Source organism: Thalia democratica, chromosome 6, assembly GCF_965202585.1.
Source record: "Thalia democratica chromosome 6, ktThaDemo2.hap1.1, whole genome shotgun sequence".
NCBI classification, from domain to species: Eukaryota; Metazoa; Chordata; class Thaliacea; order Salpida; family Salpidae; genus Thalia; species Thalia democratica.
In genome coordinates, this window is record NC_139170.1 from 16,864,002 (window position 1) to 17,008,180 (window position 144,179).

General features: G+C 26.0%; 8 protein-coding genes across 10 annotated transcripts in view; 6 read left to right on the top strand and 2 right to left on the bottom strand.

The window, feature by feature from the left end:
- Positions 1-3,009: 3,009 nt before the first annotated feature.
- LOC145838865 (kelch-like protein 28) lies at positions 3,010-3,513 on the top strand. Its single transcript, XM_082946485.1, has one exon. It carries the CDS (start codon positions 3,010-3,012, stop codon positions 3,511-3,513), a length of 504 nt encoding a protein of 167 aa, XP_082802611.1.
- Positions 3,514-17,033: 13,520 nt separating this feature from the next.
- On the top strand, positions 17,034-30,537 carry LOC145837934 (eukaryotic translation elongation factor 2-like). The gene is made up of 13 exons (XM_082945427.1): positions 17,034-17,215; positions 18,068-18,249; positions 18,375-18,583; positions 18,816-19,049; positions 19,386-19,499; positions 19,948-20,039; positions 20,364-20,606; positions 22,328-22,428; positions 22,616-22,881; positions 25,787-25,966; positions 26,499-26,678; positions 27,541-27,856; positions 30,344-30,537. The coding sequence occupies exons 1-13, from the start codon at positions 17,034-17,036 to the stop codon at positions 30,535-30,537; spliced, it is 2,493 nt and encodes an 830-aa protein (XP_082801553.1).
- Positions 30,538-36,048: 5,511 nt separating this feature from the next.
- LOC145838866 (angiopoietin-related protein 4-like) lies at positions 36,049-36,621 on the top strand. Its single transcript, XM_082946486.1, has one exon. The coding sequence runs from the start codon at positions 36,049-36,051 to the stop codon at positions 36,619-36,621; it is 573 nt and encodes a 190-aa protein (XP_082802612.1).
- Positions 36,622-51,169: 14,548 nt separating this feature from the next.
- LOC145837728 (uncharacterized) lies at positions 51,170-68,177 on the bottom strand. Of its 3 annotated transcripts, XM_082945156.1 has the most exons (21): positions 68,157-68,177; positions 63,633-63,714; positions 62,716-62,796; positions 62,287-62,304; positions 61,279-61,427; positions 60,645-60,750; positions 60,292-60,423; positions 59,802-59,828; positions 58,905-58,999; positions 58,623-58,691; positions 58,478-58,535; positions 58,215-58,323; positions 57,669-57,817; positions 57,270-57,404; positions 56,812-56,919; positions 56,385-56,510; positions 55,942-56,097; positions 54,052-54,156; positions 53,436-53,516; positions 53,213-53,263; positions 51,170-52,441 (listed from the first exon to the last, which is right to left on the bottom strand). In XM_082945156.1, exons 2-20 carry the CDS (start codon positions 63,673-63,675, stop codon positions 53,217-53,219), a joined length of 1,794 nt encoding a protein of 597 aa, XP_082801282.1. In that variant the 5' UTR covers positions 63,676-63,714; positions 68,157-68,177; the 3' UTR covers positions 51,170-52,441; positions 53,213-53,216. The 3 variants fall into 3 exon arrangements, with proteins under 3 accessions (XP_082801282.1, XP_082801283.1, XP_082801284.1); XM_082945157.1 differs by lacking the exon at positions 62,287-62,304; XM_082945158.1 differs by lacking the exon at positions 59,802-59,828.
- Positions 65,624-88,808, top strand: LOC145838867 (calcium-activated chloride channel regulator 1-like). Its single transcript, XM_082946488.1, has 22 exons — positions 65,624-65,639; positions 66,463-66,691; positions 82,550-82,649; positions 82,861-82,998; positions 83,155-83,305; positions 83,517-83,628; positions 83,835-84,021; positions 84,205-84,450; positions 84,637-84,882; positions 85,160-85,261; positions 85,404-85,580; positions 85,996-86,250; positions 86,466-86,627; positions 86,721-86,823; positions 86,910-86,989; positions 87,152-87,239; positions 87,301-87,418; positions 87,575-87,717; positions 87,845-88,031; positions 88,183-88,286; positions 88,521-88,612; positions 88,695-88,808. Exons 1-22 carry the CDS (start codon positions 65,624-65,626, stop codon positions 88,806-88,808), a joined length of 3,150 nt encoding a protein of 1,049 aa, XP_082802614.1.
- Positions 88,809-94,396: 5,588 nt separating this feature from the next.
- On the top strand, positions 94,397-99,870 carry LOC145838021 (uncharacterized). The gene is made up of 8 exons (XM_082945543.1): positions 94,397-94,900; positions 95,322-95,417; positions 95,532-95,633; positions 95,692-95,819; positions 95,976-96,072; positions 98,353-98,449; positions 98,510-98,574; positions 99,033-99,870. Exons 1-8 carry the CDS (start codon positions 94,486-94,488, stop codon positions 99,302-99,304), a joined length of 1,272 nt encoding a protein of 423 aa, XP_082801669.1. The 5' UTR covers positions 94,397-94,485; the 3' UTR covers positions 99,305-99,870.
- Positions 99,871-122,811: 22,941 nt separating this feature from the next.
- Positions 122,812-133,669, top strand: LOC145838593 (ER membrane protein complex subunit 10-like). Its single transcript, XM_082946211.1, has 5 exons — positions 122,812-122,906; positions 123,408-123,601; positions 130,177-130,343; positions 131,806-131,899; positions 133,224-133,669. The coding sequence occupies exons 1-5, from the start codon at positions 122,819-122,821 to the stop codon at positions 133,281-133,283; spliced, it is 603 nt and encodes a 200-aa protein (XP_082802337.1). The 5' UTR covers positions 122,812-122,818; the 3' UTR covers positions 133,284-133,669.
- Positions 133,670-139,410: 5,741 nt separating this feature from the next.
- Positions 139,411-144,179, bottom strand: part of LOC145838374 (CD81 antigen-like) — a 5,361-nt gene continuing 592 nt past the window's right edge. The window contains exons 2-8 of the mRNA XM_082945953.1: positions 144,045-144,150; positions 142,295-142,392; positions 142,119-142,193; positions 141,527-141,607; positions 141,152-141,340; positions 140,585-140,668; positions 139,411-140,331 (exon numbers count right to left, since the gene is read on the bottom strand). Coding sequence (XP_082802079.1) covers positions 140,260-140,331; positions 140,585-140,668; positions 141,152-141,340; positions 141,527-141,607; positions 142,119-142,193; positions 142,295-142,392; positions 144,045-144,150 — 705 coding nt within the window. The 3' untranslated portion in view covers positions 139,411-140,259. The remainder of the gene's footprint in view (positions 140,332-140,584; positions 140,669-141,151; positions 141,341-141,526; positions 141,608-142,118; positions 142,194-142,294; positions 142,393-144,044; positions 144,151-144,179) is intronic.

The window sequence follows — 144,179 nt, forward strand, 5'->3', positions numbered from 1 at the left end:
TTGTTTCTATATTTGACTTGATGGATGAAATGTTTGACTCTATAATAGAAAATAATTAGTAAAGTTATTACTTTCTTAACTTCTTGACAGATTTTAGTTTTTGAATTTCTATTTATTTAAGATTTTTTTTAATGGTGTGTGCTTTATAGACTAGAGTTCAGTAACCTTTTAAAAATTCAAGCAAAGTTTCCTAGAAAAATTTGCTTGCGGGCCGCACTATATGAAAGAAAGTCTTCAACTAGTTGCAGTGATTTTAACATAACTTCACTGATCATTGTGTAAATACCTTCTAAAACCAAATGTGTCATAAAGTAGGTAATAATAGAGTTCTAGTAATGATTAATTATTAAAATAAGAGCATAGTTGTATAGTTTAATTATATAAAACGTTTTTGATTGTTTTAAATAGTTTGTTTTTAGCTGATTAGTACCACAGAATTTCGCTTTGCGGGCTGCAGTTTGTCAAGCTTTGTTTAATGTTACCTTTTGTTTACTTGAATATTATTTTAACTTTTGAGGAATTAAAAAAAAATCAATTTCTCGGTTGTACATATATAAACAAAAAAAACTTTCAATTACAATCACCCTTTAAGCTAGGTTTCTACTAACAGAAACATTAAACATGATTAGAGGAACCAAAGGGTAACTCGTGTCTATTTAACATTTTTAAGACCAATTAGCTTAAGGTTTTTTAAAGGTTTTGTATAAAATTAAGGTTATTTTAAGTATTCACTTAATCTTATTCTAAGTGAATTGAATTTTGTTGTCAAATTATATACTCCTCTAAATATATAACTTTTTTCAGAATATAAACATAAATAACAAAGTTTTATTTATTTTTTGTAGAAAAAGTCTTAATAAAAAACTCAGTCTGGCTTTTTTCTTTAAAGAACGGCACCAATGATGAAGTAATATAACATTATTAGAATATTTTTGAAATTAAATTGTGTTTAAGTTGAAGGCATCTTTTGAAAATTTAGTTTGTGCTAAAATAGGTAGGAGTAGCAGCTCAAAATGCAAAACTGGTTTAGATTATGCAAAAATATCTATGAATTTAATTTAAGTATAAGATGTCTCGATAAGCTTAAGTATTATTTCTGTTTTTGTTCTTAAAATTACAATACTGACTTTGTATTCCTTTCCCTTCCCTATTTTAAAATAAAAGAAGTAAATTCAGTGCTTATTGACATCATAAATTGTACTAAGTAGTTGTTAGCTTTTTATTCTGGTAGTTTTAAATATTTAATATAATTAAGGTTTTTGCTTTTTAAAAGTGGGTTATAAATTCATTTTGCTTACTTTTAAACTAAAAGAATTTGTGAATATACTGAAACTGATTCTAGCTCAAGTTTGCTTTTTTAAAGTTTAGGTTAGTTTGGATCTCTTTTCAATCTCTGATGTTTGTTTTTCAGATTTCAGGTTTTGCCTTCAACTTTATAATTTGGCCGTAAAAAGCGATGTTGCTGCTTTTGTAGTAACCCTGGTCTAGATATTATTTAGTTTTATTACACATAACTTTTTTTTTTAAAGTTTAAACTATATCTTTTAAGTTGTAGTCAACGCCACTGAAACTGTTTTCTACTTCAATTTACAGTCTAAGATTGAACAATTTTTAAAAAGTTTTAAAAAATCATACTTCAAACGTAATATGAATAGTTGTACATTACAAAACATTATTTATTTTAGTTGCTTAATTAGTTAAAAAAGTTAATAAACTTTCAATTACGATCGGGCCATGACTACAGAAAATATAAAAGAAGAAAGGAAACAAAGAATTGATAATTGTAATAAACAATTAGTTTTGTCCAAGACTACAACAAAATTTAAAGATCATGTATTTCTAAAGGTAGCCAAAGAAAACTCAAAAAAGAAGTTTTTTGAAGAAACAGCCATAAAATGTAAAAGCTATTTTGAAAGAGTATATTTAAAATACTTTTATACTAAATGTTAGTTATTAGTTCAACTGCGTTTTTTAGTATTTATTAATAAGTTATGTAAATTTTATCTATATTATGATTGTTAAAGATTACATTTAATTTTACTAAATTAAGTAGTCTTTTTAAAATGTTGTTAACAATACCTAGTTATAAATACAAAGCATTTGTTATCATTAATGAATTTAAAACTTTTTAACTGGTTTTTTTATTTAAAGTAGTACGGTATAATAATAAATACGTTTCAAAAATTAGTTTTTTTGTAAAAAAATAGTTTATATTCGTCATTCAAATGAGTACTTACCTCTTAGGTTCGCAGTTTTTGAGACAACAATTTCTGTGCTCAACCGTTTTCTAATGTGTTGAATGCTTTTTGTGCTGAGCTCAATGTGCGTACTTTAGCTTTAGGTAATTGTACTACACATTAAGTAAAGAAACTTTTTTTTTGCATAGAAAAACTGTTTTCAAAAACACTATCAAGAACAAGTGCACACTTAGTTGCAAGTGATATTTGTTTTTGTCACAAATAATTTTTTCACTTATTTTACGATTAGTTTTAGCGAAAAAATTGTTTATTAAAATATTTGTTTATTAGAGCTAAAAATTTTGATTAAATTTACCGCTTAATTAATCACTTCAGATAATTTAAATAAGTTTAATTCAAAGCCTAAAAAAAAAATTAAAATAACTTTAACAAAATTTTCATTGATCTAATAGTTTCCTTTTGCAACATGAAAGTTTATCTAAATTTACGACGAAGTAGCTTTTAATCGAAAAAAAATTAAAGTCTTATTTTATATATTTCAGATTTTTTTCTGCAAGAAAAAAACGAGTTAGTTCATCAACTGAAAATGAACAAAGTTATTTTGAATGAAGATCTACAAATCGAAATTTCTCAACTAATTAAATATAAAAACTTCGATAACGCTGAAATAATTATTGAGTTGGCTAATATTTTTAATTTTAGAAAATGTTTTACACTTAAAAGTATTTTTTATTGTTTTAGCACAAAAAGTCTCGATGTAAAAACTTTAAAACCTTTGAAGCTCAAAAGTTTTCTATCCTTCTTAAACGAGATGCATCCGAAAGACAAAACCTTGGTTGCAAGTTTAAAAAAGGGCGGAAGTGCGTTGAACGCAGTTGTTGAGAAATCGATATGCAAAAACTTCGAAGAGGAACGCAGTGTTGAGAGCGCACTGCACTACCACAAACTCGCAGTTTACTTCAGCCTCAACAAGCTCTCCGCGTCAGCGCTGAGCTGCATCGCAAGCAAATTCGCACTCGTGATGTGGTCCTTCGACTTTTTTAAGCTTGATTTTGAAATGGTAGCCGAGATTTTTGCCAGTTCTGAACTCGATGTTTCATGGAACATACAAGTGCTTCATGTAGCTCTTTCGTGGATAGCTTACGATGCTGAAAACCGTGAGAAATTTGCATTCGATCTTTTGAGGAGAGTCAACCGTTCTTATTTGTCAGTTAGTTGTTTGTCTGGTATAAAAGGGAACACTAATTATTTCAGTGAAAGTAAGAGGTGTGTCAATTGGATGAATGAGCTTATAACTAAAAGCTTAGAAGAATAAAATAAAGGAAATACGGTTTTATGACTCGTAGTTTCAACTTATTAAGAATTTAATTTATCGACTATATTCTTTTGTTTTCTACACACATTTTTAAAATTTGATGTTCTATGTTTGACATTAAACTAGTAAACTAGATGTTTCAAATACTTCTATATTTAAGTGTTCTGTTTTTCGGTATAATAAAAAAAATTACTGTTATAGTTTTAATATGTTCGTAATAACCATAAAAAAAAAATAAAATACTTAAGCGGTTCTTTTATGTTATACTTTATAATTTCTAGTATAAAATGTTCTATAAAATTTATATCATAAGAAAAGTTTTTCAAGATAATTTTATACTTTTCTTTTGTAAAAACATAGTTATTAGGAATAAACAAATTTTTAACCCGTAGTTTTTTAATTTATTTCTGTAGTTTATGGAGTATAAAAGAATGTTTAAAAAAAAACCTTTTTTTCAAAAGAATACTTTTTTTTTAAATGAATATAAAAAGGATCCATGTTAAATCAGCAAGGAGCTGGATTTGTATCACCATATTTTTACTGAAAATATTGTGTAACATTATATATAAACGCTTTTAGCTGTCGGGTCGTTATTACTAATTATTTTAGTAAATATTTGCATTTTGGATTTAAGTTATAATTGAAAATAGATTTCTGGAAAAACACGTAGTTGTAGTACACGTTTAAGTTTAGTAATCGTTCAAAAATATTTTTATATTAGTAAAACTAATAAAAAAAAAAAATTATTTTTTTTACTTTATAAGGTCTCTTGCGTAAACTTTAAAATTCAGAAAGTATAAAGCTCAATGTAAGCTAAATGTAAACAAGGGAGTAGTAGTTTATAAACGCTAGAATAGTTGTTTTCTTGGAGCAATCTGAATTTGGTTGTTCTTTTTACTGGAAAATATTTATTTAAAAGGACAGTAAGTTACTAGGCTTCACCGTTGAATTCATTATCAAACTGCGGTTCTTATTCAAATAGAATGTTTTTGATTCTAATTATCTTTCATTGCAACCTTAGACTTCTATAAAGGCAACTGTTTAAGTATAACTGAATAAAAGTTGTTTTTATTATTTCTATTATTAGTTAACTATTATCATTAATTAACCACGTCCATTCGTTTTTTATTACGTTGATTTTTATTTTTTTTCAGGGGTCGTACTGGAAACTAGTAAAAACACGGTCTTGTAAGTATACTAGTGTAAACTGTACTATTACTTTACTTCATTTTAATAATGTAAGGAAAGAAAAAAAAATTCAAAATTTAAAGCTACGGGTCAGCGGCAGTTGTAATTTTTTAATGTCATTTGCATAAATATTGATGTGAGAATTATTTTTATCCATAACAATATGCAACTGAGGTAAATTTATAATACAGAAGAATATAAAAAAAAAAACATCTATACCATAATTTCTAACCCACCTAACCGAAATATATAAAAAAAAACAAAAAATAAAAGTGTTATTCTTTAAAATAAAAATAAGTAGTTAACAGCTAATCATAAGTAACCATAGAACTGCAGTAGACACAACAGCTACAACTGCAGTGAAAATTTTTATTGTGTACGAATTGGCTTTAATAAAACCTTGCGCTGTAAACTTACTGTAAACAAAAAAAACATAACATTAAAGACTGAACAAAATGATTAGTTTTTTATAATATATAATAAAAGAAATCTAATGAAAAAGTACATTGAAAACAGAAAACTTAAAAAGTAATTAAATGTACATTAGTAAAAAAAAATTAATGTTTAAAAATGGTACTCAACCTTATTTAAACCATTACAGGCAATATTGACCATGAAAACCACAGTCTACCATGGGCTCACACAGTCTCCTCCCCTAGATTTTGATTTCTAGATCACTTACATTCACATTTTTCTTGTTGCCCTTTCTACAAGAGCAACCACAAGTGTAACAAATATATCTCAAAACTAAATTAGAGGGAGGATTGGTAATGTCACTAATGACTGAAATACCAATATTTAGTATAAAAATATAATGTAAGAGCACCTTTTATTTTAAATATTGTCTATAAATATATATTTATATTCATAGTTAGTCTTTTTTGTTTTAAAATTTTAATTATGTTCTCACAAAATTTTCAATATATTGCTAGGAACATTTCCTAAAAGTTTGTGGTAGATATCTCAAAAAACGTAGGAGATAGATTTTTAGTGAAATGGAGTTTTTTGCTGTTTTAGTTTGTGCCTTGCATAAGGAACCTGTTGTTGCCTCCAACTTTGACCTGCTATATCTCAAAAATTATTTTGAACTTTTAAAATTTCATAAAAAATCTTGTTGCTTTGTTAAAATTCTATAAAATAAGATCAAATTTAAGTAAAAAATTGACCGAAAATCTTGCATTTTTAAAACCTAAAAATTATTTTCAAAAAAACCTTTTGCAACCTTGATACTAACATATCCAAACATCTTAGTTTCCCTTCTTAAGAAATCTAAGTAGTTAAACATATGTTGTCATAAAATACAATACCCTTACATGTAATATGAAATCTATAAATATACACATGACAGATAACGAGCGTGAACTTGGCTTGAATAGCTTTTTTTGTAATTTTTTTTAACCAAACTTTAAAACATTTTATTTTATATTTCTTTAATGCTAACTGAGAATTTTTTTCCTTTCAAAGAACGTTCTTTTGCTTTGCATTTCACAAAATTTCAATCGAATTGGGGTTTTACTTTTGTAGTGGGGCCGTTAAAAATTTATCGTTTATATTGCATTTTTTTTACTTAACACTTATTTTCTCTGAAAATAATATCTTTTTATTTAATTTTTATTTTCTATCATACTTATTTAACTGAGTTTAAAGACGTTTTTTTTTTGCATTTTTATTAATATATTGTCGCTATCAACGAAGCAACGCTTATTTTATATTTGACTTGAATAAACTAATATGAATTACTTACCATTTACTAAATGTTTAATAAATCAGTTACTTAATTTAAACTGAGTTCGAATTTGTGATCATGAATATATTTACAATGAATTTGCGAAACGAAAAGATGATAAAAAACTGCACAACATTACACTAGAATAACAGAAACTAAACACTACATGTTTAAACCAAACTCAAAAAACATTCTAAAATCGAAATCACTTCAACAAGATTGAAACCATTAAAAGTTAAGTGCAGCAAAAAGCTGCACTGAGTTCAGACCGCTCAATGAAGTAGAAACTAGAAAAACTGAACTGTCAATTACTCGAGAACGTTAAATTTATATCGCTTGAGAAAAAAGAAGAAAGTAAAAAAAGAGACAATTACCGCTCACGCGGTACATTTTCTCCTCTCACCTTCGTACTTTAAAAATTTATTCTTGGTTTTCCGAAAAAGAAACATTAATTTTTATTCATTAACCTTGTAAGAATGCTTAAAACTCCCTATATAGAAAAATGAACGAAAAAACGACCGCCGACTTTTACCTCTTTAGTTTAAAAAGTATTACTTTACTTAATTCTATAAATTCTATAAACCGGTTTAAAATACACAAAAATGATAAAAGTATGGTACAGTTTTTCAAAATAACAGAAAAATGTAGAAAGTTCAAAAAAATCTCCTCGCCGCCGGAACTCGCTCCGCCCCTGCACATCTCCACGTCGTCTGACCGGTCCACGCCGATCCGTCTCCTCGCCTCACCCAACGGTCTCTTGGCGCCACGGAATCCGTCTCCTTGCCTCACCCAGCGGTCTCTTGGCGCTACGGAACCGTCTCCTTGCCTCACCCAGCGGTCTCTTGGCGCCACGGAATCCGTCTCCTTGCCTCAACCAGCGGTCTCTTGGCACTACGGAACCGTCTCCTTGCCTCACCCAGCGGTCTCTTGGCGCTACGGAACCGTCTCCTTGCCTCACCCAGCGGTCTCTTGGCGCCACGGAATCCGTCTCCTTGCCTCAACCAGCGGTCTCTTGGCGCTACGGAACCGTCTCCTTGCCTCACCCAGCGGTCTCTTGGCGCCACGGAATTCGTCTCCTTGCCTCACCCAGCGGTCTCTTGGCGCTACGGAACCCTCTGATCCGTCTCTCCATACATCTCCTCTTTCATCTCCTCGTTCCTCACCAAGTACATAAGTCTCCTCTACCGCTCCTCGCCGATTCGTTTCTTGGGCCGTTCGTGCGAAAGTCCAAATAGAAATACGTAACACTACTTTATATCAATTTTAAAAACAAGTTAAAACATAAAAAAAGTAACAAGTTACATGCTTTTAGTTAGCAATAACATTTCATTAGTCAATTAGTCTATTTATTTTTATCTTAAAAGTCTTGTATGTTTTAAAATAATTGAAAAACATTTATGGCTCCAAATAGTACGAAGTAATTCTCTACAAGATTTAACATAAAAAATATTTCACATTTTACACGAGTTAGTCGACAAAACAAGCACTTACGTGCGTCTCAAAAGTTTAAACTTGTTTTTGTAAAAATACAAAGCCAGTAAACTTGTACTGATTTTAAAAACTTTAATATGCTAACTAATTTTAAACAAAATTGTTTTTTATTTTCAGATTTTAAATACCGGGTAAGACATTTAATAGCTCGAATGACCTCGTTAAAAATTATTTTTTGTATGTACGGTTAGATTTAAAACAACCAAAAAAACATGCCAATAAAGTTTGTTACAAGCAATTAACAAGGTCATTGTAAAAAAAACTGTAAATATTATAATTTAAAATTTGAACATAACATTGTTGCTAAATATAAAACTAAATTAAGCTTCATAAATTTAAGAAATTTCACTTTAATAACCGATTATGCACTCGAAAACAAGTTTTAATAACCTCATACAAATATTTTTACAAGGACGAACGAAAAACAACGATGTTTTTTACATGCAGTTTAAAAAGTTTATTACCCGTTATAGTTCAAATTAAACCGATTGTTTGAAAACAAAACAATTAAACTTACAGTTGCTAAATTTTATAGACGTTTAAAACTCTTTTTGTTATAAGAAAGTTTTATTATTAGAAGCCTTTAGTTTCATTTTAATTTTTAATAAAATGTTTAAAACGATTGAACGATATTTAATTAATTTGACAAAACGCGGAACAATTTGAAAACAAGACTAACTTTTGTTTAAACTTGCTCGTACAAGTTTAAAACTCATTTTGAAAAACGCTTCAACAATGAATTGCAATAATATCTACACAACAAATACATTTTAGTTCTAACACATGTCCATTAGCTTTTCCCAAACCACTTTAACATAAAATTCAATTCAATAAAGCTAATTACTTTTTGCAAAAAACAACACAAATCTCTCACAAACTCGAACTACTTAGTTGTTTTTCCAACTAGAAATTTTAAACTCATTTTTAAAACTTTACAGACCAGATGACTGGGTTAAATAAATGCCCTTAAGTTTATCGAATTTATAATATTATTAAATAAGGTTTATTTTACTCTGTTTTCAAGTCACCATCTACAACACGTATAAATTTTTAATGAAGGTATCTGTGTTCAATTCCAGCTATAACTAACTGGCCGTCCGGGTCATCATGTCGCTGTCTCTGGAGATAACGCTTAAATTATAATTGACTTAAATAAACTAATATGAATTACTTACCATTTACTAAATGTTTAATAAATCAGTTACTTAATTTAAACTGAGTTCGAATTTGTGATCATGAATATATTTACAATGAATTTGCGAAACGAAAAGATGATAAAAAACTGCACAACATTACACTAGAATAACAGAAACTAAACACTACATGTTTAAACCAAACTCAAAAAACATTCTAAAATCGAAATCACTTCAACAAGATTGAAACCATTAAAACTTAAGTGCAGCAAAAAGCTGCACTGAGTTAAGACCGCTCAATGAAGTAGAAACTAGAAAAACTGAACTGTCAATTACTCGAGAACGTTAAATTTATATCGCTTGAGAAAAAAGAAGAAAGTAAAAAAAGAGACAATTACCGCTCACGCGGTACAATATGACTAAATAAATATTTCAGAAAACCTCCAAATTTGCACGATTTTTGTTATTTAGGTGCATGGTTTTATTGCAAAAATATAATATTTCGATAATAATTCTTATTTTTAACGGACTTATATTTTTAAGTTTTATGACGTTATTATAATTTTTTTCTAAATTATTATCAATTTTTGAATATATGACCCATACAAGATTACCTAAATGCTTAGCACTTGAGCACTTTGTTTACGTAATTTAAGGGATTTCTTGCTAAATTGCTAAGGTTTTAGGTAAAACTAGTTTGAGTCATATATTCAAAAAATAATAATAAGTTAGGAAATAAGTTTATGTGTTGAGAATCTTGAATTTAAATATCAATGAAACTTCAGCCTCGTTAATATTTAAACATAAACATTAAATACTTCAATAATTTTTACAAACTTTTATTAAAAAATCCTTTAATTTTTTTCTGTTTTCTAGTGTCTTTAAACAAATTTCACATAAACCTGTAGAGATTTCTCTTCTATTGGAGTTATCAAAACCTTCCATAAGTAAGGCAGTGGATAATAAGTGATGAGTTTAAAACTGGAATGTCAGTATAGAAATACTATTAAAAAGAAAAAAAAGGTCTTTTAAAAAGATTTAAACACTGTAAAAATAACAAAGCCTTTACGATAAAAACTCATTTTTTTTAATAAAGTTTTCATAATTAGATCAGCATTAGAGTAGGCTTAAAAGTTTAAAAATAAACAATTTCAATAAAAAAATATTAGCCTAAAATTGTGTTCACAATTTAACAGTATTGGTTTTATTAATCTTTTTTAAATAGTTTGTTTATTTGTGTATGTATAAAGCTGTATAATTTAAAGTTTATTGTTTTCTAGTGGCTTAAGGGTCCTTATGATTGCTTTATAACTCTCTAAATTGAACGTTGCAAGGTCAAAATCCATGGCCAATACATAAACAAAAAAAAGTTTGTTTTTAAATTGTAGCAGAAACTTCATTAAAATCTTTTGGAATTGTAAGTATTTTATCAAGCAAAAACTAAAAGCTATTTTTTTAATGCTAAAAATTACACTTAGCTAACTTGAAATAATTATATGACGTTTAAACTGTTAAAACTTGATATGTTGTAAAAATATTGAGATTTTTATTATAAAAAATCATTGTTATAAATGCTTAAAGTAATAAATTTTCAGATAAAACTAAACTTCCTTTCAATGTAGTTGCGTGTTGGGTGAGAGTTCAGAACAGGTTTAGATTTTGGTTTATGAACTAAGTTTTAGGAGTAAAAACATAATTACATAACTGTGTATATAAACTAATACACAGTTATGTAATTGTATTTGTAAATTAGTTTGTTTTTCAACATTCAATCTATCAAAATTAGAACTATTGAGAATGTACGGTCCTGGACATGATATTAAAGTGGGCTAAAAAGAGATTAAAAAAGAGACTAGTATACTAAAAGATCAATCTGATTTGCATAATTACTGCAAATTTCAATTAAGAGAGTTTACAAAACCAACATTTAGTCAACACTTACTATATTAGGCACAACATATAATCGTCATTTTATGATTTTTTAAGATTATTACTTAAGTTATTTTTCTTTTTTATATGCGTCGACCACAAGGTTAAAATTTTAATACTTTTACTCAGAGAGTTTTAATACTATTATAGAACACATATACTATCAGATCAGGCTACTTCTTAACTTATCATTTAAATATATATCTTATTTTATTTTGTAAGTATATATAACAATAAATTTATAACATATTTTTTTTAAAGTATTAACACTTATAACTTTAATAAGTTAATAAAAAAAAAACATTAACAAAAACTATTTAAATATAAAAGAAGCTAAAACTCAAATTAAAATGAAAAAATTCTAAGGACATCGTCTAAATAAATGTATTAAAAACTTAATTATTGATAATTTTTTCTAAAAATTTATTACATTTCTCATTATTTTATAACATTATTTCCTAGTTAAAAGTCTAACTTAATAGAATTAACTGTAATATAATTTGTTCCAAATATAGATAATAAATAAGAATATAATAAATGACATACAATTTGTTACTTTTTAACTTTATTTCTTGTTCCTTTATTTTTTATTTATTTAAATATATTTCATGTGAAATTATTTTTAGACAAAATGATTTTTTTAATACTAACTTTTAACTTTGATTTTAATCTCTAAATAGATAAAAAATTTACTTCTAAACATCAAGATTCTCAGCAAAAAGTGCGTGGAGTACCTAACTAGCAGTGCTTACCTAAGTGACAGGTTACTGTAAACTATTATTCTGCAAACAACTGTACTATCCTATTACAGTCTGGAGACTCTAGACACCCTCCTGGCAACATATTTTATACATCTTTATATAATTAATAAAAATAAAAACAATTATGTTACTATGTTATGAAAAACTTTTAAAATGATCTTTAAAGTTTTTTTTGTATATAAAATTTAATACTTAAAAAAAACTTACTTGCATTATTTTCCTCCAAGATTCGTTTCTATTCCTTGTATTACTCTGTTCAGTAAAACAAGACAGTTTGTAACAAAATTTGATGAAAAAATAATCATTAAATACTAGTTAATATAAACTGATAAATTTTAAACCTAGCGGTGTTAATTTTTTTTTTAGCTTTTTATAAGTGTGCGTTAGTTTTATCAATTTAAGAAAAAAGGTATTAAAGCTTTAGAAAGGATAAAGTTGTTTTTTAAACTGCTGTAAAAGTATCAATTTTGCTTTAAAATAGCGCTTGGTAGAGGTTCGAAGAATCGAAGAAACCATTATTAAACAACAAAAAAATGCTCAAAGCATTTAGTTCTAGGACCTGGTGCACAAAAAAACCTTTCGGTTATTGGGTCTCACGCTACTTGGATACCTTTTAATGTCTTTTCCAGGACATTAATGTGACAAATTAAATAACTTAACTAATAATTCAAGTATTGATTTAGTGTAAAATAACTCTGTCGAGAAACTCGGGATAGTTGTATTGCAATATTCCAATAAGTTTTCTACTTCGAATGTGTGTAGTAGGTAGACTCTCTGATAAGAGATCAAAAGAAAACGTAGTTCTTAAAGAAGATTTATGGTTGTTTTGCATTTTATCGGAATAAATGTGTATAATAAACTAATTAATTAAGGGTACAAAAACAATATTTTTATTGTATCACAACTTGCATTGCTGTTTATAATTTTTCTACGGAATAAAAAGTCTTAACTAAAAATTACTGATTAAAATTTAGTTTTGATTTTTATAAAAACACACTTTTAGCTTTTATAGCTTATTTAACGATATTTAACAGTTTTACTTTAAACTAGTTTTGTTCATGTTTATAACTTTATTTTAAAGCCTTCAGAAGTTTTAGTAAAAAAACAAAACGTTGTTGTTTAAGCTGAATAATATATAATTACAGTCGTCAATCTCTGTATTTTTTACTACACAGCAATATTTTAAACAATAAAGGTTGTTTTTTAGGAAGATAATTATACCGTAAAATTCTTAATTTTACACATTTTTTTAAAGAGCTAGGTATGTTACCATTTGCGAACTAAAACGGTTTTAACTGACTTTTTTACAAAGACGGGTTAGATTTTGTAATAAATTATCCTTTTATTGTACAACTATTTAATTTTAACTATTATAAATTACAACTTTTAAATGTTAGACTTGGTGCATAAACGACATGCTTTTTCAACTTGAAGTTTATAAAAAACTAATTGGTAATGGTAATTCAAATTTTTGAATTCTCAATTTGAACTATCAATAACCTTTGCTCAATTATAGTTAATCTACAGTAATAAGTTAGTCAGTCTACAGTAATAACCTCAGCTCAACTGAAAAGTATTAACTCATAATGGTAAGTCAATTTGTTTTTAAAATATCTTTAGTAACATTTTAAACCAGACAAAGTTAAATCTTTTGTCGTGTATAATTTAGTTTTGCCATAATAATTTTTTTTATAAAAATCATATTTAAAGTAGCTTTACAGTATCTTTTTAATGTTTTTGTACTACTTAACACAGTTTCTTACCTTAAACTTAACTTTAAACTAAAAATAGACCCAAAAATGTGTACTTCAAAACCAGATAACTGTGAATTAACAAATAAAGGATTTTAATCACCTCTCTTAAGTTATAATAACTTTTTTTAATACTTAAAAAGATTTAATGCTTATACTAGAAGTTAATTTCAAAAATAATTTTATACATTAGTTAAAAACAACTGCAGAAATTTGCAGTATTAGGTTGAAAAAAATAAACATTAGGTTTAAAATATAAATATACGCAAGAAAAAATCACCCAATTGCCATGCCTAATTTACCCCTAGAATAATATTATTTTACATTGGCCTTTCAAAAATTTATTTGTTAGTTTCTTAATCTTAAGTTTAGTACTTTCAACATTTTTTTCAAATTGTAGACCTTCTTATATCAATTCATCTTGCTTTGGATGTAGATTTAAAATTTCGCTTTGAGGCTCTATCAGTTCTTTATTATTGTTAATAAGTTTACAACCTGTTGAACTAGCATTTAATTTGTTTGAAAATCAACCTGGCTGTTTCCATTTGGAAATTTTCTAACATTAGTTGTTTTAACCTTATGGGTTAATTGGTGGTTGTGTTTTATCTTATAATTATTTTGTTTTTCATTCTACTTTTTGTATCTTAATATGCAATAGTCATTGGCCAAATAACATGTTTGTTGAGGCTTCTGGTGCCTGTTAAACTTCTGGTTATAGCTAGGCCACCTATCTGGGACATATTTCGAATCCTGAACTGGTCTGAAGTTGGGTCCTGTTATATTTGTAGCTTGTGGCATATTTCTTTTAATTATCACTACATCAAGTTGAACAGCCTCACCTTGTGCAAGTGACTTTACATACTTTTTAGGGCTGTTTCTAGTAATGTCAGTGTGATGAACAAATACATCACTGTCTTATTCATCACGATGGATGAAACCATATCCTTTGTTTACATTAAACCATATCGGCCAGCTACTCCATGTCCTAAAATTTTTCTAGGTGCTTTAGATTAAAATTTTTGTAGTTAATTTCTTTGACCAAAAGAAGCAGGTTTTGCAATTGCAACAGAGCAGTGTTTTACTGTTCTGTTTTTATCTTCATTTGGGGAACTATTTTGGTTTTGATGTTTTATGAGATGGGCCATTGGACAAGAGTCAGGCATTCTACATTTAACTGCATTTTCCCATGGGCTAAATGCAAGTCACAAAGTTTTGCACTATGAAAATTTGCGTGCTGGTTTCGACCAGGCCTGTTATGCTGCTGATTAGGTTGATTACTACTATAATCTTTACAAAACTTGTTTTGGTTCTCATGCAAGCCTGCGTTATTTTGTCTCCTTGTTCTATTTGTTCTGAAACGTGGCTCGCGAACCCCATGGTCGATGTTTTGTGTGTTATGTAAGTGCCTCTCTTTTTGACGTACAATGTTGCTGCCATCGTAAGTTGAAATTCTTCAATATTATGTCCAAAGTTTGCCCGGACCTCACTTTTGAGATTATCTGGCGCCATGTAACAAGTAAAAAAATTGACCCTGTCATCTAAAGTTGCTTTTGCCCATTTTGTTGCTTCCATACGCAAATCTTGGTAGTTTTTGGTGCATTAAACGCTGTTTTGGACCTATGAATTTTTGTTAAAGGGCAACCTTTGTCTTGCAAAAAGCGGTCTAAATTATTGTAGTTTCTTTCCTGCCTCAGGGTTGACTCCCAGAAGTCTTTAACATCCTTTTGAGGCCACTTTTGTAATAAAGTTTCGTACTTTGTCTGTTCGTTTCTAATCTCGTACATCTCGCATTGGTGCTCAAAATACCCCAGTTCCATTTTGTAGGTTTCAGAAATTAGGTGGATATCACGGAACAGTTTTGAGAAGTCTTTCACTCTCTTAAGTCGAGCATATGTTATATTATCATAGTGTTTATTAGTTGCCATGTATGATTCATTAGGCCCTATGAAACGACTTATTGGGGTAAAACTAGCATGGGTGACTTTTTTTTGACGGTGCTGTAAATGGACCTGTTGCTTTCGTTCTCATACAAGCGCAACTGTTCAACTAGTTGCTTTTTTTTCTCTAGCCTAGTATATGCCCTAATTTTGGCTTGTGCAACTTGCTTACGGAGCTCAGCTATATCAAGGTCCTCGAAACTATCAGCTTGCTGTATCTGAATAGCATAATCATTGTGTTGTTCATTCCTCATGCCAACTTGTTAAGATCCCTCTATGTCATTTTGTTTTATTTGACCTCCTATGACATTTTTTCAATCAACTGTTTACCAAAAGATTGATAATTCTTATTTTCGAAGACGCTATTAATACCAATGGAAGTTAGTGAACCAACATCCAAAGGTTCATTTACCCTAGTACGTTTAAGCTTGGAACTTAATCTGAGTGTTACTTTACTACTGGGATTTGAAATAATTATACTGTACCCTAGACTAAGTATTACCAGATATCAATACTACTATAAATAACCAGGCACAACAATTTAATGGGTTTCTCTATTAAACGAACTTTAATGAATACAAAATCACTTGTTAAAATTACAAGAACTATTAAATATGTAAATTGTGTAAAAAAATACTGTAATTTTATGTTACCATAAAAAACTCAATAATACTTTTACGTGTTAAAAACTTCAATAACTATAAAAGTTTGTCATTTACGTGAAAAATGCTTTATATTAGAAACTGTATAAAATGCTTTAAGTAAATCAATTGTTGAAAATCAAAAGAGCTATAAAATGTAAAGTAAGAGAATAACAAAACTTTCTTCAAATAAAAAACTTTAATTCTAACAAATACATTTATAAATATATAAACTAAAACTTTATAAAACAACTCAATACCAATATTCAAGTATCTTTCCTGTAAATAGTCTCTGCAGCTCTTTGCGGTTCTGACAACCAGCTCAGTATGTCGTCTCACTTTATCAGTTTGTGACCAAAAAAGTTCAAATGAATCGTTGCATCATGCAGTTTTTATAATACAACTTAAAAGAAAAAATCGCTCTCATTCTTTTTTATTCTCTATACGACATAAAAGAAAAATGCGCTTTCATTCTCTTTATTCTCTTTCTCACTTTTTGTTACATCAGACTTGCCCGGGCATGAGTTGGAAGTTCAATAACTCTTAATTTTCTCTTAAAAACAATACGGTTTACAAGTGAAACTTCGAATATTGTTACAGCATCTTTTCGTAATCTTTTTGTTATTGATAAAACAAAGTCTTCTATGTCAAAATTCATTGGTTTGTATTTATGCATTTCTAGATTTTTGTACCATTTGATTACTTCTTGTATAGTTTTCCATTGGTCATATTAATTAGATTTTCTTATACTGTTGTTGATTATTTCTATTATAATTTATCTATTTATAATAATATAACAATAAGTTTTTTTACTGATAATTGCTGCATACTATATAAAAATGTCTAATTGATAAAACTAAGCTTTAATAACTTTAGTAATACCATTTAAATTTGTTAGTTTATTTTTCAAAAAAGTTTTATCTTTTTCAGTCAAAGTTCCAGGTAGACCAGATCCATGCGACCATGTACAAGCAGAGCAATATACGAAACGTTACTATGATGGGGAACATGCATCACGGAAAGTCAACTCTCACTGACTCACTTGTCAGCAAAGCTGGTATCATTGCTGGTGCCAAGGCTGGTGAAGCCCGTTTCACTGACACCAGAAAAGATGAACAAGAACGTGGTATTACCATCAAATCAACGTAAGTTAAAAAAATTCTGATTTGTCTTTTATTAGATAAATATAAATTCTTGTAACTTTTAAAAATTAATCAGTCTATCTCAATAGTCTGAAAATTATAAGAAATATTTTGTATGTTACAGGGTTGCCACTTTACCTGGAAACCTGGAAAAGCCTTTAAAAACCTTGAATTTGATAAGTTAGGCAAAAAAAACCTGGAATTTAAAAAATAAAAAAAAATACCTGAGATTTTAACAACTTTCACATGTTCAGTTGAAAAATTTTGATTTTACTCAAAAAATCTATCATATAAATAAAAAATTATTGTCATCATTAAACACTTATTTATTAAAAAACATATTTAAAGTTTCTTTAAAGTATCTTTTCAATGTTTTTATAGTGTTTGACATAGTTTCTTACCTTTTACTTAACTCTTAACTATTAATTGACCGAAAAGTGTGTACTTTTAAAAACCTGGAAGAAGTTTTGAAAATCTTAAAAATTTTTTGAAAAAACTAGTGGCAACCCTGAATTGTTGTAAGTTAGATAATACATCATTATAAATATGTATATGTACATATGTTATATTAACTGTATGTAAATCTTAAATTTATTAAATACTGGTTTTTTAAACTTTACTGATAAGTTTATATGTTAATATTAATAGTAGTTACATAATTAAATTTGTATGCCTGTATGTCTTATAACTTGAAATTAACAACAAGAAACTTTCAGTAAGAGAAAAACGACACTTTTAATTTGATAGTTCTGTTTTAGAATTTTTATTGCTGATAACTAACTATGTTATTTACACTCAATATTTAGATAATAATTTACAACGTGAGCTCTTTAATTTTTTTTTTAATTTCTACAGTGCCATCACCATGCACTTTCAAGTGCGAGAAGCCGACCTAGTATGGATCAAACAAGAAAAAGACGGAAATTGTTTCTTGATCAACTTGATTGACTCCCCCGGGCACGTTGATTTCTCTTTTGAGGTAACAGCTGCCCTCCGTGTCACTGATGGTGCTCTTGTCGTCGTTGATTGTGTCTCCGGTAAGTAATTAAGTTCAATATAGTTTATAATTAATATAAGTGATAACACTCATTCTGACTGTAAATTAAAAATATAACTATTTGTAAAATTTTAGAAAAGTATATTAATACTGAACTTTTTATAGGTGTCTGTGTACAAACGGAAAACTTAGTCCGTCAAGCAATCTTTGAAAGGATCAAGCCAATTGTTTTCATGAACAAAATGGACCGTGCACTTCTAGAGCTGCAACTTGATGAGGAGTCTTTGTACAAGACTTTCGAAAGGATCGTTGAAAACATCAATGTCATAATTGCCACCTACAATGATGAAGATGGCCCAATGGGTAATATACAGGTAAATAATCTTTCAAAAATCAATACAAGAATTATTAAAAAAATTATTATTACAATTGCATCTAATAACCAAAACTACTTAGTATAAATAAAAAATATAAATGATGATACTGTAAATTGACAGTTCTGTTTTAGAATATACTTTGGTGATAAAGAATTAAATGCATCCTGATTTCATAAAAAATAAAATATTTAACTTGAAAACTCTCTTTTATAAGTTTAACCTACTACAGGTCAGCCCAGAGAATGGAACAGTTGTTTTCGGATCCGGTCTTCACGGATGGGCTTTCTCTTTAAAACAGTTCGCCTCAATTTATGCAATCAAATTTGGTATTGATGTGCAGAAATTAATCAAGAAGTTTTGGAGTGACAATTGTTTCAACCCTAAGACCAACAAATGGAGCAAGTCCATGAAGGACGGCTACATCAGAGGTTTCTGTATGTTTGTCCTCACTCCAATTTACAAAGTGAGTTTATATTATCTTACAATCATAATTTTTAGTATTTTCAAAAAGAGTTAAAGTTTTTTTAATTGGTCGTAAAAAGGTTTCAAATATCGATAGAAATTATTTAAACAGTTTGTTTAAAAAAGAATATAATTTTTTTTTTCAATTCAAGATAAAATCACTTGTAATGGTTGATTTAAAAACAGGCTGAGTTATAATAATTTATTTTTTATTTATTTTTGGTGTGGGTTTAAATTACAATTTGATGTACTTTCGCTAAACTCAACCTACTGATAGGTTGTATAAGTTTGAAAAAAGTCTAATTTGTGCTTATATAAATATTAAATAAATTAATAGGCAACAAGAGCTTTCATGAAAGAAGACGATGTATTGATTAAAAACATTTTGGAAAAAACTGGAGTCACTTTGAAAAATGAAGAAAGAGCTAAGGCCGGAAAGCAACTTCTTAAGGTCAGTTATAAACTAAATTAATAATTCGTGTTCATAGAAAGTATATATATACTTGAAAAATTAAGAAAATATGTAGTAATCAAGATCGATCGTTTTTACTAAATAAAATTTTTGATAGATATCCATCTTACTGTGCATGCTCCTTAAATATTTATAAATTTTAAAAAGTACTAGTCAGGTTAAAATGTTGAATTTAATAGTTGCTAAAGTCTATATGGAACCTATTATATTTATTTTGGTCATTCAATATATAAATGAATGTTTTTAAAAAGCTGTGAATGAAAATTTAAAGCTTTGTTAAGTTGAAATAAATGTTTTTGATGGTGTAACCATTTAACGGATATGGATCTGAATCAATTTTGTAGACACCCTAAATTCTGAAAACAACAGATTATATATACCAACTATAAAGATTTACACAGCTTATTAAGAACCATTATTTTTACAGACTTTCATGAAACACTGGCTCCCAGCTGGAGACACTCTCCTTGAGATGATCACAATCCATATTCCATCACCTGTAATAGCCCAAAAATACAGGTTATAACAAGTATTAAAATTTGAGTTTTTAAAAAAAAGCTTGGTTAAATTACAATTAAACGTTTCCATAGAACACAAGTGTAAGATAACTTTACTAGGTTGAACAATTACTAACTTGAGTTGTTTGAATAATTTAATTCATTACTAACTTGGTAACAAAACATTTTGTATTAATATAGTACATATATTGACTTTATATTTTTTGATTGTAAAAACAAGTTAAATAAAAAATAATGGTACTTTAGTTTGCCAGTTCTGCTTTAGATAAAAGTGATCCTCTAATGCTTAAATACAATTATCTTTACCAATTAACTTAATTATCAGAGGAGAACTCTTGTATGAAGGACCCCAGGACGATGAAGTAACAGTTGCCATCAAGAACTGTGACTCCAACGGACCCCTATGCATGTACGTCAGCAAAATGGTACCGACCACTGACAAAGGACGTTTCTATGCCTTCGGACGTGTGTTCGCGGGTAAAGTTGCAACTGGGCTGAAAGTAAGAATCATGGGACCCAACTATGTCCCAGGAAATCAAGAAGATTTCAAAATCCAGCCTATTAAGAGGTTTGCTAACACCTAATTAATAATTTGTTACTAGTTCAACTGTCTTTTTTGAACCAATATAAGTAACTTATTAAATTAACATATTTTATGCTTAAAGACTAAGTTATGCAAGATGTTTGCATGTTAAAACAATGTATTGTTTTGACACATTAATGTATAAATGGCATTATGAGTAAACTGCAAGTAAGCAGTACAAAAAAAAAACAAAATAGAGCAAGCCAAAAACTCATCCTCTATACAGGGTTGCCACATAGTCAGGAAATCAGGAAATATTTAAAAAATGACTTTAGTCAGGAAAAAATCGGGAGTTTTGAAAAAAATTAGGAAATTTGATAAAATTAAGAAAAAGTCAGATTTTGTCAATTTAAATCTACAAAATTCCTTTCTTTCCAAACCCTTCAAATGGTAAAAACTAATTAAAAATCCTTTAAAGCCAGAAAATTTCCCAAATTTTCCTAGAAACTTACAAAATTGTTTAATTTCCAATGACTTCATCTGGTATGAATTAGTAAAATATCTTTTATAAAACTGCAAAAATTTTCTATTAACATATTGAACAAGTACCCTACTACTTGAAAAAGCAGATTTTGTAAGCTTTTTAGTACTGATGATCTGTAGCAAGGACACTTCCATAGTGAAACTGATATATACACAAAAGTTTATCTAGCATAATTTTAAAATCAAAGTGTTTTTTATTTAAGTAAATAATTGCGTTGTTTATTATTAAGCAGTTAATTTAGTATTTTGTGTAACAAACTGATGTGTATACTTTACCTCTTTATATTTCCTTCAAAGTTGTTAAAATTTATAAAATAAGTTATTAGAGAGGTATATGCCAAGATTAAGTTAACTTATTAATTGTATTTTTTGTAGAATAACTTAAGTTTTCAAAATAAATAAGAGTTTATTTATTTGTTACAAATGTTATACTAAATGATAAAAGGAAATATTTTATACAACAGATATATAGTTAACTTTTTGTGTATTTTTTTACAGTTACTTAACTATATTGTTTTTTAACTGAATTTTAGTTTTTAGGTTTTATAACAAATAGTTTGGGATGTATTTTATTAAACTAAGTGTACAGTTTATATAAGTAAAACATGTTTTAAGTAAGTGTTTTTTTTATTAGATATTTTTACCTTTTAGGTTGTTTTACAACTTTTATACTAAGTCTGACTAAAGTTTACTTTTAAAAGTTCTAAAAGATTAAGTTCTTTATTGTTTTAAGGTTTCAATTATAAAAGTTCGTTATCGTTTTTAGTTTTTAATTGTAAAAGTTCCTTATATGTCGTTTCGTTTATTTAAATACATTTATGCTAGGAAATGCTAAAATATTGTGTCTTTTTTCATACAAGCTGTGTTTACAAGGTAGTAATACAAGTATTTTGCTAATAGAGCTGTTTATTGCAAATACATCAATCATACACAGATGGTTCAATTGATGTAATTGAAGTTTGATGATTTAGTTCAGAAAAAAAAAACTGTTGAATTAACCTGTAAAAAAATTAGATTGAAATCTTTGTATAAATTCAAGTGTTAGATTATGTATTTTAGAATAAGTTTAAATTAAGAGTTTGATTTAGAAAAGTCAGGAAAATTTTTGTAAAAAGTCAGGAAACTTTTCTCAGCTTGATCTGTGGCAACCATGTTTATATGAAATCAATTATAACTTATAAACATTTAAATATACTTTACAAAATTAGAATTTTTTTTAATAGTACGGTTCTTATGATTGGACGCTATATAAAAACAATCGAAGATGTTTCTTGCGGTAACATTTGCGGACTCTTTGGTGTTGATCAGTACCTCGTAAAAACTGGTAAGTTAATGAATTTATATTACACTAGCATAAAAATAGTAAAATACTTTAATTTGCCAGTTCTTCTTCAGAATATAAATTTTTTGTGATAAACAATTAAAATCATTCTGATTTTATATAAAAAGACCAAACATATGAAAAAAAAAACATTTCCTATTAACTTACCCAATTTTATTACTATTTCCAGGTACCCTTTCAACATCTGCCACCGCCCACAACATGAAACAGATGAATTTTTCTGTCTCACCTGTTGTACGTATCGCTGTTGAAGCAAAAAAACCCTCAGACTTGCCCAAATTGGTCGAAGGGCTAAAACGTCTGTCGAAATCCGATCCTATGGTACAATGTATCATTGAAGAATCTGGTGAAAGTATCGTTGCTGGATCTGGAGAATTGCACATCAAGTATTGTTTGATGGATTTAGAAGAAGACCACGCTGGTGTCCTACTTAAGGTTTGTTGGTAAACTTAACTTTTACCAATATAAGTCAACTTATAACTTATCAAAACCTTTGAACACTAAACTGAAAAAAAAATCGGAGCACCCTAAGATCTTATTTTGATAAGTGCCGCTAGTGGTGGGACTACGATATACTTATGTTTTATGCCTAGGTAGCCATTTGAAAATCCACTATCTTTTTGCTTTAATTCTATAAGTTTTCTCTTATGAGTACATTATTACTATTCAAGTATAGTTAGTTTAGCCTGTTTTAAGCATTTAAGAGTATAAATTAAACATAATATGACTTGATCAATTACTTTTGTTTAATTTATAAAATTAATTACTATAGTTACTTTAAAATAGCTTATTGGCAATTTATATTTATTATTTATTTTATAGATTATAGCAATTTGAATTGTAACATATGTTAAATTTTAAGTCTTGCAGGTGCTATAACTTGAAATATCTTTATACTATTGTAAACATATAAGTGTCAACAATCAGTGTTGCCAAAAACCTTAAACTATGAAAAACTTTGAATTTGAAAATTTAGGCTAAAGAAATCTGAAAAGCCTGAAATTTAAGAATTTTTAAAAAAACCCAGAATTTTTAACAGTTTTTATATGTGGAATAATTAAATTTCAATTTTACACAAAAAATATATCATATAACATTTTTTTTATGTTTCAACATTTTTTATATATAATAGTATTGTGTTATCACCAGCTTAATAGTATCTTTTTATTTTTGCTATACTATTTAGACGGTTTTTTCTTGTACTTAATTCACACTAAAATTAGACCCGAAAATTTGTACTATATTGTTTCTTTATTTTCGTAATATTTTGTAAGGATTGTTTTCATTTTATTTATGTTTAGTTTTACTGTAGAGTAGATCAATTAAAACGTAAATGGACTTTTTTGATTTTAACTGTTACTAATTACTTTTGTCTTTTATTAATCTCTTGATTACTTTATGATTACTTGGTTACTATATAAGTTTGTAAAAGTTTGTAAAATCTTATTACTTGTTAGCTTTGCACTCTAATGAAGAGAGTTGCTCGAAATATATTTAGTGTTTTTGAAATAGTGTGTCTTCTGTGACTTATTGTGTATATACTTATTTCACTGCTAATACACTTTGTTTTTTAAAATTTAAAACAGGGTTTCCAAACAAACAGGCTAGTTTGAAAATTTGAAAAACTTTCACTAGGTTAAACCTGTTTTTGACATTTTTGAAAACTCAGGTGTTTGTGTGTGAAGTTTCTGTTTTAAACTACTTTGAATAAATCTTGGAATTCTGAAAACAGTTTTTGTGACTGCTGTGTAGTTTAATAATTGTTATTTTTATTAGTATTTTACATATTATGTACTTTTGTATGATGATGATATTTTTTTTTAGGTATTTAAGCTTTGTTTTTTAAAGCAAGTTTTTAGATTTTAAAACTTTTGATGAACTTAGGTTAGTTTTTGCTTTCAAAGTTGCAACTATATAAAAGACTAATTAATTAATAATTAGGAACTCTATCAAAGTATTCAAGCATTTATTTTATTAAAAAATTGGTTTTAATTTGTTTTAGAATACAAATAGTAACTAGTTTTTTTAGTTAACTAGTTACTCATTTTTAAAAGTGTGAAATATATCTAAATAGCAAAAAATATTTTTAATAGTTTATACATTTTTTGAATAAAAATAATGGTAGATAATATAAAAAATATATATAAAAGTGGTTTGTACATGTTTTTCAAGCTTGGTTTTTATAGATAGTTAGGTTGTAAGTAAAATAAAAACAATATTAACTTAAAGTAATTAACAATTAAGATAGTACAAAGTTTATTAAGACTTAAGTATATTACTCTATGTAAATTTTATTCAATTAAATATTTATAATTTAAATAAGCATTGAATGTGAAGCTAATAGTCATTTAAAATAATAAATGAAATAAAAGCTTTTATTAGTGTGACTAAAATCAAACCAATAGATTGTTTAAAGTCACTAAAACTGCGGCCCCCAAAGATTTTGAAAACTTGAAATTAAGCCTGCGGACACCATTTGCCTGCTGACCCCTGATGTAGACCAACAATTTAGTTTGAAAATTATGATTAAACTTTATGTTGATTAACCAGACTATTAAATATTAAGTTGAAGTTTAATTCACCAGTACAAGAAGAAGCATTTACTAATTTAGATGTGTTCTGGGGGTTCTTTAAATAGTTTTATTTATTCAACCCTGTACTTTTCATTTACATATATAAAGATTTATTACCAATCATACTTAGAAATGTATGTCTTTAAATATATTATTATTATTTTTAGTATGAACAATTTTTACAAACTTTGGTTGGTAGTAGAAGAAATAAACCATCTTCTCCGAACTAGTACTGACTTCAAAAATTTTAAATTGATATTACAGAGTAAGAAATATTAAAAACCTTGATAAGATCATGTTGTTTGTGAAAAGGAGAACTTATGCAAATATGATATATTTAGTTTAAGTTTTTACAATTTGGCTGTTTAACAACCTTAGTGGTTTATTATATATTTTTTTTTACTATCAGTGATTATTATGACCAGGGCTAGATTGAACTTTAATATTGAACTATGTCGCTTAAACTAAATCAATATAATAAGACTTAAATATTTTTTGTGCAATCTAAAACTTTTGTGCACCTTAAATGAGTTTCATGTTTCCTAAAAATTTCGTGCACCCAAAAAAAAATTCGTGTACACTAGTGTGTACCAGTGTACACCTTGAAGACCACTAATTTAGCAGTATGTTGTTAATGATGTTATTATTTAACGGATATGGGTCTGAAATAAAATGACGACAACCCTAAATGCTGAAAACAACATGCTTGATATACTAAAACTTAAAATTACAAATTAATCAATAATACAATTTTTATTGTTCTACAGAAATCTGATCCAGTCGTTTCATACAGAGAAACCGTCACTGAAGAATCAGACCGTATGTGTATCTCTAAATCACCCAACAAGCACAACAGATTGTTCATGAAGGCCAGACCATTACAAAAAGGTCTCCCTAAAGACATAGATGAAGACGTTCAAGAATGCAACCCAAGAACTGATCCACAGGTAAACAAAAAAGGCAGTAAAACAGTAGTTTAGGGAAGTTATAGTAAGTACTTTAGCTAACTTTAAAAAAAGTCAGTATTCAACCCAACAAATAAAGTATATCATGTCAAAATTCTCAAATTTGCTGGTAAAATCTTTTCAAATCCATAAGACTCCTATGTAGCAAACTAATTTTCTATTCAAGAGAGTAGAACAATTTTTTAAATGCTAGTTCTTACTTATTTGATTTTCTGTTCATACTCATCTTTCAAGTTATTGATTTCTCTTTCCAATAGTTTATACTTGATATTATTTTTTCTTTCAAGTTGTATCAGGCTTTCTTTTGTGGCTCTGTTGACTTTACTATTTTCAAACACACTTCTTATATCTGCTTTAGACATATATGTATAACTACATAAAACCTAAATCTTTACTATTGAATTATATTACTGTATAAAATGAGAAACCGTTATATTATCATAGGAAAAATGTAAACTAAAACTCAAAGTTATAAACTAAAAATATTAATTTATATTTTTTTTAATTATTACAGATTCATGGAAGTTTCTTGGCTAATAAATACAATTGGGACATAAACAACGCCCGTAAGGTTTGGTCTTTCGGACCAAATATCACAGGACCAAACTTGCTTGTGGATTGTACCAGGGCTGTCCAGTACTTGAATGAAATCAAGAATTCTGTCGTTACTGGCTTTCAATGGGCCTCTAAAGAGGTAAATATTTCCAAAATAAAGCTTCAGAAACTCACCTAGATATTCTTGAGTCTTAAATGGCTTAATTGGTAGTTTTAAAACTTACACTAGATATTCTTGAGTTATTGTTGAAGAGCAAAAAAAGTCTTAGGCTATTTCAATGTTATTTTTTGAGTAATCTTGTTAAAGAAAGCCATAACTTTTTTTTAATTACTTTAATGGATCCTTTTAAAAAATAGTTTTGAAAACTTTGAATTATAAGTTTTTGAACTTAAGGAATTTTGTAAATTTAACTGGCAAAATCTGTCATTTTTTATTTTGACCAAAAAAACTGACTTTTGTTTTTTTATTTTTAGAATATCTTCACTCTAAACTATTTCTTAGTCAGAGTTGTTTTATTTTTGCATCATGATTTCCTAAATAGTACATAAGTTTCATTTAATATTTAAGAAAAGTTAATAGCTTTCCGCTTGTTTATTAATTATAGTTACAATTTATTTCCATTATATTTTGCTTATTTTCGTTTGTCTTTGTAAGGCTTGTTTAAATATTTTATGCAAGATCTAGCTATTTTTTTTTACTATACATCATAGTAAAATTTTGAAAAATGTTTTGTTTATCATTTTTCATCATGTAAAACTAGTTATGATTTAGTACAAAAATTTTAATTAAAATTTTTTGCGAGTAAGTCCACATTTGTAAAACTTAGAGATTATTTGCAAAGAGTAAGTGTATTTAGCAGTAATAAAAAAAGTATACCTAGTTCAGTCCAAAAAGGTTTATAATTAAGTTTAGGATATTTATTTTTAAATTCTAATAAGAACTCATAAAACTTATCTGCCGCTAAAATTCATATTCTGACCAAAGAATTTTTTATTTTCAGGGAGTCTTGTGCGAAGAAAATATGAGAGGTTGCCGTTTTGATATTTTAGATGTGGCACTTCACGCTGATGCTATCCACAGAGGAGGCGGTCAGATAGTTCAAACTGCTCGTCGTGTCCTTTACGCTTGCCAGCTCACTGCAAAGCCAAAACTACTCGAACCTGTTTTCTTGGTCGACATTCAGTGTCCAGAAAACGCTGTTAGTGGAATCTACAGAGTTCTTCACAAAAAAAGAGGTCACGTCTTTGATGAATTCAAACAACCAGGAACTCCTCTCTTCCAAGTCAAGGCTTACTTGCCTGTCAACGAGTCTTTCGGTAGGTTTTGTATTTTGCTGAGATAAAATATAATTATAATGTTAATAAAAGATAAAATTAATTAAATATATATTGTTTGTTGAACATTAAAAAAGCGCTCAAAATGTTTGGTCTGAGGACCTGGTGTACAAAGGAATTTTTTGGCTATTTAGTTGTACACCACATACTTATAAAATATTTTACGAGCTATTAGATTTATTTTTTTATCATTTAAATATTCAAATCTTATTATTAAAACAATAAGTTAGACAAAATAAAAAAAATAAACAAAAATTAACTGAATTTTGTGTATAAATATGTACTTGAAAATTTGTATAGTATCATAAGAACTAAAAAAAAAACAACTTTAAATAAATTTATAAAATGAGACAAACAATACTAATAGCCAACAGTTTAATACTTGAATGATAGGTTACAACTCCTTTAAAGAAAGTAAAAATATGATACACTGAAAAATTTTTATGTTAAATTTTATCAGTATTTTGTGCTAACAGTGTTTTTTTAAATTTATCTAATAAATTTAATTGAACAGTAAAAATAATTTCACATTTAAATAGATAAATAAATTATTGCATAGTTTTTTAATAACTTTAAATAACTAACTGTAACTGTTTAGAAATAACTTTTTAGAAAAAATTAGTAGTAGAAGAAAAAATGTTTTTCAAATCAGAATTGTTATTAAGCTAAATGTTATTTCTTAAAAAAAAAACAATAGTTAACAGAAACAATAAAATGTCTAATCTTCATAAAAAAATTTACTTAAAATGTTATTGAATTAAAATTTTATACTTACATCGTCTTCTTTTTTTCGCACTGGATAAATGTGTGACTTTTTATTTTTTTTTAAGTGAACAATGCCATTTATTGTCACTAAAAATTTCCAGTTTTATTGTCTTTTGAACTGAAGTGCTGTGGTGAACAGTTTCCGGTTCCTGTATGTGATATTTTTGTTGTAGTATACTTTCTTTGTAGATTGAAATTTTACACTTGACATTTTTTTATTTTTAGAGTATTCATTTGTTTTTCTACAGGATACAAGTTTTACTAAAATTAGGACACTATAATTTTTCTTTCTTGTCATTTCTTTTATTTTTTAACCAATAAACAGGCAATTTTTTTTTTAATTTCCGGATCTACTTTTTTAAGTATTTCTAGAGATACTTCAGTAGTTTATCACCATCTTTCTCTCCAACCCCACTTAAAACTATACTGTTGACCTTCTGATATCTTTTATAAAATTAAGGTTTAATATATTCTCCATTGACTTCTCATTGACTTGTTTTTAAACTTTGTTTAAATCTTTGTTTTCTTTTTCCAAAAAAAAGTTTTTTGTTTCATTTCAGAACTTTCCAACATCATTTCTTTAAATTTGACTTTAAATAAATCTTTCATATAAACTCAAGTGACTTATCCACTGAGTCAATAGTCTTTTTCATGCCCTTTTTTTCTTCTATTAAGAGGGTTAACATATCTTTCATTTCCTTCATCTCATCTCTTAAATCACTTTCTTTACCTTGTTTGCCCTTGCGAGTTGCCTTTTATTTAGATTATTTTTTATTTAATAACGCCTGTCTTAACCAAATAGAATTATTAATTGTTTTCCAAATACATAGCTTGATATTTAAATCACTTAGCCCAAATATAACTTATTTTTAAGATCTTTAAATTAAGGCTTTTTATAACAATTTTATAAGGCTGTGACCTATAGATGTAGGTACCTTTAGATCATAAACTAAACTTATACTAAATGCTTATATTCGATAATACTTAGGGCTACTCTATGAAAGGCTAGGCATGACATGAGTTAAAATATTTTATATAAAGAACAATTGCAAACACTAACAAATATATAATGAACATCAAATTTAGAAAATACCTTAAATGTGGTCAAAACCTTTACACAAGATTAAATATAGCAAGAATATACTTTAAGAATGTATAAAACAAAATAAGGTTTATTTACTTAAAATGTAAATAAGAAATACTTATGAAAATAACACTAATAAAAAACACTTTATAAAACACAAGAAAACAATATAAATGTCTATTTTTCATTATCATGTTTACTGCAGCAGGCTGTGGCTAGAATCCCCCACTCTTTCTGTGGCTGATTTATGTAGTAGCGTTCTTAACTTTTTGCAACGTTACATCAGTAATTTCTGCACTTTATTTTTCCATTTTTCAACTGTATCAAACTTGCATCAGTATAAAACTTGACTTTAAGAGTTTTCTCATAACCGCTTGAATGAACTTTTAACTCAAAACTTCCAACCAAATCTAAACAGTAATCAAGTGCAACTTGATATCCTATTACAAGGCTTATAAAATAACGTATTTTTTACTGTAAGTTTAATTAAGTATGGAAAAACATTTTTAGAAAAATTCGGGTAGGATAAAATAGTCATACAAAAAATTTACTTTAAGATTGTTCAAAACAATATTCTATTTTTAAAGAACAATCTAGCTAAGCTTAATTATTTCAAACAGGATTTACTAATTCTCTACATGTACAATCTGGTGGTCAAGCCTTCCCTCAGTGCGTCTTCGATCATTGGCAGGAGCTCCCAGGAGACATGGAAGATCCCAATAGCAAGCTCATGCAGATAATATCGGAGACTAGAAAAAGGAAGGGACTTAAGCCCGATGTTCCTGCCTTGGACAAATTCTACGACAAATTGTAGAATGAATTTTCAAAACTTGTGCCATTTTAGTGGTAATTTTTTTTAGTCACACTAGAGAAAGTTTTATTTTTATTCACTCTATTATTTTATATAACTTTTATCTACACATAGAATGCCTATTTAGATTATAAATACTTGTTAGAATAAAATTTATTATAAAAATGCGCCAACCAAAACAAAGTTGAAAAGTTATCCAAAAACATGTTAAAAGTCGTGATATGTTGAATTAAAACACTATGTACAAACTGCATCATATATTTACGACTTAATTATCATTAATAAAGGGTTATAAAATTAAAAACTTGTATAGCTTTAATTTCATCGGTATTAAATCTAGTTATCTATAAAAGATTGTTGTTTATGGCGAGTTCTTTAAAAAGCAAAAACCAAAGTAAATAAATATCTATAAAATTGTAGATACATATTATACTATATATTTTGTTAAATAAACACCTAATTAAAAAAAAACATTTTCATTTACTAACAGTGTTTAAGCACTATATTAAAAATTACTGTACTATATATTAAAAAAAAGAACTCTTTTAAAAACAGAAAGACGACTAAAAAGTTTATACAAAATGATAGTTTATAAAAAATTTAGAAACACTTATGTGTTAAAAAAAATATAGTGATTTTGTGTGAAACAAAATAAAACTGTTAATACATTTTATAAAGTGTTCGATATAATTTTTTTAACAGATCTACAGACAAAGTTCATATTGCTAATTATGTAAAAAGCTAATGATTTTTCAGCTGTTTTTCTTGTGTAAAAGTGTGCACCAAAATTTTCAGAATTATAAAGTAACTACTAATTTTAAATGAACTAGCTGTTTAATGCTAAGGTAAATAGATAAAATCTTAAGTTTTCTTAAAACTTCTTTTAATTTTGACACAAAGTGTTCTTTTAATATAACTTCTTGATTCTGTTCAGAAAAAGCAGTTTTAATTTAATAAAATATAAAACTTTTTATACAAAAGGCAGTGGTTTTATTTAAATTTTTGCACCTACATTTTTAGATAAATGTAATTAGTTCTAAAAGTTTTATTTTAGTGAGTATGTTGAAGTCATGTTTTCGTATAGTTCTGGATATTATTATGCTAAAGACTACAAACAACTGTAAAGATTAGTTTGTTTCATCAGTCAGAAAGACGAAAAATAACACCTGACGAGTACAGAAAAAAGCTTTACTGAATTTTGAAATCTGACTGAGATTGTTAAACAGATGAAGTCAAATGTTGGAAAATACACAAATGAATAAGACAATTTCGATTATTTGCAAATAATAAACATCTTGTAAACAATATTATAGTCGGCGAAGGCATATCATGTCCGTGAGATGTTGATTGTGCTACCAAGGTAAAACAGGCGAAGTGCTTAGAAAAACGAACTAAATTTAGCTAGAAGCTAAAAGTGATACTAAGGAGAAAAATGTCGAGTTTAAAAAGTTGTAAGAAATGCAGAAAAATGTGAAAAATGTAAAGAAGTCTTAATTGGACAGACGATACCTTTTTTTGATCAAATCGTGATTATTCAGGTAAAAAATAAGCGTAAGGAAAACAAACGACTGAGCTTCCCTAAAACTTCATTACGCATACAAACATTTATTTTCGAAATTAAATCTTGAAATTGCGTATTCAGATATTTCTTGTAAACACGTTAATAATTTTACTTTACTGAAATTTTTAGAAAGATAAGATAAGTTTTTACATCGTAAGTTTAGTATATACTAAATAGTACCACCTTTCTACCAATAGTACTATTATAAGTTTACTCTGAATACAGCGCTTTATAATCTTAGTTATCATTTATAGAGTTTTTTACCTTTTAACTGAAAAATTTAAGCTTGCTTAATTTTATTATATATATATATGATATAAATATTTTATTATATATGTATAAATGTTTTCGACCTTTAGCTTAATTTTTATTAAATTAAATGCTTAAAGAGTAATACTAATTTAGAAAAGCTTCCTTGCTTTTAAGTATTATAAGCTTTGGATTTACTGTAAGTGTTTAATTTAAATTAATAATTTTAATTTCAAAAAATAATATGAAAAGATAAAAATCAAGAAAAGTAATAAATTGAAAGCTGAAATAAATCTAACAATAAAAACACAAAGAGATCGTTAAATTGTTTCTAAACTTTGATTATATTTTTAGTATTGAAAGTAATTTTTAGATTCAAATCGCTTTTTATTTTAGATAAAAAAATATTTCAAAAAATTTACGTTTAGCTTACAAATAATTGTTGTATCTTTAGAAGTAATGGACTTAAAATTAATAACAATTTACTTATTAAACTTTTTATATTGTGAAAACATATTTTAAGTATAAATTGTGTTTTGAAATAAGCTTTTAATATTTTGTTGACAATAAAAAAGTAATAAATATTTAACATATAAAAAGTGTTTTTGAAAAATTCTACTTTAATTATGCAGAAACGTCTTTAGTTTGTGTCCGAGTAGAACAACTAGCTTAAATAAATTTATAAAGTAAAATTTGCATATATTTGATTTGACCTTAGTTTTTATTTAAAATTTATTTTTGTTTTCAAGCAAAAAAATGATACATAGAAATTTTTTTAAACAGTTTCAAAATAACTAGTGTTTAATTAGTTTATGAAGTAATTAAAAAAGTACTTTATATAGACCCAAGCAACTTTTCTAAGTCTGTTGATGCTGACTTAAAATCAATTTTAAAACTATTTGTCTAAAATCATTAAGCTGCAATTTAAATTTCTACTCTATAATATACTTTAGGTTTCGGTGAGTAGCTAACATATATTTACTTATTACTGTGAAATTAAAATAGTTTTTGTATAATACAGGGATACTACTCTTTGAAGCAAAAAGTTTAGCTTTAATGATCAAATTCTAGTCTGACTATACCAAATAAGCCAAGTGGTCGGCAAACTGCAGCCCTCAAAAAAAAAAACATTCGGCCCGCGATATAATTTTTAGCTAAAAACTTATATTTTTAAAACAACTAAAAAAAAAATTTGTAATTGAAATTTTACAACTACTTTCTGAATTTAATAACTAGTAGTTATTAGTTCTTTATAAATTCTTACTTTATCATATTTTTAGTTTAAAGTAGTTCATACTTTTTTATTGATTACTAAAACTATATCAAATAACTAAAGCTAGCAAAATAACTTTCTATACATTGCATCCTGTTAAAAAGTTTTCTTGATACTAACAAAAGGCTGCTGAATCCTGAACTTGCCTGCATTTATTAAAAGCAAATCAAAAGTTAAAGACAAAAAGTAAAAATTTTAATGTTATTCAAGTTTGAATACTAACAAACTGACTAAATAAGGATATTAAGGTTTTAGAAACTAGCCTGAGATTCAAAAAATTCGAAAAAAGCCTGTAATTTTTCAAAATACTTAAAATAATTATGAGTCATATTTAGTTTTTTTAAAAACGTCAGAATTAACCTGACTTGGCTTAGGTTTTTAAAACCTCGAACTAGCCCAAGTGGTTTAAGTGTGTGGCAATTATGATTATGTTTACCATTTTTATTATTCTAAAAGCCACAGACAGTATTTTCGAAAATCTAGTAACAACTAACAACTTCATAAATTTTTAGATAATTTAACTTTTAAATAAACAACGCAAAAACAGTTACACCACAATTAAAACTTGGACAATTCATATTCTTATAATTCGAGTTTATAAAAAAATGTTCAAAGGGCCACATCTCAAAAGTACTATATATTAGAAAAAAGCTCTTGTAGATCTAATAAGATTATGGTAGTAAAAAATAATGAAAAAAATCATTAAAAAAACAAATTTTAAGTTTACTAAAATTTATTATACTTTAAACCTTTTTATAGCTACAACTCAAAAAAAATAATTAACTTTTGCAAAATAAATATGCGCATGTTAATCTATTTAATAAGCATATGATGGTAAAATACTTTTGGTTTTTAACATTTTTTAAAAGAGGTATGAACAATAACACAATATTATTAAAATTTGAGTTGTGGGAGTTTGAATAGTTGAGCACCCGTAAAAACATATAAAAACCGTTTAATATATTTTATTTGTACTTTCTTGTAAAACTAAACTTAGTTAGGTTTTTTATAGTTTGAGATAAGTTAAAAAGCATTCTCTAAAGTTGTAAACATTTAACTGTATAAAATTTTTATAATTTCAACTAGAGATATAAATATGTTACAAGTATTTTTAAAACTTTTATTCAAGTATTAAAATACTTTAAAACGATCAAAAGATTAATGTGGTACAATAACACAAATTATTATTACTTTTATTTAGTGAAAGAGATTAGCTCAAATTCTAATTTGTTTGACGTAACTAGATTAAACGAACAATGTACAAATTGTTTAAAATATTTTTAGAGCAATTTTAGTATAACTAACATTTGTATTATGCTCTGTAATAGTTGTTTTTATGTTTGTAGCCTAGATTAATGTAGTCGTATTGACAATTAAACACTAAACAGTTTTGAAAATTTATAATAAGATTTAAAACAATAAATTTTATAACTATTAACATAATAGTTCTGAAAACTCTAAGTGAATTTTTTAATGATTATTGTATAGTCTTATAGTAGACTGTATCAAAAGTCTCAAGCACTCGAAAAAATTGAATGCTAAATTAAAAACCTAAAAAACAGGTTTTTTTATTAAGTATAAAATGAAAACTTCAATTTTGATTATACTTGGTTTTGTTTCATACACTCTTAGCGAAAGTTGTCCGCAAAAAAACAGGAAATTTGATAAAGCAATAGATAAACTTTACTCAAAATTAATAAAAATTGTCAAACTATTAAACTCTGTAAAGGACAATGAGCAAGACCGCCCTAAAACTTGTGAAGATGTTGGTCGACAAAGAACTCTTCTTCCGCAACCGGAAGTTTATGAACTAAGTGACGAAATTGTTGGAACTTTGCCAGGAAGGTACTTGTTGTATGAAGAAGCTGGTAATGCAACTGGAAGGTTTATTTTTCAAGTTTTTAGAAGTACAATAGAGGTGGTGTGTGTTAAGAAATATGTTTGTAAAATATTTTTTATAAAAAGTTATAAATTTTAAACTAACTCAACCGTTTAGGTATTTTATGCTTATTCTTCAATTTTACTTGAATTCTTGCAGAATCGCCCATTGCTATGCGAGGAATCTTGAAAATAATCTAACACTTGCTTTAGTAGATAATGGTAATGTGACAGGCTCAAACTATTTTCCTCCACAAGTTTTTTTCGAAGCTACCAATTGCCAAAACTTAAGGAAAGCAATTCCCAACGAAGGTGGTTCGAAAGATTTGTAATATCTGTTAAAAAACTTTTATAAAATGATAGGTTGTTATTCAAAAATTAAGGGACAATCACTTTTTATTGAAAAAATGTCATTTACAAAAATTTAAAAAGTTTTCATTCTATATTGAAATTAAAAATTATGTAAACATAAACAAAAATAAAAATTAACTAAGTATTTAAATTAAAAGGTAAATATAAAAATGGAATTTTTGATCTTAAAATTGGGAACAAGATGGAGAGAGTTCGTTGCCATGGTGAAGAGATTGTCGCTTTGCAACGTGGTTTTGATCATCAAACGATTTCATTACCAAATAGGAGATTTCCCTTTAAACAGTCTTTTAAAGCTTATCAAGACGGATTTGGATCGAAAAAGGATCATTCTGACTTTTTCATGGGCCTAGAAAAGCTTCACGAACTGACATCTAAAGGTGTTTGGCAAGCAACTTTCAGTTACGAGACCCGTTACAACAAATCCTCGAATGTTTTCGGAAACTTCAAAGTTTTGGAGTATCCCACTTACAAATTTCGTTATGACTGGAAGTATTATGGGAGTTCTGGATTCAATATTACAAAATCTCCTTTTGATGGATCGTTTGACATTGAATTTCAAACTTGGGACTCCGAAACGTTCAGCACCAAGGTGAACTGTGCGAAAGAGCTTGGAGGTTCATGGTGGTATTTGGTTGGCAGAAGTTATTGTCGGACTTTCGATAATGAAAGAAACTTGAATTATGACAGCGACAATAGGTTTTACAGATTTTCTTTGAAGTTAAAAAGAGTAGATGATTTCGCTAACTCTGTTTAGTTTTTCAAAGTGCTTAAAAATAAAGTTTAAAAACATTTAAATGAGATAAGGGTTTATATACAAATTTTAGATTTTTAAAGCTTTTAAAATGTTTCATGCAGTATAAGATATTACTAAATCTATTACGTTTTTCAATTTGCGCTATATAAAAGTTTACAATATCATATGTTATATAGTTATTTGTCTTAACTAAAAAAAAGCTCAATTTACTGGAATGTAAAGAGCTTATTTAAATAGAGGTGTGCTAATTAAATATTTTATTTACGACCCGGTTTCGGTGACAGAAAAGTTGCGACCTTTTCAAGTAGAATAAAATAATAAACTGCACATAACAATGTTAATTATCTATAATGTTTTTTTAAAACTTATGCGTGGAAATCTAAACAAAAAATAAAGTGTTACACATTCGAAAATTCAAGCTTGTCAGAGTATAATTAGATAAAATTGGTGCTGTTTTTAAAACGAATTGAATTTAATTAATATTATGAGTCAAAAAAATATACCTGAATTAAGATCTTTAATAAAAAGTTATACTTTGAAGTTTGTTTGAATAGAATCAAAAATTACCTAAAATTTAGATTCTAAGCCAAGTATCAACAAAATATTAACAAAACTCAAAGTCACTGAAAATTTCAAAATCTAACTTGTATAAAGTTAATGTAACATTAAAAATTCAAACGGATTGAAGAACTATTAAAAAAAATAAATAAAAAAATTTCGAAGTTGATTTAAAAACTATCTAGAAGTTTTAATTTAAACCAAATATTTAAACTAAACATCAACAAAAATTCAATAAAACGTCCAAAAACCTATATTGTACTACTACTATATTCAGATTTAAGTTTTGTCTGTTTTCCAGTTTATTGTTAAAAATTAGTTTCTGTGTCTGCATGAGTTCACTAACTTCGTCCTTTTGTTGATGCAATTTGTACCAGATTGAAGTACTAATAGAGCTTCTTTTAAGCACAATCTGCATGTCATTGTTGCTGGTTTAGAATTTTTCCCCTTTGTATATTTTCCAACTTATTATGTCGTTCTTGCTTTCATTTTCTAATTTGTGGGTTAATTTTGAAAGTTCAGTTGCTTGTTTGTACTGGAGGTAATTTTTTTCGTTTGGTTTGCTTTTTATTGTTGAATTGTGTGTTGATTTTGTTGATATTTTGTTTAAAAAGCCATTTTTAGATAGTTTTTGATTCTATTCAAACAAACTTCAAAGTATGAATATCTTTATTAAAGCTCTTAATTCAGGTATATTTTTTTGATTCATAATATTAATTAAATTAAATTCGTTTTAAAAATAGCACCAATTTTGCCTAACCATACTCTGACAAGCTTGAATTTTCGAATGTGTAACATTTTAGTTTTTGTTCAGATTTTCACGCATAAGCTTTTTTAAAAACATTATAGATAACTAACACTTTTATGTGCAGTTTAATATTTTATTCTACTTGAAAAGGTCGCAATTTTTCTGTCACCGAAACCGGGTCGTAAATAAAATATTTAATTAGCACATCTCAATATTATACGTTATAAAACTGTTTTTCGTATTTTACATACATAGTTTTCATGAGCTTAAGTTTTTTTTAATATAAATAAAAAAAAACTTATCGAAATTTGTTTTTACGACAGGTATGCTTTCAAACAACTTAAACATATTTATTTAGTCTGTGTAAACATAAAAAACCGTAAGTTTTAGTAAATGATCAAGTTCAATTTTTCAAAAATATTTTTTTTATACTATTAGTTTTAAAGACATTTAACAAACAAGTTGAGTTTAACTAACACCTTGTTAGACCAATTTCAAAACTTTACTAGTAGTTTAATTCTTTAGAGAGAAAAAAAAGTTATGCTTAGTTTCTTTATACAAGTGTACATATATTGTAATACATTCGTTAATTATACTTTAATTTATTTTTATTCTTTAAAATTTTTAAATAGCTTCTTAAGTTTTTTTAGCTTAAACATTTAATTTTTTATAGCATCAAAATAGTTTAAAAGCACAAAGTGAGTTTTAATATTTTATACCCTTTGGTGTTGTTAATGTTTATGTTGTTTATTATTCGAAAGTTTATTATAAAACTTTTTAACATTCTTTAGACTTTATAAACCATTTAAGAATAAAACTAAATGCTAGTAATTTTATTCAGTTTTTGAAATTGGAGTGTGTTTTTAAGAAGTAGCTTTAATCTTTATAAAATCGATTTAATTTGAAAAGTGTTCAAATAAATAATGAAACTTTTCAATCTGCAAGACCGTGTTACAAAACTATTAAGTTTTAGTAATCCCAAAAAAAAAAAAATCAACTAACAAGAGACAATGGTAGTTTTTTTTATAACTATCACTTTTACTTTTTAAATTATTAATGTTAAAAAAAACATATACACATCTAAGTATAAATAGAAAATGCCAACAAAACTGTACATTGATCACAACATTAGCCTATCGACAATTTTATAAGTTTTTGATTTTCAATAAAATATTGATTTAAGTGGAAATGAATTAAAAGTTTTACTTGTTTCAAAAGTTGGATTCATAGTTTTTTAATAAAATTATTTACATCCAACAATAGTGTTTAAGCTTAATAATCTTAACTCGAACTTACATATAATTCGATTTTAATAGTTTAACTAAAATTTTGACATTGGTTGTTTGTGAAAATAAAATAAATATGAATTAAGTGTTACTAACTGTAAGAAGTTTTTACCTGACCGTTTGTTATTTGTGTTGTTCATCTTCTTTTAGGAGTAATTTAAAGTTATATATATTTTTAGTTGTTATGTTACTAAACAAGATTCATAGTACATTATTAAACACAAAATTCAGTCAATTTTCGTTTAGTTTTATTTTCTTTTATTTTTCTTTTCGTTTAACTGATTGTTTTATTACTAAAGATTTAAATATTTAAATGATAAAAAACTGTGTGTAATAGCTCGTAAGAAACTTTATAAGAATGTGGTGTACGACTAGATAACCAAAAGGTTCCTTTGTACACCAGGTTCTTAGGCCAAATTTTTTGAGCGGTTTTTTATCGTTCAATAAACAATATAAATACAAGCTGTAGAATATTTGCTCCAAAAAGTGTTGCAATGTTTTACAAAAACTTAAATAAATTTTGTTGAACAATAAGTAATAATAACTAGTTTTAATGTAATTAGAATATTTTAAACCATTAATTTTAACAGTTTTAAGTACAATTAAATAGTTTATTGAACGACAAAAAAGTGATAAAAAAGTTTGGTCCTCAGACCTGGTGCACAAAGAACCTTTTGATTATCGAGTCGCACATTACGGATACCTTTTAACGTCTTGTCCAGGACTATATAATGATAGTTTTGAATTTTTTTAAATTATATTTGAACTAAAATGTTCTTTTAGCTACAGTGAAGATTCGAAAATTTTAAACATTGTAAAATGTTTAACAGCATTTAAGATTTAAAAAATTCTATTGATAAAGCTACTATTTAAATATTTAAACAAAAAACAAAATTTACTTATGTTTATAACTTTTGTGATGAGTAGGTAAAGACATTTTGCTAAAATCATGGTGGAATTGTACATATTCAATTGTACATACAAGCTTAAAAGCTCTAATTAATTATTAAAAACCTAATATTTCTTAATACTGAATTAAAACAATGCTAACTTACTTCTTCTAGTTTTATATTTTTAGTAGTTTGATTTAATTAAAAAATATCATAAACATATAATTGTACAACAATTAGTCACACTTAATTTTGTAAGCTAGTATACACTTAAACATACGGTGAACATTTTTTAAAACCTAAAACTATTTCTTAAACAAGGAACATATTGACAAAGTCTTTTCAATCATAACCAGCTTTAATAAGGAGAGTCAAAGCTAATCTATTAAAAAAAAATTTTTTTTTGATAACCAGAAAACCATTACTTAATACAATGTAAAGCACTGAATAACAAATTGCAAATTTAAACTTTTTTAATTTAGTTTTTTTAATTTTTTGGTTACTTACTTTTACATTATTTTATAAACATGAACTAAATTATAATTAAGAATTTTTTTTTATGTTTCAGCTTTGTTTAAACTTTTATGACGAACTAATAGATTTACTAAAAAAAATTGTATATGTATATAATACCTTCGTAAACTTTATCTTTGTACTTTGTTGTTATAAATATCTTATTCTACGTTTCCTTTCTTTCACCTGAAATTAAGCAAACAAACTAAAACTAAAAACATCACTAAACACATTTTACTAAATTCTCAGTTTATTAAAGTTTACTTTTTTTTTCCTTTTTGTATCTTAATAACAATGTTTTCAACTACTTTACCAGAATTATGTTTATGAACAATTAATAATTTTGTTTACTAACTTTTTAGCTCAAAATTTTTAAGCCATTATTAAATCAGAGTATCAATTTTTTTTCAAATAGTAATTATAAATAGTAATCTGACGATCCAGATTAAAAAAAAATAGTCGGATCAGTAATATTTAAATTTTTAAAACTAATTAATGCCAAATTAAAAGAAAATGTATAAATTTAAAACTTGTTTTTTATTTCGTATCTACTTCAACTTTCAAGAATTCAGACAATTAGTTTGTGGTTTATTTTTTTTAAATCATATAACGTTGGTATAGAACAGTGGTCGCAAACTACGGTTGGCAGGCTAGACCTGGTCCCCAAAGCAGAATTATCCGGTGTACAATCTATTTTACTTTTTATTTAAAACAAATTCGGTAATAATTAAGCACTAAACTTAGTTTAAAAGTTACTTTACAGAATTTATTTACACTTAACATAAGCTCTTATTTATTATTATAATACATGTTTTTTTTTCGAATAGACTTTAATTTTTTTAAGTAATGTTTACGAAAATACTACAAATTTTTATTTTTATAAAATGTGGCTGTTTATTTATAAAAAGCTGCAGTCTACTGTTTTGTAAGATTAAATTAAGTTTACGAATGTTAAATTTTGGTAATATAGAAACCATGATACCTAGTGCTAAATTAAATTTAAATAGTTTGCATTTTATATTAGCTCAGTAATCCACTGTACTAGGCTATCATGTAAAACTTTTATTGTAAAAATTGGTGATACTTATTGTAAACAAGTGATACAGTGTAATTAAAATATAATATTTACTTAAGTATTATACGGCCTGAAACTACGGCCTGAAACTTAGGAAGTTTGAAAACATTTAAAAATTTTACCGTAACAGTTGTCCATCTAAACAAAAAAGCTTTCAAAGCTGTAAATTTTTAAAATAAAACACAGTTCTTTTTTTCATAACACTAAAGTTTTTGTTAAGTTTATTTAAACTTTATTACTTTAAGCGATATTAAAAAATAAACAACATATAAATTTTAATAACATAAGTTCACGTTTTAATAAACAGCCACTAAATATAGTGTGTACAAATACAATATTTTAAATACTTTGATGTCATTTTTTTAAAATATGAATTTATAAAAATTCCCAAAAAATATGAAAATGAACATAATTTATTCTTGATAATAGTAAAGTATAAAAAACTTAGGACAAATACTTTTTCGCTTACTTTAATTCAGAAAAGCAGTAAAAATATTACTTTTTGAGAAAGTGTTTTTTTAGTTATGGTTAATCACAACTAAATTGTTTTGTGGAGTGTTGTGTACAGCTTATTTAAGATTTATTGTAAATTTACTTTAGTAAAAGATTAAGATTTCAACTGTGTTGTTCAACATAGACAAAATAAAAAAAAATTTAAATTTAGAAAACGAGTATATATGAAGAAGACAATCAGAATTAGGTATAAACAAATTACAGTAAAGTAGATAAATAAATGAAAATGTAAACCAACATACAACAAATACAGTATTTTACATAAATGTGAGTTGTGTTCAAGTTTTTATTTACATAATTTTGGCTTTAAATTTTTAACATACAGAGACTCGATGACATTCTTATGGTATGCATTTCGTCCTGTAGTTAAAATAAAAAAGTTTTTTTCTACATGTTGTGCGCCTTGAAAATTATTAATTAGATACTCATCAATGATAGGAGGAACTTTTTCTGGTTTTTTGATTTAATTTAGCAATTAGTTTGTTAAAGAAATGATAACATGTTGGTCTCTTAGAAATTGAGTTTTCTGTAAGGTTCACCCGACATAATCATCATCACAGTTAAATTTAAAGTGATAAATTACGTTGTGTGTTCTTTTTTACGGCAGTAACGCCCTTGAAGATACCAGTCAGAGACTTTTTTTTTGGTAAGGGTGCCTTTCTTTTATTAGGTGCACCTGAAGTATTTCCCATTATGTGTTTAAATTTGTATTCAAGAAAACTAGATATTCTACCATAAATAAGGGAGGCAAAGGTATACTTGAGATTTTTTTGTTCCATATAGTTTTGATTTTTCAAGACTAGATGTGGTCTTATTTAACTTTTTTTACTATATCAAATAGATAACGTAACAATTTATCCTGTCTTTCCAACTAACTTTTATTATATTATCAGAACTACTTTTAAAGGCATTGATTACCTTTATTTAAAAAAACTATTTATATCAATAATTTTTTATCATGCAAAGTTGAGAATAAAAGTATACTTATTGACACTTAAGTCTTCAAATTTCTTTAACTACTAAACTACTTCTTTTATATTCTTGCGTCTTGTCTAATTTTAAAAATATTTTGTACGTATTTGTAATTTGTTGTCTTTACTTAATATAATACTTTTGAATAAACATCTATTTAAATAGCTAAAAAAAATCAATTTACAAAAATTCTTAATAAGCTTTTTTTTTCTATGACTTTGCTCAACTCTTAAAATAAGTAAAAAATAAGCAACCAAATAGATGTTAAAGTTTTTTTCGATGACAATTATAAAATATCAAATACTAAACTTACAAAACGTCTAATTTCAAAGACTTTATTAATTTTATCGCCAGTTTTTTTAATTACTTATACTTGGAGTTGTGAAAACCGTAAACACAATATTTTGAGGGAACTTAATAAAATATTTAGAAAAACTTTATAAAAATAAGTTTAAAAATATTTTAGGATTGCAAAAACTTATATTAGTTAATTTTTTATTTATTTTTTTTACTGTTTTTATTTTTGTTATTTTTTTTGTTTTCTTGTTTTATTTTTACTATCACTGTTACCCCTAACCCTACCCTCAGTTAGTTAATTTTTTTTTTTTTAATAATAAATTATTTTTTTACACTTTTTTATAATTTTTTTATACTCTCGTGCAAAAATGACCCTTCGTGCAAAAGTGACCCTCCGTGCAAAAGTGTCTTCGTGCAAAAGTGACCCCTGGTGCAAAAAAGTCTTCGTGCGAAAATGCAACTTCGCGCATATTTGACCCGTTCCCAAGTTATTATTTTTTAGAACTTATAAAAAAAAAATTGTACTTTTGCAAGGTACAGAGAACAGACATACTAATAATTAAATTATTAAGAGTTATACATTTTTACTTTACTATAATTTTTTTCTTGAATTATGACTTTTTGCTTAAAAAAAAATTTAATAACTATTTAAAAAGATTAATGTTGTTCGTAACAAAACTGAAATTAGTACATGTGTAAACAAAAAAACGCTAACAGTAAACTGTGTTTTGAATTTACTTTTTCTAATAAAAATAGTCTTATTTAAAAAATAAGTTTTATAAATATATTGAAAATAAACATGAGCCTCAGACTTAATTAACCTAAAGTTTTTATAGAATAAAATTGTAGAAAACCAAAGGCTAAGTACAGAAAAAAAACTCAAAATGTTTTTTGTGCAGGAATTTTTTCTAGTGATTAAATTCTTATTTATTAAAACAAAGTTATGCGTACTAAGCTTTTGTTTTCTATCGGAATTTATGTGTATAATCGTTTTGTCATATTTATTAGGAGTAAACAGGCTTATTTTTAGTAAGTTAAAAGAAAAGTGTATATTATTGATATAAAAGAAAAAAAAACATTTTATTAAAATACTGCAAACGTAAAAAAATATGTTATTTAAAAATACTATTGACTTATGGGTTGGCAGCATTTTATGAGAAACAAAACATTAAGAAATTTAAATTTGTTCCGGGCTACAATAAAAGAAAAAAAAAATCCTTTGGCTGGTCACAAAAAAAATTAAATAAATAAAAATCATATTATCAAATAGGTAATAAAAGAAATATCAATTAGGAAACAGATTACTTACAAAAAGAAAAGAGTATGATTATACACTTACTACAAAAAAAGCTTGAATTTGATTTTATTGTAGCTTTTAGCTAAAAAGCAAAAAGTTGCGAGTTAACTTTTTTTCTTGATTGGCCACTGTTTGGTCACTTCTATAACTTCATACAATAAAAGACTTAAAAAACCACTTATATTCAACTTATGAGAATTGATATGAAAGTTTGATTATCAGGTGAATAACTTTGTAAGCACACTAAAAAGTGTAAAAGAAATATATATACGAATACAAACTGTTCAACGATTGAACGAACTAAGATCGAAGTTCTTTGATTTATATAGAAAGTTAATTTCGTACCTTCAAAGAAAATTTTTTAGTGTTTTATAAAAATATGTGCACCTATAACTTGACTATGTGTGTTTATTACCTTTTTTTATATATAATGTAATGCTTGATTATCTTTTTGTTTTGATCCTATTTTTATATCTGAAATTATACAACTGAAATTGACTGTTTAAACAGCTTTATTTACGCCCGTCTTCTTTGAACAAAACATTCTTAATCGACTCTAAAGTAGCAAGAGAGTTTGTTAAAATTTAAATAAGCAAGTATTTAAACACTATAAAGTAAATATATGCTTTCGTTTAACTTAGTAGTAGTATAAAGTCTAAATTAACTAAATACCTCTAAAATTTATAGATTAGAATTCAATACAAATGTGTTAAAGTAAAGGTTATTTAAAAAGATATTTTATTTATCTATTTGAATTAAAAATAATTAGTCTTATCCCTTGTAATAATCTAATCAATGAAGTAATTTCAAAAAAATTACAAAAAATAAAATGTGTTTATCATGAGGTAAACTAAAATTAAAATCAAAAGACAAAAAAAAAAAGATTTATTTTTTAAATATTTTTAAGTAAACTAGTCTGCATAATCAATGACTCATCTTCACGCACCAACAATTTTTTGAGATAACTGGCCAATCGTGAAAAGGCGGGAAGTTTGATAACGTGAGCTCTTCTATTTATAGCCAGAGGCTTCTACTCAAAGAATTACTGTGATGTTTTGAAGTTAGAATGTAGACATTTTGATAAGTATGCGTGGTTCAGACAAAACAAAAAAAAAACTATTATTATCAAACGAATCAAATATTGCTTTAGAATAAACAACGCAACAAAAAAAAATTATATAAAAATTAAATATATTTTAATTTCTCCCTAAAGTCTGTACAGCTTGCTACAAAGTTTATTTAGGCTAATAAGATAGGTTTCTTTACTAAATAAGCTGGACAGTATTAAAAATAAAAATTTTATTGAAATTAACATTTTTTAAAACTTTGTGTAAACAAGTTTTGAAACTTTAAATGTTTTCAAAATATTCAAATGCAAAGAGTATAGTTAAGATAAAATTATTCTCACTGTTTAACATAGTCACAAGGTTTCAACAAAGGGAGTTAAGTTCATCGACTTTTAAATAACAGATGACAAATTGTTTTACATAACAATTATGCTTCAACTGCTGAATACAATGCTCAAGATACTCATTAAATTTAGTGCAAATACACCAAAAATAACATATAAAAACACTAAGTAAAACATTACAACTAAAAAATATGTATTTGTTTGTTCAAGTTATTTGCAATATTCTAGTTTTGTTTAATTGCTAGACAGCTACCTACTACAATAAAAAATAACAGTTATAATAAGTTTTTATGCTAATTCTTTTTTAATACTACTGATATAATTGTAATAACCTTAACATGTATTTAGTAATTTACTTTGCGGAAACCAATAAAAAAAGCTTCTGTTATCACAAATGTTTAAACTACAACACCGTTTTTTAATAGATACTTCAAGAATGTAGAAATAGTTTATAAACAACAATCTTAATTAAATCACCGAATGTGAAAGCATGACTTTAGTTAAACTAAAAGCAAAATTTATCCGACTAATCAAAAAATATTCTAAAGCTTTACATAAGAAGCTACTTTTACTTCTATAAAAGAAACTCTAAATCCTAAACTTATTTATACAATTAAAAATGTTAGTTCATTATAAAAAACTAGAGTTATTATTTAAATCATAAGAAAAAGTAATCAAAGACTTTAATAAAACTGAAGCATTATCTTTATAATTGAAGATCAAAAATACTTACGTGAAACCACTTACTTATAATTTTTTTAATAAGGTTTATGAAATCAAACCTAGCGTCAGGTACTTTTTTTCCGTTACATCATATGTTAAATTAATTTAATACTTTAGAGTTTAGAACACGGGCGAAAAAAAGAAGTACTGTGTAAAATATTTTATTAGTATAGATTAAATATAAAACAAAAGATGCTCTTTTTAAGGGGATAATTTAAACTTTACATTTGTGTTTTTTTACCTTCTATCGCTGCTTAAATTAATTATAAACTACTGTTAACTTAAAAAATATGAGTAAAGGAGTTGTTTATGAAGAACTTTTGGAACCCATTAAGGCTGATGGTTACTAACAAAACTAAACTAAAAAAATACTTATTTTGATGTAGTACATGTTTAAAGTGTTATCTAAAAGAATAAAAGTTTGTGAAAAAATACCTACCAGTACTAATGATTTTATTTGAGTTTTAGAAAATTCAAAATATTTTTTTTACTTTATTATTTAATTGTTCAATACTGAAAATTTAGTAAGCTTGTACTTATTGGCAGTATATTTTTTTATTGCTTTTAGTCTTTAAAATATCAATTTTTAGTTTGTTTTTAAATTTATTCTTCATGCTTGAATTATAAATATATGGATACAAAAATGTAATAAGAAGCAAACTGTTGCTTTTATAAACTTTTATTACAATTATTAGTTAATTTTGAAAGTTTTAAACATTATAGAAAATATCTGCCTCTTATTCAACCTTTGTAATGTTAAGTTAGTTACTTCAACATAAAAAATGTTACCCAGATGGATAAAACTAACTTTAAACAAATCTTTAAATTACTTTAAACTGTGCTACATTTTATTAGTTTTTGTTTATTAACTATTTATTATTGTATGACTTTTTAAAACTTGCTACTAGTAACTTAAATAAAGTTTAAATTATAATTTAAAACATGTAGTAGTTTTGTTATAGTTAATATGAAGCTTTTTTACAAAGTAGTTATAAAAAAATATTTTTCAATATCTTTTAAACTGTTTTATAGTACCTTTTAAAGTAGTTGTTTTTATAAAGTTTTAATTTTAAGTAAAACTCCGTGGTTATTTTTTTGCTTGAAAATTTACAGCTTGTACAAAAAAATACAAAAACCTTAAAGAAAATTATAACTTTAAAACCATTGTAGTAAGTATTTTGTATTAACATTTGAAAGCCTTCAAAGTCTATAATGAACCTTTAAATCAAAATAGAAGCTTAAGCTTGAAGTATTTATACTACTGTAAATTTCTAAATTAAATTTCAAAAAATATGTAAAGACTAAATAGATATTAAGAAAAAAAATAAATTGTCGTTTTTTTAACGATGGTGTAAAACAGCTTTTTTGTAGTTTTAAACTTAAAATCAAAATGTACAAGGCTATTTTAAAACCGTTGAAATAAATTAAAACAATGAAAACACAACACACTTTAGTTTTTACTAGTTTTGTAATCTGTTGGTCACCAAAGGTCAACTATTTGTTTAGAAATAATAAGTGTAAAAAAAAACAATAACACTTCAAAAATAATTCTTAAAAAAACAATTTTTTCAAACTTAGTATAAACTCAATAATTCATATTGCTGTCATTTTTTACTAGTTACAATATAGTAAAAAAAAGATACATAAACAAAGATGAAGTTTAAGAAAGCTGAAAGAAACATTTACTACTTCTAGACGTATTAATTCGCAAAGTTTTAATAGAATGTAATTTTTTGTAAATACTATTACTTTATTGAGCTTAAGTTTTTGTGAAGTTCTAGCTTTTGATAATAGAAAATTGCATTAAAAAAACGATGTATTTAGACTATAAAAATCTTCAAACACGTTTAATAACTGTTACAAGTCAAGTTAGTACAAATACCTCTGAATTTAACCAGTTCATTATTTTACATACACGAAATACCTACGGTTTTAAAAGTCTATGGGAAGGGCACTTTTCTTTAAATATGTTTCCTGGCCGCAGAAATGTTGTTCGAAAGACTATTCTTATAAGGAAGAAGCAAGGTATTTCTTTTAAAACTGCTTTCTCTATAATATATTTTACTTTTTCATTAAAAATTTCAAGCACAATGAATTTATTAAAAGAGAAAAGTCTATTAAGACTTGAAAATTTATCAAGTTAATAAAAAAACTAGTTATGAAATACTTTAAAAGTTGATTTTGACAAGGGAAGTAGTTTTAAAAAGTTATTTAAATACATTTAACAAAGTAATTCCGTAAAAGTTACTAAATTCACAACAATTTACTTTAAGCTAAAACAGTTTTTAAATTTTACAAGTACATTAAAAAATCAAAACCGATAAATAAAGTTATAGTTTATGATAAGTAAGATATCATTTCATCAGGAAAAAAACTTAATAAGCTTTGAGTTAATTTTATCAAAACAAACAGATAAGCAATCTAAAGTATTGAAATTAAAAACTAAATCTTACTGTACTATAAACCTTTTTTAAAGCTTACTTTTTTCCCTTTTTTTTTTTATAAACATTTTACTTAAAACTACTTTAGATATAACTAAGATAATTAAAATAAAACAAAGCGAAACATACTTTTTAAAGCTAAATGGTAAAAATGAAACTGTTCAAAATACTTAAAACAAAAAGTGTAAAAGTCTATAACAGCTTTTTAATTGCTTGTTTTGAAGAAAGAAATCTTACATTAAATGATCAGATAACAAATCAAAATTCAGTTTTTCTCTTGACCTTCTCTTTTCTGGTGGTCCTTTATAGTCAGTCAAATTTTTACACGGGCATCCCTAATACAAGGTACTCAAGTTTTATTTTGTTTAGAAAGCAGAAAAGACACTTATCTTGCCGAGTCCCTCAAATTTGATCAAACAAATATGTGTTTGTTTTTAAGTTTTTATGTTTGCTTTCGCGAGTATTGGATAGAACTTCAAGGGTAGTATGGTAGTTTTATCTGTGTTGCTTGATTAATGTAGTTGTCATCTTAATTTAAGTTCGTATCTTTTATGTAGATAAAATTTTAGCAACGATGTTCAACACTTGTAAAACTTACTTTTTGTTTGAGTGTTTTAAAATCGTGTGACGTAACTTAAAACAAGATTACAATACAGCATACTTACACAAGATGAATAAAATTTCTTGAATTTTTTTCACAAACTTTTTTTTGAACACGGAGAATATCGTGCAAGTAGCTCGCAAATCGTGCTCAAAATGTTGTCGATTGTTTGCCATCATCCTTCTTTTGTTGTCAACATTTCTGGCCTGCTTCGAATATTACGCGTTGTTCACTTTTGTTGTGCGAACAACGACACGCATGGTCAGCCGTGCGCTACAGACAGGTAATTTTACTGGGAGGAGCTTTTTCTTTTCTACACGGCTTTGATTTTTTTATTTTCCCGCAAAATTTAAGAATATTGATTTTTTTAGAATTTGTTTATTAAAAATAACTTAAGGCAAGTTTTGGAAATATTTAAAGTTTTATGACTTAACTAAATAAAAATTTTTTTTAAACTTATTTGTTGTATTAATACATCTTATAAACACTTTAATTGTCGAAAAAAGGTTGAAATTATGTAAATTTACACTGTGTTTTAATGTTGTAGTACTTATTAAATCAACAATTTACAAAATGATAAACAAGATTTTAACTTAGTTAACACATAAGGAGACAATTACAATCTTTTATTTAGAGTACTGTTAAATTACTACATGTACGGTAAAAAAATAAGTCAGTTAAACGTCTGAATATTGTTTAGTAACCTTATAGATTTCATTTCTTTACTAATTTTTGTTTAATTTTTTTTATGAAAACATAAAATAAAGCTTTATTTTTTTTTAGTAATTGATTCTAAAAAATTCCGTTATTGTTTATGTTTGCCTTGTAAAAACACGTAATACTTCAAGTATTTTAAATTATGTTTATTGCTTTCACAAAATTGGCACAACCACTCAACCTTTTTGTTATGAGAAATCAATAATTCATTTATGTCGAAAAACAAACCCATGTACAACTTCTATTAAAATCCCTTTAAATCATTTCAAAAAAAAAGGTTCTAGTAACATTTTTTTTTACTCTATTAATAATTAACATAACTTGAAATAGTCTTTTTTTAAGTATCAACTTAAAAATGTTATTCTTCTTTAAAAAACTTTATAATAAATTTTTATCTCAAGTAAAATTAGTTTACCGTTACTATTTAGAAATTTTAACAGATAGATAAGATAATAACTTAAAAACTAGCTTAAGTTAATTTATTTTATAAGAAAAACTTGTAAAGCTGAAGTTTGTTTAAAATTTATTTGTTTATAAACATCGCAATAAAACAAAATTCAAACCAAATGTAATTTTTTAGTAGCTCAAAAAAGAGTCATAAGTTAAACAAGTTTATCAATATCAAAATTGAAAAAATAAATTGTCATAAATACTAATAGCTTTCCACTCTGAGCTGAAAAAACAAGGCGATCAAAATCAAGTTCTTTCAATTCAACAGTTAAGCTTTATCTGTTGATTTAAAAAGAAGTTGTTCTTGATAGCCTTGCGAAAAATATGCACAAAAAGAGGTCGTTTGCATCAGAGCAGTGTAGGACTAGTTGTAATAAGGGTTGTGTTAACTGAAATAGGCCATAACAATAAAATTAAAACAAAAACGAGCATATTAAAATCTAAGTTATGACTAACTTAACAAAAAGCAACTAAACAAGCACTTCGTGTTGCTGTTTTTTATTTAAACAAAGAAAATTTTATTTGATTAAGTTTAGCTTAAAACTCCTTTAAATTAATTTATATGCAAAGCAAAGTGCAACATATTTTTAAATAATAAAATAACAGCTATTTTAACATCAAAGCAACCTTTATGACATTGTAACTGCACTGATATATCAGCACAATGATTGGTTAAAAAGTCACCATAAAACAATAAAAATAAAAAGAAAACTGTAACGTGTAGAATTATTTGCAATATCTTTTCAAATTTTTTTATAACCGTAAAATAAATAAAAAATTATATCTTTAGCGTATCAAGTTAACAATAAAAAATAGTTAACATTAAGAGCGAGCTACAGATTAAAAAACAAAGTTCAATGGTTCAAAATAACGGATTCAAAACAGAAACCTTAGGATGGAAAGAACTATTATTAACGAAAATGTTGAATTTTATTTACAAAAAGCAGTGTTGCCAGCGATTCTACTGCTTGTAGTTGGAAAGAAAATTAAATAATAAGGCAAAAAAAAACTATATGTGACGAGCTATGAAGAAAAGTTTCAATGACCTATTCCAGTCGGCTCATCTAATTAACCTATGATAAACCAAAAACAAGCAGTATCCCCGTTGACAACAATACGCATATCTACATTTATTTTGTATTAATCAATTTAGAACTTTAAATCGTAAAAGTAGAAAACAGTAACTGCACACGTCATTTCGTAGATAAAAAGATTAAACTGTCGAGTTTCGTTATTTTTCATCAAAAATTGTGTACGAAAGTGTTTTGGTGAAGGAAAAAGAAAAACAGAGCTTCAATTCTTCCACACCGAGGCTGTATCCTTCTTGTCTGCACGTAAAAAAAGTTTTATTTTCAAATCGGCTAAAACTAAATTTGAGCACGAGCGGTAATTTTCTATGAGAGGTTTGCGAAGCTATAGTCGAGAGTAAAGCTGAACTTGCTTTAGTAGATATCTCGCAAGGCGTGGTCGCTCTGCTGCGCTAAAGTCGAACGAAAACTTCTAGGAATGTCGCAGTGAGAGCACAAAGTGCTCCAAAGTGTGGAATAACTTAGCCGACGGTTACGTAAAACACAAAAGTCTGCTGTTGAACTTGATTTGTAATTAAGAAGGCGCTTGTGTCTTATAAAATATTTTAGACTATTTGTCGAATGTTAGCCGTATTATCTTATTTGAGCTTTTTTTTAAGATGTGTATTAGTTTTTGGAATAAAAATAGTTTAACATTTCAGTAAACTAAAAAACTATGCTAAGTTTAAAAGTAAGTTTCATATAGTTTTTAATTTCTTTAAAAAAATTAATTGAAAAAAAAAACTAACTAAAAGATATTCTATCATATTTGTATACATTATAGCTTTAACCGAAATATAATAAAAGTAATGTAAAAAAAATGTACTTATGGTTGTAGCTTTTAAAGCTAAAAACACTTATTGTACAAACTTTGCCAAAAAAACCGCAATAGAGTGGAAATAATCCGAAAAGAGGAGTTAAAAGCAAACAATAGGCTCATCCACTTAAACATTTTAAATAAACAGTCATTACAAACGAAATAACAGCGTGAATTCAGCAAAAAAAAAAGAAAGATAGTTTATCAAAACTCACCTTTTTATTCGGCTGCTGGCTCTTCCACCAATTTTTCCTTTTCTGCCTCGCCTGCAAAAATTTTAGTTATTTAAAAATTTTTACGCTTACAAGTAGGGCTTAAGGTACAGCTGGAGTTCAAGCTTGACTTATTTTAATACTAAAAAACAAAGGAAAATTCCCATAAGCTTTGAGTCAAAGTGACTCTTCTTAAAAAAAAACTACATGACGTCACAATACTCACCAGCTTCTACGTCAGCGTCGTTTCTCATTTCCACGTTGATGTCGTCGGCAGTTTCGTCACCTCCCTTGCCTTCGGACTTGCCTGCAACAGTTTGTTGTTTTTGTTAACACCAGCAACGGTTTTCATGCCAACAAGCCGACACGTGCCGACGATGTTGATTTTGCGGTAAAAAAATCGTTGCTAGGCAAATCTCGTGCCGCGGTATTGTTTTGCAGAAAGTGACAGGAAACCCAACGCGAAATTGCAATATGAAGATCGATATTTGTAAAAAATACGCTTGCTTCATAAGTACGTGTTTTTTTAACAGGCGTGAAAATTAAAAATTCTAAGTTTAACTGAGTTTGTAGTTTTTAAGCACTCAAAGTATGCTAAGATTTATATTTTTAAAAGTTAACTTTATAATTGATGTTTAAGAATAACAAAGATTTAAATTTTTTTAACAAAAAAGTACATCTTAACAATAATAATTTCAAATGAATGCTTTATATTTCTGTAACAATTACACAGTTTTCTTAATTTTAACTGACATTCAAAAAATTAGTTAGTTAATATTCGACTCATTAAAAAGAATGTAGCTTGTTTATAAAAAAAATAAAGAAAACAATAAATAACTAACAGATCATTCCCTTGTAGTACATGAAGCCGATTATGACTGCAATAAGTAAAATCACAACAAGAATTCCAATGACTACTCCTGCTGCACTTGATTTTTCTTCGATGACTGTTTAAATATTAAAAAAAATGTTTTTACAACTAAAAAAAGAACTAAACAAACACATAATGTATTTTTAAATGTTATTTTTTGATCTGGAAAATAATATAACCGTTTTAAAACTCATAAGTAGAAAAAAGATGACAGTGATAAAATATGTATTGTAGATAAGCTGATTAATTTTGTGCTTTAAAAATAATAAAGTGTTTATCTTTTAATTTATCACATCAGTTTAAACAACAAAACGAGTTTTAAGGTAATCATGAATATTTTATTTCTTTTTAATATTATTGACAATGAAAATTTGTACAACACTTAACTTTTTAATTTTATAAAAAAAAAACATTACAGGTGCTCACAATTCATTTACAAGGTATAACCGATTAAAATAAATCTGTGCTAAAATTTACGACGTGAGTGAAAACAAAAACGTGTAGAGTGAAACAATCAATACATCATATATTGATGTTGTGAATGAAAAAGTATTGGTTTGAACCTTTAACTTTCTTATTATTTGTACTAGAGTCAGTAGTTGAGTCTATATATTTTATTGAAGTCTTTGTTTCTTTACCAGAAGTTGTTTGGTTACTTAGTACACTTATAGTTTCTTTTTTATCGGTGAAAGTAACAGTTCTAATTTCATTAGTAACAGTTGTAGTGTCAGTAATAGACTTGTTCATTGTACTCATTTCTTTGAATTAAATATAGAGGTAGAATACTTAAAAAAAAACGAAGTCAGTAAGTTTAAAGTATTTATTACAATTCTTCTAGTTTCAAAAAATTGAAAAACATCTTTTTAGTTAAAATAAGTATGCAGTTAGGTAAAAAAACTTAAGTTAAACTTTTGTTATGTTTTATAAAGCATTTAATAACAACAACTACATGTGATGAAAACGTAAACATTACATATGACAAAGAAATTTGTTTAATAACAGTTTTTATTTTCAGGTATTGATTTTTTAAGCTATAAAAGACTTCATTTATTAAGATATATTTTTAAAGACTGTAATAAAACTCTATAAATTAGTAACAAACCATCTTACACAATATTTCTACTACTAAGTTGTTTCAATTAGTTTATACAAGGTTAGGATCATTTAAAAAAATATAATAATAATAACTTAAGTTCAGTGAGATTTTAAACTTATGCTGGAATAATTTTAGTTTCAGAAAATTAACTAATAATACCTAATAAAAGTAAATATATCAGTTTAGTTAAATCGCTTAACTTAAAGAAAAGAATAATAGATTTATTAAAAAATTTGAATGTGCTTAAAACGTAAATTACATACCACATACAACTTTGTTTTACAACATTTTACCTTTATTTTGATCGTGTTTTGTTACAATTTCAGGTCCCTTGATTTCTTTAGTTAGATAGTATAATTTATTTGTATATATTTTAGTAACTTTGATTGAGTTTTACTAATAAAAAAGAAAATATTTAACACTCCATAATGCGTAATAGATAATTTTAGTTTCAGAAAATTAACTAATGATACTTTGATAAAGTGAGTAGTTTAATAACTTATGTTGAAAAAAAGAATAATAGAAGTATTAAAAAATTTGAATGTGCTTAAAACGTAAATTACATACGACAAACAAGTTTGTTTTACAACATTTTACCTTTATTTTGATCAAGTTTTGTTACAGTTTCAGGTCCCTTGATTTCTTTAGTTAAAAAAGTTTTAATTTATTTGTATGTATTCTAATAGTTTTGATTGAGTTTAACAAACAAAAATAAGAATAAACAACACTTTATAAGGCGTTCTAGAAACTACATAGAAAAGTTACCTTCAAGTGTGAAATCGGCACTTTGTGATTTTGCTCCCAATGTAGCGGTGCAAGTGAACACTGCCAGTGAAAGCTCGGGAGTGGCTTGATCGGGTGTAAGGGTGAGTGTTGAGGTGTGAGTGAGTCCATCGGATGCAGCTTTGGCTCCGTCCTGAACTGCAGAAAGTTGAAATATTTACTAACTTTTATAGTATTTAAATTTAAAAGTGCTCCTATCTATACCGCCTGATTGTCATTTATTCTTAAAATTTGAGAGAAAATACAAAAGCATCAAGCTGTTTTATCAAGAAAAATAGTTGTGAACAGTTAATATTTTTGATAGAATCTTAATATTGATGTTTAAAAAAATACTAAACATGTTATTTCGAGTGTTTTTAGTTTAATAACAGTTTATTTTATAACTAATGATGTTGTGTTCATATATTTTAAAAACTAAATGATACCTTCTTCCCCGCGAGTCCACACGAATGTAGGTGCCTCGGATGCCTGGGCTGAGCAGACCATGGTGACACCTTTTTCATCAACATCTGCTGTTGATACGTTCTGTTTCTTTGATGCCAGTACCATTCCTGTGTTTGTTATCATATAAAAGTACATTTTCTAAGCAGGATCATTGTTAAAAAATCTTTTTAAGCTATATTGTTTTTGATGCTATATATATTACAAGTTTTATGACTACAAAACTATGTAGATTAGTCATAATTGTTAAAAACGATTAGTTTTACTATAACTTGTGTTGTAATACCCTAACAATTTAGTTATTATAACAGTTTGAGTCAGCGTTAAGTAACACATTTTTATTTCTAGTTTATTGTCTTTTTAAAACTCTTTATGGTATAAATAAACAGTTTTATAGTTAGTGCAACAAACCAGATACAGAAACTGATACAGGAGCAGATGAAACTTCAGTCAAGCTTTTGCTGACACAAACGTAATCGCCTGCATCTTCAAATTTCGCTCCAGGTATTGTCAAAGTTTCTAAAAAAATATGTTTTTTTACGGGCATTGAGAACGATTGAAATGTTATTTATAATAGTTTTTAGTTTAAGTAACAGTTAATCGGTAAAACAAAAGATAAAAACTGTTTAATACATTGCTTATAAAATTACAGAAATTTATGTTATTATAAACAAATTCGGTTATAAAATAACAAAAATAACTTACATAGCCGAAACATAATTTTTTACTGTTTAAAAAAGTTAAAGCGTATTTTTGATATTAGTTTGTAAAAACACAAACTAGAAAGTTAGCATATACTCTTAGACTAATTAATTGCTTTAATTTTATTTCAAGTGTCTCCTAAAAAAAAAACGTTTGATCTTAACAACCTCCTTCTCCGACATCTGCACCTCCTTTTTTCCATGAGTAAGTTGCTGCTGGGTTGGCAGCACTGGTGCAACTAAGGTTGACGTCTGAGAGAACCTCAACTGCGTCTGCTCCACTCACTACCACGTCTTTGTTGTCTGCATTACGACTCAAGTTAAATTACACTCTACACAATAGATACTTTTTCAAACGTCTTGAAATACCAGTGAAACTTCTTCGACTACTTAACAAGATCAAGAAACAAAGTCGCTAAAAAACCATTGACATAGTGGGATGTTATTACTGTTTGACTATTTATAAACAGGTACTGATTTTAATAACTGCATAACAGAAAAACTTTTTCCGGCAGTTTACCCTTATGGTAGTTGAAACACATGCTTATAAACAAAAGCTATACTCACAGTTGACAACGAGGGGCATCGTTGTTGAAACAGGGGTTTCTTGACCAACTGCAAGCTTGGCACTGCAAGACAAAGTTTTTCCGTTCATGTCTGAAGTGACAGTGAATGACAATTCGCTATCCGCCCCCTCGGCTCCATCAACTCCAAAGCTGTCGTTTCAAAACTTTGTTGGATATTAATCTTCAATAGATTGTTTATGTGTTTGTTAACAAAGAAGGTTTCGAATTCTGACTTTTGATATTAAGTGCTGTTGCATTTAATTTTTGCGAAATCAAAGCTGGTGTATTTATGAAAAAGAAAATAATTTTGCATGAATTTAAGGTATAATTAATACATTATTCCAGCTTTGTGCTACTGATTACTTTTTAATTATTGCAACCACTATAAATATAAATAATCAAGCTGTTATTTTCTTTTTTGTTGCTTAACAAAACAACTAATAGTTTTTAAACCTTATTTTGTCAAAATAAGTGTGTGGTTTCTACAAAAAATTATACAGTAAAAAAAATATTTTATTAAAAACACAAAAAAATATACAAAAATTACTTGGTTATCATAGCATTAGGATATCCATTGCTTCGACATTTGACAGTGGCTACATCACCTTCAGTATAAGTTGCTTCAACATCATCAATGAATACCTGACTAACTTCATCTGAAATATGTGTAAGTTCTTATTTAAACCAAGGTAACTTAGTATCTTATCAAAGTAGATTACCTTAAACAGTTTGCTATCTCATAAAAATATTTTAAACTTGCACGTAAATTTTAATTCACAATTAGAAAAAAAGTTCAATATGTAAACTGACGGTTCACTCTCATAAGTCCGAGATGAAGCTCTTGTGTTTTCAACCCGTCAGCAGAAACCTATTAAACAAAGTTTTAGTTTTAAATAAAAGCAAAAAAAAAACAAAAAAACTGACAGCTATAAAAAATTGTAAGAATTCTGCTTACTTGGCAAGAAATATTTGAGTTGTCTAAGCTTGCATTAACTTCGATGGAAAACTGATCGCTAAACGTCCACTGTTTTGTATCAAGTTTTATATAAAAGCAGATATATTATATGATTTAGGTATTAAATTTAATTTCAAAAAGAATTAAAAAAATTATATAAGTTATCAAAAAAAAAGTTATTGCTAATCACAAAGAAAACCTAATTTCCTAAAACATTGTTGCTTAAAAATATCAATCAAACAAAGTTTCATTTTTAACTTTGAGGTCTTATATCACACTTACTGATCCGTCAGCATTCTCGTACTCATTTGAAAGATCCGTCAGGAATCCAGTAAAAAGATCAGGACTTTTATTTTCTTTTACAGGTTCGTTTCCATCTGATATTAGATTTTAGTTTAAAAATATTAAAAATCGTTTAAATAATTACATTTCTCAGCGCATCAGTTTTCTAAAAAAATATAAATTTATATTAGTTTTACAAAATTGTCATAAAGTAAACACCATAACAAACTTTGTAACAAAAAAATAACTAGAGTTTTTCTGTTATGAATTCTTTGCTGCTTTGAAAACAACTTTTTTGGTTAATAACCTAGTTATTTAAATAACTAAAACAGTTTGTAAAAGTATATGTCGAAGATAATTTCTTTTTAACTTTTTTTTTGTTTTAAAATTTTAATTAAGTAGATTGAAAATTTTAGAAACTCACATTTACTTTACAATTTTACAACAATAACAAATAACAAAGTAGAAAAATATTGTAATCATTTTAATAAGTGGATGAATTTTCAAAATTTAAAATAAGCCGTGGTTTTTTAACATGCGTTGTTTTTATGTCTTGTTTTTTGTCGTGAAACTTTAGCTAGTGGAGTGTTTTTTATTACTATAAAGTAGAAATAAGTTAATTTAAGAAGTGATCTTAAATTGATTAATTTTCATTAAATTAATAAAAGTTTAATTTTAAAAAATATCCAAAGTATTAAACACTGATTATATTTTTGTATCATATCATATCATAAAATATTTTTGTAGATATCTTTATTTTAAAATTACTGTGGTCTACTTAAGGTAAAAAAAAATGATAAACATGCACAAAATGATGACTAAAACACTTTACACTCTTTTACAACAAATCATTACAATTGAATAAACACATTTTATACTGTTGGTGATAATTCTTACCTTCTTTTTCGTAATCTAGAGTGCCATCTAAATAACCATTCATTAAAGGTTTGTATACGGATAGAAAAATAAGATAAGTTTAAGCTTAATATAAAAAATGCAACATTTATAACAGCATTATACTGCTATGTACTAATACATAATTAAGCTTGCTACAGGTTTACAACGCAGAAACTAATCAGCTTTTTATAATCTTAACATAACACCTGCAACAACATATAAACTTTTATTACTTTAAAACTTCAAAATAATCATATTTACAACTTTACTCAATTATAAACTATATGATAAAGAATAAGTTAGTATGATAGCACAAATGGGAACTTTTATAAATGCAGTTATTTAATCGATTTCGTACACCTCATTTTGAATAACTTCAAAAGAGTTCAGCTTTTTACAAAAAAAAAATTAAAGCAATTGAGGAGAAGGATAACACATTTATAAACTGTTAGTGTATGCATAACTAACATCTTATAACATTTAAACTTACTAATGAGAAATTTGATTACAGGTTTAGGATAAAAATTTGCAGCTGAACAAGAAGCAACTATAAGTTTCTCGTTCTCAGACGAGACGTCAAATATTCCATCTTTCTCCATAGTTCCTGAAACATCTCCCTCATCTGTAAAATGTATCATTATTTTTTACTTAGCAAAGAGAGTTGAAAATTTTCTATCATTTAGTATCATTCTTTTTTTTTGTAAAGCTTAGCGTTTAACTTACTTTGGAAACTACCAGAAGCTTTATTTTAAGTCTACATTAATATCAAATTTTCCTTGTAACGAATGACTAGTTTTTATAAATTTTTGTATGATATTCATATATTGTAGTACAAATACTTACACACTACTGTCAACGACCCAGCATCAATGTCAGAGTTTGTTCCTGATTCAACCTCACATTGTACTTTTGCGAAGTTTATGTTGTCTTCCTTTTGAGTTGCTTTAATCTGCATGAAATGTTTTGTGTCAAACATATTTTGATGTTATTTTTACTAATTAAACCGGGATTATAATTATAAATATAAAACAGATTTTTAATGACAAGGTTTTTTATTTGCGTTTGAGCAAAGTTAATTAAGTAATCTCACTATAAAATACAAACTTGTTTAAAAATATAATACTAAGCCTGGAGTCGACAACATTTTATACGTAACGATCCAGATTTACTAAAAATGTCTTTCATCGGCGACCGTGACTTAGAAAAATTGTTTTAAAGTAATTTTTACAACCAAGTTCTAATTAATGAGCATTAAAAAACCGTTACTGCTTACTTCAGTCTAATTAAAAGTACATCTGTAAATATTTAGTACAAAAATGTGTATGTTTGCTTGTTATGCACATATTTTGTTAAAGCTAATAGTGTGTCGCAGTCAAGATACTTTTCTTTGCGAACTGTATCTGCCCGCGCCGATATTACTTTTTCTACTCTTATTTTAAGCGAGTATAAATAAAGACAAATTCATACTAAAACGCACGGTAAAAGTGTTACCACTAGCCACGAATTCCCTTTTGTCATGAACGTCTTTATTTATTTCTTTTGCTTCATCGGTATCACTCGTATACTTTAGCAGTTTTGTTTGTTTATTATCTCGATTTATCACAAACCAAGAAATTACGTAGGAATCTATTATAAAATGTTCTTTAGTTTAAATCAAAACAAATACTACTCTTTATAATAATAAAAATAATAACTAATATTACTTTTATAAGTGTTTTATATATTCTCCATCTTATTAAATAGTTAAAAACTTGAGATAAATTAAACATTTTTATTCTAACTTAATCTTATAAATATTTACTCACGACAAAAAAACATACTAAGACTTTATTTTCAAACAATAGCTATAAATAAAAATCTAAAACAATTAATTCAAAGTATAAATGTGTTTGAAAAATTTTATTTAGTAAGCATACTTGCTCCTAACATACAACTTTAAAATACCTGGTGGTTTTGATTTATTACAGAAGAAAAAAAAACACAAACATATTTAAAGCTATTTAACTTTTGTTATAAGAAAAGAGTTGCACTAAGTTACAGTTGAATAAATTAAGAAGTTATAGTTTATTTTAGATATCAAACTTTGTGCATTTTAAACATTGATATTTGGTTATGTGCATGTGTACTGTGCAATCAATAATAAAAGTCAATCGTATTTAATAAGTCTAAAAAAGATCAAATAAAAAATTTAAAGTAAACTATTAAAACTAAAAACGCTTATTTTGTTCAGGTCTTTTATCAAAAAAAAAGTTTTTTTTTAGTTTTTTACTTTTGTTTCAAAAATCTAAAAGTAAACTAAAACAGCTTACTGTAAAAATATTAAACTATAAAAAAATAAATTAATTAAAACCTATTTAACTCAAGGTATAAATGATAATTTAACTTAAACAGATAAAAAACACAAAAACATATACATTACACCAAGCTAAATCAAGCTAGCTGAGATATATCAGAGCAACAACTTTAAAGCAAAAGCATTACTCACCAGTAGAGTTATTTCCAGCTTTTTATAAAGTTTAGTGTTGTTAGCGTTTAGCATTATAAAAATAACAAAGCTACTAATGCTTATTAGTTAGCACAAAACCTTATGAAGTTTAACTACTCTTAACTTTGAATACATAAATACGTAAATAAATTTTAATTTTACTTTTTGTAAGTTTATCATTTTAACTTTAGATCTAGTAGAAATTAAAAAAAAAACTTTTAAGTTTGTTAATTTATACCTTGTTTTTATTGAACTTTACATTTAAATACCACATTAAATAAATACAGCTTTAAAATTTTTTTACTCAGTAACCTTCTAGATGATAATCTTTTTTTTTAAGTCAAACAAGTTATATTATATATTTTTTGTAAATGTTTACTTTACCAGGCAAACAAAGAGTTTAGTTAGATTTAAAAACAATGTTCTTACCAGTTTGATCAAAGTCGCAGGTGAATACGGCATCCTCTCCTAGTTTTACCTGGACATCTGCCACCGAGTTCGCACAATAAACTGTAACATTACATAATTGTTTTTTATTAATTTCTAATAAATAAGTAAATAAAAAGAATTTTCAAAAAGATTATTTTCCTTGGTATTTTAAGATCAAAAGTTGTTTGAGTGTAGGTAAAACTTTAGATAAATCTTTAAAAAATACTTTGTATTTTTCAGTTCTTTTAAATTATTAAGGTACTATTAATCATACTATATCAGTACTATTAATTATTATAATTAAGGTTAAATGTAAGCATACAAAGTTTAATTAATCTCATAAAGAAGTAAAAATCTAACTTAATCTAATAACTGAAAAATCAATAAAAAATACTTTCGATTGTTTTAAATTTAACTCACGTATTTGTAAGTTGTAGCTAAATGTTATTGTATGTACTATTATAAAACAGATTCAGTATTCTATACACTTAGTAAAATTTGTCAATGATAAACATTAGTTTCAGAATTTAAACAAAAATACGATACTTGATTTATAGCAAAATATAAAACACACAATATTTCAATATCATGTTTTTTATTCCGACTGTTTAAATGAGAAAAAACTTGAATTAACGAGCCAGGTAAGTTGAGACGTTTATTTGCTTATTGTCGTGTCTACATTCACTTTCGGCTGACAATACAAACAAGAAAACAGGCGGAAAAAATCGGTTGCTTTATTCGCGAACGTCATGTAAAAACTACATTGCAGCTTCATTGTGCGAGAGTTTTAAAATCAATAAATCAAAAGCCAGTTGGTACAGCACCGAGTTTTTGATCGAAATTTTCGTGTTTTTACGTCGGCACGCTACACGATATGGTTGATAAGCTTTTTGTTCATACTTTGTATGCTTGCTTACCTGTGCATAAGATAGTACTCAAAAGGAGGAAAATTCTGTTCATCTTCAAGTGGGTACTTTATACTTTTATTTTTCAAATGCTCTGTAAAAAATTTCATAGTTAAGCAAGATGCTATATATACACAACTTAATTATATATACTTTCTCTTTTTTTTGTTTAAAATCTTTATTTTGATTCTAGACAAAAATTTATTTTTCACAAATAGTTATTATCTTAGTGTTAGAAATCTTTAACAAAACATTTTTATTATCTTTTCACAATAAAAAAAACCCTTGACCTTACGTTTAAAAGAAATGCTGAGTACTCAAAGAATTAGTAATAATAAGTAGTCTTAAAACTATCTACATACACTTCACATAAACTCGTCGAACACTAAATAAATAGAACCAAAACTTCTTATATTTAAGGTAAATTCAAGGAGAAACACAAACCTAAATAGTTAGCATATATGTCATAAAATCTTTGAGAAAATAGTACCTGCCTACTTGATACGTCATTACCTTGAATTCCTCAAAGTTTTGTGGAAGCCAAGAATTCAGCTATGATACACGCATATAAACCGAGAGAAAGGCAAAAAATAAAATTTGGGGTTTGGTTATAAAAGACAGTGAACAAACAAAATTAAAGTGTACACACTAAAAAGGAAACGACTTGAACTTGGTAAACAAAATATATATTTGCGAAGTTGTGCAAGCAAAAGGCTGTGTTAGCATCAATGTTAACTTGATATACAGCCGCTTCCTAGAAGTATAAAGCTTTATTTTATGGCTTGTGATAATACAGAAGTAAATCATACTCTTAAAAAAAATTTTTACAAATGTTCATTCAAATAGAATATATCTTTTATTTAATACTTACTAGTTAATTTTTTAATATGTAGTATATAAAATTTAAAGTTGTAAAGTATTTGTAAATAAACTAGTCAAAAGTCTTTATCTTTTTGTAAAACATTTTGGCTTTAAGTTTTGTCTAGCTTTATAAAACGTTAAGCTGTAAATATAAAAATAATATTTTTTAGTGCATATAATCTACTCTGTATAACTAATAGTTTTATTATCTAAACTTTTTAAGCTAACTACACTTATTTATATTTTATATAAAATTTTAACATATCTAAAATCAAATGACCAATTAATAAAGAAAACAGTGTTAAAATTCTCTATTTTAAAAGTAAATTGTTACTATGCTAAAGTTTTAATATAATTACACGCATACCGGCAGGGAACAGCTAATTAAACAATAAATCAGCACGCTGACGAGCTACTATAAATACAAGTGACAAGCGAATGGAATGTTATCACAGCAGGTCGGCTGCAGGCTCGGTAACCTTTGCAACCGTCAACATCCCGACATAAGCTAGATGCATGGTTGCTAGCATGTTTATAATGTTTACGCTTAGTTAATTACTATAATCCCGAGCCCTTTCGTGCACGCTCACAAAGTGTCTTCTGTTAGCCGCTTACACGTAGATGGCTTTAACTTTGCGTTTTAAACACAACACTCCTTTGAAATATTCGGTTATGTTTGAGTTCATAACAAAAATAAATCAACTTACATGATTACCGTAAAATTAAACTAATGTCTGATAAAAATCGTCATTTTTTATGCTCATCAAAAGATAATTTTGGCCAACTAATAATTTTAGAAGTATTTTGTTTGATAAACAGTTTTTCAAACAAAAAGTATCAGCTTTCATTCACAACATGCTCTCCAACAAAAGCTAAAAAGTACGGTAAGAACGATTTGAATCAAAAAAAAAAAAAACGAAAACATTTGAATGCAAATAAGCTTGGGGCTTTTACTTTTGGCAGTTGTGATTTTAGCGTACGATGAGACAAGTGCTGTTGAAATAACAATCTACTTTGCGCGCTACACTAGACGGGCTAAAGTCTACTTTTTTAACACAACTACGAGCGTATCAGTGCTGAAGTTTATCTTACACGAAATCCGTTGCTTTTGTTCTTTTTGAAATAAACCTCTGCAGAAACGAATGTATGTGTGCGAGTGTAAGTATCTGGAACACATCAAACGATCTAGCTAGTGATTAAACAGTTATGACAGTCTTGCTTGTTAAAAACCGCTTTAAAGTTCCCGCTTTGCAGTAATCGAAGCCACTTAACTTCAAAACGAAAACGGCGGGTAATCTGTCACCCTACATAATTGTAAAAGTAAAACAACTGGTCTTTTTCTCATGAATGAGCCGCTCTGCTACTACCAGTGCTGCTGGCAGACGAGCAAACGACTGAGAATAGTTAAATAATTTATGGCCAACGCCGTAAAGAAGCTTTCTGCATTAGAGAGCAGTTATCAGCGCAGAGGCCAACTCTACATGTAGTGACGCTTAAAACAGCCGTAGTTGTTTTTGATAGTTTATCTTGTTATGCGTTTTAAAGTTTAACTGTGCTGTTCTCAAAACATTATTATAACTGAAGTTTTATATATTGTTCATACAAAGTTAAATAAAAAACAAGTACTTAGTTTTATGTTTTATTCGCATATTAGTAATAAAGTACTTAATCCATAAAGCCCACACTTTTTTTTGTAAATGAGCGAAACATTTTTAAGCAATTGAAAATTAACCACTGAAAATAAAAAGTAAAATTATTTTTGTGTCACCTCTGTTTACAAAAACTACTCCAATAAAAAGCACTTCAAAACTCTCTAACAAGCAAGACAATACTCACTGCTTTAGTAATAACTGAAATATTCACAACATTAAACACAAAGTCTGAGCTCACACAAGCACTTAAAGTGCTTCACTCGCGCTACATCACAGGCTTTACATTGAGATTTAAACTGACTCAGCCTAAACAATTCATCTCAATGAAGCTCGCAAAAGCGGCTCGGACTGCTCAGCGGCGAATGACGGTGAATTGGGTGAGGCCGTTTCGGCGAGGAACGTTAAACGTGGAAAAAATGCAAAGATGCGCCCGTCGCTTTTTTCTATTTTTCTCTCCTTTTTCAAAGCAGCTCGTTTGTGTCGGTGTGACTTGATTACGATAAATGGCAAAAAGTGCCGACGATACCTCGCCTGTATCGACTTAGCAGAAGCGATGATGTATGTTATGATTTAAAATAATCTTATTGAACTTGTATTTGCCTGCATGAAATTTTTAAAAGTATTTTTGGAAGAAGTTGGTATATAAAGATTGGCACGAATAGCGTTAAAACTTTAACTAAAGTTGCTTTCACACATAAAATAACTCTTTTTTACCAGGACAAAATTAGTTTTAACATTTTAAATAATTTAAACTCGCTCCTTAAAACTGATTTAGCTTTCGGAAACTAATACACATTCAAAAATATTTATAAAACATAAATTATCAAAGAAAACATCGGCGAAAGTGTACAGAGCCTAAGCCTGGGCTTATGCATGCCGTGAGACAAGCTCAAGTTAACATAAAGGTTTGATCATATTACTTTCGATCATAAATGGAAGAAAAAAAACATTCTAACTCAACAATGCATTGACTCCGCCAAAATTCAAATGAAGGCGAAGCCTGTGACGGAAAGCAGTCCCGTTACAGATGAGCGATTCCAATTGCTCCAGGCATTGATACGTGGTTGCTATGACACCGGTTGTTTACAGGATAATAACCGTATAATTTATCCATGTGCTAACTATTGTTTTCAAAATATATGCCAGCAGATAGTTTCAAGAAAATAGTATTATTAATAATTAAGCTTAACGGCAAGTTTTAAACTTTTACAATCGCTTAGTTAACAAAAAACAAACATACAACCATTTTTTTAATAAATTGTATAACTTTAGCTAGGAAAAACAAAAGACTAAAGCTAATTTTTTAATTTTTGTACAAATCCTAGTAATAATAAGATTTTAAAAAAATTAAATGGTACAAAAATCTTATTTAAAAGAAATAATCAACATTAGTTTTACATTTGTACAGATATAAGAAATATACAATAGTTGTATATAACTAAGAAAGCTAAAGTAAAATCTTTTAGAAAAAGGTACGTACATTAGTTGGTTAGAATATTTTACAAACAGAGTTTTTATAAAATTTTTGATAGCAAACATATTCGTTTAATAGTTTTTTTTTAATAAGTTTAACATCGTTTATCGACAAGTACAAATATTGATTAACTACAGCATCTTTAAGAAAAAAATAAAGATCTTTGATTTGTTACACTTGTGTTTTAATTTAAAGAAGAAAAAAGTATCACCTTAGAGCTAAAAAAGTTCTGATCAAAATAGTCTAAAACATTCATGTTGTGTTAATAAATAATAAGTTTCTATTTTACTTTCTTCACTTAGAAAATAAAAACTAATTGCACAAGTATAAATTAAAAAAGAAAATTTTTAAAAGACCTTATCTACGAGTGTTTCTAATAATAAAACTTATTTAATATAATAAAACACTGAACAAATGTAATTTTAACTGTTTATCAACAAAATTTCTATCTAACAACAATAAGTTAAAAAATAACTTTATGCAACAACTAAGATCATAAATTGCTCTCAACACAACACAAAAATAACTTCATTAAACCATTGTACTAACCCTTAAGATCAAAATTGCATTAAATTCAGCAAAATTCAACACAATTTACTCTCAAGGTTGCCGAGTTGTTTTCGCTGCTACCGATGAATATTTGATGCACTTCCTCCTACTTTTCAACGTCAACTAGCAAGTTTATAAAGTTAACTTGTGCTTCTTTGTGTGAGAGTAATCTTGTGATGCATTTTGGTTTTATCTCGAGATAACGCATTAGCTGCGGTATATGACAGCCTTAATTTGATTTTTATTCATTTTTAAAGAAGAAAAACAGTTGAGGCTGTTTACACTTTTAAGTAAACAACAACAAGAACATGCTTACTCTGCTTTTGTGTTCTAGGTGTTTTAACAAACTCGACATGTGCTATTTGCTTTGCAGTGCAGTAGACAATTGGCATTTTACAAAGTGTTTGATATTTTGCAAATGATATTTTAAGAATTAATTTTCATATAAAAATTAGTTTTTTTTTGAAATATCATATGTAAATTCATAATTTCATGCTTTGTGTAGTAATACAAGGTAAACTTTCAATTTTTAAAATGTCACATATTATTTTCTAAAACTGTAAAGCAACACTAAAGAATATTAAATGCTAAGATATTATATCGACTTTTACTTTAAACGGTTTTTGGATTTGTTTACTGCTGATAAAACTTTGTAAGTAGATTAAAAAATTTTCAAAAATAAAGTCAATTATTTAATAAATAAAAATAATTTCAGTAAATATTACAAAAACCTTATTGTATAATTTTGTTTTTAATTACATACAAAACAATTCTTTATAATGAAAACCTTTATAGAAAAGAAAGCTTTTAATAACGGCTGTAATAATTATTTCAACAATTAGCTGGTACTATATGACTAAGTTCATAAAGGTAGTGCTTATGTTTTTATAATTAATAAACAATACTGCTAGCTTATAGTTTTCAAGGAAGTACAAAGGTTTTTTTATTAAATTAGATCTTTAGCTAAAGTTTAATACAAACATAGTATGATATAAAACAATTTAACTTTATTTAAGAAAACTAATGAGCAGATTTGCACAACGTTGATGTGTAAGAACTATTTTGAAACCATATAAGTTTCTTAGAGTTTTTGAAGCTATAATGCGAGAAAAAAATTAAAAAATATAACCTTAATTCCAAAAATAAATCTATAACTAATTTTGATAAAAAAATTATAATTAATTGTAAATTTAAAATAGCTTAAAAGATTTAACGTAAAAAATATTTGTAACTAATTTTTTTTCCGATCGATCTAAAAACAATATTTTTTTGCAAATATTTTTCACATAATTACATTACCCAGCAAAAAAAAACTTACTTTGCGTAAGATCTTAAAAATATTATATATCTAAGACAAAACTTAAATATAGATTATCACTCGACTAATATAATGTTTTAATAAACTGCTATTCACAATAGTATACTTATACTAGTGTTATTTCATTTACTTAAAACATAGAAAGGTTTTGTTTCGAAAATAATAACTATCTTTATTTAAATGTTCAAAGCAAGTTTCTGTTTTCAAAAACTAAACTTCTACTAAGACATTTTTAAAGTACTTTTTGAGAAATAAAAATCATACAAATTTTCATTTAAAAACTGGACAAATGAAACATTTTGTACTTTTAGTAGACCTATTGATTTGGAAACAAGTTATTTTAGTTATGTTTTCATTTGAAAATGTTTTTGTAAATTATCTACTATAATCGAAGCTGTGAAAAAATATACTAACGTAAAAATTTAAAGAGTACACTGTTGTTTAAAAAAGAAAACTTATTTATTTAAGTTAGTTTTTAGAATTTTTTTATTTATTAATATTATATAACTTCAGTTGCATAAAATTTTAGTAAATTATAAACAGCAATTAGTACAAGTTTACCGTTTGTACCTTTTTAATCCTTGAGCTGACTTCATTGCATAGTTTTAGAGTTTTGAATGTTTAATAAAAAAAAACAATAAAAGGGGTAATTAAAGACTAAATTGTATTCTATTTTTCATTCAAAAATTTTGTTTGAATTTTTATGAAATAGAAACTTAAAATAAAAAATTTAAGGAAACAATATTTTACTTTTTAAACAAGACCACTTTAGTTATAAACTATACCATATTTTTAATACTTCATCGAAAAACTGTATAACAAAACAAATATTAACTAATGAGTTAATTACGATTTTTTTTCGAACATACTTTTAATTAAATTAATATTAAAACATTCATTACTAACATGTTAAAAACTGTATTGACCTTTATTGAAAAAATTGAACTATAGGAATAAGAAATAGGAGCTTATTCAAAACTTATTATCTTTTTTTTTATTAAAAACTATTTACTTTACAAAAAAAAAATTATATCTAAGTAAATATAACTATACATTGTTTATTGAACGACAAAAAAAGAGCGCTCAAAATATTTTGTCCTAGGACCTGGTGCAAGAAAAACCTTTTGGTTATCGAGTCGTACACCACTTTGATACCTTTTAGTGTCATATCCAGGACTAATAATTCTAATAATTCGTAATAGTTCTGTAATAGTTGGTTTACAGTTTTTATGTTATAATAAACAAATGCTGTAAGAGTAAACACTTACTTTATTTTATAAAAAGTAATTAAAAAAAATTTACAAAAAAAGTGAAGTCTGTGTTACCAAACTTAAAAAATCTCATAACCGCTCTTGACTTGTAACAAATTTTTATGTGCGAGTAATCTATATAGACACTTCTAAGTTAAAATTTAAGAGAAAAAAAGAAAAGTTAACACCAAGTAAAAAGCTTTGCAAAAAGTTTAAATGGAAAGTATATACTATTAAGGCATAATTTAGTAGCTAATTACAAAACTCAAGTTTTTGAGTAAATCAAAGTTTTAATCGTTGTTTTGTTCAACAACTTTTTAAGAAATTATAATTAACTAGTTTAGATTACAATGGTTATGCGTTTACCTAGTTTAGACAACTGGAACAAAAAAATAAAAAAACTAACTCAAACGATTCAACTTACGATTTTTTTATTTAACTTTTTTTTTTGTGTTTTAGTTGTTATTATATAAAAAGTACTATATGTTAAAAGTAAACAGTTTTGAACAAAACTGTATTTACTATGATAGAGTATCTTGAAAAATCTCGTTAATGATTATAAAAATGTCTTTACAAAATGCTTCATTATGTTTTTGTGCTCTTTTTATTACTCTTTTAGTTTTGTTGTCAATAGGGTATTGTCAATACAAAAAGCAAACTTTGTGAATTGATGCTTTTAGAATAAATCTTTCCTGCGGTTAAAATTCATTTAAACTTGTGCTATATTTCACACTAGCGGCTGCTCTAGGGTTTTTTTAAATGGGATAACACAGGTTTTTCTTCTTTTCTAAAAGAGAGCATAACAATTAAAATAAAGTTATAAAACTAACTAAATATTAATGTGTTGTTATACCATTTATTTTTCATATTTAAAAACAACTAAAAATAGTATAAACTTACTAATTATATCTTTATTTTTAAATTGTTTTGTGCATAAAGTAAAACTTTTAGAAAATTATCAATAAAAAATTTTGACACAATTAAAGTTTTAATTTCTAAATTCTCACTTTTACAGTCAAGTAAAAATTGAAAATTTAATTTTAACAGTTAATAACTTAAAGACATTACTGTAAAGACGTTTAAATTTTTTTTTTAAACAATGAACTTTTACTTATACTTCAGTATAGTTTATTAAACATGATAAAAAATTAGCGCTCTAATATTTTGACCAAATGACCTAATATTTAGAAATTCCTTTTGGTCACCGATCTTAACATTTTTGCTTAAACTATTTTGTGCTATAAAACAAATTGAAAGAAATGTGTTATTTAGCATTAAGAGTTTGTAATTTTACAAATATAAAGTGGATAAGATGAAAAACAACACACAGAAAAACAGAAACAAAACAAAAAATAATATTTTACTCAGAACAACTTATATAGAAAAAAAAGGTAAATGATATTGAAGTTGTAATATTTTTTCTTAGTACAGTAATGTAAGACTATTAGCTAATTTTAATTTTTTTAATAGTATACATATACCTATATAGATTAACGTATAACAGGATAAACCACGTATGCAAACAGCAAAATAAATACACTAAAATTGTTTACAACAATAACTTCTTTTTAAGAGTTAAATAAATACAAAAATATATAAGATATTTATAATTTTATTTTATAAGTTGTTAAATAGTAGTTTAAAAATTTAACATGTTTAAAGCAATTACATCAAAGACTTTGTAAATGTACACATATTGAAAAATTGCTTATTAAATTAAATTTTAGTAGTACAGTAACCTCTCGCTTATTTACGCACATATTGTCCACAGAAAAAGGGCGTAAAGATACGAGAGGTACCAAATATACTTACTATAATAGCTGTTTTTTGATATTGCTTCTAGTTAAAAGCAGACTGGGGACTTTCCAACTTTTTGTTAGCAGCAAAAATTTGTTTACTTTATTTATGAATATGAAAACAAAAGATGAAACTATACATATATTAAAAAAAGGATTAAAATTGATATAAAATAATTTTACTAATCAAATTTATTAATATTTATAATAAGTAGATTTTATCTTTATATAAATTTGACTTATCTGATACTTAACGTTTATATTCTATTCTACTTAGCAAGTTAAATTTATAATTAAGCATTTGCTTACAATTTAGAAATGGTGTGGTGTCTATATTAAAATCTGTTTCTATAGCCTTTTACAAAATTATGCGTTTGGTGCTGTATTGGATTTCTTCTTTTGAACAAAAAATCTATAAAATATAAGAAAAATGTTTAATAAAAATGGTTTATGTTACTACAACTTTTTTTAAATTGTCCTTTTCCCTCATAAGAATAAACTTGTCTTGCATTGTATCAAAGATATACTAATGGATATTGTGAGTAGGAATGAAATTTCATGCCATAAGAATTTGAGGAATTGAATTTTTTTTTTAAAGGTATAAAAGGAGGAGTGTTAAAACACCTAAGCTATAAAAGTCAAAGCAATAGAGTTCAGAAGGCTCCTTATGGAAAGCACAAACTAAAAATGCAAAAACACTAATTTCGCTTAAAAATATACAATAAACCTAATTTGCGCATTATAAAAAAATTGAAACTTTTAATTTTTAATTTTTTTAGAATTCTAAAATGCGTAACTAAACGAGAGTGCGTAACGTCACGAGTGCGTAAAGATGTGAGAGGTTACTGTAGTCTAAAAATTGCTTTAAGCTAAGTACATGCTACATCATTGTCATCAGTAGCCAACAAAAATATCTAGCAGGAATTATCCTGAGGTCTATTAATTATCGGCACAACTCGAAAACATGTGAAAAAAATGTCCCATCGTATAGCTTATTATATTATACATTATTAACAACTTAATTATTCTTTTACTAAAAGGGTATCCAAGATTTTTTTTCTAGATATTAAAGCTAAAAAAACTTTTTCTAGCTTTAAGTTTTAGTGGTACTTTGATTAACAAGTGTTAAAATGCTACCATAAGAAAACTTAGTGATTTTAGTCCTGGTATTTTTTAATGATTAAACAAATTTTCTTGACGGCAAACGGAAATTACTCGTTCGTGATGTATTTTATGCTTTTAGAATTCATGTACAAATCAAATAAAATAAAATTTTCTCTAAACAAAAACTTTCAAATGTGCTCTTAATTTTATTTTAAGTTTACATTACTGTTTAAATAAATATTTATTTCATTTAAATCGTTCTCTAAAAGAACTATTTTCATAAAACTTTTAATACAAGCTTTTATGCCACCGCTAAGATATTTTTTAACAATTTTAGACCGCAAAATATCTTTTCTGGTAAATCTGGCCCGCCATCAAAAAGAGTTGCCGATCAAAAATTATGTATACGTAAAAATCAGACTTTTAAAATTTTATAAAGTCTCTAATACAAGTACAGTGCTTATTCACTTATCTAGACTTCACTTATCCAGACTTCACTTACCCAGACTTTACTTATTCGGACGCTTACTTATCCGGACAATTTTAGTCGAGAAGAAAATTCAAAAAATTCAATATTAAATACAAACATTTATTTAAGCTTTCATCATCTTTTCTGAAATTTATTTAATTATAATGACGTAATGATACAACTAAAGCTTACATTCAAACTTTGTTCAAAACTAATTTAGTTATCAAAAACATTTGTATGTAAAGTAAGTCAGTTAAAAAAAGTTATTAAACAATGTTATTTAAAGTATAATAAAATGTTTTTTATTTCAACTTTTTAAGTTTTTTTGATAGTTGATTTAACCTTAAGTCTTTATAGAAAATTAATGTTTAACAGTTGTTCTATGTTCAATTTTTTATTCAAACTATACTATTAAAGTTGTTAATTTAAACATTTTTTGTTTAAGATGAGGTGCATGACAATTTTTTTTTATTTTTAATCATAAGTTATATAAGTTTGACATACTAAACATCCCAGATTTTAGAGATCCACAAGACATCAAAAATGACCTGCCTATGCTTCATTATAAAAGAATTTGGTACATTGTTTTTACAACTTAAAAAACTTCCAGTTTAACTTTGTACGACAAGAAAGTAAAGAAAAGTTTAAAAAGTTTTAAGCAGAAATAACGGATTGAGCTTTTTATTTTATTTTGCATTACACAATATACAGCAGTTATATTATTTTATAAAAACAATAATTTTCGTACTTATCCGGAAAAAAGCTATTCCGTACATGTTTTCAGAAAAATCTTGCCCAACATTTCCAGATAAATGAATAAGCACTGTACTTGTTTGACTAATTTTTTGTCATAATAAATTTCACGACTATGTTCATAACAAAGTAAATAATAATCTTTTTGATATAAAAATAAATTTGAAACCTTTTCTTTTTAATTTTGACAAAAAACACTATGCTTCATTACAGTGAAATAACCTCAAAATAAAAGTCGGTAGTAAATTACGTCAGAAAATCTAAGAGAAAACAAGATCCTCTAAAATTTTCTTTTATTGAACAAATTAACATTTTGGTATGTACAATTTAAGCAAGTAATTTATAAAAAATAGTTACAGTACTTTTTATTTATACATAATAATACAACTTGGCAAACGATTGATGTCAGTTTATCTGTAGATTGTCATTTTTAGAGAGTCATTATAAAAAAAGCATCTATAAGTCTAGAGTTTTAAAAGCTTTGTTTTTCTTAAATTTATCAAGTCTATTCGCATGGCGATCTCATTTATTTTCAAAATAACATTTATAACCGTTAAATTTAAAGAAAGTTATTTTTAGAAGCACTATGCTAATTTAATGTTTCATAATTTTTAAAACATTATAGCTGCAATGTCTATACCAGGATTTCTCAAAAAAAAATCAAAAGGCACCCTTTAAAGAAATAAAAAAAGCTATGGCCCCTTCAAACAAAACTACTCCAAAAACTACCAAAAAAACGCATAAGAGCTTTTTTTATTGCTTTTATCATCAACTCCATAATATCTAGTGTAAGTTTCAAATTATGACCTCATGACCAGCCTGTGGCCCCTTTTATGCTCATGGCCCCCAAGTGTGCTACTTTTTGGGAAACTCTGGTCTATAACAATGGTTCTAAAAAGCTTTTAAAATGTTAACAAAAAGCCATTTAATAAATTATTAAAGGACGACTGCATCATTAGCTATAGACTACAAATATAGAATATACTATACTAATTGACTGTTTTGAAAATAAATGCACTAGAATTTATTTGAAAATATTTATAATCTTAAATTTTTAAGAATTAAAACCACAAAAAAACATATTTTTTTCTTTTGAAAAATCAACTGTTCTGAGTATATAAAAAATGTTTTATGTGGTGTTAAGTTTCAGCACTAGTAAAAATATAACAGATTAGTTCCATTTTATACTTAGGGTGTATGTGTACCTACTAAAAACAATTAGTTCTTAACAACATTTCTAATTTCTTTTTTTTTCTTATAACTTAGTATAAAAAGGAAAATTGCCTTGAAATATTCGAGTCTTAAAACTTGAGTTGTTCATAGATTTACTTACTCTTTCAGTACTTAAAACGTACATGAATATCTACTTATGTAGGGAAATAAACTAAAAACAACTACTTTTATACAATTTTTTGTTAATTTTTATCATATATCATATATATATATATATATATATATATTTATTTATTTATAATATAAAAAAACAACTAATTTTTAAATCGTTTACTTAGTTTCGATGCTTTATGCATCTCCTCAGAACGAAATAAAGAACAAAGTAAGATTTTTAAAGAATCACACAATAAAACACATTGTGACGTTTCAACTTTACTTTCAAAATATATATATATATACATATATTGTACTAGCAACTAGTTTACTAAAATCCTTTAAGTTTTACTAGAATAAAATTTTAAACACAAATATTTGATTAGTTAAAAAGTACGAAAGCATACTTTATTTATTTTAGTTATTTAAAATATTTGATAGAAGTTTTAAAGTAAATTGTTTTTCATCATGAATTTAAATAATTTTAACTATTTAATTAAACTTAAAAACAAAGAGACTAGTTGGTTTTAAATCTTTGACCATTTAACTGTTTGTTTTTTATTTCTATAATTTGATTAGTCGTTAATCATTTAACTATTTTGTAAAAATAAAACTATAAAAGTTTACAGCTTTTAGTATACTGAGTAACTACTTTTATAGTAATTTTTCTCACTAAGATTGGTGAAAACTAGCATTTAAACTTATAAAAATCGTATTTAGTTTATTGAAAATTTTTAAAAGGTTAGACTTTTGCATAGAAAACTAGTAATATAAACATTAGAATTTATAAAGACTATAAAAAGAAAATAAAAAAGTCAATAGCTTGAGTTAGTTTCAGTAGTCTACAAGTCTTATGAGTCGTAATTTTAAACCGTTTTTAATTAAATAGTATATCAAAATTGATCTTAACAAAAAACTTACTAACTTATATTTATTTATGCAACAGCTTAAATGTACACATTTTACAGAGGTTTTAACATTTTTTACTGGTCTATGAAGTTAAATAGGCCAGATTTGTAATAAATACTAGCTTTATTGTTTGCTAAAAAAGTTTAGCAAATAAAAACAAATTAATACATGACAAACTAAATTCCAAAAAAAAAAATTGAAAAAACTATAATTACTATATCAAATCATACTTTAGTAAGTTTTAAAAACTTTATAGCCATTAAACGGAACTTCTTTTTTTCTTCTTTTAATATCTAAAGTTTTCATGTATGTATGTTTATCATTAAGTTTTCTTAGTGTTAAGAGCTTTTATTTTGTTATCAAATAAATTGCTAATCATTTAAAAAAAGTAAGTAGTAAAATTATAAACAAATTAAATGTAGTTTGTTTAAACAAAACCTTACAATTTTTTTTGTTTAGAAACATTAAAATAAATTTTAGATAAAAAAATAAAAATCTAATGAATGTTCAACTAGAAAAGTACCAATGGAAAAAAAGAGTAAGCTCTAGATCAGGGTTTTCCAAACATTCTTCAAAAGTGGCCTCAAGGCCCACCTGTGGCCCCTTTACTGCTCAAACTCCCCTGGCCCTTTTGCTGCTTTTCCACTTTGAGAAACGCTGCTCTAGATGATTTTAAATATTTTTTTTGTGCACTACTACTGATGTAAAACTGCTAATATAAAAGTTACATAAAGCTAGTAAAAGTTTTTATTATTAAAAGTTTACATACCTCAAGTAAGGTAGAAAAAAAATCCACATTATTTTTTTCAAGTTGATCAAAAAATAATATTAACACGTAGAATTAGTACTTAAAGTGCTTTATATGTTTCTTTTTTATTTCATATCTTAAGGAAACTGTTCATTATAAAGTTATTAACTTAAAGCCTCAATTGTTCAATTACCTGCTAAAAGAGTAAAAAAGATATTTTATTTTCTTTTAATGAATTTGATAAGTTTATTTTAAACTCTGTAATGTTTTGTGCTAAATATACGGTTTTAATATCAAGCTGAACTTAATTAGATAAAAGATGCCTTTAATCTTATGAAAAGATCCATGATATTGAAAAATATCTAAAATGCTGAACAAAAAACTAAATTTAAAACATAAACATGTATTAATAAAAACACGGTTTTTAAGTTTTTAGTTTCAACCGTTACAAACACAATTACACATGTTCACGTTGATTTAACTTTATCTAAAACTTTCTAAGTTTAGTCTGTGAATTTTTTGCTATCGTTGAAATTTTATTAATGTTAATTTCTATAAGTCTAAGGAATTCGTAAGTTTTAATTGTTGTTATTGTTTTAAAATCTATCAGAACTTCAAATCTATGTTAAAGCACTTAATTTGTAAGCCATCGGAGTAACTATAAACATTGTATTGTAACAATCTAATAATAATAAAGACAACGTTATGTTTAATGACAAATATCATTCAAAGAAAATTATATAAAAACATATGACTGAATTATTCAATGAACTTAGGAATTATTTCATGAGTTTTTCATCCCTACATTTTTATGGACTTTTAATGTCGTCATAGTTTGTAATCAATACACTAAAGAATGAAGTATTATTGTTTTTTAATGTGATTTATGTATATCATATGCACTTTTATTAAAACTTCTAGGTTTTAGTTACTCTAGCCTTTTTCCAATTTTTATTTTTTTTATATTAATCTATTTATTCACAATGCACAATTTTTGAAGAAAATTTTTGGAATTTTTCTAAACTTAGTTTAAATTATGACCTAAAAAGATTTTTTACATTAAGTCATTTTACTATGATTTTGCCATCGATTTCTTTGTTGTATTCAATAAGCTACTATAAAAAATAAATAACTATAAAACCGAAATTTTATAATCTTTTACTTGTCACAAAAATTTACATAAACAAATATGTTTTTTTAATTATACAGATTTTTTAAAACAAATGATATTATTCACTTAAATGATTTCTCCGTGCATGTACTTTTTGTTAACATTCATCTGTTCTTAAAATCGTTAAATAAACTATAACATAAGATTTTACATCTAGATTTTATAGTTTGAAACAAAAAAAAATTATTTAATAAGACCTCAAGCAACGTAAAAACGTTAAAAACTTGCAGTTGATATTATATAAATACTCAGCTTAACAATGCAATATTTTTTAACTTAAATAGGTTATACTTATAAAATTGTTCATATTCAAAAGAACTATCCATGTTTAAAACTTAAGCTATGTTAGTTTTACTAATTACTTAATTGATAAAACTATTTTAAGTTTACAAAATAAGAAAACGAAATTGACACATATAAACTTGGAAAAGGATCTGGTGAATAACATGATCTTCTTAGTAATTGAACTACACACATCTTATTTACTAAAACAATTTTAACTATAATGAAATTAATCGTTAGAAAAACATAACCCTAAAAACAAAAAACGCAAAACACTTTACACAGTCACAACTTTACAAACAAAAAAAATATCGTTTAATTGTAGATAGAAGTCTGTTTGATAATACAGACACGGGCTAAGATATAAGCTTACACTAAAATGCTTTAATTCCAACTAATAAACTGATTACTTTAGTACAAATTGCTATAACAGATACTGGATCACTGTAATCTAAACTTAATAACTTAATCAATAAAAATTAGTCTTGAAAATAAGGTAGCTAAAATTTTACTTAAATTTAAAAAAATATCATCCCAATACTGCCTGTTTATATTTTTTATTTAATTGTATTTTTAGTAAAATTTCCCTAGGTTTAAATACGAACATTGGTCTTTTAAGTCACGATGTAAATCAACGTATAACTTACTACGCAGTTAAGCTAAGGAGTTTTTACACGTTATACATAAATCTTGGTTGAAAAGTAGTTTCTTTCAAAAGTATTGTCAAATAGTTATACAATTTATCTATACTTTAAAAATTACACTTAAAGTTAGCTGGTAAAATTTATTCTTGCAATAAATACATAAATATTCCTGTTTTTTTTTAAATAAGTTTTTGCATTTAACTTTATTAATTTCAAACAAACAAACAAACAATTCAAACATATAATTTTCATTCTATATTTTATAACAAAAAAATAATAGTACATAATTTTTAAAGACAACTCGTTTGTATACTACGTAAATTTTCAAACATCTCGATATGAAAATGAACATATCAGTACCGTTTTATTGATAAATTAGAGAAAATAAATCACTCAAACTTGTATTAGCTTTTGTTACTTTAAAAACTAAAGTTTTTAAACAGTAACTGTTATATTTTTTTTATATCAGTAAAATAAATTTACAGTTTATTAATAATAAAATTCAAAAATTCAACAATTCAACAACTTAAAAAAACATATTCGTTCTTATTTTTAAAAGTTTTATGTCAATTAAAACCTTCATAATCAGTATTTACAAGAGCTGTACCTTAAAAAAAAACTTAAAATTGTTAACAGTTATGATGGGTCAAAACATTTTAAAAATTATCCAAAAGGTCTAGCTAATATCTATCATAATGGAAAAAAAAATTTTTGAAGTAACAAGTTCTGAAAGAGATAGCTCAAAACCATTACGAATTATTAAAATTTGACCTATTTCAACTTAAAATTCAGAATTTGAAACTTGGTGCACTATTTGTTAATCAATTACAATAAACATTTAATTGCAAATGAGGTTAAAAGTTAATTTTAGAGTTTTAATTTAATTTCTAAATGTAATTCTTTACTTTAAAAATATTTTTGAAATTTATAAGAAATAAATTATACTAAAGTTATAAAGTCTGAAAGTATATTTTAATCAAACATATTTATAACAATGATAAAAGTATTTAAAATCAGCTGTAAACTTAAACAACTTTAAGTTCCTATTTCTAAAACAATACATGACTAAAAAAGCCATTGGTAAAAAAAATAAAACGAAAAAACTAAGTAAAAGTAGAGTGATTGTTATCGATTTAAAATATGTGTAAAAAGTTTTTTTAACAAAAATAAACTTAAAACGTATAACACAACAGAAGGTTTTAAACTAGTGTAACTTTAAAAATATTGTTAACAGTTTTTCTAAGAAATTGGTAGATGATAAAAAGTATTTAGTGATTATTTAACTATTTAATTTATGCTTTTTTTTTTATTTTCTAGATATCATCACGTATCAAGAAAAAAATTGAGTTAAACAACTATAAAAGTTTTATTATGTTAGTTGGTTAATTTTAGATTATTTTATTTTACTGTGTTCTGAGTATATTAAAAAAAAATAATTACAAAAATAAACAGCAAAAACTGACGTAATTCACAAGTATTTAACTTTTATTCAAATTTTTTTAAGTACTTTTAAAAAGTAAACTAGCAAATAAAGTTGAAATGTAAATTAAATTCGATCTAAATACGATTTAAAATTTATGTTTTGCATGCTTTGTTAGAGTTTTGCAGTTTGTCAACAAATTTTTTAAGCTTTAAAACTTTGTTTATTTTATCCCATTTATACCTAAACTAGAATTTATCGAATTTACATTTGAAAAGCATTAACAAAATTTTTTGCAACAGTTTTCGATTTATTTAGTCTAACCACAGCTTTTCAAAGTAAAAACGAACACAAGTTTTGAAATATTAAAACAAAGACTTATGAAATTAGTAAGCATAAAAAGGTTTTAAATTTATTTAAACTTGTAACAGTTTTAAAATAACGAAAGAAAAAGACTATTTTACTCAAAAAGAAACATTAATTAAACGCAACTATATAACTAATTACCTTATTAAATAAAAAAGTAATAGAAAAATTTACAAAAACTTAAATTTGTAATCGTTTTGAAGTTTTATAATCTGTCACAAGTTTAGTGTAGTAGTTTATAAGGTTATTATTTATTATGTTTAAAAAATTGTGATCGATAGTTGTACGAAATCAGCTCGATATACAAGTACTTAAAAAAAAATTATAAATCCATTCTTTTAATGTTTCTATGCACCAAAAAACTTTTCATATAAACAAAGTTTAAAAGTTATTTGGTTTTTTAATTTTTGCTAACAAAATGTTTAAGAAATCTATAAAAGTTAACTGCAATACTGTTTGTAAAGTCTTATTGTTATTAATGGCACTCCTTACGTTGATTCTATATAGTTTAGCAAGTAAGCAGTAACAGAATGACTAAGTCTTAACACTCCTAATGCAAATAAAACAAAAACATATTTTTGTGTAAATTCTTTTCATAAAATTTTGTTTCAACAAAGTTTTCTTTGTATATCTCAGTTGCACCTTTTCTATTAAAAACAATATAAACTTGGTTCCTCTTAAAAAATTCAATATAAAACGAACAAAATCAGTTCCACGTTTAATTAACTTTTGAACTGCAAAACAACATACTCTAAGTTCAAGGGATTTTTTAAACATGAACTTTACAATATATTTTCTATTGTTAGTAATATCTAGTATAAAACTAGCATCATGTAGCTACGACAACATAAAGCTTGTTTCTAATGGATATGAAGGTGTTGTAGTTGCCATTAACCCAAGTGTTAAAGAAGATGCAAATATAATCAAATCTTTGAAAGTTATTATTTTTCCAACTGCTTAGTTTTTTTATGTATGCGTACTATGTATATTTTTTTTAATGAACAGTTCTTAAAGACTAAGGTAACTTCTATAATTTAAATGACTTTTATATAAAATACTTTGTCAAGGGCTCACATTAAAGTCTTGTTTTCAAATAAATCACATCCAAAAAAAGTAAATGCAACATCAAAAAACTGAACATTTTTTAGAAAATTTGGACCGAAGCATCCGAATCGTTGTACATAGCAACAAAAGAACGCGCTTATTTCAGGGATATCACTATTCTGGTTCCTAACACTTGGACTGCAGGTACTTATCAAAAATCGGGAAAAGCATCGTATGAAAAAGTTTGTTAATTTTCATTAAAATGCTGGTTAAAAAGAAAAACAAAAGAAAAAAGAAAGGCGTTTGAAATAAAAAATTTTAAGTTGAAAAACAGAACATTTATTAAAAAAGATACTGAACAAAAAATATATAGTGTTAAAATATACGTTCTATAACAGGCAGATGTTCTTGTTGCGGATGCTCACCCAGGGCATGGGAACGAGCCATACACCTTTCATTTTGGTTTGTGCGGTGGTCATGGCGAATACATTCACCTCTCCCCTGATTACGTTGTCAATGACTCTTACGTTGAAAGCTGGGGTCCAAAAGGTAATTTTCTATCAATTAAGTGTTAATTAAAATTTTATTATGGTATGATAAAACTAAAATTAATATGAAAATGTTTGAACTTTTTTAATAAAAAGATTTTCGTAATTTTTTACAAAATTATGAGTTTTGCTTCAGCTGTTTCAAATTCATTCCACTCGATTAAAAGCTACCTTGTACTGAAACAAAATAATAAATTGCACTAATACAACAGGAAAGGTGATGGTCCACGAGTGGGCGCACTTGAGATGGGGAGTTTTTGACGAAACTGGAGGAAACGGTTACCCGGATTTCTACTACAAAGACGGAAAAATTGAGGCAAACAGGTTAAAAGAAAACACTTGTTAACTTATTTAACGGTTTTCTTGAGCTTCAACGAACATCTAGTATACTGTATAAAGTTTTTGGATATGTGTTTGTATTTAGTGTACCTTACAATTAGGTAGAACATTTAAAATAGTTTTTTTTACGAAGAATCGCTGTAAACTTTATATATCTATAATTATTATCAACATAAACTCTTTTAAATCAGATCTCCAGTTGGTTTACAAGGAAAACTAGTTCACCTAAGCAAGGATGAAAACGGTACAGTTGTATCGAGCGACTGCGAAATTGATCTTCAAACAGGACTTCCTTATGAAGGAGAATGTCAGTTTATTCCAAACGAAAACCAGACTAACGTTACTACTTCAATGATGTCCATGCAATATTTAGATAATGTAAGACTTTTCAAATGATAAAATGCAGTTTTTTAACTTCTTTTCTATTTAGCATTTAGATTATAACTAGTAATCTGGGTCATTAACAGTTACTTTTAAAGAAATATAGTATTATATGTTAAAAACTTTTTTATACAAGCGACTACCTGTTAGAAGTCTTACATGAAAACATATTGATAAAAGGTGATTCACTTTTGTCACGATGATAAGTCCGACCCAGCAAATATGTGCAACAGAGACGCTCCAAACGAGCACAACAGACTTTGCAGCCAACGTAGTGTTTGGGACGTGATTTTGTCTTCCGATGATTTCAATGGTTTAAAACCAACTGCAGTTCAAAATTTACAACCAACTTTTAAAGTGGTGCAACAAAAACAGTCAAATCAATTTGTTTTTGTGATCGACACCTCAGGAAGCATGTCAAGTTATGTAAGTTTGTACAAAGTGCTTGTATTAATGTAAGTACTTTTTTGAATATTTAAAAACGTCTCTAAAACTACTTAAAATTCAAGCAAATTTTTTTAAATAATGACATCAACCAATTTAAAAGTGCCTTTTAAAGCATATTATTGTACATATTTTAGTTTAATTCTTATTCATTATACTAATTCAAAGAATCTTAACCGAGATGAAACAAAAATGACAAATGCAATCCAAGCAGCAGACACTTTTATAAAAACTTACGCTTCAACGGATTCTTATGTAGGAATTGTTGACTTTGATTCGTATGCACGCGTTAACAGCGACCTCTACCAGTTATCAAGTGAAATTGATCGTTACAATTTGTCTTCATTGCTTCCAGTTGACTCAGATGCTGGTGGTGGTACTACAATATATGCGGGTGTTGATAAAGCTATTGAGGTAACTTAATTAAAAATTTACAAATTAACTTTGGCTTTTTTATAATTTTATTTTCTTCGATCCAGTTAAACAGATAAGGTATTGAAAATTTCAATAACAAAATATTTTTTTTGGTATATATAGGAAGTATGTTTAAATTTATCTAGTTTAGCAATACCTTCAGATAAAATTAACTAAGCTTACATCCATTATTATAATAATGAAAACGTTTCATTACTTAGTATATTTTTGATAATTACGAAAAAACTTTCAAAAATTTTTGGACTGTTTTTAACAGATGATAGAAAACTCAGCATATCCAAATGGATCACAAATAATTTGCCTGACAGATGGAATAGGAAGTTGGAGCAACATAACTGAAAAGTCTGTTATGGATAAGGTAAGTTGGTTTCTAATTAAATTTATTAATTAAATCACTTACAAAACTTTTGTACTAAACTTATTAATTTACTTATGGTACACTTATTTATAAAATAAATTGAAGTAACTTATTTTTGAAGAAAATTAAAACTATTTGATAGGGAATAGTTTTTCACACAATATTTTTCGGAGTAAACGAAGGAAACGAGTTTCTGATAAACTTAAGTGACGAAACTCGGGGTCAGTGGACTTATGCTAATTCCTTGGAAGGTCTAAACAGTTTTTTTGAAAGAATCTCTCAAGATAACTCAGGAAGAAATGAAGAAAAAAATTTCCAAGTATGATTTGTTCTCATTAAAATATGTGAAAAAAAATTTTTTTTTATTAATTTTGACTACAGCAGATTTATTAAACTTAATTAATGTTGAAATGGTTGCAAAAACAAAAAAAATCATTGCAGTAAAAAACTGTATTGCTTGAAACGAGTAAAAAAATAGTTTTTTTTTCTGGTTTAATTTTTTTTTAATTGCTTTAGCTTAGTTTTACTAACTAACTGTTAGTTACTTTTTCGTCTGTTATATTTTTTCATAAAATAGTTGTAACTCATTTGATGTTTTTTACATTACGAGTAAAATTATGCTAGGTGTTTTTACTCTAAAAATATAATAAAAATAATAACACTGTTTTAAGGTTTAGAACAAAATAAAAGTTTTTATTAAATTATTTCTTTAATTTTCGTACACTTAATCTAAGGTAAAGAGTGAGAGCATCTCACTAAATTCGGGAACTTACACTGGAAATGTTTTTATTGATTCAACAATCGGGAATAACACAGTTTTCACTTTCTCTTATTCGGGCTCTTACCCCCCGTACATCAGTCTTATAGATCCTTCTGGAAATCGTTTTTGCTCTAACAACCGTCCTCCAGCTGGTTGCAATTCACTTGTACTCGGAATTGTTGATGAGACTTTCAAGTCAATCACGTTTAAAATACCAGGAGTTGCAGAAGTAATGTTATTTAAAAAAACTATTTTTAACTAAAACTAAGAAAAAAATATTTTTAACTAAAACTAAGAAAAATAAATATTAATAATTTTTTTTCCAAGTACTGTGTATTTGTAAAATTTATGTAATATTATTAAAATACTAAAAGTTCATACTTATAAACACTTTACGAAATAGTTTTATAACTGTTTTTGCAGACAAACCACTTTTATTAATAGGTGGGAACTTGGAATTATTTGTTGAATCCTCGCTCAAGAACAACTGTTACGGTAAGTGTATCTTCAATGGCATCGAGTTCAAGTGTCGATCCTATTTCTGTTAAGTCAAGCATATCGAGCTCAAGCAGGGACAGTGCAGAACCAATTATTTTGTATGCTCAGGTATTTACTTTATTTTAAAGTTTTGTTCACCTTCATTAAACTTTTTGATTTATGACAGCTAGATGTATGATCAAAAACTAAAAAAAAACTTAGGTAACTCAAGGATTTAAGCCAGTTGTAAATGCAATTGTAAATGCCATAATTTCTTTTCCTAATGGCTCTCAAACTGAAGTAAGACTATTTGACGGAGGAGCAAGTAAATAAATTTATTTTTAATGTTTTGAATATGATTTATCTTATTTTATGGTAATGATTTTAAAAGCCTTCTTAAAAATTTTGCAGCACCCGATACTAGAAAGAACGATGGTATCTATTCAAGATACTTCTTTAATTACATAACTACTGGAAGATACTCAATGAAAGTATGTTTGCTAACGTTAATGGCTTATGTTTTTTAGCTTGATTAAATTAGAAAAATAAAGTGTTTTTGTATACAAACCCCTTCACAAATTAAAACGATTTTTGATATAAATTTTTAAAACATTTCGCAAAGAAAAACTACAATTTATGTAAAAAAATCAAAGATAAAAGTAAGTGGGAAAGGAGGTTTAGTATCCAATAGAACAACTGGAATATCGGCTGCTTACAAGCATGGAGTTGTTGCAGATGACGGTATGTCGTCTTACTTTAATGTTTTTTTTTAAATTTTGTACGTAAATAAACTTTGTTATAGGCACACTAGTGTTGAATCCTAACTTGGAGCCAAACAATCAAAACTTTGCAAATGTTGATGCTGAAGAGCTTGATGATTTTGAAAGAACAGAATCTATTGGGGGATTTGAGTATTCTGGGTAATACTTTTGTTTACACACTAATAAACTTTTTAATTGTATAAAAAATCACTAAAATACTTTATGTTCTAAAAAAGTTTAAAAAAAAATTAAGGGCACTCTGTTACTTAAAAGTTTTATAAGATTTCTTGAAAAATTATTAGAACTTAATTTCAGGCCTGAAGTAACAGATGCTTCAGACTATTTTCCACCAAGTAAAGTTATTGATCTGACAGCTAACCAAGTTGATGTTGATGACGTTACAAAAGGAATTAGTTTGCAATTTACCGCACCTGGTGACGACTTTGATGTAGGACAAGGTAAAAAAAACTTTTAGGAAGACACTACAGAGATTTATTTAATTTTTTAGTTGTTCCTTATTTAGAAATTCAACTTACATTTTCAACTTAAAGTTCTGACAACTTATTTTATCAAATATACGGACAGCATCCAGATATGAAATTCGTTACTCCTACAACGACACTAGCTCACTTATCAACAATTTTACATATGAAAAAGAAATATTATCTTTAAACGTACTTTACGGAGACTTAAATGATACTACTCAAGCAGGGAACATTGAAAATTTCACTATAACTCTCAATGATCTACCAACATCTGAAAATGTTACAAAGTAAGATTTTTTTTTATTTAAGAAGAATGTAGAACTTATGTAACAGTGATTATTTGTTTATTAAAATCAAAAGATGTAGTATATTAGGTACTTTTATATGTTTTTTTAAACTGAATTTTGTAAAACTATATCAATTAACACAATTAAACAGAATAGGTTTTGCGTTAAGAACAATTGATGACAGTGGTAACGAGGCTGATATTTCAAATGTTGCAGTTTTAGATTTGTTTTTGGTTTCTCCAAAAATAATATATGGTTAGTTTTGTAATGTTATATTGTATACTTAAATACTGGTCGTATACATCGCTGTTAAGGTTTTTTTTTTATGAAGTTTTGTTAAATGTTTGTTTAAAAAATGCTTATCTTTTAGTCGTGTTACAAAAAATTACATCATTGAATTGCATTGGTCTAAATTATAGTTTTTTATGTAACTATGTAGCGTACTTAAGTTACAAAAACTATATTGGTTGTCATTGCTATACGTTTTAGAAAATTTAGAAAATACAACAAACTCTGTAAATGATATCGAAGATGAAAGGTTTTTGATGAAGAACATTGCATTATTTACTAACTTTCTCGCGGTTAGTTTATACAAAATATACGAAAAAATCTATTTCAATTTAAATTTTACATAACTAGCTTTTTACATCAAAAAAATAACAGGATATGTATTTGCAATTTTGTGCTCTACCGGAAATTTATTTGAACCTACCACCGGCTTTTGTGATAGACGTAGCGAAATCAAAACTGTCGAATGAAACAGCCGAACGTATATAAATAAATGAAATTCTTAAGATGGAGTTTTTGTCTAGAATAAACTAAGTTTTATAAATTCAGAACCTTTAATTCTCAATTTTTTGTGTTTATTATAACCTTTAATTTTTGATTTGGTAACTGTGTAATCACAATAAATTATTTTTTAATAAAAAATCAGTCTTGAATAATTTAAATGTACAAAAATTAGTTTGTATTATAGACCATAATAAACTATGTTTTCTATTTTAAATAGTTAAACTTGAAATAATAAAAATATATATTTTACTTACTGAGTCATACTGTTTAGTAATGCTTGAATGTGTTTTACTTTCTTTCTCTTTAGTTTAAGTTACAGACTAAAAAAGTTTAGTCTGTATTAATTTCTTTATTTCATAATCAAAGAAAAAACTTTGTTTATTAAAATTTAAAGTGTCAGAATGATTCGCAAAGCAAAGAAAATAGAAAAATGGAAACTATTTTAACTACTTTTCACATAAAACTAATTTATAAACAAAGTGATTGTGTTTGCTTTCAGATAACCTCTAGAAAACTTTATTTAGCCATTAACAGATTTTCAAAAACTACCACATCTTTTCTTTTTTTCAATCAAGAGTTCATTAAATAAAAAGTAAACTTTGCTAGAAATCACGATGTTAGGAAGCAATTGTAAAATCCTTTGTATAAGTAAATTCTAACATTTTTATTGCCCCTTATTCTACGCTTTGTTTTAAGTTTCGACCAAGATTACCTAAAAAACTGTCTTATATTATTATTACTTTTAATAACGATGTGTCACTTATTGAAATAACTTACAGTATTAAATTCAAAATTAGTATACAAACTAGCTCAAATTATCAAACTATGTGAGTGAACGGTACTTATCGTAAAATTATTGTATCTACATACTTGTCGATAATATAAAAAGATTATTTTTCTTTCTAAATGTTAGAAAGAACGACCTTTTATGCTTTGGCCTACTACCGCAAAGTTTGTTTGACTTTTAATAGCTGCTGATATCTAGCTGAAATTAGCTACAAATAGTTTTGAATTTATTTTTGTCAGAATAATTTTACTTTTAAACTGTATTCAATGCTAAAACGTTTAAATGTTTTAGAATTAATATATAATTTTAGAATTTAGAAACTAAAGAACCTAAACGTACGATTTATCTATGTTCCATTTCCAAGTAGATTAGTTTTCTTAAACACATTTTAATATCTGGTTATTAAGTGTGACAAAAAAACTCTCACATAACCTTATCGCATACAAAATGTAATTTGTTTAAGTTGACTTTGGTTAAGTTAAATTTTAGTCAACTTGTACGTACACTTGTATTTAATGATCTCAAAAGTACCTTGGTTTACCAAATTTCAACTAAAAAACTTCAAAAGTTTCTTTTTCTACGCTTAAGTCCTTTGACTCATTTTCCGAATCAAAAAATATATCAGTTTCTCTGAGAATTGCTTTTGTGCGTCAGATTTGTTTACAACATATGGAGAACACAAACAAATTAGTTTCAGAAGTACTTTTTATGCAACTGCAAATAAAAGATGATACTAAAAACGGCCAGTTTTAGCCATTACATAAGTTTTTACACTGCGTACTCTTTGGCGCACTTGATGTTTCTAGCTAAAACCATCAAATACTTAATTGGATCGCGTAAAAATTTGCATCTCCTAACAAACTTACAAGATACGGCTTACTTCTAATCTTTAAAGTCACAATAGCTTCGAAACCCCTACTTTTTTTTATTGTTTTTAACGTACCATAAGCTTAAAAAACATCGACTGTTATCTAGTAATATCTAATTTTAAACAAACATTTATCAATGGTTGAAGCAATGAAAATATTTTACAACTCCAATATAGGCGCTTTCTAGAAAGCAGTTACGACAATTTAAATTTTGACATGCATGTTACCCTAAGAGTAGTTTGGTACAATAATACTTGCTTTTAAAACGGTTGACAATGGGATTATTTAGTTAAAGTTAATTTTTTTCTTAATTGTAGCCATAAAACGTTTAAAGTGCGTAATTTTTAAGGTTTGAAACGAGTTATTTGTTTTACCAGCTAAAAACTTAAAAAGGAGTAATATTATATACTGACTATTTTATGCTACTTAAAAAAATTCCTAAACAGTTTAATGTAGTAAAAATCAAATAATGATTAAAATTAAGAAAACAAATTTTAAACTGGTTACTATAAATACCATAATTGGTGCTTTTTCTAAAGTTTTATAAGTTTATGATTCATTTTTGATTGAGCTTTAGATTGCATTTATAAGAAATAAACTGTGTTTTAATATGTACAAAGTACAAAATAAAAATTATTTTTTGTTGTTAAATGACAAATAGTGTTTTTTCGTAATTTATAAACTACCTTTATAGTTTTCTTGTTTTTTTTATATATTATAAAAAATAGAAATCGACTTTTTTGTTTTTGTGAAAGAACACCTTTCATTTAATTTTTTTATAAATAACTTGCTAATCGTTTAACTGAAGATTTTAGCAAAACAAGTTCGTTGGAATATATAATAATAACAAAAAACTGCATAATATTTTTCTTTAATCAACTGACGCACGTTTCTCTGTGTTATATAATAAACACAGCTCCACGGAGTTCTGAAAAATAAGTATTGCTTTATAAATAGGAAATAAAAAACATGAACATGTGTATTTACTAAAAATAAAACAGAATTATTATAAAATAATACAAATTATACAGTAATCTTCCTTTATTCTACCAACATATGTTTCTGTGTGTCAACGAATCAACACACTTCAACTGGGTTCTGTAAAAAAATAATTACTGTAAATGAAGTGTGTTGATTCGTTGACACACAGAAACATATGTTGGTAGAATAAAGGAAGATTACTGTATAATTTGTTTTTATTTATATTCCAGTGAAGTTACTTTACTAGGATCTTTTGTTAGCAAACAATTAAAACTATATTTTGAACAGTTATAAAATAATACATATTTAGATTTTAAACCAAATTTAAAAGTTTCGTTTACAACAAATGTTTTGTCAGTTGGCGCGGGATATTAAAAAAGTTTTTGCATAGATAACATTTTAATACCTTTATAGATAGAACATCAATATTTATAAAATATTTTTAAAGCTACTTCGTTTAAAAATGATTTGTTTCTTTTAAATCATTTTAAGAAGAATTTAAATATTTTAATTTAATTTTTAACTAGTAGTTTTATCATTGTTTTTTTTACACAAAAAATAAACAATAATTTTGTATTAATTGCACATTTTTGTCGTTAACCTTGTAAACATTCAGAGATTAAGACCAAATAAACTCGGGATATATTATGTAAATATTTTAAGAACCTAAATCTAGAAGACTTAAATAAAGTTATAAAAATATTCCGCGTAAATCCGCAATCTTTTTTAAAGTATATTTAGACAGTTTTAACTAATTTTTCTTAGAAAATAAGCCAAAGAAGTTTTTTTAAAGCTTCATTGAGTAACTTTAGTAGATCTTTTTCACAATTAAAATTTTATTTTCACTTTTACAAATTATTCGTAAGCTGTTACAACACAAATACTTTTAAAATATGAGTTTTCATTGCCGTATTTTTAAAATTAATCAACTAAGTTTTCTTTTTAACAAAAAAAAATTGAAAACTACTACACATAGTCAAGTAACTTTTGTATTTTTGTAATTTTTTTTTCTAAAGTAAATGTTTCACTTAATTTGAAAAATCAGTTATTGCAATCGTAGAGTCCATTAGAAGTCCTGGACAAGACGTTAAAAGGTATCCGTGGTGTGCGATTCGATAACCGAAAGGTTCTTTGTGCACTAGGTCCTAGGACCAAATATTTTGAGCGTCTTTTTTTTTGTCGTTCAATAAACTATAATTAGATAACATTAAAAAGTAAAGACTAAATATTGATTAAGTACAAAATTTTATTGCTTATTACCATTTCAACACAGTTTTGGTCCACTGTGGAAAGCACTAAAGAAAACATTTTTAATTGTTAAAAGTATGTATGAACTGAACAGGGATATAAAAAGACAAGCTAACTTGGACTAATTTAATAATTTGTTAGAAAAACACAGTGTAACCAAATACTAATAGTAATAAATTTCTTTAGTGACACAAAAAACATGTTTTATAGGGTTTCAAAGTATTTTAACTAGAGCTGTTTAAAATTGTTTCAAACAAGGCCTTGTTAACGCTGTACATGCTCGTAGATCAAAAAATGTTTAAAGCTCAGTGAGTTATTAAAAAGTAAGGTTTACATCGAATAAGTGAGTGGGTTTAATTTTTGTTATGTATTTTACTCTTGTAAAAAGTTTGTGAAGTTTTTAACATAAATTTAGTGTTTAAGCTAAAGTTTCGTAAAGTTGAAATGTAACTTTTCATTTCCAAATTTGTTTTGGTAACACTAGTATTTTAAAGCTAAACAAAACTTTATCTAACAGTTTAAAAAAAAACACATTAGGTTATCTTTAGTTACATACCACAGTAAACACAATCAACCAAGAATTTATGGTCAGCTATTGTGTGAGTAACCAGTGAAAATGCCTTCAGGTAATTCGTGATTTTACCTATTAAAAGGTAAGCTTATGTATCATATTATGTTTAAAAAATGGTCAAAATGTTCAGAACAAAAAATTTGCAGCTCATATTTTACGTATATCAAAATACACAAACGATAAGTTCAAACGAAAATAAACGTTTTAATTTTTTCATTTAAACTTTCCAAGTTTATATAGACTAGAGAAGCAATTTTAATTTAAATAGTATTTTCAGTATGTAAATTTGAAGGATTTTTATTTTAATTTATTATTAGAACTCTTTACATTGAGATTTGATTTAAAGTGTGATGCTATAATGATATAAATAAAACATTTTATGTAAAAAGTAATAAACAGTACAAAACCATAGAGAGAACAAATTACAGAAGTTTTTTTTTTTTGATATCAGAAGTTTTCTTTAAATAACTTTACCATAATTAATAAGTTATCAATTTATTTTACACACTTTTGGTGTAAACTTCTAACTCTTTTTTGTTTTCTGTAAAAATTCAATTTTCTTTGTGTTTTATAAAGTTTTATATGATTTACCACATTTGTTAAAAATTATTTATTTAAAAATATATTAATAGATACTTTTTATATAAAAATAAAGTTAAAAGTGAATAGAAACTTAAGTTTAATAATTTGACAAAAAAAAACATTTAAACTTTTAAGAGTTCTAAAGTTTATAAACTAAAAAATAAAATTGTGTTAGACTCTTTAAAAAATAAAGTTTACTACAAAACGTTTAACTTAACTAAACAACTTCTTCAAATAATACTCTAACCTTTATTTATAAAACATCTACACAAAGTTTAAAGAAAATTGTTAAACTTCTATAGCCATCTAAATTAATTTAGTTATTATTTAAAAAAAGTTTTATAAACATCAAAAGTCTAAAGCTTTTAGCACACGACTATAGCTCATCAAGTAATACTCTAACATTTATTTATAAAACATTTACACAAAGTTTAAAAACAAGTAGTTAAACTTTTATAGCCATCTAAATCAATTTAGTTATTTAAAAAAAAAAGTTTTATAAAACATCTAAAGTCTAAAACTTTTAGCACACGACTTTAGCTTCTTGATTATTATATAAACAAAGCAAACAATCTCTGAGCGTGACAACTTGTATTAAGCTTAGCCAGTGTTTACACTTGTAATATGAGCTCATTTTTACGCTTTTTCTCACTCTTCGTCATCTTTACTTCCGTAAAAAGTCAGGTTTTACTGAAACAGTTTGACCAATGCGAGCTCACATGTGAAAACGATGACTACTATTGTGACTCCGTGCCAACAAAGGGGCAAAAAATTGAACAAGTGGAGCCATCACCAGGGTGCAAAGATTGTTCACAAATGGAAGAGCAGCTAAAGTCGCTTTTGCAAAAGTTTCAAAGTCTCGAGAAAAAGCATTCTGATCGCATCAAGAATTTGGAAAATAAGTTTGTAGAGCTTTCTTTACAGCTTGAAGCGTTTAAAATTATTAACACGAACCTAGATATTAATCTCAAGGGTGAGACAAGCGATAAAGTTTATTTGGAAGACGAAAATCGTGAACTTCTTACAGAAGAAAATTCAAGTTAGCAAAATTAATTTAGCAATACTTTTTTTTTTTTTTTAATAACGACACAAACTTTTATATATACTTCAAATTCTTTATACATAATAAAAAGTTAGTCAACAATTTAAAACAAAATAATTACTTCTTTTTAGGAAAAAAATAACTATCAAGTATTTTATGCATACAGCTTTTGGAAAATCATATAACATTCTTGTAACTTTTTGAATTTATTTCAAATGTAATTAAATAAAAAGTTAAAAACTTTTTAATGAGTAAAAACTAATTTTACTATTTGTTTTCAAAGAACATTTATTTTATTTTTTGTATACTCAGGTATAATTTGCTAAAACCAAATACTAATTCAAAAATAAGTATAGTAACGTTTTCATAGTTCTATTTTATGTTTCCTATTTTACGATCATAAATTTTTATTATACAGATATTTTGACAACAAATGAAGAGATAAGTAATTTCAAAGTTGACTTAGTTAAAGATGGAAAAGAAAATACATCTGAAAACTTAAATAAAAGTTCAGGTTAAAAATCTAAAAAAGTATTTAAACATTGTAAAACTTTAAAACTACCAAGTAAAAATATAAATTGGCACTAAAAACTTTTTAAATAATTTTTTTTGTTAAACATGCTTACAGATGCAACAAAACAAACCAATCAGAAATTAAACAAAAATGAAAAAATAAAAGAAAGCTTGAAAACGGAAATTTCTGCTAATAAAACTTCAAAAAATAGTATAGGTAGTATTTTGTAACAACAAAACATAACTATATTTAATAAGGTTAATCTATTTATTAGCAGCTGATTGCCAGTCCATCAAGAACTTAGATCCCTCCGCTAAGAGTGGTGTTTATACGATACAACTAAGTGAAGGACACAGTAAAGAAGTTTATTGTGAATTGACTTCTTTATACTATGGATGGACAGTATGTTTTCAATTCATAGTTTTTTTTTTGAAAAGGTTTAAGAACTTTTTCTACTTTTCTGTATATAATAAACAATCCATATGTGTATAAGTAATTGAAAATTATTAAACTTTATACAAAAAAGCTCAGCAATAAAAATATTGACGCAATACTAAGGTGATTCAGCGTCGAATAAACGGTTCAATCAACTTTCATCGTGGCTGGAAAGAATATGAGAACGGATTTGGACCGATAGACGGAGAACATTGGATTGGTACGTGTGTTTCTTTTCTTTAGTACAATTACAAAATGTAATAAGTTTTTAATTCAAAGCTTTGCACTAACTGTCTCAAGTTAGCATTTATAAAAGAGAAAATGGTGTTTATAAAATTAATCTAGTCTAGTTTGTCTCCAAATGACATGATAAGTATTTTGAAGACTTTTAAATATATTCTTTAAGTTTTTATTATTAGAAATTTAAAAAAATATTTTTTATATTAATTACTTAATAAAAGCTTACTTAGATTTTGTTTCATTTCTTATCGCATCATTTTCGATATAGAGTTTTTTTTTTTTAGTTTTATCTTTTTTTTTCTAAAAGTTGTATTTTGATGTAAGCATTTGTTAGAAAAACTGCTTAACATGCGAATATACTTACTTGTCTAATATTTATTGAATAAGCTGTATTTGTTAAAACAAGCAAGTTGAACTAAATAAAGTTTGCAGTTGTAATATAATTAATTCTCATGTGCTACTAAAATTTTCAGTATTGCTTTATTATATGTGGTTTTAGATAAGTATATATAAAATGATCCAGATTAGAGATGTTGCAAGTTAAAAATGATGCAAAACTGCTAATCTAAAATAAAAATTACAATTGTACTTAACGTAAAAAATATACAGTAAAAAAGCATTGTATTAAAAACGTCATTACTCACACAAAATCAGCCTAATAAAAATTAAGTACGTCTTAGTTAAGACATTTTAGGATATAAATAGAAAACTTCAAGGTCCGAAATTAAAACTAAGTACCGAAAGTTTACAATTAAACATATTAAGTTTTAGTTTAATTTTAAAATACACTGTTAAATTGCGTTGTACTAGAAACATCACCACTCATATAAAAACGGTCTAATGTCAAGAAAAATAAATTCGGTTTAAATAACATGTTGAAAAATCTAAACAAAAAAGTTTGAGATTCTAAGTAAATAAAAAATATCAACCTTTTATTGTAAAACTTACTTTACAGAAGTTACTGATATCAAATTTCATCAAATCCACATGCTAATGTGTTTTTTTACTGTTATTTCTTGTTAAATATATAATTATAGTTATCTTATATCATAAACAAAAGTGTTTTTAGTCCTAGTTTAGGAAAAAAGTATGAAAAACAAACAAAAGTTATGCAAAATCATGAGAAATGAAAGGTTAATCAACTTAAAAGAGTTTTTTTTTCTTATTGGTAGATAGAATTTATATACTTTGTTTTGATTTTGTTTTAAATATCAGTAACACTTATGTCCTATAAACTTATTTTAACTTTGCTTAGCTGCATAATATGTCGAAGATTAAACTTACAATATAAGACAATCTTGTAAAATTAAGTAAGATCGTTTTATAGTATTAAGAATAATCCATATTTTTTTTATAAAATTAACCACAAGTTGTATTCTAACAGTTTCTTGATAAATTTTAGAAATTTAGTGATCTCACTAAATGATGTTTAAACTTAGAGATTTTTTCTAAAGATTGAATATTTTTTTTAAAGGTCATTTTCATAGGATAGTTTATACTTATTTTTAAATCCATATCTTAACATTGTTTATTGAACGAAAATTAAGTGCTCAAACTTTTTTATCCTAGGACCTAGTGCACGAAAAAATCTTGGAGTTATCGAGTCGCACACCTCATGGATATCTTTTAACGTCTTGTCCATGACATTAACAAGACTTTAAAACACCTTTTAACTTAATTTCTTAGTCATTTTGCTTTCGTGTTTTTAAGAATGCTAACATTGATGTTTGTGCAACTTCTCTTTTTATACTTCATGTATCTTCATTTAAAAAATTTGTTTGATTTCAATAAACCTTTTTAATGAAATAAATTTTTAATTGATAAAATCTTAAAGATCTTAAATACTTTATGCAGAATTTTTAAAGTAATCGTTATCACTTGGGTAGAAAAGAAGTTTTAAAGAGTAGAGTAAACTATTTTATATTTAAAAATTGTGATTTAGCAGTTCTATTTTAAGTACAAATGCATTTTAAAAATCTTAAACCAAAGCTTTTCTATGCTAAGGAATTAAAACAATAGCGCGTTTTATTCGCCAAAAAAGTATTCAATGCTGCAGATTTTCAGAAAAGTACCAAACTACATGCCTGATCCAGATTAAATGGTACTAAGTTTTATTAGTACAATCAGACAACTAGATGAACTAAAAAAAAGCATTTTTTAACTAGAAAATTGAAGCAAATAGTTGTTAAACAATAAACTAAATCCTTGCATTCTGTAAAAACTTTCCGTATAACTTATATCATAAATTTAAAAAACTAAGGCTTGAATTCAATCAACGAGCTAACTAGAAAAATACCAACAACTTTGAGAATTGAACTAACAAATTTCGACGATGAAACAAGATGGGCTGAATACAGGTTTGATGTTTAAATAATTTGTTTAGATTTTTTCATCTTACTGTAAAGTACAATTTTCAGCTTGTTTTACGTGGACGAAGGCCCTTATTACAAGCTAAGTTTTGAAGGGTACAGTGGAAATGCGGGTAAGTTTGACAAAAACTTAAACTACTTTAACTGGAACTCATTTATATAAAACAACAGCGTGTTTTTTTTTATCAAGAACTTTTTTTTATTTCAGTTTTGAAGTCAATATTAATGGTATATTTTAAGCAACTTTTCAGTTTAATTGAACCGAATTAAAGTAAGCTTAAATTTGTTGGATAGATCCTTTTCAAGCTATAAAATAAAACTATTTCTACTTTATCTTTGAATAATAGTTTAAGCTCTAATGGTTTAAAAAAACTTCTTCTTTTTTTATTGTTTATAAAACTGTAATTAAAACTTATTATTTTCTTAAAAATATCACTTACTATTTTGATCTACCATAAAAAAACTTTTTTTGAAAAACTTGTGAATGGAAGTAAGCATGTGTAATCGAGCTACTAAGTTTTATCCGTATGAGATTTATATAAAAAAAAAACATAATAAAGTTTCTTTTCAGGGGATTCCCTTGGAATGCCAGAAAGCATGCACCGCGGTCAGTCGTTTTCCACGCACGATCGCGACAACGACCTGTCCATAGCCAATTGCGCCAAGGTGCTCGACGGTGGCGGGTGGTGGTTCACCGCGTGCCATCGTGCCAACTTAAACGGGGAATACCTCACACCGAAATCATACAACAAGTACCAGGGAATAATATGGTACACTTGGGGCGGGTGGGACCAGCCTTTGAAGGGCACAGTGATGATGGTCAGGCCCATGATTGTCCAGTGATTAAGAAGTTAAGCTGTCAAGAAAAGTGTCATGAAAGATACTAGTAAATTAAAACAATGTTTTGTTTAAAACAAAGACCAGCTATAATAAAATTTATTTTGTGACGTGTATCTAGTATAACATATATTAAAAGAGTACTTAAAGTTTTATTTGATTGAAAACTTATAAAAAGAATTTGAGGAAATCAAAATAAAATAAAACTCTATAACTATGTTAATACTTTTAAAGTTTTTATTATGTTAAATGAAACTTTATAATTTTATGAAAGAAAAGTATTTCCCTCAAACTGAAATGTTATAATTCTCAAAACTTCGAAATGTAAGATACTTAAAGTGCATGAGGCTAAAGGCATTCTTTTTAGTAAATATATACTTTTTAAATAATTAATAGTAGTTGTGAAAAATAAGAAGCATCATACTTTTTTTTTAACTATAAGCTTTATGATCTTTGTCACAAAAATTTATTATTTCTACTTATTGTTAAATAAAAATACCCTTTTTAAATTAAACTTTTTGTTACTTAGTTAGCACATTTATCTAGTTAAGAGCTATTTTTTACATGTTGTTATTGGCAATAAAAGGTTTTAAATATCATTTTTTCATTAAATATGTTTTGAAATATAAAATAAATTATATTTTAAAGTTTTGTTAAAATATGTACTATCTATATGTAAGGTTTCATTTTAAGTTAAATAAAGATTTCCGAACTTTTTGTAAGTTTCATAAATTTTTAATCACTAATTACTTGTAATTTTTATCTCAATTTATTGAACAAAGCATACTGTTTTTTAATTTAAAAGTCTTAGTTTCAATTGAACGAAGGTTTTGATCTCTTTCACGTATTTTTTGAATAATTTCCTTTCTTTTTTCACCACATTCTAATTATTATTGAAAACAATCTTACAATTTTTCTTTTAAAACTAAGACAAATAAAAAATTAATTATGTAATTTTCATAAAAAGCTGAATTCCCAAAAAACTAATAATTTTAAAAATTCCATGCAAACTCAAGGTTTTATTAAACAAAATGTAATTCTATACTAATTTAGTTTACAATCGTATTACTTTAAATTAACTTAACTTTACAGCAATTTTAACTATTTTTAAGAGATATAAATTAAAATATTATTAGTATTAAATGCTTTTATACGTTATAAGTTAATTATAACCTAAAAAAAAAGTTTAAGTTACTTGATGTTTTATATAAGAAAAGGCACTTTTTAATTTATAAACTCTTCTGTATCTAATTTTCATGGTTAATCATGTATTAATCATGGTAAACATTATAACTTTTTTCTGTTGGAGTATAACAAATAAAACTAGAATTAATGAGTCAATGTAACTATTTAAAGAATACTTAGTGTATTCATTAAAAAAGTATAACAAACCTGTGAGAAGCTTAAATATCATAAACAATGTAAATTATTTTAAATAAGAGCTAGGTGTTTTTACATGCGAACTTGAATTTAACTATTTACGAGTTAGTTTTCACTTTTATTTTACAAGTATGTATTAACTCATACCCATTTAAGAAAATCTTCTTAAACAATCGTTTTCTTACCATGGTTTTCTAGTAAACCTGGACTGAAACCTCTAACTTATCTTAATAGTAAGCTATGGAATGAAGTAATTAATAACTAAAAGTATAAAATTATCTTGAAAGGTTCTACATTAAACTGAAATACATCTTACTATTGAAATGATTACCGGCAGCAAATTTCAAAAATGGTTCCGGATTTGGAACCAGCTGAATCCAAATTTTAAAAATAGATTCGTAACAGACACTAAACATAATTTATTGATTATATTAATGGATTCTGATGATGTTTGTCAAGTCTAGAATGTAGCAAATTTCTATTATATTTTTGAAAGTTAGACTACTTTATTTAACAGTTAAAATTTCTTTCTGTGTATGTAAAATTATTGAGTTTTTGAAGTAATTTGATACAAGCTAAAGTGTTTCTGTTTCTAATTTACATTTAGTTTTAATTGATTTATTTTTGGTTTTCATAAAATAGATGTAGTTGTAAAATGATGAACTTTTTGTTTTATCTGAAAATACATATTTTCAGTTTTTTTTCAAAACACATCAACTTAAAACGGTTGAGTTTATGTGTTTAAGACTAATATATACTAGTTTTTCCGATTAACTACTATTTAATTAAGTCATATGTATTTAATTTAAAATAATGTTTTTATGGCTTAATATTTAATGTTTACACTGTTAAAATCTAATAGTTATGTATACGTTAAACAATTAGAATATTTTGTTAGACTTTTTTTTCTTTGTTCATATAGTTTTGATTTTTATAAAAAAATAAGTTTCAATCAAACTTTTATAAAGAATAATTTTTTAAGATTTTTAAATATAACTTTTTAATAATATTTGTTCACAAATAATTAATAAAAAAATTTCAAAGTTTACCTCTGTATTTTATACTTAAAACTTGATAAGAGTAGTGTAAAAATTTGGCAACAAAAAAATTGATTGGCAAAACAATTTTTATTTCATAAAACTTTAATACATTTTAGTTTTATGAATATTAAATATTACTTCTCACTTGAGTTTATAAACACAAAGTATTCAACTATACCTATACTTATTCGTAAACTTTTAGGGCTCTCAATACTTTTAAATCTCCCAAGTAAAATCGACAATGAATTTGGTTATAAATCACTCGCACTGAAATGTTAAAAATAGTTAAAAGTATATAGTTAATGGTGATAGATTTTCAGTAACGCCAGCTGATATATTTTAGTTTTCGGTATAATTTATTTACCAGTTGTAAATCAACTTTTACCACTAATTTTGGTTGATTTTTTTTTTTTTTTGATTTTAGTCTTGTTTTATAAAGTTCATAAGTTCATCATACCTACTTAGAGTTTGCGATTGTACCAATAAATTTAACCAACTAAGTTTGTGATACTCAAACAAAGGTGTTCAAGTATTTTTGTTAACATGTAATGTTTTCAAAAATGTGGTTAACTAAACCTAGAAAAATATTTACTCATCTAATATTTTTTAATGTAATTTCTTTTAAAATAAATGTCTTTTAAACTCAAGTTGTAACTTTAAAAATAAACTTGTTGTATTGGCCAATGAAAGTGGGATTTGAAAACAAAAGTACTGCAAATGTCACTATAGAAGCTGCATGACTAAAATTTACGATCGTAAACTTCTAATTATTACGTAATATTGTGGCTAAAATATATTAAAGCTTGTTCGTAATATCAAAAAACTAGTAAAATTATAAATTAAAAACTAAAAAATGCTTTGCAGTTTTCAAAATCTTGTTTTAATTTTGGCAGTTTTTCAGAAATCAGTAGTTAAAAGTGTTGAGCTTTTATGCATAAGCAATGATATTAAAAACCCAAATGTGTTTTTCATGACAGAAGAAAGTTTAGTAAGTTTTCGTAGTTTTAAATAGTTATTACTTATCAAAGTTTGTACCTTGTATAATTTGAATAAAGGTCTAAAAAAACTTTTTAATAAAGCATTGAAGTTTCAAATATCATTTTTTCTTTTCTATTAAAAATTTTTGAGCTTAAATATTGAATAAATTTTAATCAAACTTGTTTTAAGTTTCCCAGAATCGTTCTTGACAATTTAACTTTTAACAATTAAATATAAAAACATTGATTTTTTTTGCGCTTTATACTTACATAACTGTTTATTAAGTATTATGTATAGTATTTTATATATTAAATATAAACCAAGAGAAAACTAATGTTATGGTAAAAAATAATTAACATTTTGAAGGATCTTAAATGTTCTGTCGAAGGATTAAAACAGATGATAGCTAGAACATTTGCTGCTAACTTAGATGTCACAATATCAAATGCTACTTGGTTTAAAACTTTCACATTTCAAAGAAAAACTGTTAGCTTACTTTTTGTAACTTGACCTTTAGAAACTTTTTATTCAAGTTAGTGAAGTTTATAGTCAATGCTAATGGTACTTTTTGAATGTTTTAATACTTATTCATCGTCAACTAAGTTTTTATAGTTTATTTACCACTTTTAAAAGGTATAAGCCAATCATATTACAAAACATACCTATTTAATTAATACAACTTAAAGTTGAGCATATATGTCCATTAATTAATTTTTTTTGTTGAAGGTTGTCGACAAAATTAAGTGGGACGTGAAAATTAGTCGGAAAGAACTGTACAAAATGGTAACAGTTTACGAGACCTTCTTTCAGGCAGCTCTACAAAACTTGATACTGAGAGGGCAGAACTGGAATTTGAAGCTCAAGTTTTGCAGCCAGATTTTTCCGCACTGTTTGAATCAGGTCTATTTAGTCATAGACGCTACACGAGGTTAAATGTTTGAAATAAACTAAAACCAAAAAAGAAGACTTCTTCTTTGATTAAAATAAAGGATTTTGTCTCTACCTAGCTTGTACATTCAAATTGTCACTAACAAAAACAATATTTTTTATAAATTCAAAGTCATACCTCTAAATAATTAGAGTTTAGTGCATAAGTTATTGGTATAGTATTTAGAAACGTAATCCAATATTGTTCTAAGATTTTCGAACCACTTTTGTCATTTTTACTAAGCTACGTGTTTGTATTTCTCTCTGCAATAATTGCAGAACTTATGACACAAGTACCGTGGGGCGCAAGCATTGAAAGGAACGAAACTGTTGGAGACGGTTGGAAACAAATAGTACTCGACGTTCCCTGTCACCCAAGAAGCAAACTAGTACTTCTTCATAAGTCCCAAAAGAGTAGTAGCTCTGTTCTCTGTACGTTAAGTTATTGGCCTTTCTTCAAAAAAAAACATGTAAATTAAGTGCATAAATCTGTTTTTTAGTTTTTTGTTAACTTATATTAAAATTAAACAGAAACATTAGTACCTTTATATGAGAATACTTTTTAAAATGTATTGTTCGGAACTTCAAAACATATATGTTTATTTTGGTACCAGTTATAGAAAAAAAACTTAATTTCAGATGTTGGAACTACATGGAATTCGTTTAAGAAAGGTTCTGTGCACTGGTTCAACTGTACAAGTTTTATATGCGACAGCGTTAACTTTTGTTCAACAACTGTTTACAGCTCTCAACTAACATCAAAAAATATCTTTTTTGTAACTGATAAAGGGATTTTGAGAAGCGATTTAACAAAAATGACTCCACAAAGCGTTTGTTTCAATTGCATCAGTTTTCATTATATAACATACCATTCATATTTTAATGGTGTTATGTCTAACAGAAGTCGATTTTGTTAACAAACAAAACAAAACAGATGAATTTCGAAACTATTAAAATGATTGGAGATGAAAGTAATTTAAATTGGGAAAGTGCTAAATTAAATTTTGATCCCATATGTTCACTTTCAGAACAAGCAATGTATAAAAGTTGGTTTGTTTAATCAATTTAAATCTTGAAAAAATAACAGTAAAAATATGTAACCTGAATATTTTTTTTATCTCATAAAAGTTCGTGTACTTATAAATAAAGTTTTGTTTATTGTATGATCAAGTGTTTTTGTACGTTTTAAGTTTAATCTGTTTGCTATTTTTAGGCTCAGCTGTTATACTAGAAGTGAAGTCTAAAGACGCTAAAAAGGTAATAAAGTAATTAAGCTGTCAAAAAGTTTAAGTTTTAAAATCTATATTGGTATGCTATGATAGTTTTTTGTAACTTTTAGGTGACCAAAATAACAATATATCTTTAAATGGGTTTAAATAAAAATAAACAGACTAATAGTTTTTTAAAGTTCCACTTTTAAAAACTAATAAAATTCAAAATTTTATTTAGGACTATATATTCATTTCATATTATCCTTACATTGAATGGAAATTACTCAAAGTTGATGAAAACAAAAATTCGTTATTTTCATTTTTTAACCAATATGACAACTGTATTTACAGTTTAAGATACCAATTAACTGATTCGTTGTCTATTTTCAAAGTAAGTTTTTATTAGATTAGTGTATAAAACCTTTGAGTTAGATTGATATCTTAAAACATTAAAAAGAAAATGAATGTTAATACCTTAAAATGCTTAAGTGAATTTTAACTTGTGTTTTGTATTTTAGTTTGCAAAAAGAGAAATTATAAATGACGACAGTTTACTCGACAGCAGTGAAAATGAGTTTACGTTTAAAATTCATAACTACACCCACAACGGCAACAATGTTAATTATAAGCTGCTAACAAGCGGTCATATTCATTTTTTCATTGCCGGATCACTTTACAGCTCACTGCAACTTGGAAGGCTACTCGAAAGGTCACAAAAAAAAATATTACCTGGTTTAAATGCGCTAAAAAATAAAGTAGTTTTTTTTTTGTTATCAATGCATAGCATGCAAAAATAAATGCAACTTATATTAGACCCGTTAGAAGTTAGAAATAATGCACTCTCAGGTCTCATTATGTAGCAAACACATCTATACAGAAGATGGCAGTTGACCAAAAAAGCAGCAGTTTTGCTTTATTAACTGCAGACGGAAACATTTACTTTGGTCAGCCAAGAAATAAAGTTTTGAAAAATATTAACGCATCAAATGAAGCAAGTTATTGATTATATATGTTAGTATAACATTTAAACTGCGTTTTTTTGAAGTGCATAGTATTTGGTTTTATATAAATTTAGTTTATACGTTTTTAAAAATATTACTAGAGGATATGAAACTATAGTTACGTTAAATGTGTGATATAATATATAGTATCATAAAAATTTGTCTAAACAAAAAATTTCAGTTTGAAGTTGAAAACTCTTTTTTATTCTTTGATGCTTTCTCCAACTTATTCATTGTAACGGTAAAGAACAACAGTGACTTTTTTGTTCAAGAAATAGGCTTTTCTCTGCTCATTGGACATAAAGAGTGCTAGTGAGTTACTAAATGTAAAACTTTATTTTCGAACGGGACACTATGAGCAAGTACTTTAGACGAGATAGTATAGAATATAAAATTGAACATTCAATAACTTTTATATTTAGTGAAGTCAAGTTCACGGAAATAATAGATGTGAAGTCTACATACTTGCTCGATTTTAATGAAACGATGAGAGTGGAAACTAGAATTTCACGAAAAAGTTAGCTTAGAGTAAAGCATTTTTGTTTTTTAAAATGTTTTGAAATAGCTATTTAAAGTATAGACTTGAAATAAAACTTATTGTTCCAATACTGATAAGTTTATATAATAAAACCTTAAAACAGTACAATAGATATCAAATTTTATTAGTTTTACAATTTATTAAATTATTTGTTTTTAATTATCATTTAAATAATTAGCTATATTTTAATATCTTTGTTTTACAACTGTATATTTTCAATTTAAAGTTAGCTCCGATAAACCTGAAGTAGCAGTTTATTTGAGCAATCCAGAAGTTTTTGACCTGAAAGTGATAAACAACATTCTAACAAGTCCATCTAACATCGTTGGCATTCAACTACAAACAAATAGCTTCAAAACTGTGAGATTTAAATAGCTATTCGTTTAAATTGTAAAAGCAAGCTAACTCAGTATAAAAATTAAATGATAGTATCTATTTGTGTATACGAAATAATTTTAATTTAACTAAAATATGTTTTGCTTTAAATTCTAACTAACTTTTTGAAGTTGTAAGTTTAATTAATAAATCAAAGTAGTATTTGTTAATTCAAATACAATTAAAAGTTTAAGAAAATTTACGGCTCGCGGTGTATGTTTTTTAAGTAAGTTTATGCAAAAAAAATATAATGTTAATCATTTAAATGTACACTTTAAATCTACTTCTTAATCAGCTGGGTTACTAAATTAATTATTGATTTAAATAATTTTTGCTATTTTTAACTTTTTTGTTTTTTATTAAACTTTTATAATTACAACAGCACCCGAAAAACTTTTTCTAGCTAAAAGTTACCTTTTAAGGGTACCAATCTTTAATTATAGTCCTTTTTTTAATTAAGTAGTCTTAATTATTTCAATAATTTTATAATTCCTTTCAAGTCACAAATTCTTCTTCAGAATTGTTTGATTAAAACATATAAAGAAAAAATTTAATTTAACAAGATTCAAAAAGTTGAAAAGTAGTTTACTTAGTATACACTTTAACAAAAACTCTGACGACAGATCAAAACATTGCGAGTTTTATCTTTATATTCATTTTAAATTTGTTCGAAGGGCATGTCAGCGATGAATATAGACTTGTTGCCTACAGAAGGTTGCCCTTCAACTCTATCTTTCACCTCGCTTGTAATTGCACAATGCGTGTTTAAGAACAAACTGGTTTTCGACTATACGTCATTTATACCCCAAGAAAAACTTTTCACTCCAAATGAATTCGTGCACAATGAGTCGTACTTCACACAAAATTTGCCCGTGAGTTTTCTCTTTTCAAAGTTACGATTGTAAACTCAGTTAATTTAGATTGTTTTGGAACAACAAACTTAAGCTCAAGTTGATGTTTTATAATCTTATAAAGATTCATTATTTAGTTGAATGTAGTCAAGTTTTAAACGTTTGACATAGCTTTTTTTTTGCTACTTTAGAAAGAAATATTATTTGCTACTAAGCCTTTAAATAAAACAAAACGTTACCAAAAATTAGAGTAGCTTCATAATCTTTTCAGCCAAACTACAGAGCTCCTTCTAACATCGGAAAATCTATACCTCGATCCAACAATATCTACAATTATCAGTCGAAACCAGAAAATTTTACTGGTCTTTTCAGTAAATTTCACGTTCCATACGAGTAAGTGAATGTGTAATTTTCTTTAATAACCAGTTAAATACGTACAGAAAAAAAAGTTAATGTTTTTATTCTTCGACTGTTAGAGTTGTATTGCGTAGTTGAAAGTTATATTTTTTACTTTACCAAAATAACTTCATCAGATTAGGTGAACAGTGCGCAAAAGATGATCAAACTTCTCCTTGCTCATGTTCTGAAGCGCAGAGGTTTTCGTCGTTACAAATTTACTCTGAGTGTAAACAAAAGGTTTTTTATTATACTAAGTCTAAGTTTAAAACATTTTTTAATTAATAAAACATTTTATTAATTAACAATATTAATGCTTTAATATTTTATATACCTAATATTCTGAACTTAACTTAAAAATTATTTTGTACACATATAAATATACTTAAAAAGAAGCAATTAGATTATTACTTCACATGCTCAAGGTATACAAGGCTATTTTTGGTCGTGAGTACAGCTTGAAAGCTGCAGTTTTAAGCGATGTTGCGACAGAAGGACTTGAACACAATTCTACTGGAATTTTGCAAGTAACTGATGTCTTCGTTTACTTAGAAGAAGTAAATAAAAGAGCTAACTTTATTCTTAAAGATGATTCAGCACATATATGTGAGTTTTGGTTGTACTTTATAATTCGTAATTGTTTATACTATAGAAAGTATGATATTTTTGAATAATTTGTTGTTTTAAGTATAGTTTAATACATACTATTTGTGAAGTATTACATCAAACTTAAAAAAAACAGTGCATTTAAATATTTTTCTATTAATTATTGGAACATAAGTAACCAGTAATTATACAATAAGATATACAAGACACACAATTTCAATAAAACTAAATATATTTCGAGCAATTCTCATTAGTAGAGTTCAAAGCTAACAAGAGATAAGATTTTACAAACTTGTATAGTAACCAAGTAATCATAAGTAATCAAAAAATTAATAAAAGACAAAAGCAGTTAATAACAATTAAAATAATTTAAGTTTACTTACGTTATAATTAACCTACAGTAAAACTATACATCAATATAATGAAAACAACACTTATAAAGTATTACAAAAATAAAGAAACAGTATAGTCAAAATATTTTTGGTTACATATAACAGATTTCCAAAACAAAATACAAAAAGCTTCTAGTTTAATAAAATCAAAAACACTATTACAAGTTTTAATAATTTTAAATCTTTCTAGAGTATTACTGTTTGCACATGTTGAATTATCAACCGAATGTTCTGTAATGGATGAACGTTTAGATGCGTTTAAAACCTTGACCAGTATATAATTTTTCTTATCTGAAAAGCAAAACTTGTCCACACTGTTTGGGACATGCTCTTTTATTCTTTTTCCTTAGATGTCTTGTTGATCTTTTAAGTTTAGTTTTAATTCCTTAACTTATTCACAACAAGTCAGAATAGCCACGGGATCCCCCTTGGGACCAACATTGGCTAATGTATTTATTGGTTATATTGAGTTCAAAGTTGTTCCTGCTTTCAAAAATAAATTAGTCTACCTCAGGTATGTTGAAGATTGTTTTATGTTGGTCAGAAGCGAAAAAGTTATGTATGAAATTTTCAGTGTTTTGAATAATGCTCATAACTTTATCAGTTTCTCAACGGAAAAAGAAAATAATAATGAACTTGCTTTTTTAGATGTACAAGTTAAACGAGAAGAAATACATTTCTAACCTCGGTGTACAGAAAGAAAACTTTTACAGCTTTTTTTTTTAATTTTTAATCCAACTGTAGTTTAAAGAGACAAGTGAATCTAATCAGAACTCTGTGTCATTGTGCAGGTAAAAGTTGTTCTCCAGAGTTGCTTCTAAGTGAAATCTAACCGATCCAGGTACTATTAAACAAAAACGGTAAAACTTAATTAAAAGTATGGTAATTTACTAATACACCTGCTGTTGTAAAGCAAGCTATACTAGATTAACAACAAGACATCTAAGAATAAAAATAAAAAAGCATGTCCCAAACAGTGTGGACAAGTTTTGCTTTTCAGATAAGAAAAATTATATACTGGTCAAGGTTTTAAACGCATCTAAACGTTCATCCATTTCAGAACATTCGGTTGACAATTCAACATGTGCAAACAGTTATAATCTAGATAGATTTGAAATGATTAGAACTTGTAATAGTGTTTTTGATTTGATTAAACTAGAAGCTGTTTGTATTTTGTTAAGGAAATCTGTTATATGTAACCAAAAATATTTTGACTTTACTCTTTCTTTATTATCGTAATACTTTATAAGTGTTGTTTTCATTATATTGATGTATAGTTTTACTGTATGTTAATTATAACGTAAGTAAACTTAAATTATTTTAATTGTTATTAACTGCTTTTGTCTTTTATTAATCTTTTAATTACTTTATGATTACTTGGTTACTGCACAAGTTTGTAAAATCTTATCTCTTGTTAGCTTTATACAGTAACCTCTCGCTTATTTATGCACATTGTGTCCACAGAAAAAGTGCGTAAAGATACGAGAAATCGTAAAGATACGAGAGGTACCAAGTATATTTACTATAATGGCTGTTTTTTGATATTGCTTCTAGTTAAAAGCAGACTGGGAACTTTCCCACTTTTAACATTTTGTTTACTTTATTTATAAATAAAGATAAAACTATTCATATATTAAAAAAAAAAAGATTTAAATTTATACAAATTAATGATACATGTAAAAAAAATTTACTAATTTTAATAATAAGTAGATTTTATCTTTATTTATATGTGACTTGTTTGATACTTAACGTTTATATTCTATTCTACTTAGCAAATTCAATTTATAATTAAGCATTTGTTTACAATTAAGAAATGGTGTGGTGTCTGTCTTAAAATTTGTTTCTATAGCCTTTTACAACAATATGCATTTGGTGCTGTAATGAATTAATCCTTTTGAACAAAAACATATAAAATATAAGAAAATGCTTAATGAAACTGTTTATGTTACTATATGTTTTTTTAATTTGACCTTTGCCCACATAAGGATAAACTTTTCTTGCATTGTATTAATGGATTTTTTGAGTAAGAATGAAATTTCATGCCATAAGAATTTGAGGAATCGAAAATTTTTATTTATTAAAAAGAATAAAAGGAGGGGTGTTAAGACACCTAAGCTGTAAAAGTTAAAGCCGTTTTCATTAATTAACAAATTGCATTATACTTTCATTATTTAACACATTCATATTTATTTCAGAATTTTAATTTAATCTCTTATTCTCAACAAAATTTCTGATATAATGAGGTATAACCAAATGTTTATCAATTAGTCAAGATAAATAAGTTTACAAAGTCAAAAGATATAGAGAGGTGAGTTAGCATTTAATACTAGTTTTAAATATAAAATATACAATAAACCTAATTTGTGCAATATTAAAATTTTAGTTTTTGAGTATTTTAGAATTCTAAAATGCGTAACAAAACGAGAGTGCGTAACATCATAAGTGCGTAATGATGCGAGATGTTACTGTACTCTGCTGATGAGAATAGCTCTAAATATATCTAGTTTTGCTCGAATTGTGTGTCTTGAATATCTCATTGCTATTATTGTTTGAATGTACCTTTTATATTTTTAAAACATCCGCGTATAAAAAAAAAATTCAAATAACGTTCTGTGAGTTCACAACTGCTAAAACTTATTATGCAATTCTTCTAATGCATTTTATAAAAATCACTGTTTTTTTGCAGGTGAAAGCAATCCGGAAAGTCTTTTGTGTCGAAGCAACGTGGAGTTCCAGGATACCGAGCAACAAATACAGGAGGCGGAAGAAATTAGAAATCACGTGACATACGGACATGGTTCAAGAATTTACAATTTGAATTCCCTCCGCATCGTTCTTCATGTTAGGGGAATTTTTTGAATGAATATTTAATTTTTTATGAACTTATTATTCTGGGTAAAGTTTTCACAAAATGTAAAATTTGTTGTCCAATTTAAAAATGATTGTATAACTTCAAATAATTAGAAGCACAAACTCAAATTATTTATTAAGTAGATGTTGTTTTTATACTCCTAACTAAGTAAATTTGAATGTTGTTTTTCTTTTTATTTCCTCAGTATAACAAAGTATTCAAGCTTATAGAGAAAAAAAAATACCTAGAAAAAATTAACTGTCTTTGAATTGCATTAAAATAATGGTTAATAATTTATTATATTAAACTTGTATTTTTTTATAATATTGCTATTTTAACATTTTATGTCGGTTTTATTTGATTTTATTATGTTTACTATAGAAAAATAGAAGCAAACTTATTTTAACTAAACTTATAAGTTCTACTTTGGGTTATAACATTATAAACTTTTCATCTCTGTAGATTAATTTAATCGTGTTATGAAGATACTGTTATTTAGAACAAATATAGTTTTCTTACTAATTGCTTATTTGCATCAAGTTATTCGTTTTTATTAGACTAAATTATATATTAATTTAAATTAAATTGGTTTGTTTTTATTTTTCAGGGAGAGGGTTTATTTCATTTTAGAATTTCGTTAATTCGTGGATATTCATACTGTCATTTATATGACGAATTTCAAGTAAGATATTTATTAAAAATTAAAAGTTTGTAAACATTGTAGTATTTTTAAAAGCACGATTACTAAACATTTAATAGTTTAAAATTAAATATATTCAATCAAAATTATGACAACGTGTAGTATTGTCTTTTTAAATAGAAATGTAGAAATAAGTTTTATTTCTTTAATGCAACAAAGAGTAGTAAAAAAAAATAACTTTACTCCGCATTTAATATTTTTATAAGTTAATTTGTATCTATGCTTGCTACAGGTATACGTTGTGAACAATCCTTTACAATACCCAATATCAATAACTATTCGATGCTTAATTGTGCTATCAATCGGAATGTTTCTACTATATTTGTTTCTAAATCGTAAACAAATTGTTATTTGAGTTTTTTATTTATATAAAATGTTTTTAACAGCCACTACGTTTGAAATATGTATGTTATAATTTCATACTTAAAAGTTTAGGATCATAATTTTTCACAAATAATTTTTTTTTTTACATAAATAAAAATGAATGTTTTTATATTTATGAACAAAATTTTCAGCTTACTTTGTTACACTAAAGCGTGTATAGATGAAAAATTAACTATAGAAACTTGTTAGAGAATAAGATAAATCCATATAAAATTTAAAGTCTTACAAAAATTCTCGAGTCACACAGCTTAAATTTTATACTTTTATAGGTATTACTTGTTGTGCTAACATTTAATTAAGCCTATGTAAAAACTTTGATACTTAAACAGTTTAATAGCTCAAAATATTTTGAGGAATAAATGTAGTTTATTTTAAGTGTGCTTAAAATAAAAGTATTCTCTAAAATTATATGTCCAAACGAGTCTTATATTAAAGTATTAAGTTCAGAATTTATGGTTATAAGTGATACTAATTTTAAAATAAATGTGTATTCATATTAGCAAATTGTTCACATTTGTTTTCTTTTGCATTAAACTCTAGACAAGAGTGGTTTTTATTCACAATGCTGAGCAATTATGAGATCACTAATGACTACTACAGTGTCCATATGAGCCAAAACCTTTACGGTCTTCTTTAAACTTAGCTACTGTTTTCCAAGTATGAGAAATAAATGAATACTTTGCAACCTAATTGAGTTATTCTTTGAAGTTCTCATGCAACTACTGCCACCGAAAAAGTAACATTCATTTTTCTAAATAACTGCTTTGGGATTAAATCGACGCTGCATTTTTCGGCTAAATAAAATTCGGCTCTTAATAAACCGCACTGCATGACTGCTTAGCTGGAACAATTTGGCTAGCTGTGAGAAAATGGAAGTTTTTTGAACTTTTCTTTTGTAAAGGATAAATTTCCGACTTGTTTAACTTCGTTTTGGAATCATTTTCAAGGGAAAACTTGTACAAATTTAAGTTAAGGCAAACGTCTCGTTGTTATTGTTCCACATATCATTTAGATATATATAAAATTTTTCTTAAATAAGTGTTAGCTTATTTCTTAGTAATTTAAGTACAAATCAAATTAGTTCACTTTTTAGGTCTCTGATATTAACATACATAACTACAAATAATCAACTGTAATTATAAAATACATAAAAGAAAAAAGTTTTTATTTTAAGCTAAGTGCTATTTCAACTGTAAAGTTAACGCTTGAGAACAATAGAAAAATAATGATATATAAAAAATTACTTGTAAAAGATATTAATTTTTAAAACTTTTGCTTATTATCTACGGTAGTGTATTGATTAAAGACTATGTACTTAAGTGTTATTTGACAAAAATTAATGTGCAATTTTTTTAAATAAACAATTCACTTTATCAAAATATTGAAAAAAAATAATGTTTTTTTTATTCTAAAGTTACATTAAAATATTATAGTAATATGTTTCATCATTCAAAAATAACTCATTATTTATTTTGCAGCAAACTAAACTTTTAAGATTTTTACAAGTAAAGATTTATTAGGAAACTATTAAGGTAATGAAGATAAGTTGTTCCTGGAAAATAAATTAAAGCACACAATCAATAATTCATTTTGAGCAGTTAATCTTCGAATTATGTAGTTATTATCAGAAAACCTCTAAATAGAATATTTAAAGACGTTATTCCCGATCCTGAAAAGAATGATTTTATATATCAATTTAAGTGTCACTAAGAGAGTGTCTACATTGGGAGAACATCTCAGAGATTCCATCTGTTAAGAAATCAACACATTTCAAAATCCCTCATATTCTGGATGGCTAATAGAGGTAATAAACCGTCCAAAAGTCCTTCGGCAATTGAAGGTCACTTACTTAACTGGGAACGGGTCTAAATTGCACAAGGGGACAAAATTGCACGAAGACTTTTTCGCACGGAAGCTTAATTTAGCAGGAGTTAAAATATTGAACAGTAGGTTAATTTTGCACGGAGGGTCAATTTTGCACAAAAAAATACTGACTTGATATAACTAAATAAAAAGTATAATAAAACCTTTATATGTTATAAAAAGAAATAATAATAAAAAACATTATTTTGCACTTCGTACAAAAGAGTCTTCTCGTGCAATTTTATTCCCTTGTGCAAAAATGTCTACGTGCAATTCTGACCCGTCCCTGGGCAAGAAACAAAACCCGTAAAAAAATAACCCTCCGTGCAAAATTGTCACTCGTGCAAAAATGACCCTTCGTGCAAAGTCTGCGTGCAAAATTTTCTGCTCTTGCAGATTTATCCCCTCGTGCAAAATTGTCTTCGTGCAAAAGTGAACCTTCGTGCAATTTTTTCTTTTTGCAATTTTGTGCTACCGTGCAAATTAGTCTTCCTGCAAAAGTATCTTCGTGCAATTTTGTCCCCTCGTGCAATTTTGTACGCTCGCGCAATTTAGACAGCTACCCTATTTAACTACCCCGAATGCTCCAAAAATTATAATGGAGTCCTTTTGTTGATACGGAAATCCTCCAATATTTATATATATATATATATATAAGTCAGCATAAAATATAAAAACATTTTATGTTTTAATTAGTTTTTAATATGTTTGGGTAAATTGGGTTAGGGTTAAGGGTTTAAACAAAAAAAATATTTTGAGTAAGCTTGGTTAGGGTTAAGTGTATAAATTTTAAAAAAAAATTGATGATTCAGCAAATATTAGGGGAGACACCTTTGCTTTAAAGTTGTACCTCATGACAACAAATTAACAATTTTATTTAACTAAAGGACGTAACATATATCATTTAAGTGTTTTTGAATATATTTTTTATAAAAACCTACAAGCCTAAGCTTTGTAAACAAAAGTCAGTTTACAATAAAAACTTGTACAAACTGTAATTTTTTTTTACACCTTTTAATTTAATTTAGTGTATTTTTTTGTTTTACTTTATATACTGTTTTTAAATTGCGCAAGTATATGTTAGTTTTAATATGTGTAATTCGCTCTGAAACTTTAATACTTTAGCTTTATTCCTTTTAAATAGTTACACTTCAAACGTTTTTATAGCTTTTTTGTTTTTACATTTACGTTTGATTAGCTTTAACAGTTGTATGTACATACTATTTTGTAATATCCTTTTACCATCTTAAGTTTTCTATTTACTTACTTTAGCTAAAAAGTTTTGTGTATTTTATTTTTATCAAACTCTTATCTAAACAGTACTTATTTCATATTTTTAAAACTCATCATGACGTATCCATTATCTAGCTTTTATGCATGTTAATATTATATTCTATATTAAACACAGAAGTACTTGTGAGTGTGTTTAAAAAAATATTTTTTACTTGATAAAACAATGCAACGAATTTGTCGACATTTTTTATTAAAATGTGTATGTACCCCAAAAACGAAACTTAAAATGTGTTTTTTTTTACAAAAAGTTCTTTGATAAACTGTCTTTAAATTCAAAAGTTTTGTAGTAGGGTAATTTTCTTAACTTACAAATTTTGAGTAAATTTGCATAAAATTTATTATATAGTAAATTAGTTGTAATAATGATGAATGAAGTAGTGTGGATAAGCACCTCAGTCTTGATGATTGCTGGATCCCAACAACTATAAAAATAACTATTGTTAATTTTTAATAAATTTAACATAATTGTAGTAAATTATCAGTTTTTTCTTTTAATAAGTAAAATAAATACCTCTAAACTAGACAATAATCCAATATTTTGATGGCAGGAAAACATCAGTCTTATTCTTACCTCTACAACAATAAATTTTTTTTGAAGTCCAAGCAAGTTAGTGTGACATCATGTGTGATTCTACCTGCCCCTTCAGATTTAACATAAAACTAACCAAAAATAAAAAAAAATATCTAATTTAACTGAAAGAAAATCCTTTGGTGACATGTCATTTGGCAAAAACTGATAAGGTCTCAACACTGGAAACAACAAAGTGTGGGCAGATCATGAAGCTAAAATTACTAACAGGGTTGCCACAGACTCAGGGAACTCAGGAAATCAGGGAATTTTGATTCTTTTTTTAACTCAAGGAAACTCTTGGCACTTTTGGTTTTTTCTAAAAATTGAACAGAAATTTTAAGGTTTTTTAAATATCTCACGGAAAATTTTTTCTAGATCTAGAATGATATTTACTTAATCCAGTTTCATTATTTTGTTCAAAAAAGTTAATTTTATTCATTTTTAAGTGCTTATTTAGAAATTTTTCATCCTTGTGGCTAGTTCTTCAATATTCTTAAAATTAACATTGTAATTTTTTGATAAATTTAAAGGAATTGAAAAAGACTCAGGTAAGTTTCTGGTCACTCAGTGAAGATTTTTTGACTCAAAGAGTGGCAACCCTGTACTAATTAAGTATCTGCCACTGTAAAAAAAACATCACTAGCAGGGTTGCCTCTCGGTTAGGAAAAGTCAGGAAATCAGAAAAAGTCAGGAAAAATTTAAAAATATGACAAAAGTCAGGAAATTTGATAAAATTTAAAAAAATAATCAGATTTCTTAGTTAAAGTTTACAAAATTCCTTGTTTTCCAAAGCCTTCAAATGGTAAAAATTAATTAAAAGTCCTTTAAAAGTCAGAAAAGATTCCAAAATTTTCCTAGAAATTTACAAAAATATTTGAATTTATTTCTAATGCCTTCACCTGGTATAAATTAGTAAAATATTCTTATAAAACTGCAAAATTTTTTTATTAACATGTTGAACAAGTACCCTACTTGAACAAGCAGATTTTTTAAGCTTTTTAGTATTGATGATCTGTAGCAAGGACACTTCCATAGTGAAACTGTGATATATGCACAAAAGGTTATCTAGCATAATTTTAGAATCAAAGTGTTTTTTGTTTAAATAATTGAGCTCTTTATAACTAAGCAGTTAGTTTAGTATTTTGTGTAACAAGTTAATGTGTATACTTTACCTCTTTATAATTTTTTCAAAGTTGTTTAAATTTTTAAAATAAGTTATAAGACAGGTATGTGCCAAGATTAAGTTTACTTATTGTTTGTATTTTTTGTAGAGTAACTTAAATTTTTAAAGTAAATAAAAGTATATTTATTTGTTACAAATTTAATAAAATGATAAGAGGAGATATTTTATACAACAGATATATAGTTTACTTTTTTATGTCTTTTTTTACAGTTACTTAAGTATATTCTTTTTTTAATTGAATTTTAATTTACAGATTTTATATTGCATAGTTTAGGTAGTATTTTATTATACTAAGTGAACAATTTATATAAGTAAAACTAATTAAAAAAAGTCAGGAAAAGTCAGGAAATTTTTCTCAGCTTGATCAGTGGCAACCATGCTAGTTAACTTATTTGATCACTACAACTTTATAGTCTTTTATTGTTCATAAAAAAAGTGAAGGCTTGTAACTATAGTCAATGAATGTTAAGCTGAAGGAATAAAATAAATTAAAACAGCAGGGTATCTATTTAAACTGAAATCCTATAAAAACCTGAAGTTGTAAAATTTAGGAAAATAAACCAGAAAGTTAACCTTAAATCTGGTACATTTTGAAAACAAACTTGAAAAATTCTGGAATTTTGAAAAATAATAATAAAAAACCTGCAGTTAAAAAAATAAATTTAAAATAATGAAATTAAGATCATATTATGACAAAAATAATAAAGTATTTAAATCTAAAACTTTAACCAATTTTATTTATTTTAAACACATTTAAAGTAGCATTATAGTATCTAGTTACTAATTTTATACATAATTAAATACATTTTCGAAATAAACTCAATTTTAAACAAAAAAGAGAATACTAATATTTTTTTAATCAAAAAAAAAATCTATTAAAAATAATTGCATCCCTGAAACAGATTCATGCAGAATATTTACATTTATATAGATTTTTTTGATACTTTCAAGTTATCATTATTGTATGTTCACTGTTAGCCAGGGTCACTAAAAGTGGCCAATACTACTCTATTTGGATGGATTTCAGCTCTTAAGAGGTTTTAAATTTTTGAAATATGAATAAAAGAAAATTGTAGTTTACTTGGAGGATTTCTAATAAATAGAAAAGGGTGATTTTGAAAAAAATATTTTTGCCAAGTGGGAAATTTAAAATACAAGTTTGGAGAACCATGTCTTAAATAGGTTTGCAAGAAACTCAGGCTCCGGCTACTTTGATTGTTATTTTCAGAATTCAGGTTGACTCACGCTATTTAGATATTTATTTTTTAGTCTCAGACTAGTTTTTATGACTGAAAACCTTTTGTTTTTTAGAATTTGTTGTTTATTTTTTCTTTTGTTTTTTTTTTATTGGTGTACATATGTATATAATTTTGATTATTTTTTCTTTCAATTTTATGTATGTTTATTTAGTTTTTCTTTTTATTTTCTTATTAACCAGTGGTCGGAAATTTGCAACCTACAAGCTGCATTCAAAATTTTTTGTCAACCAGTTTAATTTTTTTTTTTTCAAAAAATAAAATCAAAATTTTATTGTTATCTTAAAGAATAATCTATAGCAAGGTTTCCCAACCAGGGGTGCTAGCACCCCTTGGTGGTGCAAGGCAGTATTCCAGAGGGTGCGAGATGGCTTTTCAGTTTTGTTTTATAAATAAGGAGATTTTTCTTTAATTCAGGGTTGCCACTTTACCTGGAAAGCTGGAAAAACTTTGAAAAACCTGGAATATGAAAATTTAGGCAAAAATAACCTGGAAAAGCCTGGAATTTGAGAAATTTTGAAAAAAACCCGGAAAAACCTGGAATTTTTAATAATTTCAACATTTTCAGTACTAAAATTTCAATTTGACACAAAAACATATCATATAAATAAGATTTTTTTGTCATCATTAAAAATTTTTTTTATTAAAAAACACATTTAAAGTAATTTTACAGCATCTTTTAAATGTTTTTGTACTATTTAACACAGTTTCTTTTATAGAAATTAACTTAAAACTAAAAATAGACCCAAAAATGTTTAATTTTAAAAACCTGGAAGAAATTTGGAAAACCTGGAAAAAATTTGGAAAAAACGAGTGGCAACCCTGTTAATTTTGGCGACTGTAAGTCAAAATTTCTTTTACTAAACAAAACATAACTATTTATTTTCAAATCATTATACCTTATTTAAATACCTTGTGAGTGTTTGACAGCGTGTCATAGAGGTTTTTTCATTAAAAATATAAGATTAGTTTTTGTTTTTTTATTTTCATTAGTTAAAGATAAAATTATAAGTTTAAAATAGACTTGTTTTTATTTCGTGTGATTAAAAGGTAATTAAATAAAAAATAAATAAATGTAGGGCAGGTAGAATAACAAGTAATAAGCTCAAAAATTACTTGCTTGACTTTCAAAAAAACTTTTATTTTTGAAGAAGGGAGAGTTAGTTCTGATGTCTAACTTAAAAAAACAATTATTTTAATGCAGTTTGTTGTATATTTTACTTTTCATATATTAATTTTTGTTAATGTAGTAAACTATAAAAATAAAATACACAAATTTTCAATGTGTTTATTCAAATTGTTTTAAGTAAATTATTGCATGTACTGCAAAGGGTGAAAAAAAAAGAGTTATTTTAGGGCATCAAAATGATTGAGAACCACTGATCTATAGCCTTTTTATGTTAAAAATGCTTTTTTAAGCACATTAAAAAATTTCCTTTTTTGACCTGCTGACCATAACTTCTGGTTTTTACTCACTCAGGCTGGATTTTTTGTCTCAAAGATTGGCAACCCTTTATTCATATTTCTTAAACTATTAATTCCTTAGAGATCATAGTATCTCTATAGTAACATTCTACTAAAAAAACTTTTCATTGTAAGTAAAAATTAAGTCTTATACTAAAAAATATTTAACTACTTTCAGATCTTAATTTATCAAGTTTTTCAACAAAAACTTTTCAAACTTTTCTTAAAATAAATCTTTTAACTTAACTTTTTTTTGTATATGTGCCTTTTTTTAACAACTTTTGGTAATTTGCGGATTTTAGTATGAAAAGCTACATACTAACTTTTGAAACTTAAAACCTTGTATATTTAATAGCAAGGTAAATAAAATGGGAACAAGCTAAGTAAAAGGTAACAGTGTTAGTCAGTAGTTAAGTATTGGTTACCCAAGTTTTTGTTATAGTATAATTATAGTTTAAAAACTTTAAAATTTTATAAGTTCATAAATTTAACAAACTTGGTAAAATTTCAAAATTGAAAATTAATATAATAGCATGCTAAACAACAATACTGTAAAAACCTTTATATTCCCAAAATGTACTATTTATAATAGAAACCAATTAGTGCTTAAAATTGTATATTTTATTTTTATTTAGAAAAAAAAAATTGAAAGAAACAAAAGACTTGAAAATAAAATAATTAAAATAATGATAATTATTTGAAAAAAAATACTTAATGTTGATTAAAAAGACATATTTCTAATGGTAAGCTAAAATTTTCAGCAAGTTTGTAGATACAAAAGTTTTAATCTACTTAATAAAATTATCAATTTAGTTAAAATCTTCAGATACAAATCTTTGAAGAAAAGATTTTTGATTGATAGTTTTCTTAGAACATTATATTATGTAGTAAAAATTTATCTGTTTTGTTTTTTAAGCATAAAATTTAATATTTTTTGTGTAAAAAAGTGTTTAAAAAAACAGTAATTTTATGACCAAAAAAAATTTATTATTTTATTCTATTATTATAAAAAATTATTTTATTCTACTATTATTTCAATTAAAAGTTAAATATTGAAAAAGTTAGAATTTTAGTACTCTCTGTTGTAAATTGAAATATGAAGTTTAAGACTGTTATTACTACAGAAGTATATGATGTAGCAGTTACTTATAAAAACTAAACATAAATGTAATGTTTATGCATACCAATACATTTAGTCAAAAATATGAATGAAATTTGTTCTTAAAAAAATTTAATAAATATTTACTATTTAAGGTTATGTATGAAATTTAAAATACTCTACTTTACTTGATATAAAAAACTTTATGTTTAATAGTAAAAGAGTTGAAATATAGTTTTATTTATTGTATTATTAAAAAAATTGTATAAATATTTGTTTTTATTTATGTATTTAAAATATACCCTTGTATATTAAAAACTAACTTAATTCTTAAAAACAGTATAAGAAAATTTTTAGTAATTTAAAGATCTTTCAATTAAGATAAAGTTGTAAAAAAACTTATGACTTCCTATTGCCATAGTATATAAATTATTCAATCAATAGATAAAAATTAAAACCTCTAACTTCTTATATTCATATAAGGATGGCAATTTTACCTGGAAACTTGGAATTTGAACTTTTAAGTATAATAAGCGTGAAAAATTTAGATTTTAAAACTTTTTGTAAAAAACTAAAGTTTTAAACAAAAATTATGAAAATACCCAAAAAAAAAAAAATTTAAACACTTTTTTTTAATAAATTTTACATTAAATAAGAAATAACTATTACAGACATTTATATAATCAACATTTTATTTATTATACAACACATTCAAAGTGACAATACCGTATATTTTCAGAATGATTAAACAAATGATTACATTAAGTTATAGTTTTAATTAAATAGGGACAATAAAACTTGTACTTAAAAAAACTAAATTTTTTTTTAACGTGTAAAATACTCAGGTTACTTTTTTTATTAAATGTAACACAGTAGTATTCTTGATATATTTTCTTCCTAAAACATTATTTTTTGCTCATAATACTAAAGCTCATTAAAAAGATGTAGTAGTATTGAAAATACTTATAAATGAATAAGATTTAAATGCAAAACTGTAGTACAAATATATGCAATTTTAAAGAACTATTCAAACAATATAGCTACATGTGTAAAAATTTCTTTGCACACTGAAGGCTGTAGAATTTTAAATTAAAAATAGTGTTTTTACTAACTCTAGTGTAATAGGAACTTACATATTATTTTAAACTAGATTATATAAAAATGTTTAAACTTTGGATAGTTTTAGTTGGACTGATAACATTATCAGAAGCTGCATACAAAACTCCACTTCAAGTCAGTTACTCTTCTGGTTAGTGATAAACTTTATTTTAACTACCACAACAAAAAAAAATTTTGATAGGGTAAGCTGCTATACCAAATTCATTTCATAAACTAGCAGGAACACTTTGGTTAATCAACTAAAAGTTAAATATTTAAAAAGTTTTAGAATTTTAGTACTCTCTATTGTAAATTGAAATAAGAAGTTTAAGACTGTTATTACTACAGAAGTATATGGTGTAGCAGTTACTTATAAAAACTAAACATAAATGCAATGTTTATGCATACCAATACATTTAGCCAAAAATATAAATGAAATTTGTTGTTAAAAAAATTTAATAAATATTTATTATTTAAGGTTATGTATAAAATTTAAAATACTCTACTTTACTTGATATAAAAAACTTTATGTTTAATAATAAAAGAATTGCAACATAGTTTTATTTATTGTATTATTAAAAATTTTGTATAAATATTTGTTTTTATTCATGTATTTAAAATATAAAACGAATAAAAAGACTTTATTTCCTAGATAATTTCAATGACTTTGGTGAGATACATTTCAGAAACTTGAAGGGTGATGATGTTACAATAGAGAACTTAAACCCGTCATTGTTACTTGATAAAGTTGATAGCATGCTGAAAGTTAGGATAGCAGTAAAGTTGTCTGATGATATTGGTAATGATGAAACAAATAAAAGGTGGATATTGTGCTCAGTGCCAAAAGTAAGTATTAAGTGATACAAAGCAAAAGAGGTTTAAGGCCATAGGGGGGGGGGGGGGGTCCAACTTTTTTTTTACAAAAAATAACTTTGGCTTTTATATGAAAGCTTTAAATACAAACTACAAGCCTGTTTTTATAGAATTTAAAAATATCATTTAACTTTTGAGATATTTTATTTTTTGTAAAAAGTTTCCGATACAAAAGTTTGGACCGCAAATTTTTCGGGGTCAATTTTCTCGGAAATTTTAAAACTCACTAAAAATCTATCTTCTCCTTCATTTTTTGACCTAGAGACTTCAAATTTTCAGGAATTGTTCCTTTTAATATTTTGAAGAATCCTAATGTTGGAATTTTTGAAATTTTGAAAAATAAAAATTTTATCCACAAAAAACTAAAAAAAAAGGGTAGTTTTTTGACAATATTTTTTTTTACTCAAAATTAAACAAATTCCTACAATAGATCTCTTTAAAGTTTAATGATACACATTCTGTAAAAATTTGAGAAAGATTACTCAAAAAATGAAGGAGGAGATAGATTTTTAGTGAAATAGTCTTTTTTCGCATTTTTAGTTTTCGCCTTCCATAAGGAACCTATTGAACGCCCTTTCTTTGATCGCTTATATCTCAAAAGTTACTTTGAGTTTTTTTAAGCGGTTAAAAGTGTCTGATAGCTCAGATTAAATTCTACAAAATAAGATCAAGTTGTAAAAAACAAAGTGGACCCCCCCCCTATGGCCTTAATAAAGCAAATAACTATTGTTTAGCTATGAATCAGGAAAATTAATTAAAAAATTAATGCAGTAAAAAAAAAAATTACTGTCTGTTATATAAAACAATTAACATAGCAAGGTTTTTTCTTAAACTTTTATAAGGGCATATAGTGGGTAGGTTGTAGATAGTTTTTTCAAGTCAATTTTATTTTGTACAGTACTATCTTAGCTATCAGACACATTAAACTAATCAATAAAATTAAAGGTAGCTTTAGTGATATAATAGGTTAAAGATGATAAGTTCATTAGGTTCCTATTGAAGGCACCAACTAAAAAGACTTATAACTTATGTTATTTAAGTAAATATAAAAACTTTAAATCATCAAAGTTTTGTAATAATTTTGTTACTTATTGAAATTATAATTCTAAAAGTATTAAAAACTATGTAAGAAATGTTTCTTTATATTTAAGTTCTCCAGAAATAAAAAAAATAAATTAAATATTTTTTTACTAAAGTTGAAATTTTAAGAAAGTCAACAATTAAAAAATATTTATTCATATATTAAAAATTTTAAACAATAAAGCTTTTATAATCTCAAAAAACTGACTTCAAGTTTATACATAAAGTATTTATGTGAGAGCCAGTTTCCTATGCTTTTAATTGATTTGTATAAATACTTCCACTGTGCAACTCATTTACTTATAGTTGCTAGAAAGTATAATTTTTGTTTAAATTTTTATTATAGTTCAGAAATTGTTGCAGTAAACATCATGGTTGTAAAACAAACTGCAATCCTAGAAAAACCTTGAAAAAACTCAAATTTGACAACTAAGGCAAGAAAAACCTGGAATTAAAGAATTTTTAAAAAATTTAAATTTCGAACAAAAATCACTAATAAACCTGAAAAAACCTGGAAATTTAAGCTCATTTTAAATTTAAAGTAACAAAATTAAGATTAAAAACGAAAAGTCAAAAGTCTGTCATAAAGGCAAAAAACATCCTTTTTTTTCTATTAAAAAACACATTTTAAGTAGTTTTACAGTGTACTTTCAATGTTCTTATAATATTTAGTACAATTTTTCTTCAGTTTATTTTTATACTAAAAATAACCGTAAAAAACTTCTAATTTCGATATCTGTAAGAAAATCAGAAAACTTATAAGACGTTTGTAAAAAACCTGCAACTCTTAAAAAATTTATTACAACTTCATAAATTATTAATAAATTATTTTTTTTTAAACAGTTCAAGTGTTTTCAAAAATGCTTATAAAATTAGATTTTTTTTAGTTCAACAACTTATTTTAAAAACTATCGGAATAAGTTTTATTCATCTCTATGAATGTCAAATTGTTATTCAAAACAAATTCAAAGCATTTTAAACATAATTTTCGAAAAACGATTCAAACATTTTCATCAGTTGTTTTATATCTTTTTTTGAAGCTTGAGAGTATTACTAATATTTGTTATTATCTACAAATAGAATACAGTGTAAAATTTTGTTTGTTATTTTGCTTAAACATAATTTAGTTATGCTTAAAAACATTAAATTGTTAACAAAACTAAAGTTTTTTCATTCTAGAGGTTTAATAAAATAACATGGGTACTTGAATTTTATATTATTATATATTTGTTACTTTAAGTATTTCAAACCAAAGTTCTATACTTTTATTTTAAATATTAAAGTTCCGTAAAATAAAATGGTAATGTTATTAAAAACTAAAATAATTAGCTATATTTCTAGAATTTGTTAAATTTCAAAATGAATTGTAGTTTGCAATCCTGACTAAATTGTCAGGTTACTATACAGTTTTACAAAGCGTTTTAAGACTTCCCAGGACTTTAATTATTGTCCTGCCAAATTCCAAAGTATTGAAATGAAATTTATCTGAAGATATACAAGTTTAAATTTCTTGACATGCATCACACCATCATCTCAAATTTTACTGCAATCCTAACCTTCAGCATGCTTCGAATGTCACCAAGTTTTGTAGAATTAAAAAAAATGTAATATCATTCATATTTTTGATTATGACTTCATAATGTTAAGTGTTTGTTTTTAATTTGAAAACAAAGTAAGTTTACTTAAAATAAGTAAAATTAGTTTAAACAAGGTTACAAGCAAGGGTTACATAACTCAAACACTTGTTTGCATTTTTATTTCTCAAAAGTTATTTTGGTATTAGATGAAAATTTGTTTAATCTTTCACACTTGAATGCTAAAAAAAATAAGTATATTCTAATTAAAGGTATGCTATTTGAAAATAAAGCCTCCATACTCACACAGTCCATTAAATCTTCAACATTTAAATAAAATTACAATTGCTCAGGCTTGCCTAATAATAGTTTCCAATAATTTAAGTAGACAAGCATTACACTTAAGGTAGCTCTACTTACTAGCTGAGGACTACCAAAAATCTCCATTGGAGCTGTCAGCACATATTTTAATAAGTTTTCTCGTAAAGGTTTTTAACGTAAGTTAAAAAAGATATGTGAATGAATTTGTCTTGAACTAATCAATAATGAGAAATGTCTTGCAAGCCGCTTAAAAATTTTATACTATAAATTTATTGTATCAGGAAATTGATGCAACTCTTAAAAAGGAATTAAGTCTGCTAAAACATTTATGTCTTAGTTTACTAACAACTCTTTAAAAAACATAGTCTAAACCTATAATAAAAAGATATTTTAAGAAATCTTATAAAATATTTTAGTTTAAGTGCTAATAAAGTTTATTGTTAATATAAAACTGTTTAACAGAGTATTTTATTACATTTTGTAAGAAAACTGAACAGTTTATCTTTTGAGTTACAAAACACTGTTTTTCTCGACAAAGCTCAAGTTTAACAAAAGGGTTGATCATATCAATTTGATCATCAGACCACAAGCCCTCGTTAGACTAAGACCAGTTTCATCCTGATTAGGACTCATCAACCCTTTTGTTAAACTTGAGCTTTGTCTCACATCATACAAGAGTCCAGGCTTCTGCTCTGCAGACTTTCGCCGATGTTTTTGTTGATTGTATATAATACTAGCGTAGCAGATGTCTTGCCTAGTGGACAATGTATTGAACGTTGCACAGCAAAAGACATTGCTGACGTCACTGATCATTACCAGCAAATGGTTGCTTTATGCTTGCATATATAAACCGTTTGCAGATTGACACTTTTTTCACAGTTAGATATTTTTTAGTTTTTTTACAATTTTTCTCTTGTTATAAAACTTCTAATTTATGAAGTTTTGTTCCGACAGAATTTTCTAAATATTGCAAGGAACTTTTCCTAAAAATTCGAGGTAGTTATCTCAAAAAACATAGGAGAAGATAGATTTTTATAGAAATAGTCTATTTTTGTCGTTTTGGTTTGGGCCTCCCATAAGGAACCTATTGTTGGTTTTGACTTTGACCGGCTATATCTCAAAAATTATTTATAATTTTTAAAATCTGTAAGAAGCATCTTGTTGCTTAGTAAAAACTTTATAAAATGTGAGAAAAAAGTGTTTAACCCCTATGCCCTTAATTAGTATCTGATTCAAATTATTCTAATTTTATCCATGTTTTTAAACATTTTATAGTTGGTTTTTTGAAAATTCTGTTTATGTTATTTATATATTTTAATGTTTTAGTAATTGCTATTAATAATTTAAAGTTGTTGGAAAGTAAATACATAATTAGTATTGAGTCTTATATTCAGATATAAGGTATAAAATTCATGAAATGAAAATAATAAGTTTTTCTGAGTTGTCTAAATCCCTACTTAACAAAGAAGTCTTAGTCTATGGAATGATTGACGAAATTTGTATTGTAAGCCAAAAGGCAACTCTTTCTGATGGAAAGAAGTCAATCTTACTTGATCTTTCAGCATGCGAGTTCAAAAACTATTTTAACAATACCAGAGTTCAGGTTATTGGAAAAATTTTCTATCAACCAGAGAACGAGGCTTTGTTTATTTTAGTTCAGTCCCTTCAAAATGCTACTAATTGGAACAACTCGGTTTTTGAAGAAATTGTTTCATTGGACAGAAGTTATCTTGATAAAAACAACTAGTTTCAGAACGTAAAATACATGAAAAAAACTCAAGAATAATAAAATTGCTGTTAAATACCTGTTCGATGTAATATATATTTTTTTTTTTACTGTAACAGTATTTTATTTTTTTGCATGTTTAACTACATGAAAATCTACCTTTAAAACTGTTGCTAACTTTAGGTCAAACGTTTGTACAACTACTTCATAGGACTGCAATACTATTTTTGTTAACAATAATTTGTTGTTTGCAGCAAGCAAATTTATAATGTTTATTTAAATTTTATAACAGTTCTAAGGTTTTAAATTTATGTTTTGAAGTTTTTTATACCAGGGTTGCCACACACTCAGGCTACACAAAATAAACCAGACTAGTTTGAGATTTTTTGAAAAAATTCGGTCAACTTTTGTTAAATTCTCAGGCTAGTTTGATGTTTTTTAAAACTCTGGCTTATTTAAATATTTTTCTTAATTTTAATCTAGTTTTTTGACTTAAACCCTTTTCTTTTTTACAAATTGTACTTTTATAAGTCCTTTTGTAGTTTGGTATCTTCAGATAGTTAAGAAGCTTTATTAATTGTGTTTTTGGATCATACTATTATTTTTTAAGATTTTTTATAAACTTATGCTAGCTTGATGTAACTCAGACCATTCTTTGTTCACTTTGGCTGACTTTTTTGCCTAATGAGTAGCAACCCTGTTATTTTATGTTATTTTAATAAAAAAAAAGATTAGTCTGTTTAAGCATGTTTTTTGTAACTTTAAATACCATGTAGTTTTGTTCTAAGAATACTAAAACTCGTTAGTTTAAATTTAAATTTTTCAATTTAATAAATTATTTTTATTATTTTCTACATGTGTAGTGTTATATTACTTTTTTAAAACAATGTTTTGTATTTAGTTTTATAAAATGTTATTAGTTTAGTTGTTGTAATGTATTAGAAAATAGCTTATTTTCAACGTTTAATTATGATTTTTTAGATTTGATTTAATAATCGAATTGAAGTTCTTAACAAATATGATAAGATTAATTTCAAAAGTTAGCTAAACGATATATTTATTACAATTGTATTTGTGTTTCATTCAAGTTCTCAACAGGTTTATGAATTTTTCATTTAAATAATGCTGAAAATGAAAATTTTTTAAGTAGTAGCTAACTTAAACACAAGGTTTACTTTTTTGCTAGTTAGTATTATTTGACAACTTGATAAAATTTGAGAGCACTGTTTAACGACAACTCTGGTAAATAATTCACCGAGTTTCTAAACCAAAACGGTTACAAAAGTAAATTTTTTTTTAAATAAGTTTTTATGAATAGTAGTTTTAAAACACAAATATGTAGTTTTATCAAATCAATAAAAAATATTTTAAGTTTTACACTCGTTTATAAAGATGTTATTCTTATTAAACATATTTAATTTAATCTTAGGTTATATTTTTTTATTTCTTTACGTAAAACTACGTGGTAGTAATAATTTAGTTTTGTGAAGAAAAAACAAACTGTTTGTAATACAAATATTACATCAGCATTGAAATATTTAACAGAAAAATAATATTATGTCTGTAATGGTAATAATATAAAATTTAAATTAAGACATTTATAATCTTATACTAAAAAAGATATTCTGGTGTTTACTGTAGGTTTATCTCTAAAATCTAATAAATTAAAAATCTAATAAATTAAAAAACTAATAAAAGTTATGTATTAAACCTCGTTTCTTCTTCAGTTTTTTTAATTGCATAAATTTAAAGCAGTAATCTTATTATTGAGTTTTTGTCTAATTTTACTAATGATAGTTGTAATAGCAATCTTAAGTCTAACATATTGATTGATTTAAATTTTCAAGAGTTCCTTGCTTGCCTACGGAACTTCTATCAAACTAACCGTTGAACATGATGGATTTGGAAATCTCATTTCAGTTTCGATGAGCCAATCAGCTTCTAGTTTTGACGACCAATCTGAAATAACCTTCGATGAAGTTGTCAACACAACTCAGCCAAAATATGCAAGCGGGTAAATATTTTTGCATGTAATTTTAAATATTTTTTTTAGTTTATTCATTAAACAAAAGTTAGCTACTTTTTAATCGTTATTTTTTTTTAAATTGTATTTATATCTAGTATTATTGCATACTGAGGCTTTTTGAAATTTTTGGAAAACTTCAAGACAGCTCAGTTTTATTTATAAAAGTTTTGGGAAACCATAGGCTAATTTAGTTTTAATGAAGTCCGTATTCAATAGGTGTTTTTGTCGTCTTCTGTATTTGATTTAAGTTCTAGTGTTTAGTTTTAGTTCATTTAGTATTTTTCACCATCAATTTACGTTTAGTTTTCTAATTTTTGTCTACTTTCAACCGTATTACTAATAAACCCAGGTTACTTTGTAATTGTTTTTTATATTATTCAGGGTTGCCTAAAATCCTGGAAAAACCTGAAATTTTTCATGTTCACTAGTGAAATTTCGACTTGTCACAAAAATTATATCATGTAGATCAAATTTTTTTTTGTCTTCGTCATTATTATTTTTTAATTAAAAAACAAATTTAAAGTAGTTTTGAAGTATCTTTTTAATGTTGTTACACTATTTAAGACAGTTTTTTACCTTTCGCTTCATTTCATAGTAAAAATAGACCTAAAAATTTGTACTTTTTAAAACCTGGAAAAGTTCAGAAAACTTGGAAGGATGTTCCCGAAGAAGTTTGGCAATCCTGTTTTATTTTATATCACGTATTGTTGTTAACAACACTTGAAATTTTAGAAAGTATTGTTGTTAAGTTATAGCTTATTTCAGGGTTGCCACTTTACCTGGAATTTGACAATTTAGGCATAAAAATTTGGAATTTGAGAAAGTTTGAAAAAACCTGGAATTTTAAACGATTTTTACACATAAGTAGAAATTTTTTTGTATGACACAAAAAATTTATCATATAGATAATTTTTTTGGTCACTGTCAAAATTTTTTTTTAATTCAAAAACACATTTAAAGTAGCTTTACCGTATCTTTTCAATGTTTTTATACTATTTAACACAGTTTTTTTTACCTTAAACTTAACTTTAAACTAAAAATAGACCCAAAAGTGTGTACTTTTAAAATCCTGGAGGAAATTTTTAAAATCTGGATAAATTTGAAAAAACGAGTGGCAATCAATGCTAATCAGTAAATTTTAACCAATTTTTTTTCAATTTGTTTATTTTTTGCTGGTACCTGAATATTTGTAAGATAGTCCAAAGATTGTTTCATAGTCTACAAGCTTTAAAAAAGAGAGAACCCAAAATAATGTTTTGTGCTTGATTTGATTCTTACGGAATCCTAAATTGAACAGATATTTAGCAATTTTTATATAGTATTTACAGATTTTCTTTAAATATATAGATCATGTATGTCTTATTTTGAAGTAGATTTTTTATATAAATAATAATGGAAAATTAAAGTTAGCAATTTACATATATTTTAATTAAATTAAGAAAAATTTTAGCCCAGACACTGCTGGGTTTCTTGAAAAGATTGAAAAAGAAATGGCTCAGAGAAAGAATCAAAATGTAGACAACAGAAGTTTCCTTCAAAAATATGTAAGCTTCCATAGTTGTTTATATAAACTACACTGTTTAATCTAATATCTACAAGAAAACATAAGCATTGCACCCTCAAACTTTTGTGTTATACTTTTTTTTTATAATCTACTAAGCCTTTATATAATTTAGACAATACTGAATTGTTAATAAACTAATAATTTCCAGTGTTAGATAAAATACGTCAATGCCTTTAAAATTGATTGATTGCTATTGCATTCAAGTTTTGCTTTGTAATATAGTTTATCTCATGACAAAGGTATCTTAAAATAAATGAACTATTCATAAAATTAATTAAAAAAAAAAATAAATCAGTTTAGAGTCCAGTATATATTACTTTTAAGGAAATTTTGTAGACACATTATTTGGTGCATATCTCATTTTATAAAGTTCAAGATCACCTTTTTAAAATATACCAAGTTATATACTAAGTTGTATTACTACTTTGAAATTTAAAGTTTACACTTTTTTATATAATTAATATAATTTTTCGTCTTAGATACTAGATGAGTTTACCTTTTAATGTGTACTTCTAACACTTTTTAGTTTATGTGTTGACTTATTAAAATGAAAAATTAGTACTAAGTACAGGGTGGCCACTAAACCTGGAATCCCGGAAAAACCTGGGTTCTGACAATTTAGGCTAAAAAACGTTGATTCTGAGAAATTAAAAAAAAACCTTGAAATTTGTGCGAAAGTCACAAAAAAAACCTGAAATTTTAAGCAATTTTTTTATGTTAAGTGGTAAAATTTCGATTTGACACAAAAATTCTATCATAAAGATAAAAATTCTTTGTCATCATCAAAAATTTTTTAAACACATTTAAAGTAGGTTTACAGTATCTTTTAAATTTTTTACACTATTTAGCACAGTCTTTTACCTTTAAATTAATTTTTAACTAAAAATAGACCAAAAAACTTATACTTTCGAAAACCTGGAAGAAACTTCTCAAAAACTAGTGGCCACCCTGTAAGTATTCAAAAAAGTATTTTATGCTAAATACTTAACTTTATGGTAATATTGTTTTAAAATTTGTTGTTTTTTACCATTATTAAATCAACTTAATATTTAAAAAGGCTAAAGTTTGATTAGTTTTAAATTTTTATAATATTTACTTTAAAAAAATTCCAAAATATTATTTAAATATAATATTCAATCTAAAATAAAATCTTTTTTATCAAAGTTATTTAACTTTTGTGATAAAATAAAGAATCAGCAATATAAGTTTTTTAAACAAAGTTTAATTCAAACATTTGTTTGCTTAAAATTACAATAATTCATGACAAACCTTGAAAGCATTACAAATTAAATAAATTTTTGCAGTGGATTTACATTGTCATATTCGTTGTAATGATGACAATATCTAGTGGAGGTCAACAATAGTGATGTAATAAGGGTTCTAACTATTCATACTGTTAGAGAATTTATTTAAAACATGTTTTGACTTGTTTACTAATTATATTTTCAACTCTTCAAGTTTGTAGTAGTTTTATTTTTAGTTTACAATATCAACTAATTGATTTTCGTTGTTAATAATTAGATTGAAATTTTTGCAAAAAAAAAATTCTAAATTATTTTAAAAAAATTACATTATTTCTAAAGTAGCAGCGTCTTAACTTTTAAATACATAGTTCTTGCAGTTAAAAAAGTCTCTATTTGAATTAATTAGAAAATACGTTTTATATAAACAATTACTTTTTAGTTTTTGTTTCTAAATATTTATAATTATGTCTGAGTAAAAATTACTTTTCAATGAATATTTTGATATATCTAAGTAAAATTATGTACTTAAAAGTAAACACTGCTTTTTAATATATTAGTTTTTTAAACAGTAATCAAACTAACATAAGTTACGTTATATATGTTTGAGTAAATGAATTATATCTTATATTAGTAAAAATAAGAAAAAGAAAACTTAAACGGTTTATAATTATCCGCAATAATTTTTTACTATAGTAAAATTGTTTTTGAATATTAATACTCTTTGTAGTTATAAGCTGATAGTATTTTATAAGTTTAGCTTTATTTTCCTACTATTAAATTAGTTAAACAAAATAAAAGTATTTCGTGAAATCGCTATAAAACTAGTCAGAGGTTGAAAGATTGTCTGGGAAAGGGATCGATCACCGCCCCACTTGGGCAGTAATATAACTTTTAATAAAAAACCTAGCCAGACAGTCTTGGGTTTGTAACAAAGTAAAAAACGGAGGTGATAACCAGTAAAGCGGCAACAACCTGACTTACAATTGTTTTCTCTGGGGTTTTTAATGGGAAATTAAAAATAAAGGTCCGGAAGATTTTAGCTTTACATCTCAAGTCTGTGTAACAGACTCGAGATGTAAAACTTACACTAGTTATACTGGGCTTCGTAAAGGAGCTACATTGTCATTACAACCGCGGCCCACGAAGATTTTATTTTGAAATTCTCTATGCGACCACCAAATGCCAGAACTTGGATACCCTGGTCTAGGCATGGATCACATGCTTTGTTATTAGTATCTCAATTATCCAACAGATTTGTCTCACCAATAAACTTTATTTTGTAACTAAATATTACCTTATATCAATTTAAATTATCAAAGGGAAAAAGTTAATGAGCGTAAACGGCAACTAAGTAGTTAATGGGTGATATCTAACAAAAAGGGAGGTTGTGGAAATGAGTTTAGAAAACTCTGCTATTTATTGTTTCATGAGAACTATTGGAGAAAGAGTGCATAAACATACCACTTCTTTTCATAGAAGCTATTTTGTATGCATATACTATTTTCTACTATTAGTTTCGCTTCCAATAAAATAAGACTTACTAGATTAACTTACATTAGTAAAAGCAAGGCAAAAATATTGTTCAGTATATATCAGTGGCGTATCGTGGTACTTTGGTCAGAGGGTGCTCAATTTTTTTTCTCAAAAAACCCCTAACTTATGACTTTTGTAATTAGCTTTTTAATTTAAAAAGAATGTATACAGTAGTGATAACAGCACCTCATTGCATAGAATATATATATTACATAAAATTATCTTTTAGTAAACGAAGGTGAAATTTTATAATTAAAATAGATTGCTTGCTTATTTAGGTTAGGTAAGGTATTAATGTTAGAAATTTATATATGAATTGTAACAAGTTAAAGCAAAACAAACCTAGCTAACGCATATTTTAAAACATTTATTAAACACAAATCAAAAGTTATCAAAAAAGAAGCATATTAAACGACAAATGTAAAACAAGACATAGTGAAAAACTATTTTATTGCAAGTTTGAAACATAAGACTTCATGACAGTAAATCTAAATATCTAAAGAATAAAGTTATATTTTCTAACGAATTAAACTTTACAAAAATTTTTATATTTTAAAAAGTATTCTATTGCAAGTAACTTAAAAACAATACTAAATATGTTAATAAGTATTTGAAAGCGGCGAATTTTTTTATATAAATAGCTAAGTATTTTTAAAGATATTAACAAAATAAAATTCAAAATTTATTTTATATCATAAGATAGAATTGTATTAAACTTGAAATAACTCATACTTATAGATATCGCAGTTTTTAATATATTATCTTCTTCATTATCGTTAATTTTGTAAACAAAAATGTGACATCTTCAGTATAAAAATTGAAAGTTTTAAATTTTTTTAGAAGAAATCTAAAAAAATAGTTTTTTGTCTTAATTTATATATTTCTAGCTATATTAAAAAATAAAACTGTAAAAATAAATGTTAACAAATGAAGAAAATCATAAATAAAAACAATATTAAAAAAAAGTTAAATGTTTCATACCACTTTAACTGCAGTCTTGAGTAATAGTAATATCTGGTGTTGGTCTACTATTTTTCAATTTGAGCTTTCAAACCTCAGATAATTTTCCAATCTGACATTTTTTTAGATTTCAAACGTTTCATACAATATTACTTTTGGTACTTTGCATATTTATTATTGTAACAATCTAAAAGTTAATCAAAACAATTTTTTAAACATTTTTCTAACAACTACAATACACATTTTATAAAAAAAATCAATTAAGTTTGAAGAAATCAGGATTTCCTTGCACTCTTTGAGTCAAAAAACTATCCTGAGTTAGTTAAAAAATGTCCTGAGTCATCATGAGCATTTTAAAATTCTTTTAAGATTTTATATTTTAAATTCTAAGTAATAAAGAAATTTCTTTTACTAAAGATTTTAAGTTTAATGAAATTAAAAAAAAAAGATTAAATTGAGGTTAACACTGTAATCAGAGTATCAACTGTTTGTTAATTACTTGTTTTATTTAATTTTTTTTGATAACCATATTATCAAGTTGTGTGAAAAATATTATTTATTACTATTTTTACTATTGTTATTATATTTATTTATTGCTATTTTTGTTACAATTTGTTTATTCTTGAATCATTATCACCATAATTTTAGCTTAATGGTTTGTTTACAAAATGTTAGCATTTTTCCTTGTAAAAAAATCAATCATAACTGTTATACTACTGCGGTGCACTACAACAGGTGTACGCTTTTTAAATCGTAATTTATATAGATTTTATGAATTAAAATAAAAATTATCAAGTTTTTCATCAAAGCCGGTACACAGTAATCTCTACGCACCAGAACCCGGCTATGTATATTTTGTATTCGAAAATTCGTTTTACTTTTCGAATACTGTATAAACATAATAAAAAAAAAGCAAGGAAATTAAAGGATAAGGATAAAACATTCTTTTTTTTTTCGTTTTTTTAGGTGGCACAAATGCGCCAGTGTCCCTCCCCACGCTACGCCACTGGTATATATCAGACTTTCTTAAAGTTAACGATATTGCCTATTTGGTGCATTTTTAGCTATCAGAGGCAATAACTAGTAGGGAGACAAAAAAGTAAAGGGGTAACTTACTTATAAATGGGCGGTATATTATTAATTAGGAGGTGTTTGTTTTTAATTTTCTACCAAACGGGTGGTTATAAAAGTTAATTTAGGAAACCCTGACGTATATGGTAATTTGAAATTAATGTACAATTGTCATTTAATTTATTTTATGTTACTTTTAATCACTCAAATTCGTTTGTATTTTAGTTCAGTGGGTCCGGGGTTAAGGCAAAAAAGTAAGTAAGGTTGATTATAAAGATAAGTATAACAAAAGATTAATTGTTCAACTTTGGAATAGGTCTTTTTACTTCTTTCATTCTGATGACATTATTTCTACTTATTCTATTTTGTGATCAGTTTTACTTTTATATATTTTTTACTTAAAACCATTTCTAGTCATAACTTTTTTAGTTAATATACTATACTTATTTATAATATTAAACAGGACACAAAAAATTATTCATAACAAGTATGTGTAGATTAACAATAAATTTAAGTTTATTAAAATTATGGGGTATATTTTAATACTTTAATATGAGATACTTAAAGTTGAAGTAATATTTAAAATATATAAAAATTTCGAATTAAAGCAATATGAGAATAAAAGTTATACAGAACTTAAGCTGAATAATAAATCTCAATAATAGCTTGGTATATTTTACTTGGAAAACTTAAAATTTCAAAGTATATTAATTAAAATCAGCACTTTATTATTTAAGGCTTTGATTTTTTGGATCTTTAGAGTTTAACGACTTATTACGTTGTATAATATTTGATTTAATGTTAAACTAGTAATTTATGAAAAAACTCATTATAAATTAATTTTTGGCTTGTTAGTTCGTTATTATACTTTAAAATATAGAATTTTGTAAGTAGTATTCGTGGACATTTGTTTACTGATAAAATATTAAAGGTATGAATAAAACTTTCTGTTCTATAGAAAACACTATAAAAACTTCTGAATGGCAAATTTTTAATTTTTAGAATCCATACAAAATTATTTAGAACACAGTATACCAGGTCCTCAGACCAAACTTTTAAGCGCTTTTCTTTTATCGTTCAATATTATTGTTTGTTGAACGACAAAAAAATTGTTTGTCGATCAAGATGTTTAGTCTTAGGACCTGGTGCACGAAAAAACATTTCGGTTTTTGACTTGTACACCACTCGGAGTTTTGTCCAGGACAATAAACAATAGTTTTTAGTCTAAAAGATAATTATTTAAATTTGCTGCTTTTAATTTGAGATTAAAGCACAATTATTAAAATGTCATTACTTTATGTCTACTAGAATCTTATAAAAATTATTTTATATTTATACGATGAAGTTTTTTTTTCACCCAACTCATTTCTTTTATAAATATAGTAAGTATTATCTGAAAGGAAACAGTTATAGGTGTTCAAGACTTAACAAAAAAACAACTGTTAGTAACTTTTTGTATAATTTACCAAAACATCTAAATTAGTTAAGGCTCAACTTAGATTGAACTAGAGTACTGTTAGTAAAAACACAATAAGTTGCTCAATTTTAAGCTTAAACTTTTTAGGACACGTAGGTAAAACAAAACTCAGTTGCGTAAATCTGAATTTAACAAATTGTAAACTATCTTGTGTTTAGCCTAATTTCAAAGTTTATTTTTAATTATTTGTCCCGAACAGTTATAATTTTTTTACGTATTTTCGTTTCAATAGAATAAGTTCAACTCGAAATTTAAATAATTTTGTTTTGTACTGGACGAAGGAGTGTTTATAAAAAAAGCAAACGACTAAGTTAGACTTGCATGAACTGTTATTGACTTTTTAAAGTTAAGACTTTTAAGCGGTTCTTAAATGTCTTCAATTGATTAACATTACATAAAGTTATCATAAAGTTGACCATACTTACAAACTTTCAATTTGGATTTAGAAGCTTAGAAATAAAAAGCTTTGTTTTGAAATATTTTTTTAACTTTAAAGCTATTTTTAGTATTTGAAACATAAAAATGTTGAAAGTTTGTACAATTATTTTGAACATTAAAAACACTATTTAACAGTAAATATATTTATGAACTTGTGGTTTTGTGAAACAAATCATTTTTATTAAAAGTTTTTTTACTTCTGTTCAAAAACGTAAACACAGTCAAGTTATAAAAGCCATTATTTTTATCACTCATTAGAATGTTTAAAGTAAAGTTGTTTTAAGTGATAGTAAAAAGCAACTAAGTCAATTTTAAATTATAAGTTTATGTTTATAAAAATGTGATTTAAATCATAGTTAGTATAGGACTTATCCAATTTTAAAGTTAGATGCAATAAAGTTATGCATAATAATAAAAAGTCTAAGAAACTACATAAGCAAATATCTCCAAAGTAAAATATCTATTGAATATAAATTTTCGTATAGTATGCTAAAACACCAAATATGTCATGTAATAAACAAGTTATTTTTATTGTAGTTAATATTAATTTGATAATAAAAATCTAACAAATTAATAAGTACTTGTTATACGTGTGTTAGTTTTTTAAGAAATTTCATTTTTTTCCATTGTTGTAAATAACCTTAAAGTAACTATTACTTTTAGTGCTTTTGAATTTTAGCTAAAATAAACATAAATCATAGCTAATAATAGAAAAACAAAAATATTAACAAAACAACAAAAATTAATTAAAAAATCAGATACACTATTTAAGAAACTAATTGTTTAAATATTTTAAATCAAAGCTTTTAATGTTTAAAGTTTCTGATGTTATAGAACTAAAGTAAGATAGAAAAAAATAAGTTGTCAACAAGTAAGAAGTATTATACTGTTTAAAAAAAACAAGTTAATTCTACTGGTGTTTGAAATTTTCGAAAAAACAATTCTATTTCTTATAAAATTGTAAAAAAATAAAACTAACAGAAAGTTGTTTGTAGATTAAAAATTAAAATTTAACATAAAAACTAATAGTGTTGTTAAAGTAAGTTTAATGTAAATGAAAATGTTAAATCTAAAGTTACTAGTTTTTTAATTTCGTCTTCATTAATTGATATAAAACAAAAAAAAGTCTGAATTCATGAAGACTAATGACAATATAACCATTTTACTATCAAAATATTTATATAAGTTAAGGTAGCTTATGGGAAAACTTAAACTTTTTTAATAATTAACAGCGATTTCTTTTAAGCAAAGGTCATACTTAAGTTATTTTTTTTCTAATAATTCTGATTGGATGTTAATTAATTAACTGAGAAAAAAAATTGACTTTTAAATGTTTTGGTGATGCACTTAAAACTAAATAAGTATACAAAAGCATAAAAAAACATAAGTTTTCAAATGATTTTAGCTTTTTCTACAAATAATCAATATAGAGCTTTGATTAATATTAAACTAGTTCTAATATCCTTTGATATATACAAATAACTGAAATTAAAACGAGTTCTCAGTAAGAAAAGTAATGTAAAAATATTAAGTTTTAGTTGTTAAAGTTAAAAGCGTAGTAAGCAAGCAGCAGTTTACTTTTAGACAAATTATCAAAACTCATACAGCCCAAGCTTTTTAGACTTTCATGTCTCTTGATTCTTTTTTGAGGTTGACAAAAACTAACGCAGCTAACACTAGAATGACTCCCTAAGAATAAAAAACATAGATAACTTTTTGATATAAATTATATAGTAGTATTTACTAAATATTCAAAATATAAAAGTTTTTTTAATGAAAAACAAAATCATTTTAATTTTTGCTGAAATAAAACTAAATCAAGTTTTTTTTTTTAATATCTTTATAACACTTTGACTATATAATGCATGAAAAAATTAATAATACAACTGTAAGTTTTGTGCTTATACTAGATATTTGTAGTAACTGTGCAACGTTAGGTTACCTGTGTTACAATCATTCCAATTCCCACTTGTGATAGTAATCTATCTCCTTCCTCTAAGTTTAGTAGTACTACTTGTGTACAACTCTGTTTATTTTTTTTACATTTCTTACAAATTCATATATTTTTTTATTAAGATATTTAGATATTTGCCGTTTAAAAAAAGTATGATCTAATCTAAAACTAAAAACAAGCATAACAGAAAATTAATCAAAAAAGAGGTTTTTCAAATATATAAATAAAAATACCTAAAAACTACATTGAAGATTAAACTAACTGATAAAAATAATCACTTAATCTATCTGAAAATATTTAAATATAATTTGTAGATCGTGAAATATTTTAATGATTTTAATTAAATATTCGTTGTTAATAATATACGAGCAGTCAAAAAACTAAAGCTCTTACTGTCATAAAATTTATTTAATTACACAATCTTAAATAAAATAGGTATTTTTTTAAAGACATAACTTATTTTGGTCGTTATTATTTTGAAAAATATGGATAAATTTAAATCAAATAAGGTGTAGAAATCCAAAAAGTTGATTTATTATTTTAACTTTAACCAACAATGTTGTAAATCATTGTTTCCGCGGTTATGTTTGGATTTCCAGTTGGTAAGCTACAGTCATCTAGATCAGCTAATCGTTTACATATGGTAGAGTTCCGATCTTCAGCCTGGTCACAAACACAACCTAATGACGGAATTCCGTTTTCAAAACTATCGCAAGTTGTATCTCCGAATCCGCAACATTTCAACTATAAACAGATTTTATTTACTGTTGTAGATTTATAAACTTTTCAATAAAAGTAAGTAGGTTTTCTTTACTTAAGTTACCTAAGTATGACGAAACTCTATAAAACTTTTTTTATGGTTTCACGTATTTAACATTTGATTTTTTCTTTGAGAGAAAACTCTTTTTACTTATTTAACAAAATATTTACGGTTGACTGAACAAGATCACGTGAGGTGTCATCCATTTGTTTATCAGCTTCAACGAGCAATTGCTTCACTCTTTTTGTGAACTGTAAAAATGACTATTAGTGAAGTTTCGTGTAACTTTTCAAATTTTGTGCTTAGTTTTTTTTTTTAATACATAATTTTAGTTATTGAGCATAAATTAGTTTAGATTTTAAAAATTATAGTCAAAACTAAATTATATTACAATTATAATTTAACATAAAATATTAATTTCTGTTACTGGTATTTTTTTAAAGTTACAAACGTAATTAATGATGTTTGTATTTTTGAAACACTAAAAAGGTACAATTTTTAGTCTAAAATTCATTATTAGTAATTATATTTTTTACCAACATAACTACCTAAATATACATTAGTAAAAAGATATTTGAGAAAATAAAAGGTAAACGTAAAGTAACATTCAAAACTATGATAAGTTTCAAAAAAAATAGAATTTTTGATAAGCACCTAGATACTTTTAAAACTGCTAGTTTCTCATTCAAAAAACAGCTAAACTTAGTCGAGGTTTATTTACTTGTATAGATCAAAACGCTTTGATTATAAAAACAATCTTACTGATTCATCTTTTGGATCTACCCACAAGGTCGCTGCAAGTTCCAACCCTAAGATAAGTCCAACGATACCAATGTACTGTTTCAAAATATGTATGCACTACCAAAGCTAAGACTTGATCCTTAATTTTACGACAAAAAAGCTAAAATTAAAAAATATTTGCAGAGAGAAATACTTACTACTGCAAGAAAAGCTTTGTTTTCGCCGAAAGCACCGTAGCAGCCTAAAAAGGAAACTATGAACATAAAAACTCCGGCAGCTATCATCAAATCAGCACCTGCAAAGTATTTAAACAGCTCATTAATAATGACAGCAATATCAGTTTTTTATAGTATTTTATCAATACTTTCAACTTTGAATATTATCAACTTAATAAATTTATTTTCAAGTATTTTTCAAATAGACGTGAAACAAAATAACTATAGATTATTTTCCCAGTTCGATAAGATCCGCAACTTTGTAAGCAAATAGTAAAAATACATACTAAGTTTAATCAAGTTAAACTTTAATTTTGAAATGCTTCTGCATTAGACATTTCAAAAGGTGGTACCTGTGGTGTTCGAATTGATAAACGCAACCTTTTTCATGCACCAGGTTAAGGACTAAAGCGTTTTTTTTATCGTTAAAAAAGTATAGTGCTCTAAAAAGTTTTGTAAAACATCCAGCAGTTGACTTTTTAAACTCAATAACAGCAAAGATAGATTTTTAGTTTTGCACGTTTTAAGATTTTATCGACTTTAGAGTAGTCATTAGTATATTGAGTTACCAAGCAGAATTTTTATGGGTTTAAATTGAAAAAAAACATATACAACAACACCCCGCTGAATGATTTCGTATTTTAAACCAGCACATAAGTGCATACCAACCGGAAGGTAAGAACTCAGCAAAATGTTTAACTTTTTAGACTAAACTTCGTAGTATATTTTACTTTTAAATGAGCGTCAATTATAACTTAGGTTTATTTTTAGTGAACTAAGCGTCACGTATGTTATTTTTGTGGGAGAACTGTTTTTAGTGAAATTGTAAGCTTCTTTTGATTACATCTATGGAAAAAAGCAAACCGATCTCGAAAACAATTAAAATACTTTATAGAAATAACTTATCCAAAAAAAAAAGTCTACTAGACCTCAACAGAAAGCTACTACAGCAAACATGCTACCAAGAACATACAGCTCGAAATATACGTCAACCCTACTGCTCGTTATTAGTGTGACTTTCTTACATAGTTTTTATGTTTTAATCACGGAGTTTTCTCGGTAGGCGTATTCATAATCAACAATGTGGTATTCAATGTTGACATTTACAAATAAGTTGCGATTTTTCATAAATTTTATCCATTGTTTGGTGTGTGTTTTCGTACGGATTCATTTTATTTTTCAAACATTTAAATCTCTAATGGTTCAGTTCAGTTTAAAGAATACTTGTTAGAGAATTTTGTTTTGATAATAAATTAAAAAAAACGCTTTCAACATAAAACTTTTGACTTAAAAGTGCGAACTTGGGAATTTTGAACTTAAACTGTCAAAAATGTATACTAATAATTTATATTCTGTATATGTATATATAAAACTTGTATATATTAAAAAAAGATTATTAAAAAAAAATTCGATAACTTTTAACACTGTGTAGCTAAAGTCTTGGCAAATTATCTTCAACAGTAATTAAACAATTTTCATGTTGTTGGTAAACAAATTTGAACCTGTTATTATCTTTCAAATTTTTGAATGGCCTAGAAGTAGAACAAAAGTAGTAGACTGATTTTTAATTTAAGTTAGAAAGCAGTAATAGTACCTGATAAATATATTTTACTATCTTAGTAGAAATAGTGAGTAAAAGTACTACAAATCAAGCTTAAGTTTTTATTCTTAAAAAAACTAATTATCTTACGATGTAAACTTAAATTAAGTACTTTTAATAAACTTAACTAGCCAATTTTAAACGTAGATTCCAGACCAGGTATGACATCTCTTACAGAATCTGGCATAGTGTTTGTCCTAATATAAACTCCGATACCTAGCACAGCTCCAGACAGTAACTAAAACACATACATAATTTTTTTTACAC

Bases quoted from the DNA above. Each gene is read 5' to 3' on its own strand.
- LOC145837934 (XM_082945427.1), top strand. From the start codon at position 17,034: ATGTACAAGCAGAGCAATATACGAAACGTTACTATGATGGGGAACATG. The intron at 22,429-22,615 runs GTAAGTTAATGA...TACTATTTCCAG, and splicing joins TCAGTACCTCGTAAAAACTG to GTACCCTTTCAACATCTGCC. The intron at 22,882-25,786 runs GTTTGTTGGTAA...ATTGTTCTACAG, and splicing joins ACGCTGGTGTCCTACTTAAG to AAATCTGATCCAGTCGTTTC.
- LOC145838021 (XM_082945543.1), top strand. From the start codon at position 94,486: ATGAGCTCATTTTTACGCTTTTTCTCACTCTTCGTCATCTTTACTTCC. The intron at 96,073-98,352 runs GTACGTGTGTTT...TAAAAAACTAAG, and splicing joins AGACGGAGAACATTGGATTG to GCTTGAATTCAATCAACGAG. The intron at 98,575-99,032 runs GTAAGTTTGACA...GTTTCTTTTCAG, and splicing joins AGGGTACAGTGGAAATGCGG to GGGATTCCCTTGGAATGCCA.
- LOC145838593 (XM_082946211.1), top strand. From the start codon at position 122,819: ATGTTTAAACTTTGGATAGTTTTAGTTGGACTGATAACATTATCAGAA. The intron at 122,907-123,407 runs GTTAGTGATAAA...TTTATTTCCTAG, and splicing joins TCAAGTCAGTTACTCTTCTG to ATAATTTCAATGACTTTGGT. The intron at 123,602-130,176 runs GTAAGTATTAAG...TAAATTTTCAAG, and splicing joins TATTGTGCTCAGTGCCAAAA to AGTTCCTTGCTTGCCTACGG.
- LOC145838866 (XM_082946486.1), top strand. From the start codon at position 36,049: ATGGAGAGAGTTCGTTGCCATGGTGAAGAGATTGTCGCTTTGCAACGT.
- LOC145837728 (XM_082945156.1), bottom strand. From the start codon at position 63,675: ATGAACAGAATTTTCCTCCTTTTGAGTACTATCTTATGCACAG. The intron at 60,751-61,278 runs GTGCGTTTTAGT...CATTTCATGCAG, and splicing joins CTAGTGGTAACACTTTTACC to ATTAAAGCAACTCAAAAGGA. The intron at 56,511-56,811 runs GTTTGTTGCACT...TAACAAACACAG, and splicing joins TGTATCAGTTTCTGTATCTG to GAATGGTACTGGCATCAAAG.
- LOC145838865 (XM_082946485.1), top strand. From the start codon at position 3,010: ATGCATCCGAAAGACAAAACCTTGGTTGCAAGTTTAAAAAAGGGCGGA.
- LOC145838867 (XM_082946488.1), top strand. The intron at 82,999-83,154 runs GTTTGTTAATTT...GTTCTATAACAG, and splicing joins GAAAAGCATCGTATGAAAAA to GCAGATGTTCTTGTTGCGGA. The intron at 88,613-88,694 runs GTTAGTTTATAC...AAAAAATAACAG, and splicing joins TATTTACTAACTTTCTCGCG to GATATGTATTTGCAATTTTG.